Below are 144,179 nucleotides of genomic sequence, written 5' to 3'. Positions count from 1 at the left end.
CTCTAAAGTGAGTCAATGCATTAAGGATTTGAGGAGAGATATAATAGCTGTCATCCACCTCTGGTTGATATGCTATGCATGAGGGTTGATGGAGGTTTGCTAGAACGTATGCCTGCTTCATTGGTCTCCTCACCCGCGGTGGATTTGCCTCTAATGGTCTTGGTCCAACTGGATTTTCTTTCAAGTCTTTCATATCAAATTCTTCTTCTTCTTCTTTGTCTCGAGGTCGTTGTCGAATTGTCCGCTCAATTTTAGGATCGAGTGGAAGAACGGTTGAGGCTTGAGATCGACGACCTTGCATTAGCTAAATTACTTCTTCAGTTAGGCAGCTTCAGTGCTGCTGGTACGGATGCTCCCTGGAACTGAGCTCGATCGTAGGTTGGTACGTTCGATCGTACTTGGCTGACGATTGATCGCAATCATAGAATGCCAATCTGCAACCTAAAACAAAAAATAGAAAAGTTAGGGAAAACAAAAAATCTTTTTGATTTTTGATAACAACTAAATTAAAAATTGAAAATTAAAATAACACAACTAAAGGAAAATAATTTTAAACAGAAATTTGCGGCAATCCTCGGCAATGGCGCCAAAAACTTGATGTGCAAAATATCTACCTAAATTAATAGATAAATAATTGTACGTTTTACCTGCTAGTGCACAAGGTCAACATAGTAGTATATGGTGCACGTACAAGATCATTCCCACAAAGATTGCTGAATTTATGTTTAAAAATAAATTCCTTAAGTAAAACAAAGATTGATTGTCTAAGTGATGATAATAAAAGGTAGGGCTTTGATATCCACCACTAATTATATTTAGCTAATATAACAATATGCCAATGCTTTGATCATGTTATGCGTATCTATTGTTTGTCAACCTAAGGGCATGGCATATACTCCTAAGGCTATAGATTTCCCTAAGCAATGAGTTAGGCATGGCATATACTATAACTCTTTTCTTTTCTAAGGGATTTAGCATGGTGTATACTAAGTTGTTCCTTAGGAAAGCATGTGTTCTATGGAAATCGACAAACACATGAGGCCTAGGGCATGGCATATACTCCCGGTTCCCCATATTGATTAACCCAAAAATCACGGTGTGGATTCTTTTGTTACTTATGTTAAACTCATGACTCGGCCATCCAAATTGATTTAACTAACTAGTCCATACTATATACATATGTTGATCAGGCACACACTTATTAGGAATTCATGTAAGTAGGCATTAATCAAGTTAAATAGAATAGCAAGATCATCACAAGGGCGCCAATATTAAAATATTAACTAAACATAACTAGGGCTTCAATCTAGCTCTACTAATTAAATTAGCTACACATAAAATTGATGTTAAACCTCTTCATAAATAAAAGAAAAGAATAAACCCGAGACTTGAACTTCAAGAGTTCCTCTTCTTCTCCTTACAAAGCATACCTATTCTAAAGGCTTAAGGGTCTATTTATGGGCTTTAGAAGTCCTTGACAAAGTAGTAAACCTAGGGATTTCGTAGGGTTTCAAAACCTATTACAATTGGGAGTTGGAAAACCTTAATATGGAAAGAATGACAATCTGGCCGCCACTTGATATGTCTCCTACGCACGGGCGCGATCGATCGCAACCTGTGTGCGCTCGATTGCAAGTCTGCGATCGACCCTCTTCTGGCATGCGCTCGACACTCTTGGCCTAGATTGTGCTTTGTCTTCTTGGGCACTACGCTCGATCGTAGGTACCCTGTGATCGATCGCAGTTTCAGAGAGCTCCCAATTTTCCATCTTCTCTCTTTTGAGCCCAAATCATCTAGATTTACTTCATTTTCTTCCAAAAGCCTACAAAAGTTAAAAATAAATAAATAAAAACACACAAAAAGGAATTAAAATGACCTAATTAACCAAAATGAAATGATTAAAACATATAAGTTAAGGGCTAAAAATATGAATATTTTAGCACTTATCAAAAGGTCCTAAGAATAACATTGAATTTGGCTACTACTTTGAGTAACGTGGTTATCATGCAAAGTCTTAATCCATAATCCTTGTATCCTTGGAGATAGAAAGTTCGCAATCGGTAAATGGAACTAAGGCAACTTCTTTTTGAGTAAGACTGATACGTCAAATCTTGGTGATCTACCTTGATCAGGAGAAGCAGCATCTTCGGATTGATGTGTAGGTTCTAAGACCCTAAAGCACTGAATGGACCTATGGGTTTTCTTTTCATAAAGATACCGTCTATTAAGAAAAGACAATAACTCCTTAAAGACTGCTTTAGACTTTGATTCTAAATTACGATGGAATTGTGGACTCAGATGTTTTACGTAGATTGCTTAGATGTATCAATGAGTGAGACATATTATCAATCAAAATAGCATCAATTCTAAGGGAATTGTGGACTCAAATTTTGATCCATTTCTCTGCATTGACAACTCTTCTCAAGAGAACATAAGACAAGAGCATTCCAGGGAATAAGGCTGAGGCACAAGTGGAAGGAGATGCGGCCTTGGATGACAAGGGTGATGAGGTAGAGCCGGAGGATGATGTGCCTTTTGAGTAGGCCAGAATGTTTGAGATGATCCACATGGAGTCTTGGATCCTTAGAACAATCAAATGTTCATTGACCTTTTAAGGGATGGTCGGAACTATTAAGTGCCAAAATATTCATGTTTTAGCCCTTAACTTATATTTGTTAATTCCTTAGTTTTGTTGGTTCATGCTATTTTAGTTCTTTTATGTGTTTTCTATGTTTTTGTAGGCTTTTGGAAGAAAATGAAGCATTTCGGGAAGTCTGAGGCTCAAAGAGAAAAATTAGGCAAAGCTAGAGGTTCTAGCAGTGTGATCGATCATAGGGCACCTATGATCGAGCGCACTACCAGAGAAATGACCAAACGAGCACAAGGCGTGCGTTCGTGCGCACAAGAAATAGCCTCGATCGCATATGCAATCGAGCGCCCAACACGGGCTGCGATCGAGCGCACCCATGCGTGAAGAGCAAGTTAGTTGCATCCCTATTCTGGAAAGTGTCTTATTTTAGGGTTTTGAAGTCTTGTGCGAACTATAGCTCTAAACCTACAATTTTTAGGGTTTCTAGAGTATTCCTAAGTAGGGGTGCGCAAAAACCCGCCCAACCCGCAAACCCGCCCCGCCCCACCCGGGTTTCTTGCATTTTTTTGCGGGTTCGGGTAGAATTCTTTCAACCCACGTGGGTCGAGTCGGGTTTCGGGTTTTAAATGTTTTTTCCTGCGGGTACCCGACTCGCCCCGACCCGCCCACATAACCATAAAAGAAAAAAACCCTAACCCTACTCTAAGCCTCTCTCTTTTCTTCAGCCGCTGCCTCCCCTTTTCTCTCTCTTGCTCTCTCCAGTGGGTTCTCTGTTTCCGCCTCTCGTCAACTTCTCTCACTAGTCTACACCGCCGCTCCACCTCCTTAGACAACTGCTGCTGCGCCACTCCCACCTCCACAAACCACGATCTTGTCGATCCAGGTTTTTTTTTCTCTCTCTAGACCTCTTTCGTGAATCATTCTTTGGTTTTGATGTAGGGTTGTGTATGTTTGTTTGTTTCTAGGGGTTTTGTGTTTATAGGTTTGAATCGTTTGATGTAGGTAGTGCTTGTTTCTCGGGGTTTTGAGAGGATTTGATGAAAATGGAGGAGAAGAAAGAGGATCTGGAAAAGCACCCGCAATACCCGCCCCGATCCGCCCCGCCCCGCAATACCCGAACCCGCGCGGGTACTGTTGTCTGTGCTCAGGTGGCGGGTTGAAAATTTCAAACCCACAGGGCGCAGGGCGGGTTGGGGAAAAGGCCAATACCCGCCCCGCCCCGACCCGTGCCCACCCCTATTCCTAAGTCTTATAAATAGACCATTAAGCCTTTAGAATAGACACACAATTCCAAGGAGAAGAATTAGAGCTCTTCAAGTTCAAATTTTTAGGTTTATTCTTTTCCTCTTTATTTTATTTTATGAAGATGTTTAACATCAAACTCATGTGTAACTAAATTACTTAGTAGGGCATTGATATCCACCACTAATCATACTTAAATAATATAACAATATGCCAATGATTCAATCATATTTTATCAAAAATCAAAAAAAAATTTTGTTTTCTTTTATTTTTCTGTTTCAGCTCTGCAGCATCTTGCATTCTGTTATTGTGATCGAGCAGAGACTGAGTGCGATCGAGAGCACCAACCTGTGATTGAGCGCAATTCTGGGGAGTATCCGAACAGCAGCACTGAAGCTGCTGTGACTGCAAGGGGAAATCTTCTTATGCAAGGTCATTGATCTCAAGTCTACTATTTGACAAAGGTCTAGAGACAACTCTGACACGGAAGAAGAAGAAGAAGTTGAGGAAACAATGGAAGATCTGCTAGAAAACCCGCCACTAGTGCGAAGGCCCATGAAATAGTCTTTCATATGGAAAAACCTCAACCAGCCATCATGCATCGCCTATCAACCGGAGGTGGAAGGCAATTACTATATATCCCCACAAATACTCAATGCTTTGACTCACTTCAGAGGCACAACTACTATAAGGATCCAAACTTGCACCTCAAAGAGTTCTTAGATCTCTACAAGCTTCAGCACATTCAAGGCCTAACTCCGGAGAGACTCAGATTAGTCTTATTCCCTTTTTCCTTGAAAGACAATGCTAAGTTGTGGTATAATTCCTTGCCTGCGGAATCCATTCATACTTGGGAAGAGTTGTCCAATAAGTTGCTGTAGAAGTTTTTCCCACCTCAAAAGACAAGGCAGCTTAGAAGGGAGCTTCAATCGTTCCAACAAAGAGACGGAGATCTTTTCTTCGAAGCATGGGACCACTTCAATGCGCAGTTTCTTAAGTGTCCACATCACAACATACCTCAAGATGATCAGGTACATGCTTTTTATGAAAGGGTTAAATTATATTAACAAGAGTGTTATTGATTCAGCTTATGGAGGTGTGCTGATGGAAAAGAGCAGTGAGGAAGTCATAGAGCTCTTTGAGACATTGAGTGAACTCCCAACTATTCTCATATAGAGGGAGGCAAGGAGTAAAGAGTAAGGGCATGTATGAAGTAAATAGCGAAGTGCAAAATCAGATGGCTGCCATGCAGAAGACATTAAATATGATTGTAAACTCCATGACTACTAAGAACATCTCTCCCATTCAGCCAGCTGCCCAACTCCAGGTATGTGCTATATATTCTCATTTTGATCACACTACTGAGACTTGTCCTTTGTAATCATCTGCAAATCAAGAGCAAGCAAACTATGTGGGAAAGAACAATTATCCTCCCAAGAACAATCCTTATGTTAAGTGCTAAAATATTCATATTTTTAGCCCTTAACTTACATGTTTTAATCCTTTAGTTTTAGTTAATTTATACCATTTTAGTTATTTTTTGTGTTTTCCTTGTTTTTGTAGGTCATTGGAAGAAAAAGAAGCAATCTCCAAAGTTTTGGACTTAAAAAGAGCTATTTTGGAAATTGGAAGGTTTTAGTAGAGCAATCAATCGCAGGGGAGCTGCGATCAAGCGCACTACAGGCGAGGACCACAATGCACAAGACACCACGATCGAGCACAAGCACAAGGAGGATCGATCACACACGGGCTGCGATCGAGCGCACCTGTGCGTGATGGCCAAGTCAGCCGCCAGCCTTAATATGAAAAGTGCAACTTTTAGAGTTTTGTAGCTTAGTGCGAACTAGGGCTCAAACCCTACGATTTTTAGGGTTTCTAGAGTATTCCTAAAGGCCTATAAATAGACCTTTAAGCCTCTAGAATATACACTTTCCAAGGTGAAGAATTGGAGCTCTTCAAGTTCAAGTCTCGGGTTTATTCTTTTCCTTTCTTTTATTTTATTTTATTTTATGAAGATGTTTAACATCAAACTTATGTGTAACTAATTTATTTAGTAAGGCTAGATTGAAGCCCTGGTTATGTTTAGTTAATATTCAATATTGGCGCCTTTGTGATGAACTTGTTGTGATATCTAAATTGATTAATTCCCGTTTTCATGAATTCCTCATATGTGTGTGCCTAATCAACATATGCATGTGGTATGGACTAGTTAGTTAAATCAATTTGGATGGGCGAGTCCTGGGTTTAACATAAGTAACAAAAGAAATCCACACCAGGTTCTTGGGTTAATCAACATGGGGAACCGGGAGTATACACCCATGCCCTAGGCCTCATGTGTTTGTCGATTTCCACAGAATATATGCTTGCTTAAAGAGCAACTTAGTATACACCCATACTAAATCCTTTAAGAAAGAAAAGAGTTAGAATATACACTCATACCTAACTCGTTGCTTAGGAAAATCTATAGCTTAAGGAGTATACACCCATGCCCTTAGGTTGACAAACATTAGATATACATAACATGATCAAAATATTGGCATATTGATATATTATCTAAATATAATTAGTGATGGATATCAAAGCCCTACCTCTTTATTATTATCAAATCAAAAACCAATCTTGGTTTTGTTTTACTTTTGGAATTAATTTTAGACAAAAATTCAGCAATCCTCGTGGGAATGACCTCGTATTTGCACACTATGCTACTATGTTGACCTCGTGCACTTGTGGGTAAAACATACAATTATTTACCTATTAATTTAGGTAGGTATTTGTAACAACACCTTACTTCAACACCTACAATCCAGAGTGACGAAACCACCCCAATTTCTCATGGAGTAACAATCAGAATGCTCTAAACTCTGAAGGGTAGCAAAGGAACCCCCAACAAGCAAGCCAACCAATTCAAGAGTCAAAACAGAGTGACCTGGAGAGTATGGTACACACCCTGGTGACTTCGCAACAGCAATTTGACTGATCAAAAACAAATCAGTGCAAGGGCCAATCAAACATTTCAATGAACCGATCAAGCCATTCAAAGACTGGAAGTACAAATGGGAAAAATGGTTAAGGAGCTTAGTGAAAGAAAGTAGGGTGAATTTTCAGTCCAAACAATACCTAATCTAGGAGGTCACCAGCAACTGAAAGCTGTAACAACTCTAAAAAATGGCAAGGTAATAGGAACTGAAGAGATAGCACAAGCGTCTCTAGAGGAAGCCCAACATCCAAGGATGTAAAATGGAGAAGGTGAATGCACCACCCTTACCTCAAAGGTTAGTAAATCCAAAGAAAGAAAAACAGCTTCTTAACATTTTTGAGACTTTGAGAAAAGTAGAGATTAACATTCCTTTATTAGATGCAATTAAACAAATTTCCTCATATGCTAAATTTTCAAAGGATTGTTGCACTCATAAATGAAAGTTTCAGGAGCATGAGACAGTGGCTTTAATGGAGGAGGTAAGTGCGGTGTTATTAAGAAAACTACAACCAAAACAAAAGATCTAGGTAGTTTTACCATTTCTTGCAGGATAGGAGACCATCTTTTTGAAAAGGCACTACTAGATCTAGGAGCAGGGGTTAACTTGATGCCCTACACTATGTATGAGAAGCTGGGTTTGGGGGAGCTTCAACCAACATCTATCACTTTGCAATTGGCAGACAAAAGCATCTAAAGACCAAGAGGTATACTTGAGGATGTCTTGGTAAAGGTAGGTGAATTTATTTTACCTGCTGATTTCATTGTATTAGATATGGAAGAATCACCTATGACATTGCCTTTGCCTATCATCTTAGGAAGAACCTTTATGAGAACTGCTGATACTAAAATATATGTGAAGAAGGGTATTGTGAGTATGAAGGTGAATGGTGAGAAGATAGAGTTCAAAATATTCGATGGAATAAAATTACCTCAAGATGATTTATAATGCTTTAATGTCTGCACGATCCAAGGCATTGTTGAGAAAATTTTCCAGGCCCATCGCATTGACTCGTTGGAGGCCACCCTCACCCATAGTTTCATAAGGCTAGACATTGAGCCAAAATCTGAGGATGTTACTGAAGACATCATTAAAGTCGTACACTTTCTTGAGGCCTCTTCAAAGCATCTAGATAAGTGCACCCCTCCCTTTGAGACTTTTATGCCTACTAATACTACTCTTGTCCCTTCTATTGTCCAGGTACCAAGATTGGAATTGAAGCATTTTCTAGAGCATCTAACATATGCCTACTTAGGAGAAAACAAGACACTATCGGTCATAGTTGCTGCAAATCTGAGTTTTGGGGAAAGAAGAAAAGCTGTTGAGAGTTCTTAGAGAGCATAAAACTGCTTTGGGATGGACCATTGCTGACATCAAGGGAATAAGTCCAGCCAAGTGCATGCATCAAATCTTCCTTGAAGATGAAGCAAAGCCAACCAGGGATGCACAAAGAAGACTCAACCCACACATGAAGGAGGTAGTCAAGGAAGAGGTATTGAAACTGTTGGATGTTGGCATTATCTACCCCATCTCAAATAGTAAATGGGTAAGTCCAGTTCAAGTAGTTCCAAAGAAGAGTGGGATCAGAGTGGTAAAGAATGAAGATGATGAGCTGATACCTACAAGAATGCATTGACTACAGAAAGCTGAACAAGGCGACAAGAAAAGACCATTTCCCACTACCCTTCATTAATCAAATGCTAGAGAGGTTAGCTGGCCATAGATACTACTGCTTCTTGGATGGGAACAGTGGCTACAACAAGATTGCAATAGCACTAGAGGACCAAGAGAAGACCACCTTCACATGTCCTTCAAGTACATTCACCTACAGAAGGATGCCATTTGGATTATACAATGCACCAGATACCTTTCAAAGATGCATGATAAGCATTTTCTCAGATATGGTGGAGAAATTCATTGAGGTATTTATGGATGATTTTAGTTTTTTTTGTTCTAATTTTGATGAATGCCTCAATCATCTGAAGAGTGTCCTCAAGAGATGTGAAGAATGCAACTTAGTGCTCAATTGGGAAAAATGCCACTTCATAATTCAACAAGGCATTGTGTTGGGTCATTCTATTTCTAGCAAGGGCATTGAGGCGGATGATAAGCGTCGAATGTTGCACATTCAAGCCCCTTAATTTGCATATGTTAATTTCTTAGCATTGTTATTTGTTTGATTTTGTTTTTTTTTTATGTTTTCAGGTCTTTAATAAAGATACAAGAAAATCATTGATTTTGGGCTCAAAATGCAGTTTATTGTAGCGAATTCACTGTAGCAGTTATTGTAGCAATACTGTAGTGGTACTGTAGCAATTTACTGTAGCAGAGTTACCGTAGCACGTTAATGTAGCTACAGTACGCTCAAGCACAGCTACCGTGCGCTCGAGCGCACACGCGCGGCAAAGAGTAAAAAGAGTCCGAAATTGATAAGGAAAGTTTTTCTAGGACTCCCAATCCGACTAGGAGACTGAAATACAATTTTTCTGGGATTCCTAGGGCTTCTAGGACTCTCCTAAGCCCTATAAATCGGCCTCTAAGCATTGAGAAAAATAGACACACCGCTTTCTAGAGTTTAAATTTCAGTAAATTGTCTATGGAGATTAGAAGATCATGAGCGGCTAAACCCCTTCGTGGGGTGTTGATGTAACCCTATCCAAGTACAATGGTTTGATTGTATTTAATTTCTAAATTTTCAATTTATGTATGTTGATTGTATAACTATGAGAATTGCTACATTTTGATTATGTTCTTAATTATTAAATGCAATTGTTCTTAAATTCCAAAATCAATATTTGTGAAATTCTTCTCTTGTCTTATAAAGAATTTTACTTTTATTGAAATCAAATCATTCTTGTTTTCTGTGATTATGAGGATGATGGTTATACAATGGGTTTAATTGACATATGATCAATAGGATTTGATAGGCCATGCCTAGGGAAGACAGATTGTACTACACCCTAGTTTAGTGTAATTTAGGTAGACAGTCCATGCCAACCGAAGATGGGTTACACTTATTCATTGATTGTATGTATCCTGTTAAAGAATTTGATAATTTATACCTAGGAAAGATGGGTTGTACCGCATCTTAGTGGTTAGGTAGATGATCCATGCCAACCGAAGATAGATTATGCTTATTCTTTAATAAGGTAGTTTCTTGTTTATTTATAGCATGCATAGAATGAATTTCTGAGATTAATTATGATTAGCCATTGCTGTGCAGATAGAGGTGAAGTCAATACCCTACATTCTCTCTCTTATTTTAAATATATTTTATTTTCATGCACTTTAGTTTTAAAGAAAATCAAATCAAATATCTTTTTAATTAAGTTAATTTTAATCTTTCGAATTTTGATAATAAAATTCCTGCAGTCCTTGAGGTTCGACACCCTCAATATAGCCATATCCTACAGGATTCGTACTATTGCGAGTGGTTATTTTTATTATTGATATTTTTGGACACAAAAATACCACATCAGCGGATAAGGCCAAGATTGACATCATCTCCAAACTTTCTCTTCCTATGACAGTGAAGGGGGTGAAAAGTTTTCTTGGACATGCCGGGTTCTATAGAAGGTTCATCTAGGATTTCTCTAAGATCTCTAGAGCCTTCTGTGCATTGCTAGCCAAGGATGCCAAGTTTGAATGGACTGAAGAATGCATGACTGCTTTCAACACACTAAAAAAGCTACTCACATCTACACCAATAATAATGACACGTGATTGGAATCTACCATTTGAGCTTATGTGTGATGCCAATGACTTTGCCTTGGGAGCTATCTTAGGTCAAAGAATCAATAAGGTACCTCATACTTTTTATTATGCTTCTAGAACATTGAATGATGCTCAACTAAATTATTCTACTACTGAGAAAGAATTATTAGCTAGCATATTTGCTTTGGAGAAGTTTAGATCATACTTGATTGGTTCTAAGGTTATTGTATTCACTGATCATGCTGCTTTGAGATATTTGTTTGCTAAGAAAGATGTAAAGCCTAGATTGATCAGATGGGTACTATTACTGCAAGAGTTTGACCTTGAGATTAGAGACAAGAAGGGCAGTGAGAATGTGGTGGCAGATCACCTATCCAAGCTACTTCATGAAGAAGAATGAGATGAGTTTATATTGAATGAAAATTTTTCAGATGAGCAATTGTTTGCAGTTGAAGTACAACTTCCATCGTATGCAGATATTGTTAATTATATAACTGCCAAGGTTTTTCCTCTAGGTGTGTCTAGTCAAGAAAGGAAAAGGTTGATGTTTATATCTAGACATTACCATTGGGATGACCCCTATCTATTCAAATTTGGGCCTGATCAAATCATTAGAAGGTGTGTCTCAGAGGAGGAGCACTTGAGCATATTGCAGCATTGCCATCAGTTTGCTTGTGGAGTACACTTTGGGGCCAAGCAAATAGCTCTTAAGGAATTACAATCTGGTTTCTATTGGCCAAATGTGTTTAAGGATGCCTTTTTGTTTTGCAGCTCTTGTGATAGATACCAGAGGACAGGTAACATCTCCTCCAGAAATCAGATGCCATTGGAAAATATTTAAGTGGTAGAACTCTTTGATGTATGGGGTATTGACTTCATGGACCCATTCCCTAACTCATATGGTTATTTATATATTCTTGTGGGTGTGGATTATGTGTCTAAATGGGTTGAGGTTGTCCCCTCAAAGACTAATGATCACAAACTAGTTGTGAAGTTTTTGCAGGAAAACATATTTGCTAGGTTTGGGACGCCAAGGGCAATAATCAATGATGTAGGTAGCCATTTCAACAATTACGCCTTTGCTTATTTGCTTATTTGATCACACATAAGGTTGGCACAGTATACCATCCTCAAACTAGTGGTCAAGTGGAGATAAGCAACAGAGAGATCAAAAGCATCCTAGAAAAGACAGTGAATCCCAGCATGAAGGATTGGTCTTTATGCTTGAATGATACACTATGGACTTATAGGACTGCATACAAGATGCCTATCAGTATGTCCCCATATCGGCTGGTCTTTGAGAAAGCACGTCATCCACCAGTGGAATTGGAGCACATAGTGTATTAGGCCATCAAGAAGTTCAACTTTGACATGAAACAAGCTGGTGACAAGAGGAAGCTGCAACTAAATGAATTAGAGGAATTGAGGCGTGATGCATATGAAAATGCCAAGCTTTACAAGGAAAGAACCAGGGTATATCATGATAAGACACTGGTTAGGAAAGAGTTTCATGTGGGACAGAAGGTGTTGATTTACAATTCAAGATTAAGACTCTTCCCTAAGAAGCTTAAGTCTAGATGGCTTGGTCCTTGTATTGTCACCCAAGTGTTCCCCTATGGAGCTTTGGAGGTTCATAGTCCAGAAAAGAATCAGACATTTAAGGTGGATGGACACAGTAAAGCCATACCTTGAGACGAACTTTACACCAAGAGATGAAGATTTGGGACCATAAGATTTGATGTGCAAAATATTTACCTAAATTAATAGGTAAATAATTGTACGTTTTACCTGCAAGTGCACAAGGTTAACATAGTAGTATATGGTGCAAGTACAGGATCATTCCCACGAGGATTGTTGAAGTTTTGTTTAAAAATAAATTCCTTAAGTAAAACAAGGATTGATTGTTTAAGTGATGATAATAAAAGGTAGGTCTTTGATATCCACCACTAATTATATTTACCTAATATAATAATTTGCCAATGCTTTGATCATGTTATGCATATCTAATGTTTGTCAACCTAAGCGCATGGCGTATACTCCTAAGGCTATAGATTTTCCCAAGTAATGAGTTAGGCATGGCGTATACTCTAACTCTTTTCTTTTCTAAGGGATTTAGCGTAATGTATACTAAGTTGTTCTTTAGGAAAGCATATGTTCTATGGAAATTAACAAGCACATGAGGCCTAGGGCATGGCATATACTCTTGGTTGCCCATGTTGATTAACCCAAGAATCGCAGTATGGATTCTTTTGTTACTTATGTTAAACTCAAGACTCGGTCATCCAAATTGATTTAACTAACTAGTCTATACCACATGCATATGTTGATCAGGCACACACATATGAGGAATTCATGTAAGTAGGCATTAATCAATTTAAATAGCACAACAAGATCATTACAAGGGCACCAATATTGAAATGTTAACTAAACATAACTAGGACTTCAATCTAGCCCTACTACATTAGCTAAACATAAAATTGATGTTAAACATCTTCATAAAGAAAAAAAAAAAAAGAAAGGAAAAGAATAAATCTGAGACTTGAACTTGAAGAGCTCCTCTTCTTCTCCTTACAAAGTATATCTATTCTAGAGGCTTAAGGGTCTAAGTAGTAAACCTAGGAATTTCGTAGGTTTTCAAAACCTATTACAATTGGGAGTTGAAAAATCCTAATATGGAAAGAATGACAATCTGGCCGCCACTTGATATGTCTCCCGCGCACGGGTGCGATCCATCGCAATCCATGTGCGCTCGATCGCAGGTCTGCAATCGATCCTCTTCTGGCATGCGCTCGATCGCTCCTGGCCTGAATTATGCTTTGTCTTCTCCGGTATTGCGCTCGATCGCAGGTACCCTGTGATCAATCGTAATGTCAGAGAGCTCCCAATTTTTCATCTTCTCTCTTTTGAGCCCAAATCATCTAGATTTACTTCATTTTCTTCCAAAAGCCTACAAAAGTATGAAAAACTAAAAAAGGAATTAAAATGACCTAATGAACCAAAATCAAAGGATTAAAACATGCAAGTTCAGGGCTGAAAATATGAATATTTTAGCACTTATTACACCTCCAAACTTACATATTGCTAGTCCCTTAGCAATACAAAACTAAAAACAAGAATAGAAAAATAGAAAACAAAAGATAAATCCATTTTTCGTGCGATGTACGATTGTATTTAGTGTATGCAACAAGCCTTTTAAACCCCTAGGAATTCCCTAGTGGACGAGTGAAGTCTCATGAGGGTTTTCCAAAAATGTTACCCACAAATATCATGCACAGTTCATATTATTTCAAAAATTAAAGCATCACTTCAAGATTATGATTTTCATTCATAAGCAAACTTAAAAAGATGAACTCCATCTCTACAATGAATTGGAATCTCAAAGTCCAATTACTTACAAAGGACATGCTAAATCATCACAAGTTTGAAATTTGTGTACAGTGAATTAGTACAAAATTATGAGGCTTCCAAATCTTTCCAATATGTAATGTCTCCTTATCTCAGAATTCACTGAAATTCCTATAATGACACAATGGCATATTTCTTATTCTCTATTTTTTTTTTTTTTTTTTTTTTTTTTTTTTTAGTCAGATTGTACAATGTTGGTTCCCTTAAGCTTTCTAATTGACCCTTGTAGCGAGTGTTAAGTCAATGACTCCTAAACAAGGTGGTTTTAGGGCATTAGTTGTAAAGACACCCCTAAGGACCTACTAACTCGAGTCAAAAAGGCTACAAAACTAACTAACCATGACATTGATCAAATCAACATTTTTCACATTTTGACGTGAACACTCAATGCTTTGAGGCAAGATGTCAAGTTACTCAGTGAAAAGCCATCAATGATCATTTATTTCACATCTTTCTTTTTTTTTTTTCATCACTAGTATATATGCCATAGTGTCATCTAATAAGTCACCCAATTTCATCCAAGATGCAAAAACACACATATCAGACCTCATGTCATTCCTCACAGATTATGTGCTAATGTGCTTGTGTGATCAGATCAAACATGTGATTTTTTAACTATCCTCAACAAGTAATCAAACTAACAGATTCACTCATCAGATCATGTGTTCAAAATGTTAAGCTCACTGATGAATTCAAGCCACAGTTCTTTTAGATCAACTTAAAATTTTAGAGCAAACATGAACATGCATAAACCTTTCTTTTTTTTTTTAATTTTTTAATTTTTAATTTGATTATTTGATTATTTGATTTTTTTTTTATTGACATAAACAAACAAACAAACAAAACAATTAACTTGAAATTGGGAAAGAGTGTGTGTAAACATGTGTGCCCATACCCCCAAACTTAAATGATACATTGTCCTTAATGTGTCTAAATTAAGGAAATAATGTACCCGGGATAGGGACGACATAGTCTTGGAAAGCATGGCTCATAGCACACCCTAAAACTTGAAGTGAAGCACACTTATCCCTACAAAATAAGAAAACATACAAACAAGTAAAAAGGAACAAAACTAAAACTAAATAAAAAATGAACTGAAAACACATTAAACAAAAGAAAAGGATAAACTATGGGGTGCCTCTTATGAACGCTAAGTTTTTCGTCTTCAGCCAGACGATGGTCCCAGCTCATTGCTGTCCAGAAGTACAGAGGCGGAGCCAGGAATTCAGTATACCAGGGGCGTCAATAAAATAATAAAATATAATGATAAAATAATATTTTTTTTTTGTTCTCTTTATATATTATATTTTTATTATAATATGGTAAAAACAATCAAAAGAAATTATACCACATTATATGTATCACAAAAAGCATATTTATGTGACTTCATAAATATATGCTAAATTCATATATCAGTTACCATATAAGCACTAGTACAAAAGTAAAGGAAAATACAAAATACAAAGTGCCTAAAATTGCATTCTACGAGGTCTTAGAGAAACAAAATCTTCAAGTATCAAATCTGAATCGAAGCTTTTAGCAATTTCTCTTTCAATGTAGATAAGTAAACTATCTCCAAGAAACTCATCTTCTATTTTGTTACGAAGTCTTGTTTTAACAATTTTCATTGCTGAAAATGCTCGTTCGATAGTTGCTGTAGACACCGGAAGAGTTAAAACAAGACGAACCAATCTATCAATAAGATAATATGTATTTGATTTTCCTGCCTCTATCAATCCTCGACATAATTCCGCAATGGAAGACAATTTTTGTAGTTTCGGATGATTAAGCATATCAACTTCAAAATGCTTCAACTGAAATCTCAAAATAATTTTTTACTACTCAGAAAAATCAAGAGAATAGTACTTCTCTGCAAGACTACATATATCATCAATATTAAATGATTTATAAGCATCATTTGGATCCAAAGCTGAACTAAGTGTCAAGAGTTTCATTGCCCTTTCACCAAATCTACAATCAAGCTCTTGCAATTGATAGTCTATAGCAGCATTGAATACATCAAAATGATAATAATGTTCCACCGTAATGTGATCCCGTGGAAGAAACCTCGGCCTTTAACATAACGAGCACCCAAATCTGGAATGTCTATTTCAAATTTCTTAGAGAAAGAGACTACTTTCTCAAGAAAATTATCCCAATCTTCATTTCTCAATTTTTGGATGAGTACTTTTGTATTAGAAACTAATTGCATAGCATTCAAGATGTCTTGATATTTTTGTTGCAAATGTTGACAAAGACAATTAGTGGTACCCATGATTTCCCTCATCAAATGTAAAATGAATATGAATCTGAATGATGTAATCATTTCATAGCAGCTTCAGTATCACCACATTGAGAGTAAGTGGATCCTTCTTTTATAATCTTCTCAAGCACTGAACAAGCATGATTAAACAGCCTTAGTAGGCTATAAATAGAATAAAAACGAGAACCCAACGAGAATCACCAGCTCGTTTCAAAGTGCCAATTTGGTTAGCTCATTTTCCAGTTTCAAGTTCCTCAATAGCTATCAAATATGCGATATCTGCTTCTTGAGCATCTTGCAAATCACGATGACGTTTACATGAAGAACTAACCACATTGATAATGAAATTCAAATTTGAGAAGAAATCATGAACAACTGTTACCTCTCGAGATGCAGCAATTAATGCTAATTGTAATCGATGTGCAAAACAATGAACATAGTATGCACAAGAATATTCATTAAGAAATAATGCTTGCAATCCTTTCCATTCACCACGCATATAGCTAGCACCATCATACCCTTGTCCACGAATACTTTGAATATCAAGACAATTTTGAGAAAGAACATCAGATATTTTATCCTTTAAAGTCAATGCCGATGTATCTTTAACTTGGACAATATCAAAGAAGCGTTCTTGTATAAAACCATCTTTGTTAACAAATCTCAAAACAATAGCCATTTGTTCTCTCTTAGACTCATCTCGTGCCTCATCAACAATAATGCAAAATTTTGAATCACCAATTTCTTCACGAATTGCATCTCGCACTCTTTTTGCCAAGACATGTAAAATATCTTTTTGGACTTGAGGTGAAGTATATTTTGCATTTTGTGGAGCATTTTCTAAAACAACCTTAGCAACATCGTCGTTGAAATTGGACACAAGTTTTATCAACTCAAGAAAATTGCCACGATTTTTAGAATCGGGACCTTCATCGTGACCTCTATTAGGACATCCTTGATATGCTAAATACCGAATAGATTCGATTGAAGTCTTCAATCGCAATCAATTGTTCCATTTTTCTTCCGAAGTTTGCTTATCTATCACCTTATCAATATGTTGAGATTGATTCTTCAAATTGTCACAACACTTAACAGCATTATTATGAGGTGAACATGGCCCATTTCCCATTTGGACCAAAAAGAACAATGTGTGCCATCATTAACTTTCTTCCAATTGCGAAATCCTTCAATAGTAAATGCACTACCTTCAAACTGCCCCGTTGGCTTTTTAGCAAAAAGAAAGCAGGGTAAACAATAAGCAGCATCTTTGTTCTCAGAATATTCTAACCAATCAAATATCTTATACCAAGATGATTGAAATCTTTGGCGGTTTTTTTCAGTTCCTGAAAACGGATATCCAGAACTACTAGAAGGAATGAACCTATTCGGACCGACTTTAAGATAAGCACATCTAATTTCATCCTGTTGATTAACAGGATATTCCCATATTTGAGGACGTAACCCGGGATCATGTTGTAGAGTAGAAATGTCAAATGACTCAACTACTTGAGATTCAATTCTTGGCATCTTAGAAGGGCATTGCTCAGGAGCTAAAGTTTGAGGATTGGATGTCGATGAAGACATTTTAGTATTTGAATCAGCATCTTTTTTCTTAAAAAATGCATCAATTGTTTTTGGCTTGCTCATAATGTAATCTAAGAATTTTCAGAAACCTCGAAAATTATTTATCTATTAGTTTTAATTCTCATACTAAACAATTCATGTCTAATGAAACATACTTTAAGTCTCTTATGATATTATAATAAAATTATTAGCATATTCCGATAGCTATTAGCCTAAAATGAATTTATAAAAAGAACAAACCTGAGATTGGCAATAATCTTCTGAAACTCGTTGATGCTTGACAAAATCCCAAAATATATAAAACACACCTAACAAAAAAAATAACAATATTGTTTTTATTAGAATAAGATAAACAAAATTATGAAAATAAGAGATATATCACAATTAAAAAGCTCCATAAATTTCAGTCAATCATATTAGAGTTTGCAAATTGCCCAATTAAAGATACCTAACCACCTTCCCCATAGGAATGTCTGAGAGTGGAGAGATGTTGAAAGGTTCATACCCTTATCCCCTACATTTGATTCATTATAAGGGGGTTGTAATGTTTTCAACCTCATCATCACTGGCAGAAGCTTTGGTAGTCAGCATTTCTTTTCTTTTTTTTCTATTTTCTTTTTTATTGGGAGTGGAAAATTTGTCCTCTTTCTTATCAATGTAAATCTGTAGCCTAACTGATGCATATATTCTTGAGAAATTTTCGTCCGAATAATCATAATGGTTTTCAGCTTTGGTTTTAGTTTTATCCTCATAGTAGACTCCAAGCGAGAATGATTGTGCCCAAAATACATGGATGAATTGATTCCTTCTCTACATTTGAAAATGATTAGGATTCCTTTGGCTTACCTCCAGTTAGGTAAAAAAAAATCACTGAAAATCTTCCTGTTCAAAAATAAATAATGAAAATTCCCCCAGGAAAACAATAATTAAAGTTTTCCTCAAATATAGCAATTTTAACCATTTATTTTTCCACAATGCATCTCTATTGAGGCAAGCCAAACTCTATAACTTCGACAACCTCGACTCAAACCGAAACAAGCATCAAGGATAAAGAAAAAGAATTATTCATGTCCTTGCCTAAAAAAATTATAAATTGGATATAAAATGTAGTCGAAAAATGGGAATATCAACATCATGTATCAATTTTCAGAATGAGTAATCTGAATTATACATTTATCTCACAATGTAATTTAGCAATTTTAAGTTCAATATTGTTCTAATGGGGAAGGTTCCAAAGGTAGGCGATACTTTTAAAGGATAGAGGTTTTTATCTGCACATGTATTGTAACGATTATTCTGCCAATAGAGTTAAGGATACATGGGTTGGATTAAAGAATGGTTCTGCTTACTTTTGATCGCATGTAGAATGGTATGCTTGAAGCCAAAAAAAGAGAGTGGAAAAAGAATAAAAGATAGAAAAAAAAAAAAAAAAAAAAAAACAACAATTATTCTGTCATCCCCCATTTTTTTCCTAATAGGACAAAAAACAGATGTGAGACTTATACTAATGTTCTGGGTGTTTTTGTGGGCTCTGCTTGTTCTTTGTTGCCTAAATCGTTTTGGGTGATATCAGTTGAGGCTATAGATTATTGGTCTTGTTGTATGCAGGTCATGACAACATATCCCTGAATTTATATATTAAAAACAAATTAACTACTGTGAATAATATACAAAGTATCTCTTGAGTCTTGTCGTTTTTATGGGCCAAATGTAAATTAATAAAAGTAAGCAAAGCTATCATGTGGTCAGAACTTAGGAGAGTAGCAAAAAATAAAAAATAAACAAATAAACAAACAAATTTGATGCCTTAATTATTCAAGTATCTCGTGTCTCTAAGAACCAAATATATTTATAAACATAAAGCAAGTTAACCAATACTCATTACTCACAGTCGTCATAGAGTCAGTCAAAAGTGGAGTGTGGAGCCCAATTCAAGTTTTGTCTCAAGAGTGTGGTCCAAACATGAAACAGCCTTCTGCCTTCCCAAGTGGCAAATTCTGAAGCTCAAGTTCCCATCTCTCCCTACTCCCAAGTCCCCACTACGGCACCACTACGGCACTACCAATGACCAAGCCTTTATCCTTATCCCTTTGCTTCTCACCACTCTCACACACACAATCAAACTTTCTTTCTCTGTTTCCCTTCTTCTTCTGAGTTCTAAACCACCAAAAACTGAATCACCATGTTAGACAAATCACAAATGGGTTAAACCAACAAAACCCATAAACCAAAATCAAACAAAGTTCATGAAAATCAATCAAAGAAAACAAAAAACGAAAATCAGTTTGATGGGTTATCACCGTGGGCGGCTGTGGCGTGAAAATGTCGGTGGTGCACTGGTGCGGCTAAGCAATTCAAGGTCGATGGCCCGATGGGCAGTAGCGTGTTGCACAGTCCACACTTGAGCAGCACTGCAGCAAGACAAATTCAAGTTGGAGTCTGGAAGAGCCGAAGAGGGGTTTGGGATTTAGGGTAAGATTTTTTTTTTTTAATTTTTTAATTTTTTTTCTTTTTTTAAGTGTATAAGTGTTTAGTGTCGGTGCTGCTCAGCCTACTGTTGAGACTTGAGATTTTTTTTTTTTTTTTTTAGTGTCAGTGCTGCTGAGCCTGCTGTTGAGACTTGAGATATATATATATATATATATATATATATATATATATATATATATATATATATATATATATATATATTTTTTTTTTTTCTTTTGTTTAGTGTATAAGTGTATTGCCGTGTGTGTTGAGACTTGAGATTTTTTTTTTTTTTTTTTTTTAAGGTGGTAAAAATATTTTGGAGGGTTATTGAAATTTTTTACCAGGGGCTTTCTCCAACTTTTGGCTTAAAATTACTCTTTTTTTTTTTCTTTTTTTTTTTTACCGGGGGCGCCCGCCCCTAGGTCGCCCCCCTGTCCCTCCGCCACTGCAAAAGTAGATGCTTCAGAATGTGGTGGTGCATAGGGGGTAGATTGGACTGCCAGATCTTCATCTCTTGGTAGCAATTTCACTTTGAGATATGGCTTTACTCTGTGTCCATTAACCTGGAATATGCGATTGCTTTCTGGATTGCGAACCTCCAACGCTCCATGAGGGAAAATTTTAGTAATAACACAAGGCCCAGACCATCTTGACTTAAGCTTATCAGGGAAAAGTTTCAATCTTGAATTATAAATCAACACCTTTTGTCCTACATGAAACTCCTTCCTGACGAGTTGTTTGTCATGATATGCTTTGGTCATTTCCTTGTAGAGCTTGGCGTTCTCATAAGCATCCCGCCACAGTTCCTCCAGTTCATTGAGTTGTAGCTTCCTCTTGTTACCAGCTTGTTTCATATCAAAGTTAAACTGCTTGATGGCCCAATATGCTTTGTGTTCCAACTTCACTGGTAGATGACATGCTTTCCCAATGACTAACCGATAAGGAGACATACCGATAGGTGTCTTGTAAGCAGTCCTATAAGCCCATAGTGCATCATTCAAGCGAAGAGACCAATCCTTCCTATTGGGGTTTACTGTCCTTTCAAGGATACCTTTGATTTCTCTATTGCTGATCTCCAATTGGCCACTGGTTTGGGGATGGTACGGAGTTTCAACCTTATGAGTGATGCCATACTTCTTTATCAAAGAAGCGAAGGCATAATTATTGAAGTGGCTGCTTCCATCACTAATTATTGCTCGTGGTGTCCTAAATCTAGTGAAGATGTTGTCCTGCAAAAACTTCACACATGAGCTCAAATGGTAGACTCCAATCAGGTGCCTTCATAATCGCCGCTAATGACCCCTCAATATCGGCGACTTTTTGGTCGCTAAAGACCATATTGCTTGTAGTAATTGCATATATATATAATTTATAACATATATGGACTTATAAGTTTATAACATATATTGGAACTAAGTCACTTAATTGTTGTATTAGTATGAACTTGCATACTTATGACTTATGAATTTATGTCATATTATATATGTATAATTTGTTATTATATAATCAAATGATTTGATGATCAATTGATCATGTGATATAATCATATAAATTATAGTGATAATATATTAATACTCAAATTGTGATTTAATTATCTTAAAAAAAAAAATTGTGATTTAATGATCAATTGATTATGTTATATGTATAAATATTATTATAATTATAATTTTAAAAATATATTATATAAAAAGACGGTTTGTGGTTAGCGGTTACAATTAGTAAACCCAACAACCATTAACCGCTAACCACTAGGCAGTTATAGCAGTTAGTGGGCGGATAGATGTGTAAAAATCTACCTAAATTAATAGGTAAATAATTGTACGTTTTACCTGCAAGTGCACAATGTCAACATGGTAGTATAGGGTGCAAGTACATGATCATTCCCACGAGGATTGCTGAATTTATGTTTAAAAATAAATTCCTTAAGCAAAAACAAAATAAAGATTGATTGTTGATGTGATGATGACAAAGGGTAGAGCTTTGATATCTACTACTAATTATATTAAACTAGTACTTCAATATGCCAATGCTTTGATCAAGTTATGCATATTTAATGTTTGTCAACCTAAGGGCATGGGTGTATACTCCTTAAGCTATTGATTTTCCTAAGCAACGAGTTAGGCATGGGTGTATACTCTAACTCTTCTCTTTCCTAAAGGATTTAGCACGGTATATACTAAGTTGTTCTTTAGAAAAGCATATGTTCTATGGAAATCGATAAACACACAGGGCCTAGGGCATGGGCATGGGTGTATACTCCTAGTTCCCTATGTTGATTAACCCAAGAATCGCGGTGTGGATTCTTTTGTTACTTAAGTTAAACCAGGACTCGGTCATCCAAATTGATCTAACTAACAAGTCCATACCACATGCACATGTTGATCAGGCATACACATATGAGGAATTCATGCAAGCAGGTATTAATCAACTTAAATAACACAATATGATCATCACAAGGTGCCAATATTGAAATATTAATTTAACATAACTAGGGCTTCAATCTAGCCATACTAAATAAATTAGCTACACATGGAGTTGATGTTAAACATCTTCATAAAAGAAAAGAAAAGAAAAGAAAGAATAAACCCGAGACTTGACTTGAGAGCTCCTATTCTTCTCCCTTCTCCAAGCCTCCTATTCTAAAGGCTTAGGAGTCTATTTATAGGCTTTAGAAGTCCTTGGAAAAGTAGTAAACCCTAGGGTTTTCCCAGGGTTCAGTCCTATTACAATTTGGAGTTTGAAAAAACCCTAATATGAAAATAAGGACATTGTAGCCGTCACTTGGAATGCCTCCTACGCACGGGTGCGCTCGATCGCAGCCTGTGTGCGCTCGATTGCAGGTCTGCGATCGATCCTTCTCTTGCCTGCGCTCGATCACTCCTGGCCTTGCTCGTGTAGCATCTTCTCTGGTATTGCACTCGATCGCAGGTACTGTGTGATTGATCACAGTACTAGGGAGCTCCAATTTTCCTATATTCTCTTTTTGAGCTTAAATCACCTAGTTTTACTTCACTTTCTTCCAAAAGCCTGTAAAAACATCAAAAACACAAAAAAAAAAAAGAAAGTAAAATTGCTTAATTAACCAAAACCAAAGGATTAAAACATGTAAGATAATGGCTGAAAATATGAATATTTTAGCGCTTATCAATAGAAAACTATCCGCATTGACACCCCTACCCACTTGTGTTACTCTTGCATCTCTCAAAGAATGATGTGGCTCTTAAATCGCTATTGGGCTTGTGATTGATTATTATTAGATTTTGATCAAATGGTGATTTTAAGAGCCACATCATTGTTTGAGAGACACAAGAGTGACTTCTAAAATTACTCTAGTTTACCCCCCCTAAAAAAAAGTTGTAGTTATCAAATTTACACATGCAAATCCTATACATAATAATAACCAACTTATAGATCATATTATCTAAATCTAAAAAAAAGGGTTACTACTTACCATATAATATAATATATGAGTAAAGCACAACTTTATCCACTACTATCCCAATTGACGTGGCGGTGCCAATTCATCTTTGAATTTTTTTTTTTTTTTTTTTAAATAATGTTTGATTCAAAAGTAAATTAACACTGCCACGTTAGTATATTATAATAGTGGTTAAATAAAAATGGAATTTTTAACATTATTCATAATATATTTTTATATTATTGTAGAAACCGAATATATATATATATATATATATATATATATATATATATATATTGTGCATAGACAAAATAAACCCATCTGATTGTAATATTGTGAAGCAATGGCTTTTATTTTGATTTGTGCCTGAAATAATTTGTATTTTTTATATTAGTATATCTTTTGAGTAAACAATTTTATATAAGGAACTATGACTTCAATTTGTTGCTTCCGATCTTCCATTTATTAAAATTTCAATTTTATCAAAAACTTCTTAAGTGAAAATGGGTTTAGAGAGAGAAATGGGCTGAGCGGGAGTAAGTTTGAGAGGAGGAAAATTTCAGGAAAAAAAGAAACATGGGCGAGGAGAAGAAGAAGAAGAAGAAAGAAAAAATAAGGAGAAGAGAAAGAAAAAGATAAAAGGAAAAAGAACTAAAATCATATATAGAAAACTTTGAAAAATAATATTTAAATAAAATAAATGGTACAATAGAGAGTTTGTTGGAATGTGTATAGAAAAGGTAGTAAATAAAATAAAAATTTACACTTTTTCACTAATTATTTTAGTATTGGTGAAGATGCTTTTAAAGAACTAACTTGCAATTACACATTTGGCTAGGATTTTTTTTTTTTTTTTTTTTTTTTTTGGGCTAGTATAGCTAAAAAAGTTGGTTTCTCCATGAGGTTTGTATTGGTTAAGGGAGAGAGTTAACTCTTTCCATGGTTTGGTGCTATCTTAGGAAAATAGGGTGACTCCAAAATGAATAATTTTTTTTTTTTTTTTATGGGCTTATGAAACTATAGTTGACAAGCAATCCACAAGTGTTATACTTGCTTTATAACTATCCAAAATAGGATGAGTTGAATTAAATTCTAACTATTCAAAATAAACATAGGTGAGCTTTAATTTAGCCATGAGGAGGCTGAGCCAATTGAAGAATGCTCAAGTAGTTTGGAAGCTCAATCCAAAAAGAAAAAAAGAAAAGTAGTTTGAAAGCTATCATTACTTTTTGATAAATAATACAATTTATTTGACAGATTTCAACACATTGACTAAACACAAGTACATGCCTACATAGTCAAATATATACCAATAACTAATAAGGCATCTAATCTTATGCTTTCAATATGTTTTAGAGATGGTAAGGATTGAAATGATTCCAAATTCTAGTAGTAAGTGATTTTTATTTATTAAGAATGTTTTCTTTCTTTCATGTTGATATTTTTTTTTTCTTTCTTTTTTTTTTTTTTTTTTTTTTTTAGTGTAGATACAAGAGAAAGTTATATACCACATTTTTATCCTATTATATTGACGTGAGAAGTGGGTTTGTGGGGGGTGAAATGGCACTAAATGCTGAATGGGTGAGAGAAAAGAAAAAGAGAAGGGAGAGAGGCATGCAGAGAAAAGGAAAATAAAAAGAAAACAAAAAAAAAAGGAGAGAGAAACGAAAAGCAAAAAGGTAGCGATAAATTATTTGTTTAATCAGTAGATGAATGAACAATACTCACAATCTTTGGTGAGGCTGTTCACTAAAAATAATAAGTACTATTCACTCACCATTTTATTTTGATTAAAAATCAAAACGATGAGTTTGAAAAGTGAAAATTTAAGCTACTTTTATTAAATTGTCTCTCCAAAATAATCAAAAAAAAATAAATAATTTTAGTAAGCTAGGAGTGCTTTAAATAGGGCATAATTAGTCTATAGGTTTGGTTGATTGTAGGCTGGAAAGCCTTAAACTTTGAGGCCCAACCCAACTTAGAAGTTGGACATGGGCGTGCCTATCAAATGCTATTCCTTATGTCTTGCTTTGTGTCTGTTGGAATTTTTACTCAAACTAAACGCTGAAACAAAAAAAAAAAAAAAAAAAAAAAAAAAACATTAGAGGATAAATCTATGACTGGACAAGGGTAGATTTGTGCCTCACTCCATGGGTAAAATCGTAAATTCGAAAACATATATATATATACAATTTTTTTTTATTGTATTTGTGCTTTATGAGAAAAAGAAAAGAAAAGAAAAAAAAAAATTAATTCCCAAATTGAAACCCCCAATTACCCCAGACGAAATAATAATTCAGGTCCCTCTCTCGCTCTCTCTCTCTCTCACTGACTTTTAGTTCCCTTCGATTCCACCCCCTTTCGTGCTCGTGCTTCCTTCTTCTTCATCTTCTTCTTTCTTCTTCGCACAACCCTTCGCCCGTGTCGAATTCACCGCACGTGCGCTCCCCCTCTCTCTCTCTCTTTGTCGCAGACTTCGTTCAATTCCCTTCTCCTTCAATCTCATCGGACCACAATCGCCGATCGTCGCCCTTCAAGCTCCGGAACTTGCCGACCGATTTCTCTCCCGCGATCGCTGCCTCTTCTCCCCACAGGTTCGTTCTAGGGTTTCTCCTCTGCTCACCGATTGGATTCGAATCGATTCGATTCCATATCCTCACTTAGGGTTTATTCACTAAAATTACGAAAAATTAAACCAATTTTGGTATTTTCTCAATTACCTAATTGCCCCCCAACAACGCTTAGAATTACAATTCGCATCCAAGTCGTTAATTTCCACTCAATTCTTGCTATCTCGAGGTAACTGATCTTTTGGAATTGCGATTCTTGTTTGTTGGTCAGCGTGGAGGAATGAGTAGCAGGTGGAAAGGCGAGGACTTGAGCGAGTAATGCAGTGCTTGGTTGTTGGGAGATGAATGTGCAGGCGCATATGTCGGCGGGGGCGGGCCAGGTGCCCAACCAGGCTGGGCTCCCGCAGCCCCAGCAGAACGGGAGCACGCTCGCTCAGCAAATGCATACTCTGGCCACTGGTGCTGGTGGTGGCCCCCGCATGTTCACCGCGCAGGCGGATATGGATAGAGCACGCACCCATATGCAAGACAAGATGTGAGACTAGAGTCTACTGTTATTTTGACTCTTTATAATTTAAACTAGTATCCCAATCAAATTCACATGCAAAAATATTTGTTACTACGCGTATAACATTCCTCGCTTGGTTTTCGCGTAGGTAGTGATTTTGATCTATCTCACATGGTATGCTTTGTGTTTTGAATGTTGTCTGTGCCCTATATGTTCTGTTTCTGTATGGTTGAATGCATGGATAATGGTAATACAGTTGTCTCAGTTTGTGATTTAATAGCCTTTAGAGCGGACAGTCGCCTTATCTATGCAGTCACCATTGTTATACTCAATACTCTGCAGTTAATTATTACTCTTGTTTTGTTTTTTTTTGTTTTTCTCTGGTAGAAAGGTAAGCCTTTTCTTTTTTCTTTTTTCTTTTTTTTTTTTGGGGGGGGGGGGGGGGGGGGGGGAGGCGAGGGAGGGGGCTTGATTGTCTGCAAATGCTGGGGACAGCCATTGGACCATTATTGAGATAGTATTATTGCTATTATCTAACATGACATTTATGCATGTAATATAGTCGTTTGTTACTTTTGGGATGTGTATAATTGTTGTTTACTGAATGCCGAGATAAATATGTGATATTCTTTTTTCCAGCTATGCTATCTTATGGCAGCGGCAGAGGCAGCAGCCACCACTTAATGAACACGAGAGAAAGAAGTTTAGGGATATTGTGAAACGTTTGGAGGAGGGTTTATTAAGAGCTGCTCTTACAAAGGTATTTTAGTTTTTTGTCCTTACCTGTATTTAAGCAATTGGTTGTCTTCACCGTTTCTCAAAGTCATGCTAAAAACACAAAACCTTTCTCTAGTTTTTTTTTTTTTTTTTTTGTAATACTTATTTTGTGCTGACTGATAATCGTTTGCCTTCTTGAATTATTAGTTTTTACGTCTTATGTGCCAATGTATTATTCCCCTCGTCTAATGTTTGTAAATCCTGTCATAGGAGGATTACTTGAACCTTGACACTCTAGAGAGCCGCTTGCATAATTTGATTAGACGCTCGCCATTGAATAGTCAGAGCCAACAATATCCGCAGCTTGTTAATTCTTCCTCTCCTATTGGTACAATGATACCAACACCTGGTATGTCACACGGTGGGAATTCAACCATGCTTGTTGCATCTTCTGTAGATACTTCGATGATTTCTGCTGGTGGACCTAATGGCATAGCACCTACATCGATCAACACTGGCAGCCTATTGCCATCTAGTGCTGGTGGCATACATGGTGGTTCATTTAATAGATCTGATGGTATGTGAAGTCCTATGGTTCATATACTAATGCTATTCACTTTGCTTCTTTGCAACAGTATCACAATCTGTACTTTTGCAGGTCCTTTGTCTAATGGATATCAACAGTCTCCTGCAAATTTTTCCCTCAGTTCTGGTGGAAACATGTCATCAATGGGTGCTCAAACAATTACAAGCCAAATGATTCCTACTCCTGGATTTAATAGTAATAGTAACAATAATAACAATAACAATCAGTCTTACATGAACTTGGAATCTGCCAATAATGGTGGTGGGTTTTCCACTGTTGAGTCAACGGTGGTGTCACAACCACCGCAACAAAAGCAGCATCTTGGTGGTCAAAATAGCCGTATATTGCACAACCTTGGTAGTCAAATGGGCAGTGGGGGAATTAGGTCTGGGTTGCAGCAGAAAGCTTATGGGTTTCCAAATGGGGCTTTAAATGGTGGTTTAGGGTTTGGGAATAATTTACAACTTGTGAATGAATCTGGCACCTCTGAGGGGTTTCTTACTGGCGCTCCTTATGCTAATTCACCCAAACCTTTACAGCAGCATATCGATCAGCATCAGCGGCCATTAATGCAGGGTAATCTCTCTCTTTCTCTCTGGCTTCTTCTATAGGCGTATTACATTATGTGTGAAGATGTACATGTATTCATTTTTGCACAACTCAGCATTCTCACACAAACAAACTAATAACAGGTGATGGATATGGAATGAGTAATTCTGATTCTTTTGGGTCTGGAAACTTCTATAATGCTGCAACATCTGTTGGATCAATGATGAACACTCAGAACTTGGGTTCAGTTAGCTTGCCGTCTATATCCAAATCTAACCCTCCTTTGATAAATCAGTCGAATTTGCAAGCAACGCAACAGGCCGTCTATATAAAGCCTCAATCAGTTGATCAATCGGAAAAGATAAATTTCCAAGCTCCAATGACTTCGAGAGATAATTTACTACATTCTCATCAACCGCAGCAATTTCAGCAACAGTCACATCAGTTTCAACAAAGGCATCAATTTGTCCAACAGCAACGCCAACAGAAACAACACAGTCAGCAGCACCAGCATATGTTGAATAATGAGTCTTTTGGTCAGCCTCAGATTTCCCCTGATCTAGGTAGCCAAGTGAAGCGTGAGCCTGGAGCAGAGAACCACAATGAAGTTATGCCTTCGCAACTTTCTGAACACTTCCAATTGACCGACATGCAGAACCAATTCCAGCAGATTTCTGCTGGAGACCGATCCAGGGGTGCTTCCCATCTCACTCTTCCATCTGCCCAGCATGATATCTGCTCACCACGGTCTCAAAATTCTCAACAAATGCAACAATTGCTGCATCCAAACCAACTCATTACGGATTCTCAAAGTGATAATAACCCCCTTCCTGTTGGAGCACAATCAGAATCAGCCCTGCAGGGTCAATGGAATGCTCAATCTCAAGAAAGGAATCACATACCAAGGAGCATGTCACTTGAACACCATGTCCAAGAGGATTTCCGTCAGAGAATATCGAGGCAAGATGAAGCTCAGTGTAATAATTTGTCATCAGAAGGTATTATTGGTCAAACTGCTGTTTGTAGAAGCACTGCTGAGCCCCCTAATCCAAGTCGTGCTACCAATAGATCTGCTAATGCAAATGCTGAACGGGCGTATATAAATCAACAAAGGTGGCTTTTGTTCTTGCAACATGCTCGTGTATGTGATTATCCCAAAGGGAAATGTCGTACAATTCACTGCACAAAAGCTCAAGAATTGTTGTTGCACATCAGTAAATGCAATCTGGCTCCGTGCCCAAGTCATACTTGCCGTCAAACCAAGGACTTGCTTGAACATTATAAGAAATGCCGGAACCCAAGTTGCCCTGTTTGTGTTCCCGTAAGAAACATTAAACTACGTGCAAGATTGTCGAAGGTGCGTTCTCCGACAGATTCTGGTTCTTGTTTGCCTAGTTCAGTTAGTGCATCCAGTAAATCCTATCATACCGGAGACACTTCAGCTAGATTGATCTCGACTCCCTCAGTTGAAACTTCGGAAGATCTACAACCTTCTCTAAAACGCATGAAGATAGAGCATTCCTCCCAATCTCTTATTCCTTTGAGTGAAAGTCCTGCAGTTTCGGTTTCTGTGTTTAGTGAATCCCAAGGGGGGAAGGACGCTCATCTCCAAGGTAACCAACATAGTGAGATTTGTATGCCTATTAAGTCCGAGTTTCCAGAAGTGAAGATGGAAGTTGCTGAAAAGTCTGGACAAGAAAGTCTTGCTGAGAGGAAGAATGATGATGTGAATGATAACTGCAACCAAAGGCCTGCTGGTCAACCTATTGCATCTGATGAGCCTTCTGGTTTGTCTAAGCAAGAAAATATTAAACTTGAGAAAGAGATTGATCCAGCTAAGCAAGAAAATGTGACACAGCCTGCCGAACCTGTGGCGGGTACCAAGTCTGGGAAGCCAAAAATAAAGGGTGTATCATTGACTGAACTTTTCACTCCAGAGCAGGTTAGGGAGCATATCACAGGTCTCAGGCAGTGGGTTGGCCAGGTACGCCTATGGATTTGCTTTGCAGTTCTTTAATTGTAGGTAAATTACTGAAAGGTAGTTAATATACAGCACACTTAAATATTTGGAACATTTTTTTACCCTGAGATTTGCTAGAGCATCTCCTGATTTAAAGAGAAATATGGATTCCATCTTTTAGGTTGTGAGACTTTTTTCCCTTTCAGATCATAAGAAATTACATTTGTTATTTTCTTGCTTCAACTTTGCTTTAGGATTACAGAGGATATTTTTCCATATTTCGCAACTAGAAATTGTTCTAGTGACCAGCAGGAATTATCATTCCTTGGTTTTGCTTACAAATTCATCCTTTTTTGTTTTATATCATGAATTTCCATCATTCCCTATTTTTGGTAGAGAAGGGTGGTGTTGCCATCATTTACATAGGAATTTTTGGAACAGAATCAATATTGGTATTTGTGAATCGACATAAACTTGTATCTTGCAAAACCGCTAAACCCTGACCTGTTGACAGCGCCAATAGATAAGAAAATGTATTATCACTCTTTTTTATGCTTGTAATTTATATATAATTGGGATACGTGTCCTGTATGTCCACCCCTTGGTACGCCATCTTGTCCTACAGCCTTGTTTATTTTGTTGGATTCCTGATTTTAGATATTGATGCATTTGAGATGTAATGCAATCTTGTTCTTCTTTCCCCTTTATCTTGACAATTTTGCATATACATTTACATTTTTTAAATGTTTCCCCTTTCCTAGTCCTTTTTGGCTTCCCTGACAAGATCATCCTTACTGTTTACTTTTATTCAAAATGTCTCCAAGAACCTCTTTTGCTATGCTTTGAGTATAATTGATCATCTTAGCACACAAAGCATTATCTCCATCTTCTATTATCTGTTGACCTTTTTGTTTTTTTTTTTTTGAAAATCACTGTACAAGAAGTTAGGAGGAGAATACCCATGTTCACCCTTTTTAAAATCTTAATATGTTTTATGATGCAAATTTAAAGTCCAATCTGTTGGTCTTTAAAGCCATCTCCTAACACTAGTTTGGTAGGATAGATGGAAGTAGGAGGGGTGCAGAGGGGAGGGGAGAAGGGGGAATGAGTCAAACTCCCCTCATGTTGTTTGGTAGAAGGGAATAAAAAAAGGAGGAATGATGATGAATATATGATTTTACTATTATACACTGATTTAAATGGTTTAAAGTGAGGGCAACACTGACATTTCACACAATGTCCTTTAGAGGTATCAGTTCTCACTCCTATTTCCAACTTTTGATGCTTTTGAGTTTGGTGGCTGGAGGGGTTTTGCCTCCCCCTCCTCCCACCTCTCCCTCTCGGTTTCACCTTCTTCCAAATCCTCCTACCCCCCTCCATCCTTTTTCCAATTCCTCCAAAAAAAAGAAAAAAAGGTGGAACTCCACCTGTTTCTCAGCTGAACTATACGATATTAAATTTGAGAGATAGGACTTGGTCTCATTGAAATATTTGTGATGAGCTTAGGAGAGAGGAGAGTCATGTTACTGGCATTCTTAAAAAAGGAGAAGTTCAAGTGAGACTCGACCAATTTTGTTTTCTAAAATAATTAGAAATTTGAACAACCACCCTAAATATGATGTTTGGTTCCCATTATCATTGTGATCTCCCCGCAATTCATTTGCTTTTTTCTCCACTACCTAATATTGACGAAGTTAACTTGATAATTTACAAAGCAAGGCATGAAAATATCAATTTGTCATAAACTACTTGGAAATGTTGAGTCTAACATGAAGATATGCTAAATATTATGTGTATGTTAAATTACCAGTTATCCTAAAAGTTTAAGCTTATAGAAAATGATGAATTTAGTTATTCAATTTAATAATCTAAATCTCCTCTTTACGTGTGTGTTTAAACTCTTTAATAAGTGAGACAAACGAAATATTTATTAAAATGAGAGATAAACTGTAAAGCCTGTGCTCGAACTTAGGACTTCGACTTTGAGACCAGGTTAAATCACCACTTTGCCTAAGAGGTAAAGCTAATAGGAAATAATGATAGTAATAATTAAATATATACTTAATCTTCTAATGATACAAGTCAATTACTTATCAAATATAAATATACTTAATAGGATTGAACTCAGGACCTCAACTTTAAGACTGTTAAGTCACAATTTATTTGAAAAAGTCAAGCGTAAAAAGCTTAAGTTGATAGAAAATGATGAATTTAATGATTTAATTAATACTTTAACACTCTCCTCACGTTTGAAACCAGACGACTTGGAATATTTTAATTGGAAAATCAGGATAAACTGAAGACTCAAGATTTGTGTTAAGGACTTTTGCTTCATTGTTGGAAGACTCGAGGGCGGGGACATCCCAAAGAGATTATCTGGATAGTTATTCTTGCATTCTTACTATGAGAATTTGGAGAGAAGAATTTGTGTCTCTTTGAGGATTGCGAGTCCAAAGTGCTCTATTTAAAATCATCTTTTATGAGATCTCTCTTGGATTGGTTGTAATCTATGTTTCTATTTTTTTTTAATAAATAATTGAGATATCATAAAATCTATGTTTCTAATTTTCTAATTACACCTCTTTGAATCTTTTAGATCTTATTAACTATATGGATATTAGACGCTTTTAATGTGGTTGTATCTCTTGTGTACTTTTTGTTTACGAGGGCCTTGCTTTTTCTATTGATAAATTTTATTCTTTAAAAAAATGGTGTTGGAGTCGAGGTCCTGAGTTCAAGCCTTGATTCTATAATTTATCCCCCATTTTAGTTAAATATTTTACATGTTAAGCCTCACTTGTAAAAGAGCTTGAGCTCACATGTGAGATGGAATGTGAAAATAGTAATTAAATGATTAAATTCATTATTTTCTATAAGTTTAAGTTTTTTGGATGACTGTTGATTTAATAGTCTAATATGAAGATATGGTGCAATCATTTAGGTATGATGTCTTGGTACTTCTTAATGTGATCAAAGTGCATTTTAATTCCTAGACAAGCTAATTTAAAGTTAGTTGTGTAAATCTTCAAGTTAAAGTGAACTGTCGTACGAAAATTTAAAGCTAATTCCTCTTAGTCGCTCTCTTGTATACTCCCGGTGTACTAGGGTTACGCTCCTCTGGCTCTAATCTATATATCTTTACTTATAAAAAAAAAAAGTGAACTGTCGTACAAAAGTATTATGAATTGGTCTTTCAAGTCCTTGTTGATTTTCCCTAGTTGGATGCCTCTCATATGTAATCTCTGTGTATTTGAAATGGGCCTTTCTGGTCTTTTTAATAAGATTGATGTACTCATCATAGAAAGACGTCGTCTAGGAATACTATTTCTATGGGTCTTTTGTTGTTGGACTCCTCTCTCTCCCCCCCTTTCAACTAGATGTTAGATGATAATTCACTTCTTTCCTATTTTCAGAGTAAAGCAAAGGCAGAAAAGAATCAAGCAATGGAGCATGCAATGAGTGAGAACTCTTGTCAACTGTGTGCAGTTGAGAAGCTCACTTTTGAACCGCCACCTATATATTGCAGTCCATGTGGTGCTCGCATCAAGCGAAATGCAATGTATTATACCATGGGTGCAGGTGAGAATCGGCATTTTTTCTGCATTCCTTGCTATAATGAGGCTCGTGGAGATACCATAGTTGTTGATGGTACTGCCATTCTTAAGGCAAGGCTAGAGAAGAAAAAAAATGATGAAGAGACTGAAGAATGGGTATGTTTTCTTCCTTTCAATTTGTTTTCGTCATTTTATCGCCAACTGTTCTTTTGTATTAAACCTTCAAGATCATTTGCAGTGGGTGCAATGTGATAAGTGTGAAGCTTGGCAACATCAAATTTGTGCTTTATTTAATGGTCGAAGAAATGACGGTGGACAAGCTGAATACACTTGCCCAAATTGCTATATACAAGAGGTTGAAAGAGGAGAGCGTAAGCCCTTACCACAGAGTGCTGTTCTTGGGGCTAAAGATCTGCCAAGAACAATTCTTAGTGACCACATAGAGCAGCGGTTATTTAGGAGGCTGAAGCAAGAAAGGCAAGAGAGGGCAAGGCTTCAAGGGAAAAGTTATGATGAGGTGATTGCATATAACATGTTCTCGTTTAAATCTTTTTTTTTTTTTTGAAATGAGAGAATGCCTTTTTCAGTTAAATCTTCTCTGGTAAATATGGTTAAGTTGCAATATGTGCAGTTCATCCCAATAGGAGTAGGAGTTCTGTTGATGAAGAATAAGTGAAAACTGTTAATCTTTTATTTATACCATTAATTATGACTTGAGGTTCTGAAGTGAGGAACTTGTTAGTTGTTACCTTTTGTTTTATTATCTTGAGAGAATGAATGGATTTGATTCAGAAATTAATAAAGTTCTGATATAGCTGAAGCATGTGGGAGGTAAGTGCAGGCGATTTAGTTACAATGCAAACATCATTAGAATCTTTTATGGGAGTTAATCTAATGCTTGATTACTTGCCAAATGTCCATTGACTTGAGCTCTTGGTGCTTACTTGGAATCTTCTTTCCAGATATTTACAGATGTTCTTTTTTTGGTAGCCAGTTTATTTGTACATATTTTCTGTCGCTAAATGCTACATATCACGTGGCTTGGTCAGCCATTTTGGTGGAATTGTAAGTCATGAGGTATTATGTATTTACTCCCCAAGAGGCGACATCTATCATGCCTTATAAAAAGGGAAATCTAAAAATAGAGTGCAAACACTGGCTGTTAAAATATCATGTGTTAGTAGCTAATCTCCAAAAATTGATATTGCTAGGTTCCTGGAGCAGAATCACTTGTAATTAGAGTTGTGTCATCTGTTGACAAAAAGTTGGAAGTGAAGCAGCGGTTTCTTGAAATTTTTCAAGAAGAGAATTATCCGACAGAATTTCCATATAAATCCAAGGTATGAAGAATATTCAATGAGTTCAATATATTCTAGTTGACAGAGGCTTGCATTACTAGTAATTATGCGCTGTCTTTTTTGTTTCAGGTAGTTTTGTTGTTTCAGAAGATTGAGGGTGTAGAAGTTTGCCTATTCGGCATGTATGTTCAGGAGTTTGGATCTGAATGTCTATTTCCAAACCAGCGTCGTGTTTATCTCTCGTACCTGGACTCTGTGAAGTATTTCAGGCCGGAGATTAAAGCAGTTACTGGAGAGGCACTTCGTACATTTGTTTACCATGAAATTCTGGTAGGTTCCAGACTCTCAATTGATTGCACATATCTTGAATTCACTTATTTGTGGTTCTGTTGGGTTGGAATTTTTGGAGCTTTTGGCCTTGACATCTGATTCTCTTTTCAGATTGGATACCTTGAGTATTGCAAGAAACGAGGTTTTACGAGCTGCTATATATGGGCTTGCCCTCCATTAAAGGGTGAAGATTACATTTTATATTGTCACCCCGAAATTCAAAAAACGCCTAAATCTGATAAGCTTCGGGAATGGTAAGCTTTGTAACTTCTAGAAAAGAGCTTTGTCAATCATTTTCAGTAGCAAAGTATCCTAAAATCATTTTTGTTCTTGTTTAACTTTTGTTTGGAATGCTTTCTATTTCAGGTATCTAGCCATGTTAAGAAAAGCTTCCAAGGAAAATATTGTGGTTGATCTTACTAATTTATACGACCATTTCTTTGTAACTAATGGTGAAAGTAAGGCTAAGATAACTGCAGCTAGGTTGCCATATTTTGATGGTGACTACTGGCCTGGTGCTGCAGAGGATCTGATTTATCAGATGCGTCAAGAAGAGGATGGCAAAAAACAGAATAAAAAAGGAACAACTAAGAAGACCATAACGAAGAGGGCGCTAAAAGCATCTGGCCAGTCTGATCTTTCTGCTAATGCATCAAAGGATCTGCTACTCATGCACAAAGTAATTTTTCTATTCCATATCTTTCAGCTTTTTTTTTTTTTTTTTTTTTTTTTACTCTCTCTATTCTTGCTATTAGAATCTTGTAGTTTAGTTATATAAAATCCACAATTTTTTAAGTGATTCTTCTGCAAAAAGAAAAAAAGAAAAAAGTACTTGTTGAGCTGATATAATCTCCTGGATTTTTAAGTGATTCTTGTTTGCTTTGAGATGATATTATTTGTTCTTATGAGGCTTTTTCCTCCCTCCCCAGCTCGGAGAAACCATTTCCCCAATGAAGGAAGATTTTATCATGGTTCATTTACAGCATGCTTGCACACACTGTTGTATCCTAATGGTATCTGGAAACCGTTGGGTTTGCAACCAGTGCAAAAATTTTCAGCTTTGTGATAGGTAAGAATTCTGCAATCTTTACCTGTAGTTTTGTTGTAGATGGTTGTTAGTTTAATGTGCCGTGATATATGCAAGTATATTCATAAGTGTTCTCTCACATGTAAAGCTATGATTTTGTCAAGGAGAAAGTTTGTAATAAATTTACAGTTGCGTTCGGATTCCAAGATATTGATAATACTACTATCACAGGCTACTTAAATTTGCAATAATTTTTTTGGTACAAACTTTCTCATTATCCTAAACTTTTGTGCCAGTGCACAGAGATTTGATTGTAGGCATCAAAGTTATTTCAATAAAAATGCTAAGTGAGTATAAGCCTGTTTGGAATTCCATTGGGAAATAGAACTTTTGTTTATAGAAAAAATCTGAAGGAGCTTGTTTAGAAAATGCCTCATTTTCGAGCTCTCTCCAAAACGCAGTTTTGGGCTTTTTTAGAGTAGAAAAGTAAAAAAAAGTGCTTTTTAAGTTTTTTTCACCAAACAAACCTATTTTTACTTGGCACAGTTTTTTATGTACTAAAAGCACTTTTTAAGACCCTTGACACAATTCCAAATAGGTTTTACTTGTGCTAAGTCTCGTGCATCCCTAAAACCTGTAGCTGGACTTTCTGGCCTAACTAGCAAATCTTGGGAGTACTTGTTCTTTTCTCACAGGTTTCTTCATCACATGTCCATAATTTTGAATTATGGATTTTATTAGGCTGGTTTTTGTTAGTATTATTGAGTTTTTTTTTTTTTTTTTTTTTTTTTTTTTTTGTTCTTCCTCTCTTTTTGAATAATTTTTGTTTCGTTGGAGGCTTTTAGGAAGTGAGCTGATGTTTCTTGCATGAATTCGAACGTGAAAAGAGTATTTTCCTTTCTCTTTTTGGGTTTTCTCAATGTCATCTTGCTCAAACTTCTAAACTCATGTTCCACATTTCTAATGTCGTTTTGAAATTAGACCATATGGTGCTCATAACTTTGTTTGCAGAAGATAGTAATTCAATGTCTTGGTTTATTTTTAGCTGATTAATTAACTTTTTTCTTTTTTGGATAAGTAATGAGAAAGCTGATCACACTTCTTTTTTTTTTTTTTTGTGACTAGGATTTACACAAATTTTTTTAATCATTGTTGGCTCCTTGATTTGAATCCGCAGTTTCCTCTGATTCTTTTGAACCTGCAAGTTTATGGTTGGGACTTTTGTTTTTAATTCGTATCTATGCTTCTATTCTTTTCTCACTGTTTTTTTGGTGTGTGTATGCATTCCAGCTTGGTTAAGTTATCTAATGTATTATGGTGGTTCCTGATATGGTTTTTTATATTGACGTCATATGAGTTCTGTTTGCATATATCCTCAGGTGTTATGAGATTGAACAGAAACGTGAAGAAAGAGATAGACATCCCAGGAATCAGCGGGAAAAACATGCCCTCTATCCAGTAAGTTCTTTGACCATATTTTTGAAAGTGAGATTTTAGCAAATTTGTAACTGAGAAATGTGTTGCATTTTTCAATCCTGCAGGTTGAAACTACTGATGTACCTGCTGATACGAAGGATAAAGATGAGATTCTTGAGAGTGAATTCTTTGATACCAGACAGGCATTTCTGAGTCTTTGTCAAGGAAATCATTATCAGTATGACACCTTACGCCGGGCTAAACATTCCTCGATGATGGTCCTTTACCATCTTCATAATCCAACTGCTCCTGCGTTTGTGACAACATGCAATATATGTCATCTTGACATTGAAACTGGTCAGGGTTGGCGATGTGAAATCTGCCCTGATTATGATGTATGCAATGCTTGTTATCAAAAGGATGGGGGTATTGATCATCCTCATAATTTGACAAACCATCCATCCATGGCTGATCGTGATGCTCAGAATAAAGAAGCAAGGCAAATAAGAGTTGTACAGGTGCTGCATATCATTTATCTTGCTTGTAATTAAAGATTGTCTGTTTTATAACCTCCTTTGGTAAATATTGCAACCTGTCATGCATCATTGCGGTTCTCTTCTGCATCACATTAATCCTAGTAGCTCTATCAGATAAAATTTATCTTTGTTTCTTTTGCCTGAAAAAGCCCCAAACCCCGTTGCTTCCGTCTGTGGTTAGAATTATCATGAGTGTTTGGGTCTAATTATCGTAAGTTTTTGTGTTTCTTTTTAAATGACTTTGCAAGAAGTTGTATTTCTAAAAATTTCTCACCCAGTGCATATATTGAGGAAAGACATTCATAACTATCTAGGTTTTGCAGATGCTTGCATCTTTTGTAGACTGGGTCTGATGTGGTTGCTTATTTCACATTGCAGCTTAGGAAGATGCTTGATCTTCTGGTGCATGCATCACAATGTCGTTCTGCACTTTGCCAGTACCCTAATTGTCGCAAGGTGAAGGGGCTTTTTCGCCATGGAATACAATGCAAAATGCGTGCATCTGGTGGTTGTGTTCTCTGTAAGAAAATGTGGTATCTTCTTCAACTTCATGCTCGAGCTTGCAAAGAATCTGAATGCCACGTACCACGTTGCAGGTTTATTGATAAACTAGTTGTCGAAGTTTGTTTCTTTTTTCTCCTTTATGTTTGAGGTTATAATATATAAATATATTATTTTAATTTGTTCAGAGATCTAAAAGAACACTTAAGGAGGCTACAGCAGCAGTCTGATTCACGGCGAAGAGCTGCCGTGATGGAGATGATGAGACAGAGAGCTGCAGAGGTTGCCAGCAATGCTGGGTGACCAATTTGTGTATATAGTGGGTGATAATGGAGTTTTGAAGAAAAGCCCTTGAGAGATAGGGGAGGTAGTAGACCATAGTTTTGTGCCTCCACTTAAGACATTCATTGCTGGGAAGAAACTTAAAGGCAGTGATGGGCGAAAGTGGTTGAACAAAACACAGCAGATTGGTTGATAATTCACTTGTTTAGGGAAAAAAATATTCTTTCTTTTTTCTTTGGTTTCATTTAGATATGGTGATGATGATGATCCACGGCCTCTCAAATTCTCCCGGAGCAAGTGAAAGTGTTTATTCATGGGAGCTGCTGCCCTCTTCTTCCTCCTCCTCCTCTTCAACAACGACCGCTAACGGTGCTGCTGCTGCTCCTCCTCCTCGGGATGCGCCTCAATTTGGTGATTCTTTGATTTTACAATCCGCTTGTATTCTGTAAGAATGCCATCCTTTTCCTTTGGGTGGCAAGCTGTAGTATAATTGTTCTAATCTTTCTAGAAAGAATATTTTCTTACAAAGGAATGTAAGAGGGAGTTTAGTTTCAAAGCCCTCTTTTTTCTTTTTTTCTTTTTCTTTTTTTTTTATTAATCTTTCGTTATTATATTGGCCGTTTTTGTAGAATGTGTTATTTAAAGATGGAAAAAAATAAGTAGAGCATATCCAACACTGCAGCAAATAGCAATTCATTTTGATTGATACTCTCATTTTTTTTTTTGCTGTTTTATTTTTTCCTTTTTCATTTGTACTTTTATATATAGGCTGCTGCAGAGAGAAAATTCATTGTATTTTTCGTTGTGCTAAAAGCAGCGGACTTCTTTTTTTTTTTTTTTTGTAGAAAATGTTTTGAGCTGGAAAATGATTCCGAAAAATCATTTTTTGGGTGTTTGGTGCTTCCGAAAAATCAACAAACATTTCTTACATTTTCATTCAATCATATTTTATTAACTTATAAATCTTAATTTTATTTACAACATAAATATTAATATAAAATAACTATAAAAAAGAAAAAAAAAAAAAGATCATAGCTATTGTCACATTAGCATTGTATAATAGAATAGAAATATGAATTTTCTCTTTGAGCATTACTCTTTCATATACTCTTTCATTGTCACAAATGCTATTATCCCCCATTCTATCTTCCATCAGATTAAGAATGGGAAAGATTCTCCTTTGTACCCTTTCCCTCTTTTTATTAGAAAAAAAAAAAAAAAAAAAAGCTATTTATTGTTTGCCTAGACAATTATTTATAAGCGCAAATACTCAAAATAATAATAATAAAAAATGATAGGTCAAAACGAAAGAATTAATTAATCTCGTCTTTAGTGGCATATTTTAATCCACTCAAAAAAACATGAATATTTTTATGAAAGTGAACGAGTGGAAATTGGACACTCTACGTGGCGCACGCGCAATCTCTTTTTCTCTTTCTCTTCACTCTTTTCCCTGTGTTTGAAACCACAAATCTCCTTCTGTGGTCGACATTCCTTCTCCCTCTCTAGTCTCTACACTTGCATTTTTCTTTTTTACTCAAAACAAAAAAAAAAAAAAGAAAAAAAAGAAAATGTTCGTCATCCTGAATTGAATTATCCACTTGCCTTGTAAATTGTTTTGGTTTATATATTCTATATTTATTTAAAACAAGTCTCACTTCTCGGTTGAGAATTCGTCAGCAGCAACACCATGGCTGCAACTGCAGCGGCAACACGTGCCATTTTCAGCAACACGTGTCATTACCATCACCATGGTAGTAAACACCCGAGAATTCCGTCCACTTTTCTCGGAACCGTCTCCCACCCCAAGTCCACTTTCTACGGCTACACCACCGGATTCACCGCCGCCCAAAAGAGCCGCCATGGCCATCAGTTCTTGCTCCCCAGGGCTTCTGCAGAGGATGACAATAGCGGCGGCGATAACGAAGCTGAAACAGTGCAAGTACAACAGCAGCCGCCGGTTTCGCTGAGCTTGGATGATGTGAACCCGGTGGGACTTGGGCGGAGGTCGAGGCAGCTGTTTGATGAGGTGTGGAGGAAGTTCTCAGGGTTGGGGCAGATTTCCAGGACTACTCGAGCTGATGACAGGGACGCCCTCGACGCCCTCCTCATCAGGGAAGGTCCCATGTGCGAGTTTGCCGTTCCTGGGGCTCAGAATACCACCGTGCTCGTCGTCGGAGCAACTAGCCGGATCGGTCGTATTGTTGTCCGCAAGCTCATGCTCAGGGGTTACACTGTCAAGGTTTTCCTTATTTGCCTTGTCACATTCTTTTCTTTCATTTCTAGTTGAATTGGATAAATAAATTGCATTCCAATAAGATTCATACAGGAAAGGCTTTGATAATTTCCCTTTACTAATTTATTCATTTAGAGAAAGGAAGCCTTGATGATGTCTAATGCCAGACGCCTCCAACTCTGATTTTCTTCATATGCGCTCAACATATACAGAAAATAATCTTATGGAAAATTTGGAATTTTTCTTCCCGGGATATCTAAATTTTCATGAAAAGGATATCAAGGCATTGATTGTTATTCATGATCATCAGGCTCTAGTGAGGAAGGCGGATGAGGAAGTGGTGAACATGCTTCCAAGGTCAGTAGAGGTTGTGACTGGGGATGTGGGTGATCCTTTGACAGTCAAGGCTGCTGTGGAAGGTTGTAACAAAATAATCTATTGTGCTACTGCTCGTTCTACCATCACTGGGGATCTCTTCAGAGTTGATCACCGAGGGGTTTACAACCTCACCAAAGCATTTCAGGTCTGACTCCATCCTGAAACATCTTTACCATCTGTCTCTGGAAATTCTGTATGTGTGTGGCAAAGATGAGGGTAGTTCTTCCGTAGTTGACTTTTTTAGGGGTTTTCTCCAACTATTCATCATGATTCCTTACAGCATGAAAGTAGCCTACCTGTTTTTCCTGACTTGTATAAAATTAAAGCATGGAATTTTATGTTTACTATGGTGATATCTTCATGTTACGATACCACCCTTTTGAAGTTAACACTGTGCTTAAACTCCCAATATTGAAATTGCTTTGGAAAACTTGATGTCTAATACAAATTACAGGACTACAACAATCAACTCGCACAACTGCGAGCAGGAAAAAGCAGCAAAAGCAAGCTTCTGCTTGCAAAGTTTAAATCTGCAGATGCATTGAGTGGGTGGGAAGTTCGTCAGGGAACGTACTTCCAGGATGTAGTTGCTGCTAAGTATGATGGAGGAATGGATGCTAAATTTGAGTATACTGAGACTGGAGAGGCTGTCTTCTCAGGTAAAAATTGTGGATGTTAGGTGAACCATGACATATGTTCAGTTTGGGGCAATTAGAGCTGAGAAAGGCTCTTGGTTGCTCTTCTCAAATTTCTACCAGATCTGCAAGTGCTACAAAGGGTATGGTGGTCTTTAATGTTGTTTACTTCTGTAGGATATGTTTTCACCAGAGGAGGTTATGTTGAACTGTCAAAAAAGCTTGCACTTCCTTTGGGCCGCACTCTTGACAGGTTTGTGATACTCTCAATATCAATCGAAGCTTGCTCCGACCGGTGGCTATTTATAGATTAATTATTGACTAATCGATACCTCAACTGTAAAGGCTTTTCATGCTCCCACAATCACTATTTTCATGTTTAGGTATGAGGGCCTTGTTCTCTCTGTCGGTGGAAATGGAAGATCTTATATTTTAATTCTTGAAGCTGGTCCTTCAGCAGACACAACTCAAAGCAAATTGTATTTTGCAAGATTTAGTACGAAAGCAGGATTTTGTAGGGTAAGGATCTCTTTTGTTTTACTCACTAAACTTTGTTTCTTTTTGTGTCACCAAGCTGTCTTCCAATTTTTTCTTTTATTAGCATTTAGGATCAGGACATAGTTTCCATATCTTTCCCTATGTGTAATTGGCAGGTGAGAGTACCATTTTCATCGTTCCGCCCAGTGAAGCCAGATGATCCACCATTAGACCCATTCCTTGTACATACATTGACCATACGATTTGAGCCCAGAAGACAGGTTTGTTGATTCCTTGACTGATCTCATGGGCATGAAAATTTGGCTTATGTGTTTGCCTTCTGTTTATAGCCTTTTTCATTAGCATGGGATTTCTACTTTCACTATTGACATAGTTGTGAGAAAATAAATTTTGCATGCTTTTCTATGTCATATTTTACTACCTTTACGTGATCTTTGGTTGATTCAACTTAGAATAGTGCAGAATAGGTTTATTAGCATATAAAGAGAAAGGTTGGTGGAACAAGAACTTGACAAATAATCATCAGGAATGGCAATTTGTATTCTCTATGCCATGTAAATCTAGAGGTTCGCTTTCTTTAAAATAATAGGATAGTCTCTTTTTCATGGTGAGGTTCCAAGTCATTTTGGCCTCGAGTCCTTTTATCATTTTCAACTTGAACTAGGTCATTCCTTCTTAAAAACATTTATTTTCATTACATAGGAAGGAAGTTGCTTCTTCTTATCTTTCAACTCATGCATACATGTATTTTTTTCTCAATCGTCTAGTTTTTTACATTTATCTACCTTGTCATATTTTCTGAACAATCATAAAGCCAACTTGTACTAACATTCACTGAGACATGGTAAGATTACTAACTATTAATATTATGGGAAAACCAAGAATTGTAAATGGCCCAAAACATTCAATAATTTTGCAGACCTAATCCTTGACCAGAATGTAAGTGATATTAAAAGGTATTCTCTTTCGCAGGATCAATGTAAACCACTTCAAAATGCAGCAGCATCATGCTTTTTTTTCTTTCCTCCTTTAGATTGAATTGAATGAACATTGGCATTGCCATCAAATCCAGAACTGCTATTACACATCGCTTAATCTTAACATTCACCCTGCAAAACTGTTTTTTTTTTTTTTTTTTTTTTTAATAAATAATGTATATTCAAACAACGTGCATAAGGGCGCAACCCATGTACACATAAAGTATATAAGAGAACTCTTAATCCATAGAGAAAGAAGAACAGAAGTCTAGAAATTCAGAGTAGAAACATTCGAAGTATGCCATGCTACTCTCCATGAATACAATGTTTGTAACACCAACTTCTTCAAATCGAGCAAGCCATTCTCACGGTCATCAAAACTTCAAGCATTCCGCTCTCACCAAATACACCACATCACAATGGAACCATCCACCATATGTGCAATGTAAGACATTTGCCCAGCGGTCCCCTCCAACTTTCCAAATACTCGCTCACCCTACAAGGCATAGCCCAATCGACACCAAAAAGCTGAAGAAGTGCACTCCGTATGTGATGCAACCGCACAATGCAGGAATAAATGGTTGATTGACTCTCCACAATGCTTACACATACAACACCACTTAATCACCATAATATTCCTCTTACGTAAATTATCTAATGTTAATATTTTCCCTAGAGCCGCGCATCCACACAAAGAAAACCACTCTCGGTGGAGCCTTAACTTTCCAAATACTCCTCCGAGGGCAAATAGAGAAAAATTGCTAAGTTGTCTATAATACCATTGATCACGAACTGAGAATGCATTAACTATATCTATGTGATACTCTAAAAGAGCAAGTCATAATTAGAGCTCTCCTTACCTAGTTATACAGATTAGATTGGCCTAATATATGCCTGATGTACATAACCCTGCAACACCTACAATTCAAATCCACACAATCCTTGGCATCAATCTTCTTGAAACTATTTTCTTTTTGACCAAAGTATCAGTCATAATGCCACCAGGATCCAATATAGGTGCTCTAGAAATAATGCCTTAAGAGTTTTTGATATCTTCTTGATGTGTACTTTGTTTTCCAGGCATCACCATATATTTTTGTATTTTGTTTTAGTGATGCTTTCTATTCTCTGTTGATAGTCACAGAAGCAATTCATTGATTCTTCCGTTTATGTCATCCTAAATACCCCTTAATTGAACCATTCATACACTGCAGTCACAATATTTATCCAATCGAGAGCGAGAGGAACCAAAACTTAAGCTGTCCAAGTCTTTTTTTTTTTTTTTTTTTACCTTTTTCCCTCTTCTGGTGTAGCTTGAATCAATCAGGTATGGTCTAGTACTTCATGAACTTGTACTTTTTGTTCACACAACTGATTCAGTTTATTATTCTTGTTGCAGAGACCCATTGAAGGACCTACGGGAATGAAGCAAGACCCGAGAAGCTTTAAGCTTATATTTGAATATATAAAAGCCACGCCTGTAGGTGCTTTTATGTGTTTTGATATTAGTTTCTTTCATAATGCAACATTTAGTCTTCTGACTATACTTGTGATAAACATTGTATGCCGTCATTGATATCAATGCAAATCATGTGTTGCATTTTTCACCATTTCTAGCGAACATAGCCTCCCCCTTTAAGGGTTTATAAAGAATATTCTTCTTTTTCCTTGAGAATTTAGCATGTCACATAAACATTCTTTTACTGCTGAATAAATTGCTATCAAACCCCTTCACCACTAACAATTACTAGAAGTGGTGAAGTCTAGTTGCTGTTGGAAATCCATGGCATGACATTTCAAATAACTTTTGTTCTTGGTTTATACAAGTCCATATCTTCCTTGATTTGAGCAATCTTCTTGTGAATTTATCAACTGATTTGATGGCTTTTATGTGGATTAAGCTATTTTCTAGTAGTCTAGGTCAAGAAATATCATTTTTTTAATAAGTAACCTCATGTTATCATGAAATGAGAACTCTTTAATTTAACTACAGAGGAAACAGTATCATGATTGTTATTCTGATTAATTGTCCAGTAATGCAAAAGTGTATTACCACATACGTCAATGATGAAATCACTACTAAAATCCCGTTTCTTTGTTTTGAATGCTGTACTGTATTTAAATTATGTTTGCATAAAAATGGAAAGTGAATGTCAATGAGACAGAAGGAACAGTGTAAAAGAGGTGTCGCTAACTGGACAATGAATATTCTACAGAACTTTCTAGTGTTGGCTTCATATGGAGACTAGGATGTATGTATATTTTCAATCAGCTTATTGAATATCATAATTGATGTATTGCAGACTGGGCAAGAAACAGACTTTATCTTAGTTTCATGTACAGGATTAGGAATAGAACCTACCAGAAGGGAGCAGGTTCTTAAAGCTAAGAGGGTTAGTCCTTTCTTTTCATTTGTCTTTCAGCTGTCTTAAAGGATTCTTCTCATTTTTACCTTTTCTCACATGATTAAAGTGTTATATCATAAAATCTTCTCATTCTCCAGGCTGGGGAAGATTCATTGAGAAGATCAGGCCTTGGGTACACAATCATTCGTCCTGGTCCACTAAAGGTAAAGCTGTAGATTTCTTACCCAAAACTTTGGTGGGTTTGTCAACTATTGTTTAGAAGCCATTTAACAGATATAAGCTTCGTTTATCTCTACTTTCTTTTTTATTTTATTTTTCTTATTATTATTATTTTATTTTTATGTTGAGAAATGTGGTTATATATTGCATCTTTACAAAATTTATACAGGTGCAATGGAACATTGACTTCCTCAGAATTTTTAATCCTAGACCATTGACACTGTTAAGCTTTGGCAAAGTCGCAATGTATTGGGATTTGGATACTTACAAATAGCTACAGTGATGAGTACTTTTAGTATGGTAATGCTAAAATATATGATCTAGTGGCGCTGCTTCGTATAGCATGGAACATGTAGAACTTTTGAAATAGTTCCAGTTGCTTCTGTAGAAGTCAATAAATTGTTGTGGATGATGCATCTGCATACACCATGAAGGTTGTGTGAGAAGTATTTAAAAGTATATATGGCAAACTAGTCAATATATTTGTGCTTTTCTTTTTTGTGATACTCATTTGTGAATTTTACTCAAGTTATATAATGTTGAGACTCTGATAATTCTGTCTAGTTTTATTGTGAATTGCTTGTTGGTTTCAATAGGAACCTATAAACATTATTAGTATTTGGTTCTTGCAGGAGGAACCTGGTGGTCAGCGTGCGCTCATATTTGATCAAGGAAACAGAATTTCTCAGGTGAAAGTGACTTATTCTTACTAACAATTCCTGAATCTCGACTATTGGCAACCCTTTTCTTTTCCTTTCTTCACTTTCTTTTTGGGGAAAGGAACATGAAATGAATCCTTTTCATCTAGCGGGAATGATTTGCCCTCTTAAGTCATAAATAGCACATAACTGAAACTACTTCCTTTTTTTTTTTTTTTTTTTTTATGGCTCTCTCAATATTTAGGGCATCAGCTGTGCTGACGTGGCTGATATTTGTGTGAAGGCACTACATGATTCAACCGCAAGAAACAAGAGCTTTGATGTGGGTATCACTGTTTGGTTTTGAGTATATTTTAAGTTGGATAAATCTTAGGTGACATTTTCATATATGCAGGTATGTTATGAATATGTTGCTGAGCAAGGGAGGGAGCTCTATGAGCTGGTGAGTGAAAATCAAAACGTGTGTTGAAAAAAGGATTTAAATAATTTCATTTAGTTGCTTAAAACAAAAACTGCAATTTCTATCATGCGTGCAGGTAGCTCATTTGCCTGATAAAGCCAATAATTATTTGACACCAGCACTATCAGCGTTGGAGAAGAACACTTGATCATCCTTTTGGTCCCTTTGTTTGATATTAATTTGGTTCTTAAATATCTCTTTATATTTTTCTAACTATTGGATTAGATGATGATAACAGCAACAACTTTCAACAAACTACTCAAGGATAAGTGTACAGCAGAGGATGTCTGATGTTGAAGTCATTTGTATTTTGAATTACTTGTATCTATCTTGTAAATGTGATAAGCTTAATACAATTATTAATACAAATACTGCACTATGTATTCGGTAGGCAGAATCACATCCAAATAGTGTTTGATTATATGGTATCAGAGATTTTGTAGACTAATGTCTACCTCCTCCACTCATACGTCTCCTACTTCTACTTCTGTTACCACCATTTCCCTCCATATATAGCCTAATCATCCCATTACTATCAAGCTTTCCCTTGAGAACTACTTACTTTGGAAGCCTCAACTTGCCCCATACCTTCAAGGCCAAAATCTTTTTGCACCGAGTTAAAAGCTCATAGATCTATAACTATCGTATTGAATTATTAGGAAAATCACCAAAGTGGTCGAATTTGGGGGTGGTTTAGCCACTCTCTTTGGCCAGCCTAGGGTGACCAAACCACCCATATAGTCATGAGGTTGGTCGGCCAAATAGCGACAACCCAATTTTTTTAAGGGTGATTTTGTGCTTTCATAATGACAGTCTGAATAAAAAAGCTAGAATTTGTACGGAGAATTATTTGTTACACAAACATACCTCATAGAGTTTTTGTCACTTTTGAAACCCTAAAGAGGCATGTGTAGTACGATGCCATGTAATAAGACTGTCCTCTTACAATGGACTGCCTCATGTGAGTTTGTGCCGGAGCATGTAAGCTCTCACATGAGTTGCAATGGGGCTGAATCTAAATCCCAAATGATTGGGGCTCAGTTTTGAAACTTCATTGATTTATAATTAGTAATCTGTCTATTACAAACAAGGTAGAATTTATAAAATAAGTATAACATTTTCCAGCTTTGCCTTCTATTGCTGAGGAAAAAAAAAAAAAAACAGCCACAAGGGTGCAGGAGAGGAGAGAGAGAGAGCCAGAACTTACAAAACCTGACACGTAGATCAGCATCCCCCGGTTGGCCTAGGACCACAAGTATTCTGCCACTCCCAAGTGAAAAGATAAGGGGAAAAATATCAAGTAAACAACACTTTTTGGCTACCCCCTCCTCTTTGATTGTAAAGCAGCAGAATGCAAGCTTATTATACGCCAAGTCCAGCAATACTTCATAGAAGCTCAACATATATTGGAGTGATCAACAAGGTTTGTAGTACAAGTAGCAATATCATCTACAAGAAGAGCCCTGGCCTCCGACTTCTCGGGAGGTGTAGCCTGGCGCTGACTGGGTTGCTTGCCGCTGCTGCAGTGATAACTTCTGCAGGAGCAGGAGCAGTTGAAGCACCCCCGGAAGCAGAGACTCTCGAGAATATACCGCAGACACTCTCAGGAGAGTGTGCTTCGCCCAAGGATTGCAAGAGAGCGAGGATACAGAGACCCAAGTCCAGGAAAGCCGAGTCTTGCACTATCAAGTGTGTCACCACTTGCATCCGGGGTGGCGATGGCTCTCCAGGTGAAGGTCCTCTTAATGTCAGAAGGTAACTTCATTTATCCACTGTATTTTATTTTAGTTTTTATTTTCTTTGTCTAATATTGTATTTTGGAATCTTTAGATTTTTTTTTTAAAAAAAAATTCCAGAAACAAATAAATAATAAGAAACATATAATCAACTTATGCCCTGGACTAAGCATAAGTCACTTGATCCTGGTGTCTAATTAAACATGTAGTTTAAGGTTTAATTTTCATTGAACACAAACAATTTTTTGGGTTTACACCTCTGGATAAGAGCTTTTTTTTATCTGACTCGTGTGAAGGGACGCTTTGCACGGTATTTCGGAAATGTAGTATGGGCAAAGCCCTGGCCCCTGAATATCCTAATAATAGAAAAAAAGAAAAAAAGAAAAGAAGATCTGCCATGTCATTAATTTAATCTTTTTTGTATAGCATTTGATGAATGGTTAGTCCACACATAAAACTCTGTTTTACTCCAATATGTTTCCATTACCATTGCAATTGAGGCAATGAGAGCACTGTCAATGTATTTGTATTATAGTAATAAAAACTTAGGCATTGTTTGGCAACTCCTTCCCCTCTTCTCAATACTATTTCACTCTTTCATTTTCCTAAAAATTCAACATCAAAACATTTTTACTGTCACTTCATTCACTTTTTATACTATATCATTTACTTTTTACTACTATTTAAATAAATAAATAAAATCACTATAAAACATTTTTTTTTTTTCCTTCATTTTTTCATATCAAACATTCTTTTTTTTTTTTTTCATATCATATCAGTCTACATCAGATAATGCAATAAAGGAAAAAAGGGTTTGCCAAAAAACTTCGGCTTCTAGGTTGTTCGGAAGAGGTTTAATTTGCATATATCTTGGTGCTTTGTAAATGGAAAAGAAAATGTGATTAGCCTCACTCACTTGTATTTTCATAAGTTTCGGTTGATAGCTTCCTTGTGTAGAAATACTTCATACTTTTTCAGTTTTCTCACCCCTCTATTACCTCTTTACAGGCCTCTAGTTGTTTTCAAGCAAGGGTTTCGAAGCCGTCAATACTGGTAATTGTGTGTGTTTTTGTTTTCTTCTTTTGATTTCTTTCTTTCTATTCAAAATGATATTTCCATGCATGTAGTCTATTAGAATGTTTATATGCTGTTTGTGTTTTGTGCAGTTTGGTCGAATGTTCAGATATTTGTAATTTGATTGGAGATGGTGATGATGGACCTTAAGTTGTTGTATATGAAATTTTAGCAGAGCACCAGTAGAATCTTGATGCCATTTTTCCTTGTTAGATAAAAGTCTTGTTGATAGCTTCTTTTCTCCCATTAGCTAGCTCAATTGCTTTACAATGTTCCTTTTCTTTCGCTTGGATTATAATGAGATTTGGTTAAAATCTTCAATGAAAATTAAATATGCACCCAATATATATCGTTCAACTCATCAAGTATCTTCACAAAATTTTAGATATCAAGAAATTTACATTTGGTGGATTATAGGTGATTAGTTATTATTGTCTTCGAAGTAGAGGCACGATAAACTTACAACCCCGTCTAAAATTGTGTTGGAAAATAAAGCTTTTAAAGCTAAAAAAAAAAGGGTTTTTTTTTTTTTTTTTAGATAAAGCTTATTTTTTTAGTTTTTCTAGAAGTATGTTTTGATATTTTTTATAGTAAAAAGTTAAATAAGTATTTTTGGAATATTTTACCAAACAAGCTGTTGTTGAATAAGTACTTTTGAACTATTTTTTTTTTTTAAAAAAACAATTAAACTCCTTCGCGCAGTCTATCTCTATTATGCATTTCATTTCTAATAAACTTTCGTAACTTATTTTGTTTATATATATAATGAATACAACTCCCCAAAGAACGGTGTGAGGGGTGTACAATATTTTTTCAATTATTGAGTCACATTTATAAGCATGCCAACGTGCCTTTATTTCTATGGATACCATCACATTTCAGGTCAACATTTCCGATACAACTTTGTGGCCATAAAAGAAACCAAACTAAAGAAGAAGAAAAAAAAAGCATTTGGAAATTAAAACAAAAATCCATATATATATATATATATATATATACACATATGAAGACATGAAACTAAGATGAAGAAGGTATTGTATTGTATTGTATTGTTTATCAGAGCCTTGAGAATGGTTTATCAAGGAGAGAAGCAAACAAAGAGGAGGCTGGTGACATGTACGGCGCCTTGCCGCCGTGTGATTGTTGATTATGAGTTATTCCTTCCTCTTTCCTTTCACATCCTCTCTCATCATCTTCATTAGCTTCCTTCTCAGCCTCATCCGCCATCTGCTCATCAATATTGCCAATATAAAATGATGAGATATGTATATACATATGTATGTATGCATGTACTTGTGATCTTTTCCAACTTTTCTAACAACGTTTGTCTTTTTATTTCCTATGTTAGGGGCCCGGGAATGGTAATAGCCTAGCTAATACAATTAGAAATTCAAAAGAAAAGATAATAAACTATAACTATTTTTTTTTTTTTTTCCATCGGATATCCAATAAATAAAAATATTTTCAATAAAAAAATACAAATATAATGGATCTCTAATTATTTCATTAAATAATACTTTATAGAGGGTGAGAAAAGAAATAGAAAGTTGTATTGCAATTTTATTAACTTAAACATCAGAAGCTCCCTTGGCCGATGTCACTAGCTTCAATGGTTTTCTTCTTATTTTGCAGGTGACCTCCTGTTCAGCCCAGCCATCCAAAAATTTGCTTTTACAGAAAATATATATAATGCTGAGATATGTATGTAGAGTGAGAGAGAGAGAAAGAGAGAGAGAGACCTTAGTGGTGATGGGTGGGGAGCGGGAAGGCAGAATATGAAGTAAACGGGACTTAATACGCTGTAAGGCGTCTTTGGTGAGGCCCTGAGCAGCGAGCGTGAAATCTCTAACGACAGTCTCCAAGAAGTGGCGGGCGTTGTCGAAAGCATCAGGTGGAACAGCAGCGGAGGCCACCTTCTCCAACACCCTCTCCGTTATGCCTTCAAAATTCCTCCTCATTCCTCTTGCCTACTTCCTTTGGTGTTGTTAGTCTTAGTGGTTGTGTTTTCTCTACCTATCTCTTTTTTATTGCTTTTGTCTTTAATCCCAAGTCTATGGAAGGACGACCAATCAAGGCAGCTTCTTCTTGGTATATATTATATAATATTTTTTCTTGTGTGGTGAGTGGTCATGCATGAGATGAGGTTGCCATGCTTTCCATTTCTTGAGTGACACGTATGGATCCAACTTCTCTTGATCCTTCTTTGTTTGCACATGATTTATTCCATATAGTGTGCATGCATGTCTATATATGTTGAGCTTTACATTCGCAAAACCATGTTTTTTATTAGGGGAAACTTCATAAAGTTTTCCTGAAATTTCAGCGATTTTGACAAACCTCTCATGAATTTCTAAAACTTTCACTTAGGCCTCCTGAACTTTGATTTTCTCTCACTTTGGACCTTTTTAACGTTAAAGTCAAACAATTTTACTATTTATACCTATTTTACCCTCCCCCAAAATTACGTCGTTTTGTGTCCTAAAACTACAACATCTACCTAGCCCAAAACGACGTCGTTTTAGGCATTAATTTTTTTTTTTTTTGAAAAAAAAAAGAAAAAGAAAAGCAAAATAAATAAATTAATTAATTATTAAAAGAAAAACAGAAAAAAAGAAAAAAGAAAAAAGAAAAAGAAATCGGGGGTGGCTGAAGCCAAAATGGGGGGCCTAAGTGAAATTACAAGTATTATAAGCGATTTAACTTCATTCATTAGAGCATTTCCAGGAATGATGGTCAAGAATATTTACTAGAGTTCAATTACAATTAATTATTTAGTGCTACATAATTATTTATACTTGTACATTTAAATTCAATTACAATTAAATTCATAATTTTGTGAAATTACAATTTAACTTCATTAGAGATGAAGTTAAATTGAATAAGAATCCTCTAGATTTTTAAGATCATTTCATGGTGGCCGGAGTTCTTAAAATATAACACCATTACTACATATGAGATGTAATTAATTAAAGCAAAATTAAAAATATTGAAGTGATAATGTGGTAGAATCCTGTTTTTTTAAAAGGAAAACTCGTGGTGTTTAATTTGCTTTTTTACATGGAGATGGTTTTTTAATTAAAATGAATAAAAAATAAATATTATTGAGCATTGTAAGTGCTCTTAGAAGCTATTGAGCATATCCAGTAGGAGCCTGTTTGGGATGGCGGTGGAAAATATAACTTTTGAATATAGAGCTTTCGCCTGTGAGCTTTTGTCAAAAGTGTTATTACTGAAAAGCTATTTACATGTTTGGTAACCGCATGTTTTAAGTGATTTTTTTATATTACTGATGTTTGGTAACAAAAAAAAAAAAAAAATGCTTTTAGTTGCAAAAATGACAATAAAGGATATGTAATGATTTTTTTTTTTAGGCTGAAAAAAAAAAGCATTATGTGACACCAAATATGTCATTTTACGTGATGGTTTATGTAACAAAATGTCAACATTTTCTTTCTTTTGTACGTACTTATATGTAATAAAAAGTGATGTCAATCATTTTCTTTCTTTCATTTTTAAAATTATTTAAATTATTTAACACGCTTTTTAACACCACAATACTTCAAAGTATTTAATACATAAAAAAGAACAACATTCAAGGAGATCTTTACAATATTTTAAGTAGTTTATATAAAAAAATAATAATAATAAAAAAAAATTTAACGGGTCATAAGTAGATTAGCAATATGATCACGCTCAATGTTCATAGACTTTTCATCTGATGTCTCTAATTGTTGTATGCTTGACTCATCTTGTGCTTCGTCATTGCCTATACCATCAGTAGGTAGTAAATCCTCATTATCATCATATGGTTGGAACTCAACATCCTTTATTGCATGCTTCCTAATGAAGTTATGAAGAGCCATAGACGCCACCACGATTTTCACTTGTTTATCATAAGGAAAATTTGACATGCAATGCAATAACTTACACTTATTTTTCCAAACTCCAAATGTTCTTTCAATAGTGCATCTAAGTGATGAATGTGCATGATTAAAAATTTCATGCATACTCCTCGATTGGCTTCCGCGATGAAAGTCTGGTAGATGATACTGCTCTCCTTTGTATGGCCCCATGTATCTCTTCATGTGAGGATATCTTACGTCTACCAAGTAATACTTTCTTGCAAAAATATGCGAATAATGGTCATAAAAAATATTGAAATGTATAATTTTTTTCACGTATATTTAATAATTGTTATTTTTATTAAATACAAACCTTTAGGTGGGTGTGGAAATTGTAATTCTTCCTTTCGAATGGCTTGCAAAAAAATACGTGTATCATGTGCAGTACCTTCCCATCCAACCCAAACAAAGGTAAAACACATACAAAAATCACAAACAGTTATAACATTCTGAGTAGGAGTCCCTTTTCGACCAATATATGGTATTTGTTTTGATAGAGAAATTTTATCTGGCACATGGGTTCCATTAATGGCTCCAATACAATCTTTGAAGTATGGCCTATACAGCTCATCATCACGAATTTTGCTTGGAACATCCCTAAATTCTCTATCAATAGGATTAATAATGTTAATCGCCATTCTTGAAACAGCCATTAAAACATGAGTAAAATGTCTACTAACTGTTTCTCCTGAATGTTGAAACCTTTCTTGCACTGTTCTATTCCCAAACCCATGGCCTAAAGTATTCAGAAACATAACTACCAACTCTTCTACAGTTAATTTCCTAGTACCTCTTAAATGATATTTTTCCTTCAACTCTTTATACAAGTAAAGAAATACGTGTATTTTCATTCTGAAATTTTGTTTGCACCTATCAGGATTACCTTGTAGAATCTCCATAACCCACTTATAACCTGTTTGAAAAGAGGTCATACAAGGTTCATTTGCAATATGTGGCATATAACAGTTCTCAACAAATTCTACTGCTGCAGCTGCTAGAATAAAAACATCATTTTCATTTTCCTCTTCACCATAATCACTATCACTTGTATCATTTTGAGTGCTATAATCACTATTGTCTATGTCTGTAAGGAAAAAAATAAAAAATAAATAAACACAAAATAAATATATAAGCACCATAAAAATAAGAAAAAGAGATATCTACGTAATTATGAAATATTATAATATATTCACCTTAGTACACAAATCAACACATAAAAAAATAAAATAAAATAACATTCAAATAAATCCGTAGAGCTTCTTAAAATAGTTCATAACAAAACAACATTAAAAAATAATAACATTAATTCATGTTACGACGGTTAATTTCTCTATTTTCCATTCGCTTGATAAAGTCAATCTGCAACCATGGCTCTTTAATAGTCACAAACATCTCTTTATGTGATCTCTTAAGAAATACCTCTGTTGCAAACTTAAGGATGTCAATGTCATTTTCTCTTTCAGCAATCCCCCAAACAACATTCATAACCTCTTCAATATTACATCTAGGTTTATCATAGCTCTTAGATGTTACTGTATTCTTACTTTCTATTATATCACAAATACAACTCAAATGTTGACTAACAATTTGACCTCCTTTCTTTCTTTTCTTACATTGAACCGCAAGGCCAAACTTCTTATTTCCTTTATTCCGCGTATCTAAATCAGCAGGAATATCACTAATGCCATGTGTATTTAGATTTGGTTCATCATCCAAAACATCTTCACCTTCTAGAACATTGCCATCTTCATCAAAGTTGACATCTACACCATTTAGGGCACCAATATCATTAGGAACCAACCCTACGGATGGTGCCCAAGATCCCTCCCCGGTGGCAGTTATATCTTTAAACAATATTTCCACCTTTATAACATAAGCCAAACCTGCTGTACGAAACTTGGTTGCTTTTGGAACTTCCTGTAGTTAGGTATATGTAAAAATCAATAATAGTCATTTTATAAACCATTTAAACAAAAAAAAAAAAAAAAAAAAACTAAGTAAAAATATAATACCTGCAATTTTTTTTTCCCACCAATCATCAGGCACATCAATTGTCTTTTTCACTGGATCCCATCCAAGGTCAGTTTCCTTGCCTATTAATCTCTTCCAAATGTTCCACTCTTTTTTCAAACTCTCCCACTTGTTCTTTAGTTGTTTATAGCAATATTATTTTCCAGTTTTTTCATTAAATTTATTTATCACATTTTTCCATCCTGTCTTATTGAAATGTGTTCATGAGCGGTTACCAACATGAATCTCAGTAATACATATGTCAAGATAATCTTCTAGCATTTTTTCAATCCAAACTACTTTCTTTGTCTGAGTATCTACGGTAGCAACAACAACGTTGCTTTGACCTTTTTTACTCATGTTTGTTACACAATAAATAAGTTGATAAAATTATAAATGAAAAAGTATGTTAAACATTATTAAAAATTAATAATTTGTTTAAAGTGCTGGCTTTGATAAAATGCAAAAAATAATATTGATATGAAAAACACGCATGTCCACAAACAAAATAGCACTAATAAGCAATATTATCTCAAAACAAATAACTAGTATTATTAGCTAATGCTACTCTTCAGAGAACTCAAATAAAAATGTATAGATCAAAGTCAACAATGGTATAAAAATCCACAGTAAAACAAAAAAAGAAGAGTAAAATAAGAAAGAAAAACAAATTCATTCTAGAAACAACTAAAAAAAAAAAAAAAGTTGAAGACAAATCCTATCTACCCCACGTGGGAGCTCTTCACAATGCAGCCACACATTGCCCAAGACCAGCTATACCACGCGTACTGCTCACTTGTCCACACATTGCCCAAGACCAGCTATACCACGTGTGCTGCTCACTTGTTCTCTCTGCCCAAAGAACAATTATAACCTTAACACTACCCAAAGCCATCTTCTTTATTTTCTTTTCCCTCTATTTTTTCGAATACTCTTCTCTGAAAGTCTTTCTATCCTCTCTATTTGTTCTTCTCTTTATTTTTTCTAATACTCTTCTCTGTAGGTCTTTCTATCATCTCTATTTTTTCTTCTCTACAGGTCTTTCTATCATCTCTATTTTTTCTTCTCTCTAGTTTTTTCTAATACCCTTTTCTGCATGTCTTTCTATTCTCTCTATTTTTTCTAATACTTTTCTCTGCAGGTCTCTTACATCTTGCAAACTTCTTTAATATATGTCAAGATTGGAACAAAAGAGATGAAAATAATCAAAAATGAAACGAACTCACCGGAATGAGATGAACTTCTGCTTGAGTCTCTCTCCCTGTAGCGGCTTTCAATTGTGGCAGAATGATAAGTTTGGTTCATGGTGATGTTTATATATGGGTATGGTTGTCATTTGTAGAAATTTGTACGGGTATTTTTGTCAGTTCATATATTTTATTGAATGCAATCTGCGGCGCGCCTTTCTTTCCAAAAGTCCTTTTCACCAGAAGCCTCGTTTTCAAGCTTCAGCCCAAACGTAGTTTTGAGCGTTTAGAACCTCAAAAGCGCTTTGCTAATATTTTACCAAACGACTATTTTTTTTTCCTAAAACGGTCTTCTTAGGCCTCAAAAGCTCATTTTTGCAGAGCCGAACATGCTCTAGATGCTCTAAATGGCCCTTTATAGTTAGTATGGCCTATTTTTTTTTTCCTCTACCATACACTTCAAAATAAAAGTTTACTAAAATTTGCTATAGTAAACTTTGATATATGAAAGTTTATTGCAGCACATTGTAAGATTTTTTTTTTTATTCTTTTTCTCTTTTTCTCTCCTTCCCATTCCCTCTCCCTCTCCCTCAAAATAAAGATTAAAAACAATATTTAAAGAAAGCAAAGAGTTTAATAGATGTTTCTCATGGAAATTGTAGTAAAAAACTAGTAGTTAAAATACAAAATGTTGTATTTTGAGTAGCTAAAATGACCATTATTGCTGGAGATGCTTATCATGTTTGGGTGGAGATGCTTAGCATGTTTGGGATTGTGTTGGGAAGTAGAACTTTTAAAGTAAAAAATTACTAGAAAAAGCCTCAATTTTAAGCTTTTTCCAAAAGTTTGTTTTGTCCATTTTTAGAATAAAAAAGTCAAAGAAGTACTTTAAATTTTTTACTGAACATGCTAGCTTTTTTGTTTAACACAACTTTCTAGGTATTAAAAGTACTTCTATTATGAGTTTATGTAGTGCCCCCGGGTAATTACTAAGTTGTGGTTAGCTAAGTCAGAAGATTTGCAAGGTTTATCGGTTCATTAGAAGTCGTTGGGAGGAGTTTTTGGGATTTTTCAGTTCTAATCGAACATTCGGCAGAAAGACCACCAAACGTTTGCACCTAAACCAAGAAATTGTTGGGTAAAACAGTACACCGAACATTCGACAAGGGACTAAATTGAACGTTCGTTTGACCAAATTTGACCCACTGGGTAATGACCAAACGTACGCCTACAACTCTAAAACACTGTACACACAGTATACTGAACGTTCGGCCATGGATCACCGAACATTCGATGCATTGTAGGATTTTCACAGCAGCGCCCTTAACTTTTCTAAACCTATAAATACCCCCTCCCATGTCCTTCTAAGCTTCATTCTGCCCTCTGGACCCTAGAGAAACTTTGCTTGAGTGTTTGGTGAGTTGTGAGAAAAGAATGAAGGCTTTCTTGAAGGTTCTTGCTCAGAATAGGTAACCTTCTTGATTTAGCTCGCATTTTACTTAGCTGATTACTCTATTTAAACATTCTGTCCATAGCTTGGTTGTAGTTTTGGGCTTATGTTGACATTTTAGTTTTAATTTGGATTAAGCATGAGCTAGCGTTTCGATAATTAATTACGTGTTTTATTCTGCATGAAGGTGTTATTTTGGGCTAGGAGTATGTTAGGAATCCTTTTTGTAGCCTTAGAACTCGTTTAGAAATAATTGAAGCTTCTTTGGTTCGATATGAGTTTTCTGCCCAACAAGAGAATGTTTGCACCTTCTGACCTAACGTTCGTCCTTGAGCCCAAACATTTGCCCAATTTGACAGAACATTCGCTAGCTAAACATATCCTCTATTTTTGGAGTCTTAGGACTAGGGCTTGTTGTAGCTCATACGTAGAACTAATAGTAGGCCTTTTCACAGATTTGGAGAGTGTGGAATCCTTGGAGGAATATTTGGAGGGTGAGTACAAACTCACATGGATACTTGTCGTTATTTTTCCTACATTGCACGACAATTTTGTATACCAAACTTTATGGAACCATATTAAGCAAGTATACAGCTGTTTCTATGGCATATCCCCAAAAAGAAATGGGTAAAGTAGCAAAACTCATCATTGATCTCATCATTTCTAAAAGAGTCGTGTTCCTTTTTTTTTTAAACACTATTCTATTGAGGTGTTCCTGGTGCTGTCAGTTGGGATACCATCCCAGCTCTTGATAAGTGATCTATGAATTCCCCAAGGAAGAATTCACCACCTCGATCAGATTGAAGTTCTTTGATATGTTTACTCAATTGCTTTTGGCTTCAACCTGAAACTCTTTGAACTTTTCAAAAGCTTCAGACTTCCGATGCATTAGGTAAATATAACCATACAATGTGGGTTGTATGGCGAACTCTCTTGGCCACGTGGGTCATGGTACGGCCCACAAAAGATGGTTATTGCCTCTCCCTAGGCAAAGCGGTGAACTGGTTTTCCCAACAAGCTGTGAGCTCATACTGGGAAAATAACTGCTCGATTTTCTCCCCAACAGTTACCAGCCAAATTTGTAGGTTTGACCCTTCGAACTTGAGAGAGAGAGAGAGAACGCGGTAATTTCAAATTTAATGGTCTGTCAGTTTTGTCCCCTATAGGCAACACTCTGTCTCGATAAGCTTAATCGGCAGTGGGCATCTCTAGGTGATTCTGACAAACGCGTACACTCTCGTCTTCTCCATTTTCCACCATTGCGTTCCACATGCCTCTTCACCTTCAAGGCTCAATACGTCCTTTGACGTGCCTATTTATGCTCTAACTTCGAGTGTAGATCTCCCATCTCTGCAAATTTGGAGAACTGTCTAGCTTTGCACTCTTCACGCGCGCACTTGCATGATTTTCTGCATTTCTTTTTCGCCAGAGTTGTGTATCTTGTCATTACAGTTCCAGTGGTCCCCGAGTTCCAACAGTTCCTTGGGCACTCCAATCCTCTGGACCAATTTTTAAATCTACTCCTTCCTTTCCTCCAGCCTGTGATCCCATATTTGAGGTTGAGCGTCGCCTATTGCTTGCTTCAACCCTATACGGCCCGTCTCCCTGCACAGTTAGCACATGAAATCTTGTTTCTTATGGGTAAAAGCAAATCAAGTTTACCTACCCCCTCCCTGGGCAAGGGAAAAGGTAAGGGTGCAGCCAAACCCCCAAGCAATGATGTCCCCGACGTATACCTCGATTGGCGGTCAAACTTGTCTGCTAAAGACGTTAAACGTATGAGCGATACCTACGCCATTCCTTATTCGGATCCCAAATACTAGTGAAGGAGCTGTACCTTCCATGTACAACCACGAGGTCGCCGTTTATGAGGTGATGTTCAGAGCCGGGCTGTGCTTTCCGCTTCCCCTGTTGATCCATGAGCTCCTCACAGAGCTGAATTTGGCTCCCAATCGGATAAAACCTAACGGGTGGAGGCTACTCGTCTCTTTCTACATTTTGTGGCTGATGGTCTTTGGGACTGGTCAGCACCCATCTCTGGGGGAGTTCTTGAGCTTTTATAGGCTGGCGAGGTTCGGCCATGGCTAGGGTTTCCAAGGGTGACCCATGAAACTCGTCATTTTACCAGACAAATGGCACCCCGGCGACCATTACGAGCGAGGTTTCTTCTTTGTTTCGGGCACCCACTGAGAATTAACTATGAAGGAGAGGTACTCCGCCCTCTGTCCCAGATAGGTGGGGTGCACCATGTTCAAGCCGCTTCGATGTTCCCAAGGTCCTCAATTCCTTAGAGAAGGCAAGGGTGGAGTGTGCTCGTGAATGGGCGGTGGATAACCCTGAGGGGGTTTGCTTGGAGAACCTCATTACTAAGGAAAATATGGAGATCTATCTAGGCTATCCCCAGGGCAAATGAAGTTCAGCTCTTAGCGCTCCTTTCGTTGTGAGGAAGGGCACTACGAGCCGGGGGGCAGCTCTTGCTCACTCGCCCCTCTTGGTCAAAAAGAGAGGAGCAGACGCGGCTCTCGGTGACACCAGTTTAGAGAAAAGGTATGGCTTCGAATCTACTTCTCACCTATTTGGCGGGATGTTGGCTTAAGGGGAAGGACTTGACTTGGATACCCCTCAACCCCGTGCTCCATTGAAAGTGACTCCAACGACGGGTGCTACCTCGCCAAAAAGGGATACCGCCGTAGTGGACCTTGAGGATTCACCTGAATTGGGTCAATCTCCGGTCAATCCTGGAGACATGGCAGGGGATATTGAAGCTGGATCGGGATCCAGAGAGGGGGCGACTACCCCCCAGCCCTTAGAGGAGGACTATCACGAGTTCATTGCTCCTGGAACAGGTGGCGATTCCGAGTTGGTGGTCGACGCCGTACCCTTGTCCTATGCTGGGCCTGCTAGTAGGTTGCTATCCCTAACATTGGGGGAGAAGAATTTACAACCCAACGAGTCAGATCTCCCACAGGGGATACCGCTGGTAGGTCGCCCCCTATCGACGTGGGCCTTTAACTTGGGGCAGCAAAGGAGGCACTAGGCGACTCCCTATCCCCGCCTGAGGCTGACATCTAGACTGCCATGAACTCTCTCTCTCTCTCTCCTTTAGTGGAGGAGATTGATGCTGATGAGGCCTTTAATGAAACAGACACCCGCAAATCGGGGCACCCACATGCACATAGTATCGGGGACAGCCGAACACTTTTATGCGAAGAAGAGAGGGTGGCAGATGAACCCCCAGAATTGGCGGCTCCCAGGAGCAAACCTACAACATCGACGAGCTGGTGGGCTTCAAAAGGGTTTCTCGCGGATCCATGCACCGCTCTGATGGCAACCTTCCCTGCCAAGCCTGCTGTTGCTTCAACTGTTTGCAAGGATCTTCTGGAGGCATGGTGGCAATAGTACTTCCTTGTAAGTATTCTCATTGTTTTCACTCTCATATTATCACTTCGAGTAATCTGAGACTGAGAGCAAGTTATCGCAGATCCATGTGCTGCTCTCACGGGCCCCTGCTGTAGCAAACTGCGAAACTGGGTTGTATCTTTACGGTTCATGACGACCGTCTGTCCCTCGCCACTTCAGAGGTTGAAAGCTTGAGGGTGGAACTTGTTATGATGAGAGGAAGGAAGCCTTAGCCAAGATAGAATCTTCCTATGTCGCAGAGGTTGCCGAAAAAGAGGAGGCTCTGGTAAAATCTGGCGTTATGTGTGGGAGTGCTCTAGATGCGGCCAAGAGCTCGCGGGCGACCTGTGAGGGCCTTCAAATTGATATAAAGGAGCAAGATGTTCTCATCGCTGGGCTCTGAACAAAGCTGCAACAGAAAGCTACATTATCGCCGAAGTTGCGTTCTCAACTGCGAAAGGTATTGGGGCTTTGAGGCTTTTTGGGCCCTTATGTAAGATGACAAACAACCAGCCGGCTATCAGAATTTGAAGATGAAGATTATTTGGTCGACCCCACGGCAATAGAGGAGCTCGTAGAGATTGGCAAAGAGGAGTTTCCTGACTCCCCGAACTTGGATAGTGGGGATCTTGTCACTGGGCCTCCAGTGCAAGTCTGAAGATAGCGAGGAGGACACCTAGACACATGATTTTTTTTTTTTTTTTTTTTGTATGCACGTGTGCGCTTTCTTATCTTGTAAAAAGAAAAGAAATACCTGGCATCAATGATAGCGCGAAGTCCTTATTTCTTCTTTGTATCAGTGTGAGGTTTTCCATGCATGGCGAATGGTTGTAAGGCGAACCCTTTTTCTACGTTCATCTTGTATAGTGCCAATGTTTTCCACTTAAAGGCACGACACCTAGCCGATCCAGTCCTAGCTTGGAGCTTGGCTGCTAGATTTGTGCTTTGGCAAGGCGTGGGCTCCTTGCACGTAGCCTGCACCTTTGGGTTTCTTGTCGCGATGCTGGTGTGTTCAATGGCACTCCTGCACCACGGCGATGCAGGGCCTGGTTTTGGATTGAAGCGGGTCTTCTTGCCACGGCAAGGGTATGCTTTTAGCAGTCTAATGCCGCAGTGAGGTTGGACCTGGCCTTGGACCACAAGGGGTCTCTTTACCTTGGCAAGGATGTATTTTTACAGTAGTCTTATGCCATGGTGAGGTGGGGCCTAGCCTTGGGCCATAAGGGGTATTTTCGCCCTGGCAAGGATATGCTTTTATAGCAGTCTTATGCCATGATGAGGTAGGACTTGGCCTTAGGCTATGCTTATTCCGAGTATGCAGAATTATGCGCGCACTACATTCTGGCGAGGTGCCATTTACTTTGTCTTTTTCGTGGGCGTTGTCGAACCCTTAGGGCCAGCATCTAGCCGCCTGCATTTTATTAGTGAAAACAAGGGATGATGTAAACATCTAGAATAAAATCCACGGATAGCCCACATCGGCATGCCATTCATCACATAATTCAAAATAGCAGTCTTAAACGAGTTACAGACATAAAAAGTGAAAATGGCATGAAGCTATTTCAGTGAGAGATCACTAGTAGAACTTCTTCAAGTGATGGGCGCTCCATGGTCGTGGTAGTCGCTTCCCTTCCACGTCCTCTAGGTTGTAGGCCCTGGGCCTATAGTTATCGACTACTCTGTACGGGCCCTCCCTCTTTGGGGCCAGTTTGCCCTCGGCGGGATCCTTGGTGGCTATTGTTACTTTGCGCAATACCCAGTCTCCTACCTCGAATTTTCGAGGGCATACCCACTTGTTGAAGTACTAGGAGACCCTTCACTGGTAGGCTGCCATAGTCATATTTGCCTTCTCCCTTCTCTCTTCCAATAAATCGAGGGACAGCTTTAGGCCTTCGTCATTCAGCACGGGGTCGTAGTATTGCACCCAAACGCTTGTTGACCCTATCTCAACGGGTACAACAACTTCATTGCCGAAAATTAACCCAAAGGGTGCGTCTCCCGTTGGGGTCTGCTTAGTTATTCTGTATGCCCACAATGCTTCAGGTAGCTCGTCTGCCCATGCTACTTTCTTGACTTCCAATTTCTTTTTAGTGATTCAAAAGAGGGTTTTGTTCATGGCTTCTACTTGGCCATTGGCCTGAGAGCGCCCTGGGGATGAGTAGAAGTTCCTGATCTTCAGCTTTGCACACTAGTCTCTGAACGATTGGTAGTCAAACTGCTTCCCGTTATCAGTGATGAAGGCGTGCGGAATGCCGTACCTTGTAACCACAGACCTCCATAGGAATTGCGTAATGTTATGGGTGGTTATGCATGCAAGGGCTTCTGCCTCAACCCATTTGGTAAAGTAGTCCACTGCCACTACTACAAACTTCACTATTCCCTTCCCAGTTGGGAGTAGGCCAATAATGACGACCCCCCATTGCGCGAACGGCCACGTGGCTACCACAGATTCTTTCATGGATTTCCTTCAGTATGTAGGCCCCTTCTTCCTCAGATAAATACTTCAGTAAAGGCAAAGTCCACCGCCTTTTATACAACTCCCCGCAGACGAGTGTGTACCTTGCTGCCTTCATTCGGAGCTTCCTTGCCATCTTACGATCTTCCGAAAGGGTACCATCTTCCAAGAATCGCACTATGTCTTTTGCCCAGCTTGACTTTGTTTTTGCTTGTGCAACCTCTTTCGCGGGAATGATTGATGACTCAGGAATCAGGCGAATGATTGGGTTAAACTTAACCACATCATCTAGGTCTTCTCAAAGTGTGTTTTCTTTCAAACTTTGCATTTTTTCCTTTAAAGATACAATTTCTCTTCAACAACCTACAAAATACTAAAAACACAAAACTAAAACAAAACATTAGATAATGACACGGCTAAAGGATTAACTAATGTAAATTAAGGGGCCCAAATATGCAATATTTGGCACTCATCAATGGACTTGCTATCTCGATGAGTTTAAGTCTGCATCCGAGGCCGACGCCAGGCGGGCTAATTGATCTGTGGATTCGTTTTGGGACCGTGGTACCTTTTTGATGATAAACTGCTCAAGCTTCACGATGAGCTCCTTGGTCTTCACTAAGTACCTCTGCATTCACTCCTCTTTGGCTTCGTACTCGCCTTGTATGTGTCCTTCAATTACGCTGGAGTCGATTCTCATCTCCACTCTGTGCACGCCTAACTCGAGTGTTATGGCGAGTCTTGCCAATACAGCTTCATATTTTACCTCGTTGTTTTGTGGTTTTTAAACCCATTTTGATCGCATATCTGAGCTCTGGGCCCACTGGGGGTTGGAGTACGACTCCTGCCCCTCTATTTCTTTTGTTCGCTGAACCATCAACATAGACAAGCCATGGTCCTTCTGACCAGCCCGTCTCCTCTTCTGGGACTCCTATGAACTCCGCCACAAAGTCTGCCACTACATGTCCTTTCAACACGGGTCTGGGAAGGTACTCCTGGTTGAACTCGCCACATCAAGAATCCAAAGCTTCATCGCCTAAATGTCTCAAAGAGCCATCTTATGTCAAGATACTCAAGGACTTGTGCACACAAGCACACAAATCTAGGAACCACTTTCCTAAGAAGATCCTTCGAAGAAAGCAATTCTACATAAGATGGCGAAATATCCTTCCAGAGGGGTATGGAGTTTTGAAGAAGAAGGGGTGGAAGGGATTGGTTAGACATCCGCATGATAGGGGGAAGCGCTGTAAAGTTTTCTCGTCCAGTTTATTTCCTGCACTTCACTCCACAAATTCTTCCTTTCCTTTTTCTTTTTTATTAGATGTTGTTTTTATTTTTGTTTTTGTTTCTAATAGCAATTAAACTTTTGAAGTTTTGTTTCTGTGAAAAAAATATTGCTGTTAGTTTTTGTTGACAGGTGTTTTTGTGTTTAAGTTTGGGGGACGCCCTGGCCTTGTTCACACTCAGATTTCCTTACTTTCGGTAATGTATTTCTATTCTACACATTGAAGGCAATGTGTAATTTAAGTTTGGGGGTATGGAAAAACACTTTGTATGTTTATTTTTGTTCTTATTTGTTTACTTTTATTTGTCATTTTGTGTTAAAAAAATTTGAAAAAATAAAATAAAAAATTGGGCTATGTTATTGTCAAGTTTGAGTTAAACTGTAATTGTGATTTGCATTTCATTAGCTTGCTTAAAGGGTTGAACACATTATTATGAAATTAGGAGTCTGAGTCCTTTGACTTGTTTTTGGGTAAATGAGATTTCACTTGTTTTGAGAAAAAAAAAAAATTATGAGCACATTAGCATGTTTTCTGTGAGGCATGATATTTGAACTTAATCATGTTCCTTTTGAGATTTGGTGGATGATCTATTGATGAATAACCTTGGCTTGCAAGATACAAAAAAAAAAACAAAAAAACAAAAACAAAACAAAACAAAACAAAACAAAAACAAAAACAAAAACAAAAAAAGAAAAAAGAAAAGAAAAGAAAGATCATGTTGAGTTTTCCGTTGAGTAACTAGACCTCTTGCTTCATTAAGCATTGAGTGTTTGTGTCAAAAGGTGTGAAATTCAATATTGATTTATGATATGGCTAGCCTAGCTTTGTAGCCTTTTTGACTTAAGTTAATAAGCCATTGGGAATGTTCTACATCTAGTGCCCTAAAGCCATTTGACTTGGGAGTCATTGGCCTAACACTTGTTACATAGGTCAATTATAAAGCTTAAGAGAGTTAGACATTGCAGAGCCTGTTTAAAATAAAATAAAATAAAATAAAATACATATCTTGCCTTGGTTGTTTCATCTATTAGGGATTCTTACAAATTTTGCAGAACTTGTTTTGAGTTTAAGCTGAAAGCTTCATGATTATATGCTAATTACACTTTACACTTTTTAGAACATATGAGGTCTCAATTGTCCATTTATGAGTGAGTTGATTTTGGATTTCCTTTTGATTGAAATGATGGTATTTGTCATTTTAAGCTTGCTCAGGAATAAGAACCATGGTTTATCTGAAAATTCTTTCTTGTTAACAACATAGTGTTATAATGTTTGTGGGTATATGTTAAGCCCTCACATGACTTCACTCGTCCTTTAGGGATGCCTAGGGGTTTAAAAGGCTTGTTGCATATGCGAAAAAATGCAATCGTCTCTCCCACGAAAGAGGATTTATGTTTCTTGCTTTCATTGTATTTTTCGTTTTGTTTTGCTAAGGGACTAGCAAAATGTAAGTTTGGGGGTGTTTGATAAGTGCCAAATATTTCATATTTGGACCCCTTTATTTACATTAGTTAATCCTTTAGTTGTGTCGTTATTTAATGTTTTGTATTAGTTTTGTGTTTTTAGTGTTTTGTAGGTTGTTAAAGAGAAACTGCATCCTTAAAGGGAAAAATGCAAGTTTGGAAAAAAAGTACACTTTGAGAAGATCTAGATGATGTGGTTAACTTTAACCCAATCAAGGAAAGGATTAAAGAGAAATTTTTCTAATTGGAGTCAAAATCGGATTGGATTCAAATTCAGACTCTGCACATGTCTTAGTATTTTGACCATAACTTTTCATTCTAGTATTGGATTGAGGTGATTCAAGCGGAATTGGAAAGCTAACTCAAAATACTATAGTTCATTGTGAAATAGGATTTTCCTAATTCGGACGGTTACTATGCCAAAATCACCTCAGAATAAAAGGACACAAATCTGGACGAATCCTATTCCAATTTCAGACTTCTATTTTGACTGGGAGATAGACCTCCAAATTATCTAGGTTTACTAGGCTTCTAGGACTTCCCTAAGCTTATAAATAGACCTCTTTACATTCAAGAAAAATATACAATTCCAGAGAGCAAAATTCTACAGTTTTTCTCTTTAGTTTAGTTTTTCTTTAGGTTTACGTTTAGGTTTAGATTTAGATTTTATTTCTATGTGGAGCTAATTCCCAACTAAGGTTGAGGATGAAGCCTCACCAATGAAGAATGATAAGTGCCAAATATTGCATATTTGGACCCCTTTATTTACATTAGTTAATCCTTTAGCTGTGTCGTTATTTAATATTTTGTGTTAGTTTTGTGTTTTTAGTGTTTTGTAGGTCATTGAAGAAAAACTGCAGCTTTAAAGGGAAAAATGCGAAGTTTGGAAGAAAGCATACTTTGAGAAGACCTAGATTGTGTGGTTAAGTCTAACCAAATCTAAGGAAAGGTTAAATCAGATTAAAGTTCAGATTGGATAAGATTTCGGATCGGATTCAAATTCAGATTCTGCACACGTCTTAGTATTTTGACCATAACTCTCCGCTCAAATATCGGATTGAAGTGATTCAAACGGCATTGGAAAGCTAGCTCAAAATACTACAATTTATTGTGAAATAGGATTTTCGTAATTCGTACAGTTACTATGTCAAAATCGCCCCGAAATTAAAGGACACAAATCTGAACGAATCCTATTCCGATTTCAGACTTCTATTTTGACTGGGAGACAGACTTCCGAATTATCTAGGTTTACTTGGGCTTCTAGGACTTCCCTAAGCCTATAAATAGACTTCTTTGCATTCAAGAAAAGACACACAATCCCAGAGAGCAAAATTCTTTTGTTTAGTTTTTCTTTAGGTTTAGGTTTAGGTTTAGATTTTATTTTTATGTGGAGCTAAATTCCCAACTAAGGTTGGGGATGAAGCCTCACCGATGAAGAACAATATCACTTTTATGTAAGTTTTTATTATTCTGATTTTATTGGGTTTTATATTTCAATTGTTTTACTTCTAATCAATTGTATGGAGTGATTCTTGGATATCTCTTGTGATTCAAGGATACATGTGATGATTTGAGATAATTTCATATGATTGATTGCTTGGCTTTTAACTCATAAAAATTGGATATCCCTTGTGATTTGTTCTACGGATACATCTGGTGTTTCAATTTAATTTGGATTCCTTTTGTGATTTGGTCAATGAATGGATACATGGGATGGTTTTGATTAATTCTTTGAAGTATAGTAAAACATATTTATGATTTAATTTGTGAGAACTTCAGATTAATATTGATGAACATAAAGTATGTTGTTATGATTTGGTGAGTGTGAATTCCCAAACCTTAGTACCTTTATCCTTAGATTTACTTATTTTATTTAGTTTATGTTTATCCTTTAATTTTCAAAACTCAAAAATCAAAACCCTTTTGAAACTAGATTAGGATTTAATTAGTTTAGATATAAATTGCTCTTTCAAAAATACAATTCTCTGTGGGATCGACCTCGCACTTGCAATCCATCAAACTACAATCGATTCGTGCACTTGCGAGTTAAATAAATTTGCACAACAAAGAACATCAATACTTTCATGTAAGTCTTTATTTATCTGATTTTATTGGGTTTAATATTTCAATTGTTTTACTTCTTTTCAATGTGTAGAGTAATTCTTGGACATCTTTTGTGATTCAAGGATACACTTGATGATTTAAGATAATTTCACATAATTGATTGCTTGATTTTATTTGCCTAAATAATTGGATATCCCTTGTGATTTGTTTTACGGATACATTTGATGTTTCAATTAAGATTGGATATCTTTTGTGATTTACGGATACTTCTGATGATTTAATTGATATTGGATTCCTTTTGTGATTTGTGCAATGAATGAATACATGGGATGATTTTGATTAATTATTTGAAGCATAGTAAAACATATCTAAGATTTTAATTGTGAAAACTTTAGATTAATACTGATAAACATGGAAGTATATTGTTATAATTCGGTGAATGTGAATTCCCAAACCTTAGTATTTTATCTCTTAGTTTATTTTAATTAGTTTATATTTCATCTTTTAATTTTCAAAACTCAAAATTCAAAACCCTTTTGGAACTAGGTTATGATTTAATTAGTTTAGATATAAATTGCTCTTTCAAAAACACAATTCCCTATGGGTTCGAGCTCACACTTGCAAAACATTATATTGCAAACGATTTGTGCACATGTGAGTATTAAAATTTGCACAACACATCACTTCGATTAAGCTAGAGTTCAGTGGGGTAAGGTTGATCTCCTGAAGAGTGATAGGCTTTCCCTTCTCGCCTTTCTTGCTAAACGGTCCCTTCTTTGGTGATGCACTAACCTTGGGGGTTTCTTTTTTGGGGGCTTTTGTTGTAGGCCCCCCTAGTGGCTGTTAGGGCCTGTATGGTCTATTCTCCATTTATGAATTCGGCAGCTTTCTAGAGATCTGCAGGGGGCCTACGCGCCACCTCCAAAGCTAGGGGGCTCTGAGGATGAATTCCATTCAAGAGGGCCATCAACACCGAGTTCCCAGGAGCCGTCGCGACCCCAAGTCTTTCCTTCTGCAAACACTCCACATAGTCTTTTTAGGATTCTGAGTCTTTCTGCTGCACCGTCATGAGGTAGGTCATAGGCATCTTCCGCTTGTGTGTGGACATGAATTGAGTCAAGAAGTGCCTGGCGAGGTCCGTGAAATTGTCTATGGAGTCCAAAGGGAGATTGGCAAACCACTCGCGGGCAAACCCTATCCTCGTTAAGGGGAACGCTCCGCAGGAGATCTCATCCGGTATCCCGCGGAGAGCGATGTGAGTGCGGAATGACTCAAGATGTTCCAAGTGGTCAGCAGTCCCATCGTAAAGGGTGACAGTTGGGACCTTGAATTTATCCAGCAACACCCGCTATGTGAAGGGCAGGTTCGTACTTTCCTACACATCTTCAATCACAGTCTGTTTTCCCTTCATCTAGCGGGCCATCACTCTGCATTCATCTCTCAGCTCGCTATACATAGTTCTCCAGTCTTCCTGACGTTCCAAAGGTTCTGGCTGCTTGTCGCGGGCCTTGGCTCCCCTATCTCCATTTCACCTTCATCGCCTCTGGATCTGCTCTGCGGACCCAGTATCCATCTCTTGCTGGCCATACCCTCCATGATCGTAGACGTACATCGTCTCTTTGCCGTATCTGGGGATATACTACGTCTCAAGATAACCTTGCTCGTATGGGTCCGCATACCCTGGGTATCCCCTTGCAAACTGATCATGGATGTCTTTAGGTTGGTACTAGTTATCTTCATAATGGGGACTTCCTCGCCAACCATAAGAGTGGTAGTAGCCATAACTCTGATAGTCGTAATCATCTTGGTATTCGAAGTTGCTCTGACAGCCGTACCTGCCTTGGTCTTTATAATCGAAACCACCATAATACTCCCCCCCGGGGGTTGATTCATGGTTGTCGTACTCACTTCACCTATAATACCCTTCAGGTATAGCTCCACCATGCTAGTGGTGGCCCTCACCCTCTACATCATACTCCACTCCGACCTGCTGCTCTTGATGTGGTTCTCGGGTTTGGGCTCGGCGCAATAGCTCCTCATTTTGCTGTATGAGGATGCAGACTCGCTCTCGTTCCAACTCCAACTGGGAAGTGAGGTAGGTTATTTGAGGGTTGTTTGACTCAGACGTTCCAGCGTCATTGCGGCGCCTAGGTCGAGGAGGACGTCTGGACTGAGTGAAGGTCGTGTTTGGGGGGGTTACCAAAATGAAGGAGTTGGTGTTCACAAGTTGTGTTGGTGGTGGCGTGGAAAGTCTACCAACAGGCTTCTGTTCTCCGGTGGTTGGCATATTTGTTTAGTGGAAGAAGACTGCAGTGCCTTGCACGTCATTCCCGCAGACAGCGCTATTGTGCAAATTTATTTAACTCGCAAGTGTACGAATCAATTGTAGTTAATGGATTGCAAGTGCGAGGTCAAATCCATAGGGAATTGTATTCTTGAAAGCAATTTTAAATCTAAATTAATCAAACACTAATCTAGTTCCAAATTTTTGAGAGAATTTTTTGTTTGAATGAAAAAGTAAAAACATAGGCAATTTAAAGTGATTGAAATCTTATGACGAAGCGCTAAGGTTTCGGAATCCGCACTCACAAATGCATAACAACATAATTTCATGATCTATAATATTCCCCAAAGTTCTCACATATAAATCTTAAGTTTGTTTTACTATTGCTTCAAAGAATTAATCAAAAGATCCCATGTATCCATTCATAACCCAAATCACAAAAGAAATCCAATATTCGATCAAATCATTAACTGTATTCGTAAATCACAAGAGAATATCCAATCTTTATCAAAACATCAATTGTATCCAGAGAATAAATCACAGGGGAAATCCAATTTTTAACAAAGAAAACCAAGCAATCAATTGTATTGAATAGTCTTAAATCATCAAGTATATCCTTGAATCACAAAAGATATCGAAGAATTATTCAATCCAATTGATTAGAAATAAAATAATAGAGCAATTAAACCATTAAATTGGGAAATATTACATACATGAAACAAAGTTGCTAATCATAAGTGAGGCTTCATCTTCAACCTTAGTTGAAGGTTTAACCTCTCATGTTATTGAAAGATAAAACAAGATTGATTGAATTCATAATATAAAATTGAGTACTTACAAATAAGAATCACAAAGTTGAGATTCAAAAGCTAGGAAAACCTTAAACTCTCTTCTTTCTCCTCAACAATCTTGAAATTTGTAGCCTCCCTAAACTAATCTGATAATTCTCTATTTATACGACTAAAACTAGGATTTACAATTTGAAATAAACTTAAATTCGCTGCCAAATTGGACAGTGAGCTCGATCGCACACCTTCTGCGCTCGAGCGTGCTTGGGCTTGCCACGCATGAGTATGCGTACGCTTAGCTTTCAAGAGGGCGCGTCTGGGCTCGATCTTGGGGCACTGGCCCGAGCGCGTATGCGCTTGAGCGTAGTGATCTGCGCTCGATCGTGCTGACATATTTGCAAATTCCTTCCAAATGCAACTTTCACATAAAAACCCTAGCTTTCCTTCAGCAACCTATAAAATATTAAAAACACATAACTAACCCAGAACATTAGATAATAACACAGCTAAAGGATTAACACAAGTAAATTAAGGGGTCCAAATATGCAATATTTGGCACACATCAAACACCCTTAAACTTAACTTTTGCTAGTCCCTTAGCAAAACAAAACGAAAAATAAAATGAAAACAAAACAAAACAAAGCATAAATCCTCTTTCGTGCAGAGACGATTGCATTTAGCATATGCAACAAGCCTTTTAAACCCCTAGGCATCCCTAGTGGACGAGTGAAGTCTCGTGAGGGCTTAACAAGAATGATACCCACAAACATTGAAGCACTTTGTTGTGAACAAGAAAGAAGTTTCACATAAACCATGGTTCTTATTCATGAGCAAACTTAAAAAGACAAACACCATCATCACAGCCAAAAGAAAATCCATAGTCAAATCACTCACAAATGGACAATTTAGACCTCATATGTTTTGAAAGTGTAAAGTGTAATTAGCATATAATCATGAAGCTTTCAGCTTGAACTCAAGACAAGTTCCAAAAAATTTGTAAGACTCCCTAACAAATCAAATAACCAAGGCAAGATATGCATTTATTTTTCATAGGCTTTGCAATGTCTAACTCCCTTAAGCTTCTTAATTGACCCATGTAACAAGTGTTAGGCCAATGACTCCCAAGGCAGGTGGCTTTAGGGCACTAGATGTAAAACATCCCTAAGGGCTTATAACTTAAGTCAAAAAGGCTACAAAGTCAGATTAGCTATATCGTAAATTAACACTAAACTTCACACATTTTGACGCGAACACTCAATGCTTAATGAGGCAAGAGGTCCAGTTACTCAGCGGAAAACTCAACATGATCTTTCTTTTCTTTTTCCTTCTTTTTTTTAAAAAATTTTTCATTTATATCTTGCAAGCCAATGGTTATTCATCAATAGGTCATCCAACAAATCTCAAAGAGAACAAGCTTAAGCTCAAACATCATACCTCACTGAAAACATGCTAATGTGTTCAAAAAAAACTTATCTCAAAAGAAGTGAAATATTTTTTACCCAAAAATAAGTCAAATGACTCAAACTTGACAACAACATAGCATATATATATATATATATATATATATATATATATATATATAGATTATTTTTATTTTTTTAAAACTAAACAAATAAGCACAAAAATAAATAGACAAAATGTTTTTCCATACCCCCAAACTTGAATTACACATTGTCCTTAATGTTGGTAGACATACAATACCAAGAGGTATAAGGCACCAGAGTGAGCAAAGAGACGACCCCCAAACTTACTCGTGACAACACCCGTCCTGAAAAACACAAAAATAAAACAAAAATGAACATAAACGAAACAACAAAAAACTATGACTAAAAATACCAAAGAAAAAGGAATGCCTCCCATAAGCGCTAAGTTTACAGTCTTCAGCTAGACTTTTCACCGCTGATGATTAAGTAGACGACGTGGGATCTTCCAAAGGCAATTCCTCACTCTCCAAAATTTCCAGTTCCAAGAACGGCTTCAACCGCTGACCATTGACCTTGAGAGTACTTCCATTCTTAGGATCCTCGATCTTGATGGCTCCATGAGTAGAAATTGCACGCACTATGAATGGTCCAATCCATCGAGATTTGACCTGTCCTGGAAACAGATGTAGACGTGGGTTGTAAAGGAGGATTTTCTAACCAACTTCAAACGATCTTCTCAAAACGTTTTGGTCATGGATCTTCTTCATCTGAGCTTTGTATAGCTTGGCACAGTGGTAAGCATCATTCCTCAATTCTTCTAATTCATCTAGTTGTAGCTTCCTTTGATCACCAGCCTTGGTGAGACTGAAATTCAGCTACTTTATAGCCCAATAAGCCCGGTGCTCCAATTCCACAGGGAGGTGACAAGCCTTGCCATACACGAGTTGGTAGGGAGACATTCCAATTGGAGTCTTGAATGCAGTCCAGTATGCCCACAGAGCGTCATTGAGTCGAAGAGACCAGTCCTTCCTCGTCGGGTTCACCGTCTTTTCTCATATCCTCTTGATTTCTCTGTTGGATATCTCAACTTGCCCACTTGTCTGAGGATGGTAGGGAGTTGCAACTTTATGAGTAATACCATACTTCTTCATGAGTTGCTCAAAATATCAGTTGCAGAAATGCTTCCCCCCATCACTGATGATGGCACGTGGTGTCCCAAAACGTGCGAACACATTTTCCTTCAAAAATTGCAACACGACTCTGTGATCATTAGTCTTGTAGGCAATGGCCTCCACCCACTTGGAAATATAATCCACTGCCACAAGGATGAAAAGATACCCATAAAAATTAGGGAAGGGCCCTATGAAATCGATGCCTCAAACATCAAATAGCTCCACAATAAGGATCAGGTTCAGCGGCATCATATTCCTTCTTCCAATGCTCCCCAACTTCTGGCATCTATCACAGGTTGAACAGTAAGCATGGGCATCACCAAAAATGGAGGGCCAATAGAATCCACTTTGAAGAATCTTCGCCGCAGTCTTTTTAGAACTGAAGTGGCCTCTACATGCATGATCATGGCAAAAAGATAGGACATTTTGCTTGTCATTTTCAGGAATGCATCTCCTTATAATCTGATCTGGGCAGTATTTGAACAGGTAAGGATCATCCCAAAAGAAGTACTTCGCCTTAGCCAAGAATTTTGATCTGTCTTGCCTAGTCCAATGTGATGGCATCTGGGCAATGACAAGGTAGTTCACTATGTCTGCGAACCATGGTGCAAGAGTTTGAGAGATGTGCATAAGTTGTTCATAAGGGAATGTCTCAGCAATCGGCACAGCATTTTCATTGAAGTCCACAACCAGCCTGGATAAATGGTCAGCTACCACATTCTCGGAACCCTTCTTGTCCTGAATTTCAGTATCAAACTCTTGCAACAACAAAATCCACCGGATGAGACGAGATTTAGCATCTTTCTTTGACAAAAGATATTTCAGCGCAACATGAATCGAGTAGACTAAGACTTTTGACCCTAGCAAGTAAAGTCTAAACTTATCCAAAGCAAACACTACAGCCAACAACTCTTTTTCCGTGGTGGAGTAGTTGAGTTGTGCATCATTCAAAGTCTTCCTGGCATAGTATATGACATGCAGAATCTTCTCTACTCGCTGACCCAAAATGGCTCCCACAGTATAATCGAAGGCCACACACATTATCTCGAACGGAACCCCCCAATTAAGTGGCTGAATGATTGGTGTAGAAGTTAAGGTCCTTTTCAGAATCTCAAAGGCTGTCTGGCACTTGTCATTGAAATCAAAAGGAATATCTTTGCCAGTAGATTACATAGAGGTCTTGTTATCTTGCTAAAGTCCTTGATGAATTTTCTGTAGAACCCAACATGTCCCAGAAACGACTGAATCTCCTTAACTGTCTGTAGGGGCGAAAGGTTAGAGATCAGATCAACCTTAGCTCTGTCAACCTTGATACCTTTGTGGGAAATTACATGCCCCAAAACAATTCCATGTTTCACCATGAAGTGGCATTTTTCCAAATTTAGAACCAAATTCTTCTCCTTACACCCTACCAGCACCTATGTGAGATGATGTAGACACTCCCCAAATGATGAACCAAAGACCGAGAAGTCATCCATGAAGATCTCCAAGTGACGTTCAACCATATCTGAAAAGATGTTGATCATTACACAATCCAAATGGCATACGGCGATAGGCAAACTTACCGAATGGACAAGTGAAAGTAGTCTTCTCTTGATCTTCGGGGTCCAGTGGAATTTGGTTATAGCCTGTGTAGCCATCAAGGATGCAGTAGTACTCATGGCCAACCAATCTCTCCAACATTTGATCGATGAACGATAGAGGAAAATGGTCTTTTCTTGTCACGACATTTAACTTCCTGTAGTCAATGTACACTCTCCATCCTGACTGCACACGAGTGGGGACCAACTCATTTTTCTTGCTCTTGATGACTGTTAATCCCTGCCTTCTTCAGCACCACATGAATGGGACTCACCCATTTGCTGTTAGAGATTGGGTATATGATTCCCGCATCCAAAAGTTTAATTACCTCCGCTCGAACTACCTCTTGCATGGCTGGATTTAACCGTCTCTGTAGCATTTTCTTCAAGATGAACCTTATGCATCACTACTGCAGGGCTGATTCCTTTAATATCTTCTATTGACCACCTGATTGCTTCTTTATGCTCTCTCAAAACTTCTAGTAGCTTCTGTTCTTGTTCACTATCTAGGTCGGCAGCAATGATCACTAGTAGAGATTCTGTAGGATCCGGATACTTGTACTTCAGGGTGTCTGGTAGAGGCTTCAACTCTCGCTTGACAGGCTCAGCTGCTAATGAAGATGGATCAAGGGATGATGTCAAAGTAATTTCTACAGTCTCCGTCTCCATCTCAGTAGTTGAGTCTAACAAGGCTTTAGCTTGTTCCAATAGTGTGTTTAGTTCCATGTCACTTCCCAGTGCAATCAGGCATTCTCCCAAGGGGTCTTCAATATCTGGGTCATTGACAGTTTTCTCTACTATCTCCTCAATTAAGCATGTGCTTTTCACCTCCTCATACTCAAATGGCTGCCTGCTGATATCAAAGATGTTCAACTCCACTGTCATGTTTCCAAATGATATCTTCATGACTCCAGTTCTACAGTTGATTAGGGCATTAGCTGTAGCTAAAAAAGGATGCCCCAATATGATTGGAACTTGAATTTCTGCATTTTTCGTCTCTGTATCTAAGACAATGAAGTCCATAGGGTAGTAGAACTTATCAACTTTGATCAGCACGTCTTCAACAATTCCCATTGAAACCTTCACAGATCTATCGGCCAACTGAAGTGTAATTGAAGTGGATTTCAACTCTCCCAATCCAGCTGAACATATACTGAATATGGTAGTAGATTTACATTGGCCCCCAAATCCAACAGAGCTTTTTCAACTCTATTGTCACCAATCTTGCAAGCAATGGTAGGACATCCAGGGTCCTTATACTTTACAGGCATCTTGTATTGCAAGATAGAGCTGACATGCTCAGTCAGGAAAGCTTTCTTGGGGACATTTGTCTTCCTCTTGATTATGACCAAATCCTTTAGAAATCTAGCATAAAAAGGCACTTGCTGGATGGCATCTAGGAACAGAATGTTTATTTGCACTTGCTTGAACACTTCCAAAATATCATTGAACTTCGAGCTTTTCTTTGGCGCTATCAGTCTTTCTGGATACGAAGCTTTAGGTATATACTTTCTGGAAGGGTCCTCAGCACTCGGAATGGTAATATCTTGTCCTGTGTCTTCTGCAGGCTTGTCCTGGTTTTCCTTCTCTTTTACAGCCCCAATGGCCTCTTCAAGCATGACCACTTGATTATCCACTTGTTTGCCTGACCTCAAAGTGGTGATGGCTTGTACATGCTCCTGACCATGCGTAGAGGCGAAGGAACTTCCAATCACAAATTGCCCTTTTGGGTTAGGCATAGGTTAACTAGGGAACTTCCCTCTTTCTCTTTCCCCCACTTGATTTGCTATCTGGCAACTTGTCCTTCTACCTTGATCACGGCCTACTTAAGTTCTTGTTATGTCTCTATTGCTGGCCATCTTGGAATTCTTCATCTCGTGTACGGCTTGATTGGTGAAACCTTTTAGCTTTTGTATAGTTTGGGAGTTGGAGTTCTTGAGCTCTTCTATTAATGTTTTCATCATGTCTTCCAATGATGATTGTGGTTCAAGCTGTGGCACTTGAGTGGTGGACTGATAAATAGGTGGTTGAGCTTGGTGAGATGGTTGGTACTGATTCTGAGTTTGAGTGGTCCTACCTCCCTAGTTCAATGGTTGATTCTGCTTCCAAGAGAAATTGGGGTGATTCCGCCACTCTGGATTATAAGTTTCAGAAAACGGTCCAATTGTAGGTTTTCTGTACTCTTTGAAGGCATTTACTTGCTCAATTGGGTACTCTGTTAATAGAGTTGGGCAATTTTGAGTGAAGTTTATCTGACTATCACATAACTGGCATGAATCAACTTGGTAAGTATCTGCTGCATTCACTGGTTTGTTCAAGACCATAGTGTCAAACTGACTCCTGAGAACCTTGAATTCCTCCCTTAATTCAGCATCGTTCCTCATCTCATAGATGCCTCCTACCTTGGGAGCGGGTTGTTGTTTGTCCCAACTATTTCGAAAATCCCATTGTTGTGCTCGTTTAGCCTTTTTGTCCAAAGTTTTATAGGCTTCATCCCCAATAAGACTTAAGAATTCTCTACCATTCATAGTCTCAAGCGAGTTTCGCTCACTTGGTGTTAGTCCCTTGTAGAAAATTTGAACAAGCACCTCATTCTCAAACGCGTGGGGTGGGCATTTTATAGTAAGCTCTTTAAACTTCTCCCAGCTAACGGTGAATCTTTCCCCTTCTTTCTGTATGAAATTGGTGATTTGTATACGAAGGTCATTGATTTTGGACATTGGGAAGAACTTGAGGTAAAACTTGCTTTGCAGCATATCCCAAGAAGTGATAGATCCAAATCTATTGTTGAGCAGCCAGGGTTTCGCACTATCATGTAGGGACAGAGGGAATAACCGAAGATGCACCGCTTTTGCTAGGGCATTTTCCGTAGTAACAATTTCGCAAATTTCCAAAATAAATCCTCACATGAACATATGGATCCTCATTCTCTAATCCTCTAAATGCAGGAAGGTGACACTAAATTAAATTATACCTTAAGGGATCTAGGTTGATTTCGTTCTCCCATCTTAACAGACTTTTCCGAATCAGACTAGAAACTTTGAGAATTAGTGGGCGAGTTTGGTGGCTGTCTTAGATTCTCTCTCGCCGTTCTTTCAATTTCGGGATTAAAAGTGTCTAACTCCAGATTTAAAGATCTACAACCGAACATGCAAATAGGAACTAAGAACCTAACAAACTAAAAATTGAAATGAATTGAACTAAATTAAATTATATTCAACTAGCTAAACACAATTGCAAGCAGAAATTAATTTCAATAGAAACTAAAAACTCATGAAAAAGGGCCAAAATATTTTGGCTAAAATCTACTAAACTATTGCGGTTGCTGCCTTTGCTATGAGTGTGCTTGATCGTGCTGATGTGTGCTCATTCGCACTCGAGTTAGTGTACGAATGAAGATGAGGCAGTTGACGAGCGCAGGTGCGCTTGACTTGCTGTCTTGGCCACAAGTGCACTCGATCGTAGCAGGGTTGCGATCGATCGCACTAACAGGGGCATGCGGAAGGTGGTTGCGGCAGAACTGTAACACAAACAAAGAGTAAAACAAAACAAATTGCAGAAAAATAAAATCCTAATTATAACTAGTAGAAGAATAAAACTAATTGAAACATAAATTGTTTTCAAAAATTGAACAATTCCCTAGCAATGGCGCCAAAAACTTGTTGTGCAAATTTAATTAACTCGCAAGTGTACGAATCAGTTATAGTCAATGGATTGTAAGTGTGAGGTCGAACCCATAGGGAATTGTATTCTTGAAAGCAATTTTAAATCTAAATTAATCAAACCCTAATCTAGTTTCAAATTTTTGAGAGAGTTTTTTGTTTGAATGAAAAAGTAAAAACATAAGCAATTTAAAGTGATTGACATCATATGACAAAGCCCTAAGGTTTCAGAATCTGCACTCACAAATTCATAACAACATAATTTCAAGATCTATATTATTCCCCAAAGTTCTCACATATAAATCTTAAGTTTGTTTTACTATTGATTTAAAGAATTAATCAAAAGATTCCATGTATCCATTCATAACCCAAATCACAAAAGAAATCCAATATTCGATCAAATCATTAACTATATCCGTAAATCACAAGAAAATATCCAATCTTTATCAAAACATCAATTGTATCCAAAGAATAAATCACAGGGAAAATCCAATTTTTAACAAAGAAAACCAAGCAATCAATTGTATTGAATAATCTCAAATCATCAAGTGTATCCTTGAATCACAAAAGATATCCAAGAATTATTCAATCCAATTGATTAGAAATAAAACAATAGAGCAATTAAACCATTAAATTGGGAAAATATTACATACATGAAACAAAGTTGCTAATCATAAATGAGACTTCATCTTCAACCTTAGTTGAAGGATTAGCCTCTCATGTTATTGAAAGACAAAACAAGATTGATTGAATTCATAATATAAAATTTATTACTTACAAATAAGAATCACAAAGTTGGGATTCAAAAGCTAGGAAAACCTTAAACTCTCTTCTTTCTCCTCTGCAATCTTGAAATTCGTAGCCTCCCTAAACTAATTTGATAATTCTCTATTTATAGGCCTAAAACTAGGGTTTACAATTTGAAATAAACTTAACTTCGCTACCAAATGGGACAATGTGCTCGATTGCACACTTTCTGTGCTCGAGCGTACTCGGGCTTGCCACGCATGCGTATGTGCGCGCTTAGCTTTCAAGAGGGCGCGCCTGCACTCGATCTTGAGGAGCTGGCTCAAATGTATGTGCGCTCGAGCGTAGTGATCTGTACTCGATCGTGCTGACATATTTGCAAATTCCTTCTAAATGCAACTTTCACATAAAAACCCCAGCTTTCCTTCAGCAACCTATAAAATACTAAAAACACAAAACTAACCTAGAACATCAGATTATAACACAGCTAAAGGATTAACACAAGTAAATTAAGGGATCCAAATATGCAATATTTGGCACACATCAGGCGCCAAACTGTATGGACAGTTTTCAGTCACTAAAGGGGAGTACAGAATGGGTTGCAAGTGTTTTATATATAGGGTATGAGAAATATGGGAAAAGAGTTTAGGACCAGAGAATTGAGAAGGAGATGAAGGAAAATCATGCTGCCTTTTATTAACAATATGGATTTCTTATATACATGCACGTTATGTTATAACTCTAAAAGTACATGTTTATTTAATCTGATGCCCCACAAGCGATTGTTGTTGTCTACCGTCCAAGGAGCTCAGGTTAGTGGTTGGCAGGTTGGGCCCATTCTATGACATGTGTGCCTTCGAGATTTGGTCAGTTAAGGCCATGCTTTGTGGTGGACCTGGCCCTACGAGATGTGTGACCCATGCCTTCCGTATAGATGGGGCATGCCTGGTACCAATCATGTACGTGGTAGTTACCCTGTTTCGCGGAAGCTCTGTCTTCGCCAAACACATATGATGTGGCGTCTACTGTGGGGCTGTATGGCGAGCTCTCTGAGCCACGTGGGTCATGGTACGACCAACGAAAGATGGTTATTGCCTCGCCCTATGCGAAGCGGTGAACTGGTTTTCCCAGCAAGTGGTGAGGTCGTACGGGGAAAATAACTAGATCGATTTTCTCCCCAACAATTTTCATCATGTTTGATTGATGTGTTGCATATTAATTAGCAGACTACCAAAACATGTTATCTTGAATAGGCACATTTTGCTGCAGCGATGCTTTACTGATGGACACTACCTTCTATGAAACAGTAACTATGCTTATGGTATTCTCTCGATTAAGTAAATATTGTGGTTTAACTATTTAGCTTTGCAGCTGTTATTTTTCTCTCTAGGGTTTCTAAAGTAGAAGGAACTTTTTTCACATCTTCTTAGATTGTGCAGGTGACAACAATTATTATTTGGTGAGGAGAAAGCTCTACGGAAGTATGGCAGACGAGTTAACGAATCTTTGGGGTATTTTGTCTCTTACGGAGGAGGAAACTTTGGAAGTGGAAGTGTAGGAGGAATCATTTGATGATATAGTTCATAAAGGTGAAACATGTCTGGTGGGGAAACTGATTGCAAATTAGGTGTTAAGCAAGGAAGCAATTAAGTTTAAGCTGATTCGATTTTGGTATCCAACGGGTTCGCTGTCTTTTAAGGTGATAGAAGACAACCTTTTCCTGATTCAGTTCGAGCATCTCTGTGATAAATATAGGGTGTTGGAAGGTTGTCCTTGGATTTTTGAATGGAACCTTTTTCTGGTGGGAGATTTTGAAGGAAAGCCTCTCCAACTCAAATGGATTTTTCTTCTGCTGCTTTTTGGATTAGGATGTATAATCTTCCTTTAACATGCATGGGGAATGAAACAGGTCGCAGATTGGGATCTTCTGTGGGTCAGGTGGAGGAAGTTGATACGAATGAGGAGGGTATTGGATGGGGGGAATATCTACGAGTTCGAGTCGATATTCCGGTCCATCAACCTATAGCACGAGGATGGATGCTTAGATTGAAAGACAAGTTGTTATGGATCGATTTTCAGTACGAGAAGCTTCCGTGGCTTTGTTTCCGATGTGGAATGATAAATCATGGAGGGCGGAGATGTAGTAAGATCGAAACCATGCGAGTTCCGGGGGTTGATTTTTCACCTCAATATGGTCCTTGGCTTCGAGCGGGTTCAATCAGAAGGGGGTCAGAGAGGGAATCGCATTGTCAGGGAGGAGAAAATGATGCGATGGAGGGGAAAGGAAATAGCATAACTGGTGATCGTTGGACTAAGGTTTGGTGGCAGCGGTCGTTTGGGGAGCAATTTGGAGGGAAGGGATTTCAGAGTGAAAAGGGGGATATTCCCAGAAATTCTGTTCAAACAAATTTAGCTTCATGTGTATCAGGGAAAGGGGATAGTGCAGGCAGTTATGGAGGAGGTGGAAAGGTGGACGCTTCTCTAAATGATTTGCCGGAGGTTACAAGAAATGCTGATGTTAATGTTCAACACCTACTTAGGGACTCTTGTCCCCAGAAATGGGAGGAGATCGTGGGGCTTAACAAAGAGGAGGGTACTGGGTATATTGAGAGTCAGATAGGGAATAAGAAGGGGAAGGAAGTCTTTTCTACGGGAAGTATTTTGCAGGAGCATGATGGGGTTAATCGAATTTTTGATAAAAAATATTCCCACGTGGGGTCATCAAATAAGTTACCTGGTCAGGCAGGTGTCATGCAGAAGAAGAGTTATGTGGACAGTGGGGATAGGACTAAGCGTCAAACAAGTCCAAGGAGTGCTGATGTTGCAACTTTATTTGCCTAACACCTAAAGGTCTATATTGAGGATAAGCCTGGTTGTAAGCGGGCTTGAGGTGATCAGGTGAATGAGGATTTGGTGAATCCAGTATGTCATACAAAAGTGCACAAGAAAGGTCTGGAAAATGAAATAAGTCAAAGAGTTGGTTTATATAAGAAGGCAGAGGCTATTTTACAGTCTTGCCAATCACCATGAGTCGTCTAAATTGGAACTGTCGGGGGCTTGGGAACCTCTGAACAGTTCGGGATCTTTGCTGATTAGTGAAGGAAAAGTGGCTCAATTTGGTTTTCTTGATGGAAACTAAATTACCAACACACCGGATGGAATTGATATGGGTTAGAACGAGGTTTGGTAATGTTTTTGTAGTGGACAGCGTTGGCAGAAGTGGAGGTCTAGCATTGATGTGGAGTGATGATATTCAAGTGGACATCCAAAACTATAGTCGGCGCCATATTAACGCAGTGGTAAAATCTAAAGTTTCTGGACTATCTTGGAAGTTTACCTAATTTTATGGACATCCGGAGGTCGGGAAACGCATAGAAGCTTGGAATTTACTTCAACATCTCCCTTCTTTTTCTCCAAATGAATGGCTGTGTTGTGGAGATTTTAATGAAATTTTGGAGGCAGACTGGAAGTTTGGAGCCATTCCAAAGCCTAGGTGTCAGATGGTGAATTTCAGAAACACCATGGAATTTTGCAACCTAAATGATTTGGGTTTTGTGGGTCCAAAGCATACATGGTGTAACATGAAGGAAGCGAGTAATTTTATTAAAGAAAGGTTAGATCGAGTATGTGCAACTTCAAGGTGGCAGGAGTTGTATCCGATTAACGAAATGCAGGTTCTAGCTACACTTAACTCGGACCATGCTCCACTATTCTTCACATTTCGTTGAGTGGGTGGACGTAATGGATAGTTCCAAAAGCAGTTTCGTTATGAAGTTGGGTGAGGAAAAAATGAAAGATCAAAAGCGTTAGTCCACAAGGTATGGCATGTCAAAGAACAAAGGAATATTGGATGGCAATCAATCAAATAGAAATTGGGTAGAAGTCAGAAGGTGTTGATGAGGTGGCGAAGGGTAAATGAAGCTCCATCTGAAGGTCTTATTATCCAAAAAACAAAATTGTTGAGCTCATTACAGGAAGAGGAGGGTCTTCTGGATTTGATGGCAATAAGAAGAATTCAAGGAGAGGTTAATGAATTATTGGAATAGGAGGATTTAAAGTGGCGGCAAAGAGGCAAAGAACATTGGTTGAAGATGGGTGATAAAAATACAAAGTACTTCGACTCTTGTGTAAAGTCTTGGAGAAAAAATAGTAATATATATAGCATATATGATGAAGAGGGGCAGCATCATTCCATACCTGCAAATGTTGAAGATGCGTTCATTCAATATTTCTAGAAGCTTTTCACATCCTCAAATCCAACATGTTCAGATCAATGCCTAGATGCCCTGCCTTGTAGAGTGACAAATCAGATGAATGAGCAGTTATTATGGGGTTTCACAAAGGAAGATGTGTGTATGGCACTAAATCAAATGGCACCTCTAAAGTCACTAGGACCGGACGGGTTTCCTGCATGTTTCTACCAAGATCAATGGGAGGCAGTGGGTCCGAAGGTATGTGATGCGATCCTGAATTTTGTTAAAGATGGTTGTTTTGATGTTGATGTTAATTTAACACATATTGTGCTAATTTCAAAAAAAAAAAAAGACAGCCTACTAGAGTATCTAAGTTTCGTCCCATTAGCCTTTGCAATGTTTTATACAAAATTTTGTCTAAGGTGTTGGCTAGCCGGTTAAAGGAGGTTCTTCCTTTAATTATTTCTAGTACTTAGAGTGCTTTTATTTCGGGATGTCTAATATTGGACAATATCTTAGCGGCTTATAAAACTCTTCATACCATGCATGCTCGTATGTGGTGGGGTAAGGAGGGTGTTATGGCCATGAAGATTGACATGTGTAAGGCATACGATAGGGTCGAATGGGTTTTCTTCGAGGACGTTATGTGTAGATTGGGTTTTGCTCAGCAGTAGATTGTTTTGATTATGAAGTGTATAACAACTGTCCATTATTCGGTTGTTGTCAATGGTCAGCCGGTGGGGGATATCTGGCCCTCTAGGGGAATTAGACAAGGGGATCCGTTCTCCCCATATTTGTTCCTCCTTTGTGTTGAAGTGTTAAGTTCAAAATTGCAACAGGCGGAAAGACACGGATGGATTCGGGGAGTTCCTACCTCAGTGGGTGGACCGAGCTTGAATCATTTATTTTTCGCTGATGACAGCTTGCTTTTTTGCAAGGTTAATCAGGGTGAATGGCAATGCTTGTCTGATATTCTTGCTGTTTATAAAGCACTTCGGGGCAAAGGCTTAATAAAGATAAAACTTATGTGTTCTTCAGCCGTAATACTAGTCGGGAAGTAAGGGAGTGGTTTCTTCAACTCACAGAAATTCCTGAATCTCAACGGTTCGACACATATTTGGGGTTACCAGCTTTAGTGGGAAGATCCCGTGTTAGTGAATTTCATAATATCATTGATAGGGTACAGAGGAAGGTGACAAATTGGAAAACTAAATTCTTGTCTCTTGCAGGAAAGGAAATTTTGATAAAAGCGGTGGTTCAAGCTATTCCCACCTACAGCATGAGCATATTCCTGTTACCCAAAACCCTTTGCAAAGAGATGAATTCCATATGCAGAAATTCTAGTGGGGCCATAAGGAAAATGACAAAAAAAATTTATTGGATGAGTTGGGAGAAGATGGGGTTTGCAAAAGCCCAAGGGGGTATGGGGTTTAAAGATCTCACTTGTTTTAATAAAGCACTGCTAGCTAAGCAATGCCGGAGGTTATTGCAGGGTCAGGCAGGTCGCATCCTACGGGATAAATATTATCCTAAGGAATCCTTATTGACTGCAAAGCTGGGAAGCCGACCATCTTATGCATGGAGATGTTTATTTACTGTTTGGAAGCTATTTATAGAGGGTTTGATATGGTGTGTTGGAGATGGGAGTGTAGTCCGGATATGGGAGGATAAATGGCTTCCCCGCCCTATGTCCTATGCAGTCCAGTCAGTGTGCTCTAGTTTACCAAAAGATGCGAAAGTGGAGGTACTCATTGACTGAGATATGGGGGGCTGGTTGATTCAGTCAATTGTAAGTTGATTCAGGAAATTTTTACAGAAGATGAAGCTCATATGATTTGCAGTCTACCATTGAGTAGATATCGGCGGGCTGATAAGTTGATTTGGAGACCTACTACCTTAGGTGTGTTTACGGTCCGAAGTGCTTATCATTTAGAGAAGGATAGACAAGCAGCAAGCAGGGGAGAGGGGTCTAACTGGTCTGGGTACACTGATTTGTGGAAGACACTGTGGAACATTCAGGTGCCAAATGCTGCTAAGGTTTTCATGTGGAGGGCCTGCTCTAATATACTCCCTACTAGAGACAATCTTCTAAAGAGGGGAATTGTTGTGCAAATTTATTTAACTCGCAAGTGCACAAATCAATTGTAGTTAATGGATTGCAAGTGCGAGGTCGAACCCACAGGGAATTGTATTCTTGAAAGCAATTTTAAATCTAAATTAATTAAACCCTAATCTAGTTCCAATTTTTTGAGAGATTTTTTTGTTTGAATGAAAAAGCAAAAGCATGAGCAATTTAAAGTGATTAAAATCTTATGACGAAGCACTAAGGTTTTGGAATCCGCACTCACAAATTCATAACAACATAATTTCATGATCTATAATATTCCCCAAAGTTCTCACATATAAATCTTAAGTTTGTTTTACTATTGCTTCAAAGAATTAATCAAAAGATCTCATGTATCCATTCATAACCCAGAGCACAAAAGAAATCCAATATTCCATCAAATCATTAATTGTATCTGTAAATCACAAGAAAATATCCAATCTTTATCAAAACATCAATTGTATCCAGAGAATAAATCACAGGGGAAATCCAATTTTTAACAAAGAAAACCAAGCAATCAATTGTATTGAATAATCTTAAATTATCAAGTGTATCCTTGAATCACAAAAGATATCCAAGAATTATTCAATCCAATTGATTAGAAGTAAAACAATAGAGTAATTAAACCATTAAATTGGGAAATATTACATACATGAAGCAAAGTTGCTAATCATAAGTGAGGCTTCATCTTCAACCTTAGTTGAAGGTTTAGCCTCTTATATTATTGAAAGACAAAACAAGATTGATTGAATTCATAATGTAAAATTGAATACTTACAAATAATAATCACAAAGTTGAGATCCAAAAGCTAAGATAACCTTAAACTCTCTTCTTTCTCCTCTGCAATATTGAAATTCGCAGCCTCTCTAACTAATATGATAATTCCCTATTTATAGACCGAAAACTTAGGGTAATACAAGTTGAAATCGGCTAAAATTCGTCCAAGTTTGTACCCTTTAATTGCAGGACGATTTTGGAATAGTAAACGTCCGAATTAGGAAAATCCTATTTCACAATAAATTGTATTATTTTGAGTTAGCTTTCCAATGCCACTTGAATCATCTCAATCAAATATGTGAGAAAAAAGTTATAGTCAAAATACTGAGATGTGTTTAGAATCTAAATTTGAATCCAATCCGAAATTTTATCCAATTTGAACTTTAATCCAATCTTATCTTTAATCCGATTTAACCATTTCTTGGATTTGGTTAAGCTTAACCACATCATCTAGGTCTTCTCAAAGTATGTTTTCTTCTGAAAAGTATTTTTTCTTCAATGACCTACAAAATACTAAAAACACAAAACTAACACAGAACATTAGATAATAACACAGCCAAAGGATTAACACAAATAAATTAAGGGGTTCAAATATGCAATATTTGGCACACATCTGGAATAGTTTGAGATGATTCGTGTATTTTCTGTACTAGGGAGAAAGAAACCGTTTTGCATATTTTATGGGAGTGTCCTTTGATGATGGACTTGTGGGGGGTTTGTGCCAGAAGCATACAAAAGTGCGGTGGTTTCTATATGTCTTTTATGGAGGTTGTGGAAGATATGATTAGAAAATGCAGTAAGGAGGAATTGTATTGTTTTGCCATAACAACAAAGAAGATTTGGGCATAGAGGAATTTTGTTGTACATGGGGGTGACTTCCAACATCCAAACTGGATTGTAAAAGAGGCAAAGGAGATGCTCTTGTAGTTTTCGGTGGATTTAGGAGGAAATTCAAATGGTGTGGCAAATCAAGCAGTACCTAATTCATTACCGAGATGGAAACCTCCTCCGTTTGGGCGATATAAGCTCAACTGGGACGTGGCTTTAGATTCAAGGTCAAAACAAATGGGTATTGGTATTGGTATTGTTGTGGGAGACCATAGTGGGTGTGTGATTGCAACTCAAGGTTAGAGAACCACAGGTTTGCCAGCACCGGTGCACACTGAGGCCATGGGAGCTTTGTTGGCTGCGGAGTGAAGTCGTGATTTGGGTTTGCCGGATGTCATTATGGAAGGGGACTCACTCCTAGTGATCTAAGCATTGCAAAATATGAGCCCAAATTGCAGTTCTTATGGGCAAATCATTGAGGATGTAAGAGGCATCTTGTATACGAGGAGGAGCTGGATGGTTAGTCATGTCAAACGAGAAGCTAATTCGGCGGCCCATTTTTTAGCAAAACATGCTCTTTTGATTTCTCAAGATAGGGTATGGATGGAGGAATGCCCCTAGTGTATTGTTTATATTGTTTCTTTAGAGCATGATGCTCTTGTTATTTAGAGTTTTTTCAAACTCTGGTTTATCGTTTATGAAATGAGATAAGTCCTTTTATAAAAAAAAAATAATAATAATAAAAAAAATAACTATGCTTATGGTATGGATATATTACATTTAAATTTGTAGTAGCAATTATGTAGCAGTATTTTGTTGGTTTAAATTTTAGAGACAATATCAATGACATGTACAAGTAATTTGTTGGTTACTCTATGTCGATGCATACCAACGAAAATAGGCATGCGTTACTTCAATAGGATGAATTCCCAACTCCAAAAAATAACGACTTAGAGAACTCAGATGTACATTTCCAAAATTGTTTCAAAAAATTAAAAAACCATTTTTTTAGATCGTTGTTGCCATTGATTTTTAAAAAACATCAGATTCCATGCATGCATGGGTATTTATCAAAATTGTGTAGGATTCAGTGATTAAGTTATTGACAATGATTATCGCTCTAGCTAATTTAAAAATTGAAAATCAGGAATGCAAGTTTTCTTTACCTTTGAAACTAAACAATTGCAAACCCATACACTGGTGTGGGACCATGAGGGCTATGTGACTATAATCAGGAGCCTGTCCAAAACGTGAAACCTAGACCCGGCTGCAACAAAAGCAGTGTTCCACCTTACTAAACATTATCTTAGATGGGTGAGTTTCTTAGAGTCCGTTTAAAATTGTGTTTGAAAAATAAAGTTTAAAAGTTTTATTTTTAAGCTTCGCTAAATGTGTTTTTTTTTTTTTTTTTGTGGCTATTTTTAAGTTTTTTTTTTTTATAACTTTTATAAGCACTTTCTGTTGTAAAATTAAAGAAAATGACAAGACAAGATAAAGAGATTGCAATATGTGAAACTAGTTCTTCAAGAACTATGTATGATTCTTCTTTATTATTGTGTGTTTTACATACAACTCAATACTCCCTTTTATAGGCATGGAATCATAATGGGAGGTTAAGGAATATGAAAAGGGGAATATGAAACAAGAAGGTACATCAATGTATTACATGAATGTTATAGGAATTCTAAAAGATGACATGAATGAGTAGAATTCCAAGAGATGGAACTAAATGGTCATCCACCAAATGCATGAATGCATTCATAACACTCTCCCTTGGATGATTATACACTAAGAATATGTCTTGTTAAAACCTTGTCAAGGAAAACCCAGTGGAAAAAAACCTGTGGCGAAGGAAAAAGAGTACAATATTCTTGTGTGCCTTCGTATGTTTTAGGATTGCCTCATTAAAACCTTGCAAAGGAAAACCCAGTGGGAAAAACCTTAGCGAAGGAAAAAGAGTATAATCAACATAATCATTTTACTCCCCCTTATTAGCATGAAGAGCTTCAATTGTTTATGATAAAAGATCCTTCAGTCGGCGCATTCCAATGTTATTCACCAACTTCTTAAATGTTGCAGTTGGTAATGCTTTGGTAAATAAATCTGTCAAATTATCACTTGATCGTATCTGTTTAACATCAATATCACTACTCTTCTGGAGCTCATGTGTATAAAAGAACTTTGGTGAAATGTGTTTGGTTCTATCACCCTTAATATATCCTCATCTGATCTGTGTGATACAAGCAGCATTATCTTCATATAATATTGTTGGGCTATCTTTGATTGTGGATAAACCACACTTTTCTCGAATGTGTTGAATTACTAATCTTAGCCATATGCATTCCCGACTTGCTTCATGAATTGCAATAATCTCCGAGTGATTTGAAGAAGTAGCAACAAGTGTTTGCTTGACAGATATCCATGAAATAGCAGTACTTCCACATGTAAATAGATATCCTGTTTGAAATCTACCTTTATGCGGATCAGAAAGAAAACCCGCATCTGCATATCCAACTAATTGTGAATTTGAACCTTTTGAATAAAATAATCCATGTCAGCTGTTCCACGAAGATAACGTAGAACATGTTTGACCTCATTCCAATGCCTTCGAGTTGGTGCAGAGCTGTATCTTGCTAATAAATTAACTGTAAATGCTATATCAAGTCGTGTGCAATTTGCAAGATACATCAGAGCACCAATTGCACTAAGATATGGTACTTCAGGATCAAGAATTTCTTCGTCATCTTCTCGAGGGCGAAAATGGTCTTTTTTCACATCAAGTGACCGGACAACCATTGGAGTGCTCAAAGGATGAGCTTTCTCCATGTAAAAGTGCTTCAGGACTTTTTCTGTGTATGTTGACTCATGAACAAGAATTCCATTTAGAAAATGTTCAATCTGTAAGCCAAGACAAAATTTTGTCTTTCTAAGATCTTTCATCTCAAATTCATTTTTTAAATACGTGGCAGTTTTTATGAGCTCCTCTGGAGTCCCAACGAGATTTAAATCATCTACATAAACTGCAATGATAGCAAATCCATATTTTGATTTCTTAATGAAAATGCATGAACAAATTGGATTATTCTCAAATCCTTCTTTCAATAGATATTCACTGAGACGATTGTACCACATGCGTCCGAATTGCTTTAACTCGTATTAAGATCTTTGTAGCTTGATAGAATAAACACTTCGGTATTTCGAATTATATGCTTCAGGCATTTTGTATCCTTAAGGGATTTTCATGTATATATCATTATCAAGTGATCCATATAAATATGCTGTAACCACATCCATTAAACGCATATCCAAACTTTCTGTAACTACCAAGCTAATAAAAAATCTAAATGTAATTGCATCCACTACAGGGGAATATGTTTCTTCATAATCAATACCAGGTTTCTGCAGGAAACCTTGTGCAACAAGTCTTGCTTTGTATCTCACAATTTCATTTTTCTCATTTCGTTTTCGTACAAATACCTACTTGTATCCAACAGGCGATACACCTTCAGGTGTTTGGACTACAGGTCCAAATACTTCACGTTTTGCTAGTGAGTTCAATTCTGCTTGAATTGCTTCCTTCCACATTGGCCAATCATTTCTACGTCGACATTCTTCGACGGTTTGTGGTTCAATATCATCATTACTTCTGGTAATGTTAAATGCAACTTTAAATGAAAGTATGTTGTCGACAACAATTTTGTTACTATCCAATATTTCTCCTGTACTTACATAATTTATTGAGATCTCATTATTTTCAGGTACCTGTTCCTCTTCAGGAGGTAACTCTTCAGGAGATTTCTCTTCAAGAGGTTCCTCTTCGGGGGATTCCTTTCTAGGAGAATTTTGTACAGAAAGTTTGGATGGATCAATTATCTTATCCTTTGCACCAATAGGTCTTCCACGCTTCAGGCGTGCCTTAGACTCATTTGCTGCTGTATTAATTGATTGTCCGACAGGGACTTCTATCTTCACTGGAGTATTAGCAGCTGAAATGTGAGACTTAATTATTTTCTTGTTGTCAGTAAATGCATCCGGCAATTGATTTGCAATACTCTGCAAATGAATGATCTTTTGAACTTCTAGTTCATATTGATTTGTACGAGGATCAAAATGAGATAATGTCGAATTATTCCAAGTGATTTCTTGTCGTGCTTCTGACAACGACTTTTCTCTTCCTAGTGATGGGAATATGTTTTCATCAAAATGACAATCTTCAAAACGTGCTTTAAAAACATCACCAATTAAAGGCTCAAGATATCTAATGATAAAAGGAGAATCAAAACCAACATAAATTCCAAGTCTACGTTGAGGTCCCATCTTAGTGCGTTGAAGTGGCGCAATTGGAACATATACAGTACAACCAAAAATATGAAAATGAAAAATATTTGGTGGTTGACCAAATGCAAGTTGCAAAGGGGAATATTTTTGGTAAGCTGTTGGTCTGACCCGAACTAATGATGCAGCATGTAATATTACATGTCCCCAAGCAGAAACAGGTAATTTTGTTTTCATAAGCAAAGGTCGAGCAATTAATTGAAGTCGTTGAATAAACGATTCAACTAAACCATTTTGAGTATGAGTATGAGCAATAGGATGTTCAACATTGATTCCAATTGATATGCAATAGTCATAAAATGCTTGAGATGTCAATTCACCCGCATTATCCATCCGAATAAATTGAATTGGATAACCAGGAAATTGTGTTCGTAATCTAATTATTTGAGCAAGAAGTCTAGCAAATGCAACATTACGAGTAGAAAGCAAGCAAACATGTGACCACCTAGATGATGCATCTATTAAAACCATAAAATATCTAAATGGCCCACATGGAGGGTGAATCGGCCCACATATATCCCCTTGAATTCTTTGTAAAAATGATAGAGATTCAACAATTACCTTAGAACAAGATGGTTTGATAACAAGTTTACCTTGAGAACATGCAGCACAAGGATAATCACTTGGTAAAAGAATCTTCTGGTTCTTTAAGGGATGCTCATGAGAGTTCTCAATTATTCGACGCATCATAATTGTTCCCGGATGTCCAAGACGATCATGCCAAAGCATAAACATCTTTGGATTAGAGCACTTCTGGTGCATTACAACATGTGATTCAATTGTTCTTATGGTTGTATAATACAACCCGGAAGAGAAAGCAGGCAGTTTTTCCAATATGAACTTCTGGCCCGAAATTATTGAAGTAATATAAAGATATTCGTCACTGCCTTCATTAGTGGTTTCAACATGATAACCATTTGACGAATATCCTTCAAACTAATTAAATTTCTTCTAGATTTAGAAGAATACAAAGCATCGTCAATACAAAATTTTGTTTCTTTTGACAATATAATATTCGCTCTTCCAGAGCCTTCGATAAGGTTTGATGAACCTGATATTGTATTGACACTAGCTTTGTTTAATATCAAGTATTGAAAATATTTCTTATCTCTAAGAATTGTGTGCGTTGTACAACTGTCTGCTAGACGCAAATCTTCACCAATCATCTTGGAATTAATCATTCTATCAATATGACCCATACCTCCATATATAAACAAAATATACATTAAATTTTATTAATCAAAAAGAAAATAACAAAATACAATTAAATTTGACAATGTAAACATATTGTGATTAAGACACAGTGAAAACATTTTAATTGTTGTAGACATATTCATCACCAATCAAAAGGTCAGTTTTTGTGTTAGAGCCCTTTCCATTTAGAGTATTAAGAAAAATTGAAGAATCTTCAGGATTACTGTAATTAGCAAAATTCATTTCAATCTTATTTTCTTTTATGGTGGCTTGATATAGGTCTACCAGATGTTTAGGCGTACGATAGGTACGTGACCAATATCTCTTTCATACCACACATGTAACATTTATCTTCATAGTTCTTTGTAAGTTTCTTTTGTAAACCTTTGTTTTCATTTTGTTTCGCCTCAGTGTGGTTCCACTTCTGGTGGTATGGAGCATTTCTTTTGTAAGAATTATGAGTACGTTCAACTTGACCTCTATAATTTTTTTTTTCTACCACATCTACGTCCACGATCATGGTTTCCTTTATTACCATGAAATGAGGTTCCATTTGCTTCAGGAAATGGTGTAGAACCCGTTGGACGAGATTGATGATTTTTCATTAATAGCTCGTTGTTTTGCTCAGCCACTAGAAGACAAGATATTAGTTCAGAATATCTTGTGAAATTACGCTCTCGATATTGCTACTGCAGGAGCACGTTCGAAGCATGAAATTTGGTATATGTTTTTTCTAACATATCCATATCAGTGACTTTTTTTTCATACGATTTTAATTGTTAGCTGATTTTAAAGAGTTCAGAGTTAGTCACTGACACTCTTGAAATCTTGCAACTTCAGGTGCATCAAATCATAACGAGTTTTTGGGAGGATAACTGTCTTCTAGTAGTCGTATTTCTCCCTTAAATTATTCCACAAGGTCAAGGAATCCTTTACCGTAAGGTACTCAGTTTTTATATGCTTCAGGCATATAAAATTATAAGATATCATATTCATAACATTAGTATGATAAAATTCTAATTCATAATAAATCTCACATCAATCATAATATGCAAATGTTATAATATAATTCATAAAACAATAAAAATTTCTAAGCATATGTTAGAATGTTAATTAACAAAATAGATAATAAGATTACTAACTGTTAAAGAAACTTACAATGAATTGAGAATACCTCACGGATAGCTTTTGATGTTGAAGATCAAAAGAACACAACAATTGGCTAGAGTTTCGTGCTGATAACGTGTTGTAAAATTAAAGAAAATGACAAGACAAGATAAAGAGATTGCAATATGTGAAACTAGTTCTTCAGGAACTATGTATGATTCTTCTTTATTATTGTGTGTTTTACATACAACTCAATACTCCATTTTATAAGCATGGAATCATAATGGGAGGTTAATGAATATGAAAAGGGGAATATAAAACAAGATGGTACATCAATGTATTACATGGATGTTATATGAATTCTAAAAGATGACATGAATGAATAGAATTCCAAGAGATAGAACTAAATGGTCATCCACCAAATGCATGAATGCATTCATAACACTTTCAATTTTTTTCGCTTAACCGAGCTGAACCGTTCCTGCATGGTAAAATGGTGTCGTGTTGACATTTTAAAAAAAAAAATTTAATTGAAACTCAAAACGGCGTTGTTTTAAGATTGAATATTCACTGTTTCATTTGAACCGTAATTCCCTACTCCTCACGCCTGCTGCCCTCTCCACTCTCCAGTCTCCTGCCGCCCTGCCTCCTGCCTCTCTCTCTCACGCCGCTCGGCCGTCTCTCTCTGGCTGCCTCTCTCTCTCTCTTGCTCTCTCGTCGCAAGCGGCAAGCCGTTGTGTCTCTCTCTCGTCTCCCGTCGTGTCGTGGCTTAACTTCACCGTCGTCTCCCTCGCTTTTTCGTTGCAAGCGGCAAGCAGTCGTATCTCTCTCTCGTCTCCCGTCTTTTCAGGTATAGATTTTTCGAGTTACTTCATTTTCTTTGATTTTTATTTTTTGAACTAATTGAGGGTTTAGATTTTGATTCTTTGATTTTTAGCACTTGATTCTTTGATTTTGCATTTATTTTCGAGTTTGTTTATATTATTAGGATTTAGGAATACTTAGAAATGAAAATGATAGATTTTTAGTTTTTTACGCAACCTTGATCTGATTTACGCTACCTTGATTTTCCTCGCAAATAAATTTTCTTCTTTTGGATAAGCATTTGCTAATTGCTGTAATTTTTCTTGAAATTTGTATTGCTGTTGGGCCCTTGTTTTTCTTCTCTGTTTGTGTCAGGTTTTGGTTGTTTAGGACCTTTAGGTATGATGTATAGGCTGGGTGCATGGGGTGCATTCATTGGCTTTTTTTTCAGAAGGTTGAATGTTGTTTAATTAAGTTTTTTGCATCTGAATTTATTGCTTGCTTACTTGATATTACTTATTTGTAGTATTTTACTCTTTTATTTTGATCATTATGTTTATGTTTTGATTTGTTTGATTATTGAAGGAATTGAAGGTAATCCATGTTGGAGGTGGCTTAGTTGAGACTTTATTTATTATTCTTTGATGGATTCTAAGTTTGCCAAGGTTTGGGATTGTCTAAATCTACCCATTTTTGTAACCAATTTGTGAACTGCATACCAATTTAAAACCATGAGAACAAAAAGAACTTTATACACTCCAGGAATGAACCCAAAAAACCAATCTAAAACCTTCATTAAAGCTCCAGGCCTGTACAGTAAATTTGTTATTTAGCCCAAGAAACATGTTCAATAAGTTATTTTAGCCCAAAAAACAAATTTGGGCCCTCAAGATTGATCTTAGACCCAAAAAACATGTTCAATAAGTTATTTTTGTCTTTTTAGCGCCCCCCACCCCCCCCCCCCCCCTCCCCCAAAAAAAAAAAAAGGGCTCCCAAAACAACCAATTTTTGTCCCATTTATAAATAGCATTGGCCCAATTAAAAAGGCCTACGGTTAACCGATTATCCGACGAAAATTAACCAACTACCGAAATTAACCAAAAATTTTGAAATACTTTGTTATCAAAATGCAATCGGTGAATTAACCGATTTAACTGACAATTTTGGTTAACCGACCGAAAATGACTTTTCCGAGCCGAACAATACCCACCCCTACTGGTGTAGATTTAGACAATTAATGAAAGGCATTCGCAAGGGTTTAGCCTCACTGTTTCGTTGGCATGTCATTCATACTAGTCGAGTTGCAAATAATGTGGTGCCTGGTTTAGCAAATCCTGCCGTCAAACACATCATAGATCATGCATGGTTGGAAAATATTTCCTAGTTGTATATGTGATAGATGTTTTATTAGAGCAATTTACTCTATTTTCGTAAATGAAAAATTAAACTAATATTTTTTTTAATTAAAAAAAAAAAAAAACTAAATTTATGTCATTGGAAACAAAAATTGGTGAAGACACTTATGTTAATTTGCAAATTTCCTATGCACGCAAATCTTTCATCGGCTTTGTGGGTGATTAAGCTTGATATTGAATTGGATGGGTGTGTTTGTTTGCTTGCTTGTGTGAAAGGAAGGAAAGAAAGAAAGAAAGATGAACAGAGACAAAATATTTAAGCTGGCAAAGGGGTTCAGGGGCAGGGCCAAGAACTGCATAAGAATAGCGACAGAGAGAGTGGAGAAGGCATTGCAGTACTCCTACAGAGACCGCCGCAACAAGAAGCGCGACATGCGCTCCCTCTGGATCCAACGCATCAATGCTGGCACCCGCCAACACGGCGTATGTTTTTCTTTTTTCTGGTTATATATAGATGATGCTTTTCGTATACTCACTGCTTCTGGCTTATCAAAATGTTGCTCACTATTAAAAGGCTTATAAGGTTTGTGGGTACTTGCTGTTTCATATTCCTTTGTGGGCTAATCATGGTGTGTCTTTAGTGTACCTACTCTGTGTTCTTTTTTCTTTATTTTGTTAGTTTTTAATTTGTTGTTTCTATTTATTGATCCAATGAATTAGAGAATTCCCATTTTTAAGTGGTAATGAATGTGTTGGTTATTGTAGTCTAAGCATTGACCTTAAGTAATCTAGAAAAATTGATCATCGTATTATGTGACCTGGAAATTGGAATGGGAACTTTGTATACGATTTATCGTGATGATGGAGATCAGCTTATAGACAGCTTATATAGATTGGTTCATTCTAAGTTTTTTATAATTATATGATAAGGTAGTCTTCAAATAAATTCTTTACGATTGTAGCCTGTTTTTTCCCACAACTACAAACTTTATAACCCATGTAAGATAGTGACCTGGATATCTATATTGTGTTCAGAAAACAGTACACAAAGGAATGAAAGCGAGGAGATTTTTGCGGAAGTTTGTTTGTTGAATTTGGATGAAAGTGTACCGCATTTTGAACGATCTAGGATTGTGGTTTGCTAGGGTGGTAGAATTGTACAACTTTTATTGAGCTCCTACAGATGTTTAATTGGTTTTGTTAGGACAGTTTTCTGGATGGTGACCATCAAGATGTAATAACCTGTGAAAACAGAAGAATGAAAGCAAAAGAGCTCGTTAGTGTGTGCTATCAGCGGATAGCTCCGATATTTAAGTTAGCAAGGGAAGAAAGAACAATGAAAGGGCGTATAAGCATGAGTTTTGTAGGGGAGCAAAAATTCCCCTATACCTGGTTGACCCTTTCCTTTTATAGTGCATGGACTTAGCAATTAGAGTTGTGTTTTTAACCTAGTAAGCATAGCCGTGATTGATCGCCCCAAATCGAGGATTCAAGGTTAATTGTAGAGATTTCAGAATTCCTCAAGATTTGGGGTCTCGTATGGTAATCCGAGATCCAATATTATTTGATTTGCTGCTGATGGAGCTTTATTCCCTGCTTCGCATTGCACGGTAAGATAGTGGCGGTGGGCCTGTTTATGCTTTATTGAGCGTGTTCTGTCTGAAATGGGCCTCATGGGCTGATTTCTTGTGTTGGCCCAATTCCCAACAGGTTTAATCACTGGAATGAAAAATTCTAGAGTTTAATGCAGAATGTTTTTACCTTTTTTCATATCTCCAATTTGTTTTGAGTTCTGCTATAGGCAGGAAATACAGCTTTTTAGATCTAAGATAGTAAACAATTTAAGATGAAGAGAAAGTTGTCTTTCTATATTTAATTTTAGTTATCTAGTCCTCTGAAACTTCTATTTTCACCTATAAATTAGAACCTTCAAAATAAAGTTGACTTGTTCGTGGATGTAATCATGCCACAGAACTGGTGATATACCATCTTGCCCTTTTTTATTTTTTTGAATGAGCAACTTTTTATACCCACAAACAATCCTTTTCTACAAATTCACTTTGGCAAAGATCCAAAGTAACTATCAACTCTATACAAGCATCACACCTGACTTGTATCATCTCTCCCCTCCCCCCATCTATCTATATCCCAATCAATCCAAAAGCAGACTACCAGTATATGAAACCACTACAAACAAGTATACTATAGAATTGGAAATTCTGCAGAAAACTACACCAAAATCTGCAGAATTGGTATATATCACCAAATACGGGCAATGGGACCAAACCTACACTAAAATCCCTTTCTCAATACCCCATTTACAACAGATATCTGCATTTCCTTCTGGTCCCCGTAATTTACCTTTCACTTGAATCCTAGCTTGAACTTCCCATTTAATTTTCTACAGGAGCTGATCTTCTGTTTTTTTGGCCGACGACCATGCTGAAGCTCATTCCTGTTTCTCCTTAAATTGTTTACTGTTGATCCCATGACCAGTCTATAAAGATAAGCCCGCAAAGTCTACAAAAAGCATATTTCACTTCCCCTTTATAGCCCAATTGTAACAACTTATCAACTGTGGTCAAAGCATCCCTCCCAACCAGCCAAGTGATGAAGGCTTGTTTTGGAATAGCTAATGGAAAACAAATCAGCTTCCTCCATGCTACTGGACTCTTTTTTTCTCAGATTGTATTTCAAGTTTCTGAGCTCATGTATTTACCCGATTTAGAAATCACCCACTTCAGCTTATCTTCTTCTCCAATCTTGACAAAAAATAAGTTGCTTTGGATTTCTACTAGTTGATCAGACTGTGCTGGCCGGTTCCAGTTATCATCCTTAGTAACAGTAGATAACCAAGCCTCTGGTTTGCTACATGCATCATAAACCACGCGATGGCCATATTTTTCTTAAAGCACACCAGCTAGGTGCCAATGATCAAACCATAAATGAATATTTTGTCCACCACCGACGTCAAACTGCATAAAACTTCTGGCTTCATCCCTTAGTTCGAGTAATTTCCTCCGGCTCCAAGTACAAACTTGAGGTATTTTGATTTGCCAAAAGCTCCTTCCTGTCAATAAAATTTCTTTCACCCAAGCAACCCATAATGAGCATGCTTTAACAAAAAGACTCCAAAAGTGCCTCATCATAGCAACATGATTCCACTCCTCCAGCTTCCTTATCCCTAAGCCTCCTCCTTGTTTAGGAACACACAGCATTCTCCAAGAGACTTTAGCTTTTGCAGCACTGCCATCCATATCATTCCTTAAGAACCTACTGAATTTTTGTTCAATAGCTCAGCTCTGCTTGCCTTTTCTAGAATAATAACTAAAAAGAAACTTTGAAAAATCATATGAGGGTGATACAGGATAAAGATTGTTACCAAATTCTATAAGGAAAATCAAATAATATAAGTGGTGGGCTCAAGGCATGTTTGCAACAGTACCTAGATTGTGATCTTGCCAAATAGTCAGAGTTGGAAAAAAAAGTTAAGGTGGCAATGCCTATGGTGAAAAATCTGTGAAGATGGTACATGCTAATTGCCATGGTGGTCATAACATTTTTGCCAAAAATCAAAAGGTGCTGCAGCGATGGTTTCATTGAGGCAATTTTGTATTGTTTATATATCATTGAGAAAGCCATTCCTGAATGTTTTTCCTCCCCAAGGAATAAAATATCAATCAACTGCCATATTTGAGTTATCAACTACAAAGATATTGATGGGGATATCAATGTGATTTCAAATATGCATATTTATTTGAAGAAGCAGAGGAAATTAGTGATATAATGGCTAATCACTATGGTGGTCATAACATCTTTGCCAAACATCAATTATGTTGAAGTGATGTTTTCGTGGAGGCAAGTTTATATTGTTTATGTATCATTGAAATATTGACTGTTAATTGTTTCCTATCCTAGGAATAAAATATCAACATTGATTTCCATATTAGGTTCTCAAGTACAAAGATATTAATGAAATATATATATTAATTTCAAAATATAATGTAATGCATAGATGACTGATGTGTTTAAGGTGCACATCAAGTGTGGATTAAAAGAAAATATAATCTAACAATTCTTTTCCCATGGTAGTTATTATGTTATTTTTTAATGGATAGGTAGTGACCAATAGTTTGCAAGTACCAAAAGCGTTAGTAAATTAGCTGCTATTTTACTTAAAGAAATACACGCACACACACTAAGTAGTTGCCAATAGTTTTGCTACTCAGTATGGCCTTTTTCTTTTTCCTTTTATATTTTATTTTTTAATGTTGTTGGTGGGGTTAAGATGAAAGCTCTTCTCGATGTGCATATCTCCTGTTCTGTTTATTATTATTATTTATTTATTTATTTTAAATTTTAAGACTCTTGCGGACACTCACCAGGGATGGTGTAGTTTTAAAGGGATTGGAAAGGGTTCAACGAGAAATTTTTTTGTCTGTCCAATTTCGGATGAATCACGATAACCATTTGTTCCAGTATAAATAGTCATTATATGTTCTTCCACCGTGATAGGGGCTACTTGAGATTGTTTGAGCAATTGGCGTAATCGTTAACCCCTTGCCAATTGATTCTGAGTAGTTTTATCGAGATCTAAAGCAAGTTATGCATAGGCTTCCAATTTTGCGAATTGCGCCAATTCCAATTTTAATTAGCTGGCTACTTTTTTCATGTTTTTAATTTGACCCCATCAATCTCAAGCAGCCCCTCTCATGGTGGAAGAACAGATGATGACTATTTATACGAGAACAAATAGTTATCTTGATTCATTCGAAATTGGACAGGTAAGGAAATTTTCTTGTTGAGCCCTTTCCAACCCCTTAAAACTACACCATCCCAGGTGAATATGAGATTAATCTCATGTATTTAAATGTAGATAATTAACACCTTCGATCATGTCAGTTTCTGTTTGCTAGTTTTTATGTCCCTACTTTCTACCTCAAACCGCATCCTTTCGAGCCTCTGTGTCCTGAAACATCATGAAACTTGTGACCTCATTACAGTGGACCAAAACAAGAACTATATAAGTATATAACATGGTTAGGGAAAAGGTTTAACGGTAAGTGTCAGTTTTTTTTAAACTTCACAAAGCTTTTTCTCTTTATTTATAACAATGGATATAAATCCACCATTAGTTGTAAGTTTTTCACTTGATGAACTATTCTATTTTTCCAGTCATAAGCTGAATTATTGTTTTGTGATATTGGTCATGCATACCTATACCTTTCAACATGGTATGGGCCAGTATGGTTTTATTGGTATCAGCTTTAATCCAGTATACCCCTTTGCAAGGCCTAACCATTGATCCAAAAGCCTTAGGATTGTTAGATACTGATTTGGTTAAACCCTTAATCCTTAGGATCATAATATGCCATCATGCTTCCAAATTCAACGTCCACGACATCTCTACTCTATCTGCACTCACCCAGTGACTTCACACTATGGCAATACATAATATGAAGATATTTTAATCTATAGGTTGCCCCCTCTGTATCTCGAACCCATAATGTGGTGCTTGCTCTTATATAAATTGTGAAGGGTCTAACCATTGATCCAAAAGCCCTAGGATTGTTCGATGCTGATTTGTTAAACCTTTAATCCTTAGGATCGTAACAACCCCTCTTAGTAATAAGCGTTTTAAATGTTTAATTTTAATAGTTTGGGTGCATAACTAACAGAGATTATACTAAATAATGTGAGATCGAAATTTTTTCTTCATAGAAATTACCACTTACCTCCTTTATAAATGGTTCTTCCTTTTGCATAGATAATCAGATATCTACATACCAAAACAATTCAGTTGACATGTATTGTGATGTTTCACTTCCTGTAATGACCCTTGAGAAATATCATGTAACTTTGTGGGCAAGTTCAATTTTCACATGAGATCATGAAGTTGATTCTCCTTTCACTGGGAATGCAGATTCAGCCCCCAACCCCCCCACATTCTGTAGCGGATTACTTAATTTTTTCCTTCATGTGAATCTATGCATAGACACTTACCCAAAAGAAAAGAAGAAATGTTTGCATAGTCGTGTTTTACCGGCTTCCTTTATTGTCGTATATGTTTGAAGGAGAGAGTGACGATGTTTCTGTTGTTTCTGTTCATTATTTGTTTATCAGGTTAATTATGGAAACTTCATGCATGGGCTGATGAAAGAGAACATCCAACTGAACAGGAAAGTTTTGTCAGAACTATCTATGCACGAACCATATAGTTTCAAGGCCCTGGTAGACATCTCTCGCACTGCATTCCCTGGAAATAAGAATGTGGTGATCCCTCCCAAAAAGGAAGGCATTTCAATTCTTGTGTAATTGGTGATTTAGATCACTCATTCTCTCATTGCCTTTTTCAAAGAAAACTCAACAGTTAAGAATTAGTGACTTTTTTGGAACAATAGTGATTTTATTTACCTTTTTTTTTTTTTCTTTAAATAATAAAAAAAAAAAAAATCGTCTGTTTTTTGCCCTTCCCTCTTTCTCTCTCCTCTGTTCATATGAGGTTTGCATTACTGTTTTAGAAGAGCTTATTAAAAAAATTTGAAAAACAACACCTTGACCGTCTAATATAAAGTTTTGCTCCTTGTTTCTTCAGATTGTTTTTCGGGGAAGCCTCTTGAATTTCTATTATTTTTTAATAATTCTTTTAAAGTTCAAAAACTTAATTTAGTGAACTTTTAATTTTTTGCTATGTTATCTCTCCGTTGTGTTGGTCAGGATTTAACGCAATTTGTAAAAATACTTGGGTCTGAATATTTGTAATTTTTTTTTTTTTATAAAAAAAATGGAGGTATTTGTGAAATTTTGAGAAGATTTAACGGAAAACCCTTAATACGATGAAGTGATATTGTAAAAAATTAGAAGTTGGATTTACTAAATTGAGAGTTTTTGAACTTTGAGGAGGAAATTATAATTGTAATGAAAGTTCAAAGGTTTAGTGAAGCTTTTTCTTGTTTTTAGTTGCCTTATCAAATTTGGTTGGAATGCTTTTCCTCAAAATAAAAATGGTCGTTAATTATAGGCAAAATTCAAAGTTCAATTTAAGACATACGAGGAGTATGTTGGATCAAACATATACATAAGTATTCATTATATGTAGTAAGATGATGAAAAAGTTTGAGCATCATTAAAAATACGTGAACATTTGTCAAAACCTAGTTGATGGTTTCTATGTGAAAATCAACAACATTCTTTCAACGATTTTTGATTTGTTGTTGATTTTGAAAATGCATTCTTAAATTACAATTTTTTGATTTGTTGTTGTTATTTAAAAATTGAGAATTTTCTAAGATTTTAAAATCCATTCTTAAACCATACACTTTTTGTAATTTAGTTTTAAAACGCATTTTGATCTATAAAATTGCATTGCAAAAAGCCATCATGTCTTCTTAGAGTTCACCGAGACATCGGCGATTATGAATTTTAATAGTACTAATTAGGGGTAAAAAGGCGAATAGTTATTAACCACGATAACAGTTGACTGTATTAATTGCTAATATATATAAAAATCTAAAAATATATAACTGTAACGCTAACAGGAAACTATCCCCAATTTATTTATATATATATATTGGGGCCACCATATAAATCCAAAAGTCCAACTCTGACCGAAGAAAGAAAGATAAAAAGAAGAAAAATGAAAAATGAAAAATGAAAAGAAAGACCAACAACAGAAACCTCGTCCTTCTCAAAATCCCAACGAACTCTGAATCTGATCAGACGCAACTCTTTTCCAACTTTGGAAACTTATCCGACAAATAACAACAGGAGGAAGAAAAAAGAAGAAGATCCCAGTTTGCTACGAGGTTCTTTTTTTGTCGTCTCCAATGCTATATTTGTCGCATTCTGGGATTTCATTATTGGGTCTATTAATCTGACATGCTTGGGTTGTTTTCTTTCTTCATTTTTATGTTTTAGAAAATTTAATAGATATTGAGAGTTTTACAAGAAATAGCTCCCTAATTCAGGCATGAAAGACAGGGTTTGACCAAATACAAACTTGATCATCTGACTACTCAATGCTACCTTTGCAGCTAAATGCCTGCTTCTCTCTTCTTAGAATTTATTGAGGGACTTTGTCTCGGAAATGTCTTCCAAATCATAAATCCAAGCCCCATTCTTCTCCCTCAAGTATATCACGCACGCACACAATCCTCATGACTAGTTACTAATTGTTTTCTGGTATACCCACTAAAGTACTTGTTCCATTTTAACTTATTATTGTAATTTGCATTCCTACAATGCTGGAAGTGGCCAATACGGAGGCTTTTCATTTACTTCAGGACTTGAACTGGTGCAAAATACTACTCAAAATTTTGAAGACCTTCACTTCTTTTTTTTCTGTAGTAATAAAATAAATTATTGGTGTTTGCTTTGTTCGGCATGTTCTTTCCATGCAGAACTTTTGGAATGTAGAAAAGGGGCAGCCGGGAAAGGAAAGATTACTATTGTGAGGGGATTGAGCTTTCTCAAGATAATGTTTTTTAGATCTTTATAGTCTCAGCTCTAAGCACCCAAGATTTGGAAGTGGCTTTTGTGTAGCTCCTCTATACTAGGCCTTGCCCTTTTGTTTTAGTAAAGCTTTCACATTATTGAAAAGAAAGGAGAAAAATAAACTGAGCAGGAAACAGTTGACCAAAAATAAGCTCCATAAACCACCTGAGGGGAAAAAAATGAGCGAAACAGGGGAGAAAAAACTCTTGTGGCAGGACAGAAACTTGATTGGCATCTCTTTTTATTTTTCTTCAAGGTCACCAATGCTAAACAAATTAATGTACTTTCCTTTTCATTCAATTCTTAGCATCCTTCATTTTTCTCGTCTTGTCCTTTTTGCTATGCTGGTTGATGAGCATAAAGAGTGGATATGAAGTGAAAGAAGTTATTTTCTCAAGTCTAAGGCACAAAGGCAATTCCTTTGAAATGAAGAATAAAACTTTAACACCAACAATTGGTCAATGCAGGCTAGGCAGCAATTCTATCAATCAACCATCTCTATGGCGGATGATCATTAACAATTAAAATTCATGTTATGTCGTTATGCTACATGAAGTGGTTATGGCATTATGATACAGAGAGAGAGGCTTTGTGGAGACTGGTGTTGAAAACCAAATATGATAGCACGAGTGGAGATTGGTGTTCCAAGGAGGTAATGGGGCTTTTCAAAGTGGGAGTGTGGAAATATAAAAGGTTGGGTGGGGAGTTTTTCGAGTTTTGTTAGATATGAGGTGGAAAATGGGTCCAAGATAAGGTATCGGCATGATTTGTAGTGTGGGGGCTAGCCCCTGAAGGTAGCTTTTCCGGAATTGTTTAGTATTGCACAATGTAAGGAGGCATGGATGGTGGATCAAATGCAGTTCTTTAATGGAAATCTTCAGTAGAATATATCTTTTTCCAGACCAGTCCATGATTTGGAGGTGGACTTGGTCACTTCTTTCTTTGATATTTTGTCCTCTATCAAATTGAGACAAAGTGGTGATGATAAAATATGTTGGATTCCGTTTAAAAAAGAGAAAGTTTGAAGTAAGGTTCTTTTATCGTGCGTTATCCATTCCAGTTGGTCCCCTATTTCCTTGAAAAAGTATTTGGAGAGTGAAGGTTCTTTTGAGAGTGGCGTTCTTTTGGCAGACAGCGGCAGTTAGGAAGATCTTGACATTAGATAATCTAAGGAAAATGAACGTCGTAGTGGTGGAGTGGTGTCATATGTGCAAAATGGGAGTGGGGAGTCTATAGATTATCTTCTTCTTCATTGTGAATTGGCAAGAAAATTATGGGTTTCAATTTTCCTTCTTTTTGGTGTTGAATGGGTCATGCATAGAAAGGTAATTGAGTTAATGGCAAGTTTGAGAGGTTAAATTGGAAGTCATAACATTTTATAAGTTTGGAGAATGACATAGGCAGAACATTTTAGAAGTTCAGAGAATGACTACTTTATGCTATGAGGTGCATTTGAAGAGAGTGAAATGTAAGGAGCTTGGAGTTCGTGAGATTTTGGTGGTAGAGCTAAAGAAAATTATGTTTAAATCACTTTATTTTTATTTTTTGATAAGTATGTTTACATCACTTTATATGTGGATAGTGGTCTACAATAGTCTGCATTTTCCTAGTTTTTTATGAATTTTTGTTCTTCTTTTTCTGGGTCTTTCTTGTATATCTTTTGTGTACTTAGGTTGCACCCCTCTACAGTTTTTAATAACATTGAATCACTTAGCAAAAAAGGAAAAGAAAAAAAATTCCTCAATTGAGGAGTATAACATTGGGAGAACTGATTTTCAATAAATACAAAATTTTGAAGTTAGCAGGCTGAATTGTAAATTTTATTTCAATTTGACATCTGAATCTGTTCAGTTATATGAGTCATTTTGAAGCCATTGCTATACGGAACCCCATTAGATTCAGTATAATTATATGTGTGGTATACCCATGAATTTACTAAAACTAGGGTATCTATCCTCACAATTTATTTTTTTATTTTTTTTTCGTTTGTAGTCTGAATCATCCTCAAACCCTCCAAATGGTATCTTCTTTACTTATGTTAAGTTATTTATTAAGATATAAATGATGTAATTATGGATAAGAAAGGGAAGGGACAAAGGTGTATTCGTTTATTTACTTCTCCATATCTATCTGTCTTGGCATATCTTCATTATAAATACTAATGGAAAGCAACCCAAAACATAAACTTCTCTCGTGGGAAGTTGCTTCGGGAACCTATAGTTGGAGGGAATAACACCTGTTCATAGATTTTGTCCAAGTTTCAAGCAATCCCAGTATCTCATGTTCATCGAATAGGATCGACTTCTCCTTCCTGTCAGTATATTGATCTTCTTCCTTTTTAATTTATCAAGTAGCTATCATCCACACTGTCTTGATATCATTGTTTTAGAATTGTAGTTGTGGCTGCAACTGTATTAGATGTCTGGTTAATCTGATGGCCAAAGTTAGGTAACAAATAATATGCTCTAATACATTTTGGCAGCACTCCATGTGGCATATAATCCTCCATTATACACTATTAAGCAATCTTCCATGTGCATCTAGTGTATTTAAGTTAAATCATATGTTTTTTCTCCATGCTTGTAGATGGGAAATGAAGGCCCGAGTTACACTGTTGATGATGCTCTTGTAGCCCTAGGGTTTGGAAATTTCCAGATTCTGGTGCTTGCTTATGCTGGCATGGGCTGGGTTTCAGAAGCAATGGAAATGATGCTACTCTCTTTTGTAGGACCAGCAGTTCAGTCTACATGGGGTCTTTCTTCTAATGAAGAGAGCCTAATAACTAGTGTGGTGTTTGCGGGCATGCTAGTTGGAGCATATTCATGGGGCATAGTTTCTGATACGCATGGAAGGAGGTTCTTCTTTCTTATTATTTGTATTCAATCGCTGCATTATTTGAACTCACTTCATTTCATGGAACCTGTTTAATATATCATTTACTTCACAGGCACTGGTAGTCCTTCTACCAGTGAAGATCTTGCTTGGATACTCACCAATCATTATAATATGCTCTAACACCCATGATGCAACATGATTCATAGTTTTTTTTTTTTTTGTTTTTTTGTGTGGGGTGGGGGGGTGTCTGAGTTTAGTTAGAATGCACGTGAAGATCTTGCTTGGATACTCACCATCTCTCTCCTTTTTTCCTTTTTCCATTAGATTGTGGATTGTTCAATAATATTCGCTATGTTAGCAAGTAAGGTCTTTTGATCATCATACTGGAGACATGGGATCCAAAACTATTTTCACTGGGTGTGGGGGTTTGAGGGATAGGGACCAGAGACTAAAATCCTGCTGTATAAAGATCCTATAACTATCTAAAACTTGTTTCTTAACTTACAATATATATCTAAAACTCCAATACTATGCTACTATAACCTTCAAATGTATTGAATCAAAACTCCAATACCATGCTACTATAAGCTTCCCTGACCTTGATTTATTGGTTATAGTTACCTGAAGTTGTGTAGAATTTGCACTTTTAGATGGACGTTATTCAGATATATTCGTCTTAATTATACTAGTGACGTACATATTTTTAGTTCAAACCACTTCCCTGATTTTGTGTTTTTAAATATATCTGTTTCTATATAAAAGGAAATGGCAACACATACTTCCAACAAAGTTTCACACTTCTCAGTTAGCTGGAAGCTTGTATGCTATTGCTAGGAATAGCAGTTATTTTTAATTTGAGGTAACCAATCATTGCTAAGATTACTGATGAGCTACTCATATTTGAAATTAATAGTAATAAAGAAATATTTATATCTACAGATATTATTAGTACTCACCACTGCTTTACCTTAAATATCAATAGAAAAGCATGCTTTACCATGTTTTCTTTGGAAGTATGCAAGTTACGAGTAGAAAAAATATGTGCTTAACACCATCTCCCCAGAACTCTTGGTGCATGCTTTTCTAGTTCTTTTCTCTCTGCTATTTTAAGTGCCTGCTTGTCCGTCCTGCTTTCAGCTTTTGCTTTCCAGATTCCCTAAATTCCCCATTTGTTTCAGTAACTTCAGTTTTACCACTCTTGATAAAAGAAAATCACATTTGATTCATTGTTTTCTTGTTACTATAACTTATTTTTATATCGAATGCACTTTTTTACTCTCTTAACAATTCTGCTTGTTATTTTGTTTTGCTTGCTCCCCTTCTTTTCCTTAAGGAAAGGATTCATCATTACAGCAACAGTTACTTCAGCAGCGGGCTTTCTGAGTGCTTTTGCTCCTAATTATATATCACTGATTATTCTTCGTTGTTTGGTGGGTATTGGTCTTGGAGGTGGCCCTGTACTCTCATCCTGGTTTCTAGAGTTCATTCCTGCTCCTAGTAGAGGCACCTGGATGGTTGTTTTTTCAGCATTTTGGACGCTTGGAACAATTCTTGAGGCTTCGCTTGCATGGGTATGCTTTTGACTACCTTCTTTTTTCTTTCTTTTTTTTTTTTTTTTTTTTTTTTAATGATTGAGTAAATCTTTCAAACCAATCAATGAAGTACAAACATACTCTAGCAGACTTGCTATAAAAACTCAGGAAACAAAAAGGAATCCTAAACTCCAACCAACACATACAAAAACCAGAGGACAAAATCAGTCCCTATACCAAACTAAGATTCCAGACAAAAAAAAAAAAAAAGACTAACCAGAACCAGCATCCAACACTACAGGAGCTTCACATCAAAACCAATCACACCCTCCCCAACCTGAGCCAGGTCCTTCCCCAAACGACCTTAACAGCATTTCTAACCACACTGAAACAGCAGCTGACTATCACCATCACCATCAGCCAACCAACACTGCTAAGCCACTGTTAACAGGCATACCAGAAGCAGCAAACCCAGCTCTCCTACACTTCAAATGTACTCTTCAGCAATCCCCATTACTTCAAATATGCTAAGCCACTGATTTCTGTACAAGTCTTTCCTCTGTAAAAATCTGATTTCCATGCTCAATGCTGTGTCTCTCCCTCCATATGTTATACACAGAAGAGCTTAACACCAACTTGCATAGAATAGCTTTCAAACCTCTTCCCTTCCATTCCTGCTCACCTCTTTCCACAATATCATCCCAACTATAAGGGATATTACTCACCAAGCAGTTTTCCAGATTCCCCCTCCACACTCTACGGCAAAAGCTACAATCAAAAAACAAATGGTTTCTTCCTTTGATACCTCCCCTGCTAAAAACACAGAGATCATCACCAACAAAACCCCATTTGAGTAATCTATCACTTGTGGACAGATTATCACGAATAGCCATAGAATAAAAGCTTGCTTAGGAATTGCCTCAGGAAACAAGCTTCCACCAAGTAACAAGGCTCAGCACAATTAAGAACCTCTTTCTTTGAAATGCTCCAAATAGGTTGGTCTCATCTTCAATATACACCAATGAAAGCTTACTTTGAATCCTCACAAGGTTATCAGATCTTGCTGCCTGCCAATACCACTCCTTATCCCGAATAACAGTAGAGAGCTTAGCATAAAGGTGACTCCCTGCTTCATAAATGATCCAGGATCCATAAGTTTCAAGAAGAACCCCATCAGGGTGCCAATGATTCAACCATAGGAAGATATTTTATGTTGTTTTGGAGGGGGCTTTGAAGAGATTTTTAGTACCTCGTGTAGAGGGAACTTGTCGCCTAGTTTTGCCTTTCAACTCTCTTCCACTTATATTATCTTTTATTTATTTATTTATTTTTTATTTTGGACATAAATTATTAGCAATGGAATTTATTCTTGCTATCTTACTCTGTTATGGTTAGTCTTCTATGCTCTGCACCAATCTTATGTGATGATCCTAGCTATTTTCAAAATAAGTTTGGCCACTTGGGTATGTGGGCTATAACACACTGGTATTTGATCATCATTGTCACCATAACTTGGGAAATCCTGGGGTAGTGAGCACTGAGCAGTGTTGTGGTCATAATGTGGCAACCTATTCTCCATTTATCATATGGAGTGCTTTCAATGAATTCAGCTATATTGCACTGGAAGAATTGATGAGAAGAAAGCCTTCTTGTTGAGTAACTTATTCATGTTCATATAATTTGATTTTTCCCTAGTGTGGGATTGTTAGTGAAGGGAAATGTATCGGCAGGTACCTTCATCCCTATGCTGTGTTATTTGCAGTTTGTCATGCCAAGATTGGGCTGGAGGTGGCTACTTGCATTGTCTTCTCTCCCGTCAGCACTCCTCCTCCTTTTCTACAGGGTAACACCTGAATCACCTAGGTACTTATGCCTAAAGGGTAGAACGAGTGATGCAATTAGTGTTTTGGAGAAAATTGCCAGAATGAATGGAACGAAACTCCCTTCTGGCATTCTTGTATCTGATCACCAAATTGAGCTACGAGAAAAGAGTATTCCATCTGAAGATACACATTTGCTCTCACCGGGAAGAACTGAAAATGTAACCCCTAAACAAATAGATTCTAATATAGCGGGCATCTCATCACTGTTGGTGCTTCTTTCACCCAAATTAATTAGGTCTACCTTGCTCTTGTGGGTAGTATTCTTTGGGAATGCTTTTTCGTATTATGGCCTTGTGTTGCTGACATCTGAGTTGAACAATGGACGTCGTAGATGCATGCAGACAAATTTGCAGTCAGAGAAGTCCCAGGATGTGAACTACAGAGATGTTTTCATAGCAAGTTTTGCAGGTAACCTGGTCTTCTTATATCAATATTATCTTTCTTGGTTATGATTTCATACTGAATGATTGCAAAGTGACATTTAACTTTGATTTGCATGAAGAGTTACCTGGGCTCCTCATATCAGCTGTTACAGTAGATAAACTGGGGCGTAAGCTTTCAATGTCAGCTATGTTCTTCCTGTGTTGCATTTTTCTACTTCCATTGGTATTCCATCAGCCTGAGGGTTTAACAACAAGCCTTCTGTTTGGAGCTCGCATATGCATCACGACAACATTCACAATTGTATATATATATGCTCCAGAGGTAAACCATAGAATTAGTTTATCATCATAAGAGACAATAAATATCATAATGTCCTAATCAGTACCTCTGTGAGAGAGAGATGCAAGCCCATGCTTCATTAAGTTTTATCTTGTATGTTATTGCTTGTATCATATAATTCTCTGGCATTTAAGCTGTGGTGAAATATCTCTGAATATTTGAAGCCTTTTTGCTCAATATGTGTGCGAGTCCATTGCAATGGTTACAATTCTCTATTTAGGACAGTTTATGAAACTCTAAAACTGGTTCTTCAGGATTAAAACTGATACATTCTACCTTCAATAGAAGTCATACCTACAAGGCAGGGAATTGTATGACATAGACCCTGAGACATGTAGGCAAGGTGTGGCTCACTTTGGAAACTTTGCTAATTGCTGCTTTAGAAATTACACAGAAACTACTTTAAGATTTATGTTGGCATGGATTTGATTGATGTGAACACTAATAAAATGTGTAAATTACTCGAATATTCCTTATTTCCACTGATAATATAATCACTTCTTTTCTCTTTTTATGTTGGGCTATTTTACACACCTAGACTGGTGATTTTATGGGAGCAGTTGCTCTACTGTTGGAAGACCCAACTTGAAAGTCAAAGCCGAAATCTGTTTACAGTCAGTCAGTCAAGACATTTTTAATTGTCAAAATGTTGATTGATATCTGGAGAAACCTTCTATTAGTGGAGGTAGCTTTACAGCATTTCTTGCATGTTCTCATAAAATTTATAAAATTACCTTTTTTATTTATTTATTTACTTCTGTTTGTGGAATTCTGGTGATTGCAACTATATATAAAACTTTTTGTTTGATTTCAATATCAGATGCTCTAAGCACTACACATGTCCATACTTTCATTTCTCTAAAGTAATTGTTTTAGCCTATGCAAGAGACATCATACAGATGAAGATTTGTCAAATTCTTTCTATCTTTTCTATTCTTAGTGTAGTTTGCATGCTTATCCATGAAAAAATTTCAATCAAGGGCAAGAATTTAATCTTGTATATGATGTTACTTGAACTGTAGATATACCCAACCTCGGTCCGAACAACAGGTGTCGGAGTTGCTAGCTCGATGGGAAGAATTGGTGGAATTATGTGTCCTCTTGTGGCAGTGGGTTTAGTACAGGGATGTCATGAAACAGCATCCATTGTTCTTTTTGAGATTGTAATTTTCCTTTCAGGGATCTGTGTAGTGCTCTTTCCGTTTGAAACCAAGGGGCGTGAATTGAGTGATAGTGTATCCAGTTAAAAACATACTAATGAATCAGTATGAATTGACCACAGTAAATGGGGCTCTCCCCCTGTGTTATACAATTTTTATTCAAATAAGATGATATACAAAAACGAATTAGCTCTAACCTTCTCTTGATTACCAAGTGCTTAATTAGGTTCTAATTAGCTACTCAAGTAGCCACATTTATGCATATGGTACGGATAGGGTTATTCTGAGATGCATTTGGATCCTCTCCAGTCCGTTTGGACTGGAGGGGATCTAGTCCTTGTTATTGGAGGGGCATAATTGTTCTCAGTTTTTTTTGGACAATTATGCCCTTGCATTTACAAGGATTGGATCCCCTCCAATCCAAATGGACTGGAGAGGATTCGAGTCCTGTTGAGATAGGCTAGAAGTTGTGTTAAAAATAGATTTTTATTTGAAAAGGATTAGTGGAAGTGTTAAGATTAGTTTCATCAATTAGGATTAGGATTTTTTTTCGGGAAATTCCACGTACTCCTCAAATTATCACCTAATTGACAATGTTTTTTTCAACCTTTTAGTTGTGACAATGTCCCCCAAAATTACCAAAAATTGTTAATGTTTCTCCCAATGATGAAATTACCATTAATAAAATAAAAACAAAAAATACTAAAAATACTAAAAAAACCTAAAACTAAAAAAAAAAAAACAAAACAAAAAAAATTAAATCCTTTTTATAAAAAAAAAAAAATTAATTTTTATTTTCTGTTATAAAAATTGAAATTTTTTGTTTTTATAACTTTTTTAAATAAAAATTTTCGTTTTCTAAAACAATTTTTTTAAAAAAAAAAATTAAATAAAAATTTCCATTTTAAAAAATAAAATATTTTTTTAAAAAAAAAATTAAAAATTTTTGTTTAAAACAAATTTAAAAATGTTCTTTTTAAATTAAAATTTTTGTTTTTTTTTTTTTTGAATTTATAGGGGTATTTTTGTCTTATTAAAAAATATATAATGGCATTTTTATCTTTTTACTAATTGTTGTGACAATTAGGCAAATAATTGCTATGTTTTACTCGCAAGTACATAAGATAAAAATGATAGTACAGTAGGCAAATACAAGATCATTCCTACGAAGATTGATGAAATTATGCTTAGAATGATTTCCCCATTTAATTTACTGAATTAAACAAGATGTCACTGGATGAATTGAAATAATAAGAATGAAAACAAAATAAAAAGAAGAAAATGGCAGGGTTTTGATATCCACCGCGAACCATATTCGAATAAGATAAACAATATGCCGATGTTCTAATTATATCAAGATACCCAATGTTTGCCAACCTAAGGGCATGATATTTATTCCTTAAGCTATTGGTTTTCCTAAGTAACGAATTATGCATGGTATCTACTCTAATTCTTTTCTCTCAAAAGATTTAGCATTACATTAAGTTGTTCTTCAAGAAAGCATAAATCTATGGAAATCGACAACCACATGAAGCCTAGGGCATGGTAGCTACTCGCGGTTCTCCATGTTGCTTAATTCAAGAACCTGTGATGGGGTTCTTTTGTCACTTTATTAAGCCCAGGACTCGGTCATTCAAATTGACTTAAATAACAAATCCACACCACAAGCATATGATGATCAAGCACATTCATGTGAGGAATTCAATAACATAGAAATAATCAAGTTAAATATCCAAAATATAATTGTAGCAAAGGCGCCAATATTGCAATCCTAAAGAGACATGATTAGGGCTTCAATCGAACCCTAACTAAAGTACTAGCTACATAATAAAATAATTGGGGAAGAGAAGAAAAACCCAAAACTCTTCTTGATCTAGCTTCCAATTCTTCTCCCGAGCTTGTATTTTCTTCTCTCCCCCCCCCCCCCCCCCCCCCCCACCCCTCCCCCCCTTCATTTGGACGAATAGAGTGTTAAGTATGACTTGAATTAAAAGTCATGGTGGGACCTAGTGGTTTGTCAGCTCAACCGGTTTGCTCCTTTACTTGTGGGTTTTGGAGTCCTCCTATGTGTACTTGGACTCATTGTTTGACTTATAGTAGGAGTCCTAGACCAACAAGTAAAAGGAGAGTTAAGCTTTTATATAAGGAACAAAGCACAAGGTGAATTTGTGTATGCCAAACATGAATATATGTGAGAACCAAAGGGAGGAGAAAAAGGGAGAATTTGAGAGAAGGAGGTACAAGGGCTGCCACGGTGTTTTCTTCTTAGTGGTTTTTTGGTGGAGCCAAAAACAAGTGATTAGAAGAAAAAGGTGTTGCAGAGTGAGAGAAGAAAATAGAGATGAGCCGCCATCTGTTCCAGCAAAAGGAGAGTTTGTACATCTGTCTTTTGTATTATATTTTGGGAATAATCTCTCTTATGTAATGGTGAGATTTGGGTGTATTAGGACTTTGAGATCTGAGTGATTTTCTTTCTACTATTTTTGTACTCCATCTTTTGATAGTGGATTTTCTCCAAGTCGTCTCCGCCAATGGGTGTAAGCTTGTTAAGCCGAACCACTTAAATCTTTGTGTCATGTGTGAGTGCTTATCTTTGTTATTCCGCATTCTTCTTATTTTTCGCATCTCATGGGTCTTGGGAAATAGGATTAATTTCCTAACAACTGGTATCAGAGCTTTTGATTCGAGTGGGAGCGATGGCAGGTGAAGAAGGAAAGATGGGAATCGAGAAGTTCGATGGCAAAGATTTTGGTATTGGAAGGTACAGATTGGAGATATTCTTTATGGAAAGGATCTTCATCAACCTCTTTTGGAAGAACAACCCGACGACATGTATAATAGCGAGTGGGCTCTGCTTGATCGTAAAACCCTAGTAGTTATCAGGTTATCACTGTCAAAATCAGTTGCACACAACGTTGTAAAGGAGAAGACCACAACAGGTCTAATGGTGGCTTTGTCAAACATGTATGAGAAGCCGTCGGCTAACAACAAGGTGCATCTGATGAAGAAATTGTTCAACCTAAAGATGGCGGAAAGGACTTCAGTGGCACATCATCTCAATGAAGAGGTTCGCAGAAGAGATGTGGGTGAAGTCTCTTGTTTTTGTGCTACTTTAAACCTCGAGACTCAAGGCAGAGGACAAGACAGAAACATTGGTCAAGGCAGATCAAATTCCAGAAAAGGGAGAAGCAAATTCAGATTCGGCCAACAACCTGAGTGTTGGAATTGTGGCAAGACTAGCCACTGCAAGAAGAATTGCAAGGAATCAAGGAAGGAGATTGAGAACGATTATGCAAATGTTAGGGGTGTCAAAAATAACCGGGAAACCGGAACCGGGACCGGAAAACCGGGAAACCGGAAAACCGGAAACCGGGAAACCGGGGACCGGTTCCGGTTCCGGTTGCCAAAAAAAAAAAAACCGGGACCCCGGTTCCGATTCCGGTTTTTGGCACCCGGTAAAAACCGGGAAAACCGGAACCGGGTCTTATTTTATTAAATAATATATATATATATATATATATATATTGTCTTTGTAATATGTTTGTGAACTATTTTTATTGTGAGTGTATTTCTTTTGATTGGTAGATTATTTAAATACTTGTTATATTTTTTATTTTTTTGGGTTTTGAATTGTTGTAGTAAGGGGTATTTATTTGTTGTGCATGTTGGTTTGTTTACATACTTGTTTTTACTTTTTATTGTTTTAATGTTTTCTTTATGTATCTAATTTAAAATGATCTTTAAGGTATTTTAAAAAATTTGATTTTTTTTATTTCTAAGGCTTATATAGGCAAAAACATTGATTTTTTAGAATTTTTAGGCTTTTTTAGGTTTATTTTTTAATTATTTGGAACAATCACAATAAAGTCTCTTTAATTTAGACAAAAAGATTAATAACTTTTTTTTAAATGAGCTAACTTATGAAAAAAATAATGGGTTTATTTTAGGCCCAATACCTAAAATAAACTCCAAACACTAATTTTTTTCAAAAACCGGTTACCGGACCGGGTAAAACCGGAACCGGCCGGGAACCGGGACCCGGGTTAACCGGGGTCCCGGTTCCGGTTCCGGTTTCCCAAAACCGAAAACCGGGGTACCCCGGTTCCGGTTCCGGTTTTGGCCAAAAACCGGGAAACCGGACCGGGTTGACACCCCTAGCAAATGTAGTGACAGAAAAAGTATATGATGCCCTACTTCTCTCTGTTGACTATCCCCTTGATCCTTGGGTCTTAGACTCAAGAGTATCTTTTCATACGACAGCGATCCGTGAAATTCTCGAGAACTATGTTGGTGGAGATTTCGGGAAGGTGTATTTGGCTGACGGAACAGCGCTGGATATTGTGGGCCTAGGCGATGTTCGCATTAGAGTTCACAGTGACTCAGTATAGAAGCTGCAGAAGGTCATGCATGTTTCGGAGCTGAAGAAGAATCTGATTTCAATGGGACAACTTGATGAGGAAGGGCATTCAATTCATTTCCACAGTGGAAAGTGGAAGGTCAGCAAGGGAGCCATGATTTTGGCTCATGGTCATAAAATGGGTACTCTCTATATGACAACGAACAACAAGGATACAGTTGCTGCTGCAGATACGGGTGCTGACTCAAAACTATGGCACCTAAGGCTTGGGCACATGAGTGAGAAAGAGATGAAGGTAGTTATGTCGAAGGGGAAACTATTTGAGTTGAAGTCAGTTGAGTCTGATTTGTGTGAAGGCTGCATCCTAGGGAAGTAGAAGAAGGTGAGTTTCATGAAAGTTGACAAAACACCTAAGTTTGGAATGCTGGAGCTGGTACACATGGATTTGTGGGGTCCCGCACTCGTGGCATCTCTTGGAGGCTCGTGGTATTACATCACATTTATTGATGACTCAAGCAGGAAGGTATGAGTTTATTTCTTGAAAAGTAAATTTGATGTATTTGAGACTTTTAAGAAATGGAAGGCCATGGTTGAGACTGAAACGGGCTTGAAGCTCAAGCATTTGAGATCAAACAATGGAGGAGAATACGAAGACAGGGGGTTTAAACAGTTTTGCGCAGTGAATGGGATTAGAATGGAGAAAACTATCCCGAGAACACCGCAACAAAATGGCATGGCTGAGTGCATGAACAAGACTCTCAATGAGCGTGCCAGGAGTTTGAGATTCCATGCTGGGTTAACAAAGACTTTCTGGGCTGATGCAGTGAGCACTGCTGCATACCTGATAAATAGGGGGCCTTCTGTTCCCCTGAGCCATAGACTATTGAAGAAGTCTGAAGTGGAAAAGAGATAAATATTTCACATTTGAAAGTTTTTGGTTGTGCTTCGTATGTCCATGATGAGTCTGATACTCAGAGTAAACTAGACGGTAAGTCTAGTAAGTGTTTCTTCATTAGGTATGGAGATGATGCATTCGATTATCGATTTTGGGATGATCAAAAGCGAAAGATCATTAGAAGTCAGAATGTGACTTTTAATGAGTGTGCTATGTACAAGGATGGGTCAAGTGCAGAACATGAAGTTACAAAGCAGAAGCCGAAAAAGTCTAAGTTTGTTAACTTAGATGGTCTTTTTAAAAGGACAGTGCAAACAGAGAAACAATTCATGGAGGTGGAGCTTGATGAATAGTGTTCACTCACAGATTAATGTGATGACAGAGAATCTTCAAGAGACTAATAGCACCAGGAAGAGTCTTATTCTTTAGCAAGAGGCAAAGAGAAACGTGATCGAAAAGCAACAAAGCGGTATGGCTTTGAGGATATGGTTTCTTTTGCTTTGACAGCTAGTAGTGGAGATCCATCGTTTGTTTAGGATGGTACGCTAAAAGAGGTAGAGTTACTACGAAAAGGTAAAGCTTGAGAATCGACAGAATTACCCAAGGGAAAGAATGCTAAAGGGTGCAGATGGGTCTACAAGAAGAAAGAGTCATTAGAGAAAGTTGTATGGTCTTCGGGACTGATAGGGAGGCATGGTGTATGTCTAAATCAAGTCCTATGTTCAAGTTCAAGAGGCACTTGGACTTGAGGGACACTTGTGGAGTGTGATTGCCCTTGGGGGCTGAGGCTGAGACATCCATCCAGAGGAGACACGTTTTGGTAGACTTGATGGGATTCAAGTCAAGGTGGAGATTGTTAAGTATGACTTGAATTAAAAGTCATGGTGGGACCTAGTGGTTTGTCTCCTTCTTCAAGTAGGAGAGGTTCTTAGTTCAACCGGTTTGATCCTTTACTTGTGCGTTTTGGAGTCCTTCTCTAATGTGTACTTGGACTCCTTGTTTGACTTATAGTAGGAGTCCTAGACCAACATGTAAAAAGAGAGTTAAGCTTCTATATAAGGAAAAAAGCACAAGGTGAATTTGTGTGTGCCAAACATGAATATATTTGAGCACCAAAGGGAGGAGAAAAAGAGAGAATTTGAGATAAGGAGGTACAAGGGCTGCCACGGTGTTTTCTTCTTGGTGGTTTTTTGGAGGAGCCAAAAAAAGTGATTAGAAGAAAAAGGTGCTGCAGAGTGAGAGAAGAAAATAGAGATGAGCCGCCATCTGTTCCAGCAAAAGAAGAGTTTGTGCATCTGTCTTTTGTATTCTATTTTGAGAATAATCTCTCTTGTGTGATAGTGAGATTTGGGTGTATTGGGGCATTGGAATCTGAGTGATTTTCTCTCTACTATTTTTGTACTCTATCTCTTGATAGGGGTCGTCTCCGCTAGTGGATGTTGACTTGTTAAGCTGAAGCACTTAAATCTTTGTGTCGTGTGTGATTGCTTACTTTTGTTATTCCACATTCTTCTTATTTTTTGCATCTCATGGGTTTTGGGAAATATGATTAATTTCCTAACATAGAGGGTCTATTTATAGGGTTTGGAACAACCCTAGACGTTCTAGTGCAGCTTAACAACTCAACAATAGAGTTGGAATTTCATTCTAGTCTTTGAAACCGTGCAAAACTGTGTCCTTAGCTGCCCAGCGCATGACTGCACTCGATCGCAGGAGGGTGCGCTAGATCACAGGTCTGCGATCGATCCTACTGAGTTTGCTGCTCGAGCGCATGGCTGTGCTCGATTTTGTTGCTTGTGCACTCAAGCGTAGGTGCTCTCGAGCCTAGTGTTGCCTGCGATCAATCTTAGCTTCCAGCTTTTCCTGAAAATGTCTTTTAAGTCTAAAACTTGCCGGAAATGCTTGTTTTCTTCAAAAACCCTAAAAATGTCAGAAAACACAAAAACAACACAAAACATCAAATAATAACAAAACTAAGAGATCAACATATGTGAATTAAGGGGCTAAAATGTGTAACATTCAGCACTTATCACACCCCCAAACTTACATATTGCTAGTCTCTTAGCAATACAAAACTAAAAATAAAAATAGCATAAAACAAATACTACTCTACCTCATTTGTCGTGGGAAACACGCTTGCATTTACCGTATGCAACAAGCTTTTTAAACCCCTAGGCATCCTTAGTCGATCGAGTGAAATTTCGTGAGGGTTTAATAGCAATGTTACCCACAAACATTACGAAAAGTTCATGTCATCCATAAGATTAAAGTATCACTTAAAACAACAAACTCCATCTTCACAATGAATTAGAATTTTAAAGTCTAATCACTTACAAAAGACAGGCTAATGCATCATAAGTTCAATTTTGTATGAAATGAACTAACACATAAGTGTGAGGCTTCCAAATTATTTCCAATGTGCAATGACTCAATACCTCAAAGTTCACTGGGATTTCATAGGAATAAATAACCAATGCATAACTTTCTTTTCTTTCTTTTTGGTTAGGCTGTGCAATGCTTAGTTCCCTTAAGCTTTCTAATTGACCCATGTAACGAGTGTTAAACCAATGACTCCCAAACCAGATGGTTTTAGGGCATTAGGTGTAAAGACACCCCTAAGGACTTACTAACTCGAGTCAAAAAGGCTATGAAACCAAACTAGCAATGACTTTAACCAAATGAAAATTTTCACATTTCAATGTGAACACTCATTGCTTAATGAGGCAAGAGGCATAGTTACTTAGTGAAAATCTCACTATAATCAATTTTTATTTTTATTTTAATTTATGCCAAAGTATCCATCCAATAAATCACCTAGCTTCACCCAAGCCATTGAAAGCATACACAATCAGGTTCACATGTCATACCTCACAAACTGTGTTAATGTGCTTGTGGCAATTAAAATCCAAACAAGTGAATTTTCAAATGTCAAAAGTAAGTAACAAGACTTAGAATTCTTGCCATCAGATCAAGTGTTCAAAATTTTAAGCTCAGCAATGAAATTCAAATCACAGTTTTTAGATCAACCAAAATCTCAAGAATAACATGAACATGCATTTTATTTTATTTTTTCAGAAAAAATGGACCCCCAAACTTGAATTCCACATTGTCATCAATGTGCAGAAAAAATGGAAAGATTATCCCCGAAAGATGAGAAAACTGGTTGGAATTGGTATGGCTTGTAGCATACCCCTAAACTTGAATGGAAAAACACTTGTCCCTGAAAACAAACTACTAAAACAAAACAAAGGAAAACTAAAAATATAAAAATAAAACAAAAACTAACCAAATCAAAAGAAAATAAAACAAAAACAAAACATAAAATCTCAAAGGATATTGCTTTTCAATGCATAAAGTGGCTTTAGTACCGCTAATCCGGACAGGTGCGCTCGAGCTCTTTCTGCTTGTGGCTCGACCGCTTTTGGTAGTAGCTTCAGTGCTACTATTTTTGGGAGAACTTCTCTAAGAAATTTGTGGCCAACTCCTCCCAGTTGTGAATAGAACCTGCAGCTAGAGAATTTAACAACAGCTTAGCATTATCTTTGAAGGACAAGGAAAAAGAATTAACCTAATTCCTTCTGCGGTTAGACTATAAATATTCTATGTTTTACATAGGTCGACAAAATCCTGAAGGTGCAGATATGGGTCCTCTAGAGGTGTGCCTCTATACTGTTGAACCATATTGAGCAGATGTGGAGATAAATTGTAATTGCTCTACACAATGAGCTGGAAATCAATGCATGATGGTTGGTTGAGGTTTTCGGGAATGAAGGCACTTTTCATAGGTCTTCACACCGGCGGTGGATTCTCAACATGTTCTTCCTCCATCCTTTCCTCAACTTCGAATTCTTCTTCTATTTCGGCGTTTTCTCTTTGTCTTTGTTGAAAGCTCCGTTCAATTTCTGGATCATATGGAATAATGGCTAAATTCTGAGATTGATGACCCTGCATGAAAAATAACAAGAACATATTCAAAAATTACAACAGCTTCAGTATTGCTATCTAGAGGTGCGCTTAATAGCACTACGGCAAAGAAGAAAAAAGAAAAGAAAAAAATAGAACAGAACTACAGCAGCTTTAGTGCTGCTGTCTGGACAAGTGCGCTCAATCTTTGTGGATATGCAATCGATCGCAGAGCTGCGCTCGATCGCACTACTGCAGACAATAATAGAATGAAGACCATAAAACAAAAACATATTAGAAAAAAATTAAAATTTACACAAACTTAAATTTAAACAGAAACAAAAAGAAAAAAAAATAATGAAATTTAAAACAAATTAACTAAACTAAAGGAAAAATTTATAAACAAAATTTAACACAATGCCCGGCAACAGCGCCAAAAACTTTTTGTGACAATTACCAACCTAAATTAATATACGAATATTTGCTACATTTTACTCACAAGTGCAGAAGATCAAAACGATCGTATAGTAGGCAAATACGAGATCATTCCCATGAGGATTAATGAAATTATGCTTAGAATGATTTTCCTATTTAATTTACTGAATTAAACAAGATGTCACAGGTTGAATTGAAATAATAAGAATGAAAACAAAATAAAAGATAAAAATAAAAAAGAATAAAAGGGTAGGGTTTTGATGTCCACCGCTAACCATACTCGAATAAGATAAACAATATGCCAATGTTCCAATCATATGAAGATACCCAATGTTTGCCAACCTACGGGCATGGTATCTACTCCATAAGCTATTGATTTTCGTAAGCAATGAATTAGGCATGGTATCTACTCTAATTCTTTTTTCTCTCAAAGGATTTAGCATTACATTAAGTTGTTCTTTAAGAAAGCATAAATCTACTCCCGGTTCTCCATGTTGATTAATCCAAGAACCTGTGATAGGGTTCTTTTGTCACTTTATTAAGCCCAGGACTCGGTCATCCAAATTGACTTAAATAACACATCTAGACCACAAGCATATGATGATCAAGAACATTCATGTGAGGAATCCAATAACATAGAATTAATCAAGTTAAATATCCAAAATATAATTGTAGCAAAGACACCAATATTGCAATCCTAAAGAGACATGATTAGGGCTTCAATCGAGCCCTAACTAAAGTACTAGCTACACAATAAAATAAATGGGGAAGAGAAAAAAAACCCAAAACACTTTTTGATCTAGCTTCCAATTCTTCTCCCGAGCTTGTGCTTGCTTCTCCCCCCTTTATTTGGATGAATAGAGGGTCTATTTATAGGGTTTGGAACAACCCTAGATGTTCTAGTGCAGCCTAACAACTCAACAATCGAGTTGGAATTGGATTCTGGCCTTTGAAACCGTGCAAAACCGTGGCAAACCATGTCCTCAGCTGCCCAGTGCACGACTGCACTTGATCACAAGAGGGTGTGCTCGATCACAGGTCTGCGATCGATCCTACTGAGTTTGCTGCTCAAGCGCATGGCTGCGCTCAATCCTGCTGCTTGTGAACTAGAGCGCAGGTGCCCTTGGGCCTAGTGTTGCCTACAATCGATCTCTGCTTCCAACTTTTTCCAAAAATGTCTTTTAAGTCTGAAACTTGACGTAAATTCTTGCTTTTCTTCAAAAAACCTAAAAATGCTAGAAAACACAAAATGTCAAATAATAACAAAACTAAGAGATCAACATATGCGAGTTAAGGGGCTAGAATGTGTAACATTCAACACTTATCACTAACCTTGGAGCGAACATTGACAATATTTTGATAGTTTGGAGGGGACATTGTCAATTGGGTTATAGTTTGAGGGGGTATATGGATTTTACCCTTAATTTTATTATTATTAGGTTTATCATTAGTTTGTGTACTATTTACCTTATCTATTTGTAAGTTTACTTAAAGACCGTTTATGATATAAACTTTTGGTTGAACACACTCTTGAAAACCATCTTGTAAGAGAATGTTGTTCAAGAGCATTTATACACATGGTTAAGCTTGTACTTAAGTTATGTGGGATACTTTGGATAGTAGCATTACTCCACTTTCCATAGCCAACATCCATTGCAGCCTACTCTATTTCATAGGTCACCCTTTCCGTGACTTCAACCTATGACGCAATTCTTGGCTCTGTTACCAAGTAATACACATATTGGGTATAACTCACTCTTGAAAATCAGCTTATAAGGGGAGGGTGTTCAAGAAATTATATATACATGATTAAGATCGTACTTAAGTCATGTGAAACACTTAGGATCATAAAATTTAATGTTAATAAAAATCATCCAAATAATTTATCATTGAAAGAAGTTAGATTATCATTTGAACCTTGCAGTAGTTATTTTGTTAGATTATCATATTACCCTTGCAGTAGTTATTTTGTTAGGTTGGTTTGTTTTAATTTATCATTGAAAGAAGTTTGATTACCATCTGATTGCATTGCTTAGGATTGTGTTTTCTTTCTAGTTGATGTTTACTATTTCTGGACTTCATGATTTTCTGGAGGACGTGGAGTTGTGGACCAACCTTATTGTTTTGTTTTGTTCTCTTTTATGTAGATTATTAAGTGTGATTTAGATAATTGATACCCAAAAATTAAAACAATTAATGGCAGAAAAAAAAGAGGCAATAGGCAATTTTTTATTTATTAAAAAAATACATTATTTGTCATTGTCGACAACTGTGAATAGTTGTTGCTAATTTACATATTGTTGATGACAGTATTCTGAGGATCCAGATGTTCCTCCTTTGAAGAGGAAGAAGTCTGAGACTTGTTAAGTGTCAAAATATTCATATTTTAGCCCTTAACTTATATTTGTTAACTCCTTCGTTTTAATTAATTTATGCCACTTTCGTTCTTTTATGTGTTTTCTTTGTTTTTATAGGCTTTTGGAAGAAAATGAAGCAATTTCGGAAGTTTTGGGCTTAAAGAGCTATTTTGATAAAAGTTGAAGGCTCTGGTAGTGCAATCGATGGCAATCTCGAGCACACTGCAGGCAAGGACCAAGACAAGCGCAAGGCGTGTGCTGATGCGCACAAGAAGCAGCCTCGATCGCACTTGCGATTGAGCGCCTAGCACAGATGATCGATCGCAGTCCTGCAATTGATCGCACATGGGTTGCGATTGAGTGCACTCGTGCTTGAGGAGAAAGCCAGCCGCAAGCCTTGTTATGGAAATTGTTTCTTTTATGGTTTTGAAGCCTTGTACGAACTAGGGAACAAACCCTACGTTTTTTAGGGTTTTTAGAGTATTCCTAAGGCCTATAAATAGACCCTTAAACCTTTAGAATAGACACACAAGTTCCAAGGAGAAGAATTAGAGCTCTTCAAGTTCAAGTTTCGGGTTTATTCTTTTCCTTTCTATTTTGTTTTATGAAGATGTTTAACATCAAACTCATGTGTAATTAAATTACTTAGTAGGGCTAGATTGAAGCCCTAATTATGTTTATTTAATATTTCAGTATTGGCGCTTTTGTGATGATCATATTGTGATATTTAACTTGATTAATTCCTGTTTTCATGAATTCCTCATATGTGTTTGCCTGATCAACATATGCATGTGGTATGGACTAGTTAATTAAATCAATTTAGATGACCGAGTCCTAGGTTTAATAAAAGTAACAAAAGAAATCAACACCGGGTTCTTGGGTTAATCAACATGGAAAACCGGGAGTACACACCCATGCCCTAGGTTCCATGTGTTTATCGATTTTCATAGAATCATGCTTTCTGAAAGAACAACTTAGTATACACACATGCTAAATCCTTTAAAAAAGAAAAGAGTTAGAGTATACACCTATGCCTAACTCATTGTTTAGGGAAATCTATAGCTTAAGGAGTATACACCCATGCCCTTTGGTTGACAAACATTAGATATGCATAACATGATCAAAGCATTGGCATATTGTTATGTTATATAAGCATGATTAGTGGTGGATATCAAAGCCCTACCTTTTTATTATTATTAACTCCAAATCAATCTTTTTTTTGTTTCACTTACGAAATTTATTTTAAGCAAAATTTAACAATCCTCGTGGGAATGATCTCGTACTTGCACCATATACTACAATATTGATCTTGTGCACTTACGAGTAAGACGTACAATTATTTACCTATTAATTTAGGTAGATACTTGCACAACAAGGCTCACTAGGGGCTACAAAGTTTGGCCCCTTTCTCAACACTTTCACCTAGGTCATGGGTGAATCAAAGAAGAACTTTCCCTCCAAGCTGAAGGTTCGTACCATGAAGAATTTTGAGACTACTCTCGGAATCAGATCTACGAGGTCGTTAGAAGTTTAGGCCGATTGCTGCTATACCTATTTCTGAGGTTCCCAAGGAGCCCCTGACTCCTTCGGTTTCTAGCTCAGACGAGGAGTCTCTAGGCCACGTGGAGTGCCTCCTTAAGGAAGTCGTTGCTCATATACCCAGATTCTCGAAAGCCTTGGCGGAGGAGCCTGTTGTCATCGAGATAGATGAGAGCGATGGCATGGCCATGCTAATTCCAGAAAAAACCAAGTCTAGGAGTCCCTCAGTGGCTCGTAAGGTTAACAATGCCGAGCTTAATCCTAAGCCCATGGACACCAAGCCTGTCAAAGAGTCTACCGAGGGTACCGAAAAGTTGCCTAGTCAACCTGAGGTGGGGTCTTGTTCTGAGGAGTTGCCTCATGAAACCGAGGTTACTCCTAAGGCTAAGACCCAAGCTAAAGAGGTGCCTCGCTAGACCGAGGATCATGCCAATATCCCTTCCACAAGTAACACTCTCGACGCTTCGCAACGTGCTGGTTCGTCGAGGAATCCTAACACGATCAACTGGACAATTGGGATGCCCCTCTCTCATTTGGGTGAGGGATTGCTAGGGAATCCCTTCAGCACCTTGGTGGGTTTGATTCCCCTGGAATGCCTGAGGGGTGCTGGCAGAAGGCCCCTTAAGGAAGTGATGGAGCAGATGATTTTCTACCAAATTATCGTAAGTGCTTCTTTCTCCTTTCCTCGGTTTCTGTTTTCTCATAACTTGGCTCACTATGCTCCTATGTTGCAAAGTGTCATGACGTCAATATGCCTCTATTGCGACTTCAAGAATTACCTTCAAAGCACAGCTTCAGAGATTGAGGATCTGCAAAAGAGGTTAGAGGAGTCCGAGGCTGAGAATGTTCGGCTAAAGGGGCTTTTGGCTCAACAAGACAATGACCTCCTTCTCGCGGGTCAGCAGCAGTCTTTGTTGGAAGCCGAATCCACCCTAGCTATCAAGGCCAACACCGAAGCTAACTCTCGAATTCTAGGCTTGGAGGCTGAACTGAAGACCTAATAAGTGCTAAAATATATGTATTTTAGCCTCTTAATTGATATTTGTTAATTCCTTAGTTTTGTTAGTTTGTGCAATTTTATTTCCTTTTTGTATTTTCTTTGTTTTATAGGTTTTTGGAAGAAAATAAAGCACTTCTAGAAACTTTGAGCATAAAAGACAAAATTGGGAAAAGCTACAGGTTCTGACATTGCGATCGATTGCACTAGGCCAGCGATCGAGCACCCAACGCCAAGGTGTGAGTGCAAGGCGTGTGCTCATGTGCAGAAGAAGAAACTCGAGCACAATGCGCTCGATCACATCACATAGACGATCGATCGCAGGTGTGCAATCGAGCGCACTCATGCGCTGGAAGAAATATAGATACGGATAGGACTTCCTTTTCCTTCCAAATTAGGGTTTTCCAAGTCCTAGTTGTAATAGGACTAAACCCTAAGATTTTTCTAGGTTTACTAGGGTTTCTATGATTTTTCTAAGCTTATAAATAGACCTCTAAGGCTCACAATTCCATACACAACTTTGGAGAGGAGAATTTGGAGGCTGCTTCTGAGAGTGGTTTTTGGTTCTTTCTTTTCCCTATATTTTAATTATGTGTAACTAATTACTTTAGTAGGGCTAAATTGAAGCCCTAATTATATTTATTTAATATTTCAATATTTACACATTTGTGATAATCATATTATGAAGCTTAACTTGATTAATTCCTATTTTATAGAATTTCTCATATGAATGTGTGTAATCAGCATATGCATGTGGTATGGATTAGTTATTTAAGTCAATTTGGATGATCGAGTTCTGGGCTTAATAGAGGAACAAAAGAATCTCCTCACGGGCTCTTGTGTTAATCAACATGGAAAATTGGGAGTTGACACCCATGCCCTCGATTCCATGTGTTTGTCGATTTCCAAAGATTTATGCTTCCTTAAAAAACAACTTAGTAGACACCCATACTAAATCCTTTAAGAAAGAAAAGAATTAGAGTAGACACCCATGCCTAATTCATTATTTAGGGAGATCAATAGCTTAAGGAGTAGACACCCATATCCTTAGGTTGGCAAACTTTAGGTATTCATAATATGATTGGAACATTGGTATATTGTTATATTATTTGAGCATGATTAGTGGTGGATATCTAAGCCCTACCATTTCATTTATCTTTATTTCTTTTTCAAAATATCAATTTAGTGACAATCTTGATATTTTAATCAATTCTAAGCAAAATCAACAATCCTCGTGGTAACGATCGCGTACTTGTTGCACTATACTATCATTCGATCTTGTGCACTTGCGAATAAAATGTACTAATTATTATCTATTAATTTAGGTAGTATTTGACACAACAAGTTTTTGGCGCCATTGCCGAGGATTGTTTCATTTTGTTTTGAATTATTTTCCTTAGTTAATTTAATTTTTGCTTTAATCTCTAGTTTTACAGTTTCTATTCTGTTCTCCAGAGGTGCGCTCGAGCGCCCATTCCAGTGCGATCTAGCGCTCTTCACGGTGTGATCGATTGCACATCTAGACAGCATCACTGAAACTATGTTAATTACGGATCTGATTTATTTTTTTTATTTAACTTTCTTTTTGTTTTAATCATATTGAGAGACAATACACCTCCGGTACGAAGACCTATGAAAAGTTCATTCAATCCCGAGATCCTCAATCGGCCATCATGCATTAATTTCCAACCCATTGTGCAGAGCAATTACAATTTATCTCTGTAGCTGCTCAATATGGGTCGACACTATAAAGGCACACCTACAGAGAACCCATATTGGCATATTCGAGAATTCTTTGATCTCTGCAGGACTCAGAATGTTCAGGGTTTAACTCCAAAAGAAATCAGGTTAATCCTCTTTCCTTTTTCTTTAAAAGATAATGCTGAGATATGGTACAATTCTTTGTCCGCAGGTTCTATTCATACTTGGGATGAGATGGCCACAATGTTCTTAAAGAAGTTTTTCCCATCCTAAAAGACAAGGCAATTGAGAAGGGAAATTCTGACTTTCCAACAAAAAGATAGAGACCTTTTTTTTGAGGCATAGGAGCACTTCAATGAACTTCTTCTCAGATGCCCTCATCATAATTTATCTCAAGACAATCAGGTACTGGCATTCTATAAGGGTTTAAATGATCCTGACAAGAGTCTTGTAGATTTAGCTTGTGGTGGCATGTTGATGGAGAAAAGCAGGGAGGAAGCCATAGAACTCTTTGAGACCTTAAGTGAGAACTCCCAACAATTCCCATCTAAAGGGAGACAAGGACTCAAAGGAAAAGGCATACATGAAGAAAGCACCAGTGCTAGAATTCAGGCTCAAATGGCTGCCATGGAGAAAAAGCTGGACATGCTCATGAAAGCTATGATTAATCATAGCAGTGCTCCTGTTCAACAAGTTACACAAGTTGAGGTATGTGCCATATGTTCCCATCTTGACCGCACCACTAAGCTTGTCCCATGTTTTCAATTGCAGATCAGGAGTCATCTCTCATCAATTTGTCCCAACATTATCATGAAGAGGAGTCATCTTCCGTCAATTGGCCTCAACAATACCAAGAAGAAGAGTGTCAAAGTCAGTTTGTTGCCAATCCTATTGGACAATACATGGGGGAAGAATGCACTTACTATCATGAGCAAACAACCACCACACTTGGGAATGAAGAAACTGCTGAGGAGATTTTTTGTGAGCCAAGTTTTGGGGATCCGTTGGGATAGCGTTTTGATCAAATTGGATGTGACTTGGATCTTGACAAGTTCCTCAAGCAAGCTGAAATGTTTAGTGAACCAATTCTGGAGGATCCATTGGAAGAGCGCTTTGCTCAATTTGAAGTTGATCTAGACCTTGACATGATACGTGAGCAAGCTGAGGCCTTATTGGATTCCACTCCTGAGAACAACAAGGTGGAAGAAGAAGAGGAGCAAACTGAGGTTCTAGAGTAACCACACATGGAAAAGGAAGAGAGCACTGAGGCTTCTTCAACATCAACTCCTATTCCTGAAGTACCAAGAGTCTAAGAGAGAAGTCTGTTGGGGTTCTATGATGAGCAATTTGAGGACATCAAGATAGAAAAGCTCCCTGTGTATTATTCTTATTTTATTCAAGTTCATGATTCCCTTTCGGATGAGAAACTATTTGAGAAGACTTAGAATGGTCTACCCTGATCTATAGACAGTTGGAATCACCCTGCAATAGGAAGAATTTATTCTCTTTGGTGCAAAAGAAGAAAAGACTGGTGCTTCAAGTTTAAACTTAAAGGTTAGATAGCACTTGAACCACATTTGGTGGAATGCAAGTGCATCTTCCCAAAACAGTAGAACTAAAGCTATTGTCAAAAGCATTTGAGTAGTCCAGGAGCTCAAGCGCGTCTGTTCAAATCAGTGGTACTGAGGCCACTAAGTGCGGTAAAAGTCTCTATCCTTTTTAACTTCTGTTTTCTTTTAAATTTCGTCAAGTTTTATTTTTAATTCTTCTTTATTTTCCACAGTAATTTTAGTGTTTTATTTATATTTTTGTTGTGTGTTTTTCTTCACTTAGATTTTGTTTTTTTTTTTTTTGAAAAAAATAAAATAAAATTTGTTCCTGTGAACGAGCGCATCTTGTGTGCGCTCGAGCGTATCCTCACCACACACGTATAATTAGTTCTGTTAGTGCGATCGAGCGCACCCAGTTGTGCACTCAAGCGCAGTCCTGCCAAGTGCACACATGCGCCCAAGCTTAACCTATGTAGGCTTGAGTGCAACACTTACACGCACACATTCTGCACGAGTGCGATCGATCGCACTCCACAGTGCGATCTAGCGCATTCAATCTGGGGCACATATGACCTTTTTTAGGTCACTTTCCCCTTTTCCCCTTCACTTTTTCCCTGTGCTGTGAACTCCGTCTAGCACACTCTCTTCACTCACTGCACACTACCGCACTACCAGCTCTACCCAGCACCGTTCATCGGTCATTTTTGCACTGCCCTTCACCGATGCACTTACCCTGCACACACATACCTTCACCATTTTCCCTCCATCTCTGTTTTTCCCAGTCTTTCCTAAACCTATTTTTTTCGATTTCCCCCATTCTCTCCACATTTTTCTCTGTTTTGGCAAGCATAAACCGTAGCTACGGATTGTGCTTGAGGTGTTGGTTTTCTTTTGTTTTACAGGGGGTTGGAGTTATCTTTGAAGTGGGTCTACACCACTTGGTTTTGGGAGTGCACGCCACCTATTTGACACAAGTGCTGAACCAATCTGAACAATGCCTAGAGCTCGAGCTTCGTCTTCTCAGTCCTCTAAAACTCCAACCGCAAACTCCCGACCCACTTTTGCGTATAGGGAGCTCCTTTTTTAGATGACCTTTGCAATAGAAGACCACTTTAAGCACTTTGAAGCTACTCAATAGGCAGTTGAAGAGTTTAAGTGTCGTGGGTTGATGAGATTTTTTAGGCCCGTCACTTCCACCGCCTACAAAAGCCTCATCACACAGTTCTATGAGCACCTCTCTTATGACTGCACCAAGTCGGGTGTCATGTCCTCATCAGTACAAGGCAAGGATATTGAGGTGACATCCACCAACATAACCATTGCTTTAAAGTGCAATGATGAGTACCCTCCAGAAGATGCACAGTTTGAGGAGCAACCTCCTAGACTCTATGTTGCAGAAATCATTGAGGACATGTGTGAGGGGCAGTTTGCGAACAAGCACAACAATGCTGGTAGCAGGGCCAAGATGCCTCCACGACTCTAGCTTGTGGACTCTATTCTGCATTGCAATACATTTCCCTTGGGACACAATACTCAGAGGTGAGACATGTTCCTCCAAGCACTCTACGCCTTTCATAAACTCAGAAGTAAATATGGAAGATTTGGGCTCAAAAAGAGAAATTGGAAAAAGTTGGAGTCCCTGACAGTGCGATCGATCGCAGGGAACCTGCGATCGAGAGCAGTACCGGAGAAGACAAGCAGCAAAGCGGCCATGTGCGATCGAGCGCACACAGGTTGCGATCGATTGCACCCGTGAGCAGGTGACACATCAAGAGGCAGTCAGACTGTTATTCTTTCCATATTAGGGGTTTCCAAGTCCCACTTGTAATTGGAGTAAAACCCTACGAATTTCCTGGGTTTACTAGTGTGTCAAGGACTTCTAAAGCCTATAAATAGACCTCCTAGCCTCTAGGAATAGGTGTGGAGAAAGAGGCACAAGCTCTGGAAAGGAACTGAAGGCTAGATCAAGAGGAGTTTGGGTTTTTCTTCTCTTCCACTTTTTATTTTTGTTATGTAATTTATATTTTAATTGGGGCTAGACTGAAGCCCTAATCATGTCTTTTTAGGATTTCAATATTGGCGTCTTTGCTACAATTATATTTTGGTGTATTTAACTTGATTAATTCCTGTTATCTTGAATTCCTCATATGTGTTTGCCTGATCAATATATGCATGTGATATGGATTAGTTAATTAAATCAATTTTGATGACCGAGTCCTGGGTTTAATAAAAGTAACAAAAGAATCTCACGCCGAGTTCTTGGGTTAATCAACATGGGGAACCGGGAGTATACACCATACCCTAGGCCTCATGTGTTTGTCGATTTCCATAGATTTATGCTTTCTTAAAGAACAACTTAGTATACACACATACTAAATATTTTCATAAAGAAAAGAATTAGAGTATACACGCATGCCTAATTTGTTGCTTAGGAAAATTTATAGCTTCAGAAGTATACACCCATGCCCCTAGGTTGGCAAACATTAAATATATCAGTATAATTAGCGCATTGGCATATTGTTATCTTAATTAGTCTGATTAGTGGTAGATATCAAAACCCTAATCCTTTTTAGTTTTTGTTTATCGTTTGTTTTATTTCTTTATATTAAATTCAATCGTGACAATTGAATTTTATATGTTTAATTAAATAGGAATTTACTTCTAAACATAATTTACCAATCCTCGTAGGAATGATATCGTATTTGCCTGCTATATTATCGTTTGATCTTGTTCACTTGTGAGTAAAACGTACTAGATATTATCTATTAATTTAGGTAGTATTTGGCACAACAAGTTTTTGGTGTTGTTCCCGGGGATTGTGTTAAATTATGCCTAGAAATTTTTTATGTTTTGTTTTTTTGTTTCTGTTTCTATCGGCAAATCTGATTTAATTTGCGGCAGTACGATCGAGCGCAGTCTCACTGCGATCGAGCACAGTACTGCCTGTGAGCCTTATATGCTTATGTTTTGCGATAGTATGCTCGAGCGCCCACTCTAGGGAGATCGAGCGCAGCTGTGCGATCGAGCGCAAGTGCACTGCAATCGAGTGCACAGCCAGACAGCAGTACTGAAGCTGCTGATTTCAATTTTGCTTTTATTTTTATTTTTTATTTTTTTGTTATTGTTTTCTATTTTCTTTTATTTTTCCTTTTGTTTTATGTTTATGTTTTTAAAGTCTGTTAGTTTTTTTTTTTTCTTATTATTTTTGTGGTTTTACTTTTCTCTATTTTTTTTTTTTTTGTCCACAACTTTGAGCCACCATGCAGCAGTGCGATTGAGCACATCTCCATCCAGCAGTACTGAAGTTGCTGTAGAGTCTGGCTTAAGACGTTAAACTTAGCGCTCATGGGAGGCACCCCATAGCTTAACCTGTTATTTTTCTATTTTATTTTTCAATTTATTTTTGTCTTTAGTTTTATTTTTGTTTCCTTTTTATTTGTTTAGTTTTTTATTTTGCAGAGACAAGTGTGCTTCAGTTCAAGTTTGGGGGTGTGCTATGAGCCATGCTATTCCAGACAATTTCGTCCATATCCCTGGTAAATTCTTTCCATGTTATAAACACATTGGGGACAATGTGTAATTTAAGTTTGGGGGTCTGAGAAACAATTTACACACACTTTGTCCCTGTTTTATTTTATTTTTATTTTTGTTGTTTGTGAAAAAAAAAAAAAAAACCTTTATGCATAATCATATTTGTCTTAAAATTTTGGTTGATCTTAAAAATTGTGATTTGATTTCAATGGTGAGCTTAAAATTTTGAACACATGATCTGATAATTTAGTTTTTTAGTTGGTTACTTGTTTACGACAGTTGAGAATTCACATGTTTGATCTGATCTTACACAAGCACATTAGCACAAAATTTGTGGGGTATGACATGAAGTTTGATGTGTGTGTTTCTATGTCTTGGGTGAAACTGGATGATTTATTAGATGAATACTTTGGCATATATATGTGAAAAAAAAAAAAGAAAAAAAAAAAAATTATGATCATTGATAAGCTTTTCACTAAGTAACTGGGCATCTTGCCTCAAAGCATTGAGTGTTTACGTCAAAAGGTGAAAATTTTTGATTTGGTTAATGTCATGGTTAGTTTGGTTTTGTAGCCTTTTTGACTTAAGTTAGCAAGTCCTTAGGGTGTCTCTACACCTAATGCCCTAAAACCATATGGTTTCAAAGTCATTGACTTAACACTCGTTGCATGAGTCAATTAGAAAGCTTAAGGGAACCAAGCATTGCACAACCTGACGAAGAAGAAAAAAAAAATAGTATATATATATATATATGCCATTGTTGTTCATTCTAATAGGGATTTCAATGAACTTTGAGATATTGAGACATTGCACATTGGAAATAATTGGAAGCTTCATATTCATGTGCTAGTTCACTTCACACTGTTTCGAACTTGTGATGCCTTAGCATATCTTTTGTAAGTGATCAAATTTTAAAATTCCAATTCATTGTGAAGATGGAGTTTATCTTTTTAAGCTTGCTAATGAATGAGAATCATGGTTTTGAGTAATACCTTAATTTTTGAATAACATGCACTCTTTCATGATATTTGTGGGTAACATTCCTAGAAAACCCTCACGAGACTTCACTCGTCCTCTAGGAAATTCCTAGGGGTTTAAAAGGCTTATTGCATATGCTAAATACAATCGTACATCCCACGAAAGATGAATTTATCTCTTTGTTTTTTGTTTTTCATTTTGTTTTTAGTTTTGTATTGCTAAGAGACTAGCAATATGTAAGTTTGGAGGTGTGTTAAGTGCCAAAATATTCATATTTTAGCCCTTAAACTTATATGTGTAATTCCTTAAGTTTTGTTAAATTATGCTATTTTAGTTCCTTTAAGTGTTTTCCATGCTTTTGTAGGTTTTTGAAAGAAAATGAAGTAAATATGAAAGATTTGGGCTCAAAGAGAGAAATTGGGAAAAGTTGGAGTCCCTGACAGTGCGATCGATCACAGGTTCCCTACGATCAAGGGCACTACCAGAGAAGACAAGCAGCAAAGCGGCCATGTGCGATTGAGCGCACATGGGTTGCGATTGACCGCACCCGTGCGCAGGTGACACATCAAGAGGTGGCCAGACTGTCATTCTTTCCATATTAGGGTTTTCCAAGTCCCACTTGTAATAGGAGTAAAACCTTACGAATTTTCTAGGTTTACTAGTGTGCCAAGGACTTCTAAAGCCTATAAATAGATCTCTTAGCTTCTAGGAATAAGTGTGGAGAAAAAGGCACAAGCTTTGGAAAGGAGCTGAAGGCTAGATTAAAAGGAGTTTGAGTTTTTCTTCTCTTCCACCTTTTATTTTTGTTATGTAGTTTATATTTTAATTGGGGCTAGATTGAAGCCCTAATCATGTCCTTTTAGGATTTCAATATTGGCGCATTTGCTACAGTTATATTTTGGTGTATTTAACTTGATTAATTCCTGTTATCTTGAATTCCTCATATGTGTTTGCCTGATCAACATATGCATGTGGTATGGATTAGTTAATTAAATCAATTTGAATGACTGAGTCCTGGGTTTAATAAGAGTAACAAAAGAATCTCATGCCGAGTTCTTGGGTTAATCAACTTGGGGAACCAGGACTATACACCCATGCCCTAGACCTCATGTGTTTGTCAATTTCCACAAATTTATGCTTTATTAAAGAACAATTTAGTATACACTCATGCTAAATCCTTTCAGAAAGAAAAGAATTATAGTATACACCCATGCCTAATTCGTTGTTTAGGGAAGTCTATAGCTTAAGGAGTATACACCCATGCCCTTAGGTTGGCAAACATTAAATATACCGGTATAATTGGCGCATTGGCATATTGTTATCTTAATTAGTCTGACTTGTGGTAGATATCAAAACCCTAATCCTTTTTAGTTTTTGTTTATCTTTTATTTTATTTCTTTATGTTAAATTCAATCATGACAATTGAATTTTATATGTTTAATTAAATAGGAATTTACTTCTAAGCCTAATTTACCAATCCTTGTGGGAATAATCTCGTATTTGCCTACTATACTATTGTTTGATCTTGTGCACTTGTGAGTAAAATGTATTCGATATTATCTATTAATTTAGGTAGTATTTGGCACAACACAAAGCTAGACAGCTGCACCGAAGACGCTGTGTTTTATGTTCTGTTTTGCAGTTCTGCCTCGAGTGCGATCGAGCGCACATCTGGACAGTAGCTACGTTCCATCACTTCAGGCAATTTGTGAGTTTTTCTTTTTATTTTTATTTTTATTTTCTTTTGTTATTTTAATTTATTTTTGTTTATGTTCTCATGTGGGGAAACATTCCAACACACATGGACCATGTTCATATTGCCTTAACGCTTCTCACCATGTTAGAGATTGTCCTTCAACAAGACAATTTTCTAATTGTTCTAATGGGCATATGAACACATCATTCTCGAGACCGGGGAACAACAACTATTCTGATTCCTATAACCATCATGGAGCCAACAGTCTAATCTCTCGTGCAAGCTCAAGCTCATGGAAATCATGCTCCACAATTTCATGAACTACACCATCAATTATATCCGGAGTTCTATGGTCACTCATATTCCTGTCTCAACCCCAGTTTGCTACAATCCATTGTCAAGATAGAAGCTCACGAAGAGGAACCATCTCCCATCAATTGGCCTCAACCATACCAAGAAAAGCCACATCCTCCGAAGAATTCTGCCTTAGAAGAAGCAAGTTCTGCCTTAGAAGAAGTGCATGCTGCCTTAGAGGAAGCAATGTTAGCTTTTCTTAGCCACAGTAAGGCCAATAATCAATTGCCGCAATTCATAGAAGCTCAGAAGAGGAGCCATCTCCCATAAATTGGCCTTAACAATTCCAAGAAGAACCACTTTCTCTGAAGCGTTCTAACTTAGAAGAAGCAGTCTCTAATCTTAAAGATAAGATGTTGAATTGTATAAACGAGGCTAATCAGATGGCAAAATCTTTACAAGAGATGGAGAACTCTCGCTTGCAATCATTTGAAAGGATGGAGGCCCACCTCAAACAAATAGCCGATATTCTCAAAGAAGAAGAAGAAGAGTATCAAAGTTAGTCGGTGGCCAACCCTAATGGGCACTACATGGAGGATGAGTGCACTTGCCATTATGAGCAAGCTATCACCATAGTGAGGGGTGAAGAAGTGGTCAAAAGTCAAGTGGAAGAGTGGAAGGAGGAGCAAATTGAGGTTCCACAAGAACCACATCTGGTAAAAGAAGTGATCATTGAAACTTTTTTAACATCAGCTCTTACTCCCAAAGTACCAAAAGGCCAGGAGAGTAGTCTGTTAGGGCTATCAAATGAGCAAATTGAGGACATCAAGATAGACAAACTCCCTGAGTATTCTCCTCATATTATTCCAGTTCATGATTCCCTTTCGGATGAGAAATTGTTTGAGAAGACTCAGAGTGGTCCACCCCGATCTATAAAAAAGTGGAATTACCTTTCAGTAGGTAAAATTCCTTCTTTTTGGTCCAAGAGAAGAAAAGACCGATGCTTCAATTTTAAACTTAAGGGTCGAAAAGCACTGAGTTCTTCAAGGATGAGGATTTCGTTGGCTTGGCGGATCCCATATATTTTGACTAAATGAGTCAGCTTCAAAGGTTCAAGCATAGGCCCTATGCACTTGAGTCCTTGATCAGGCCAGGGTCCACGATCACCATGCAGGTTCATCCTTTCCATTGTTGTTCCATGTTCATTCTTTGATTATATTTTTACAACATTGTGTTGCACTTGACTGGTATTTGGTTGGAGTATCATTTATTTGTTTCAAGGACAAGTGTGATTGCTTTCAAGTTTGGGGGTATGCTACAAGCCATACCATTCCAGCAAGCTTTTCCATCTCCCGGGTAAGATCTTTCCATGTTATACACACATTGAGGACAATGTGTAATTTAAGTTTGGGGGTATGGGAGACACATTTACAAACACTTTGTCCCTATTTCTGTTATTAAAATAAATAAATAAATAAATAAAAATTTTATGGATGTTCATGTTTGTCTTAAAATTTTGGTTGATCTAAAAAAAATTGTGATTTGATTTCATTGGTGAGCTTAAAATTTTGAACACATGATCTGATGATAGAATTTTTAAGCGTGGTTACTTGCTTTAGGCATTTGAGAATTCACCTGTTTGATCTGATCCGACACAAGCACATTAGCACATAATTTGTGGGGTATAACATGAAAGTCTAATGTATATGTATCTATGTCTTGGATGAAACTGGATGACTTGTTGGTTGGATACTTTGGCATAATCTTAAAAAAAAAAATAATAAATAAATAAAAATATTAAAAAAATAAAAATAAAAAAAATAAAGAAAAAAATAATCATTGATAAGATTTTCACTAAGTAACTGGACTCTCTTGCCTCATTACGCAATGAGTGTTCGCGTCAAAAGGTGAAGAATTTTGATTTGATTAAAGTCATGGCTAGTTCGGTTTCGGAGCCTTTTTTACTCGAGTTAGTAAGTCCTTAGGGGTGTCTTTACACCTAATGCCCTAAAACCATTTGGTTTGGGAGTTATTGGCTTAACACTCGTTACGTGGGTCAACTAGAAAGCTTAAGGAACCAAACATTGCATAGCCTGACCAAAAAAAAGTTATGCCATAGTTATTCATTATGAAGAGGATTTCAGTGAACTTTGAAATATTGAGACATTGTACATTGGAAATAGTTGGAAACTTCATATTTATGTGCTAGGTCACTATACACTATTTCGAACTTGTGATGCCTTAGCCTGTCTTTTGTAAGTAATTAGACGTTAAAATTCCAAATCATTGAGAATACGGAGTTTATCTTTTTAAGTTTGCTAATGAATGAAAACTATGGTTTTGAGTGATACTTCAATTTTCAGATAACATGAACTTTGCATAATGTTTGTGGGCATTCCTGAAAAACCCTCATGAGACTTCACTCTCTAGAGAATGCCTAGGGGTTTAAAAGGCTTGTTGTATACGCTAAATGCAATCGTACATCCCACAAAAGATGGATTTATCTTTTGGTTTTCTATTTTTCTATTTTTTTTTTTAATTTCATATTGCTAAGGGACTAGCAATATGTAAGTTTGGGGGTGTGATAAGTGCTAAAATATTCATATTTTAGCCCCTTAATTTACACTTGTTAATTTCTTAGTTTTGTTATCTTGTGCTATTTTATTTCATTTTTGTGTTTTCCTGTGTTTTTGTAGGTCATAGAATAAAAGGAATTTCTAGAAGTTTTTAGGCCTAAAGGGCAATTTGGAAAAAAAGCTAGAAGTTTTGGATCAAGCACAAGTAGCCAAGCATATCGCGCTTGAGTGCATTGCACCTAAGCTCGAGCGCATTAGCGCTCGAGCGCCCAAGCCAAGGAGCAAGCGCAGGCTTGCACTCGCGCACACAAGGAGAAGCATCGATCACAACTGCAATCGAGCGCAGAAGGCATATGATCGATCGCAAGTGTGCGATCGAGCGCACTCGTGCACTAGAGAAAATTCAAATGCAGCCAAGACTCCTTTTCCTTTCCAAACTAGGTTTTCCATGCCCTAGTTGAACTAGGACTTAACCCTACGATTTTTCTAGGATTCCAAGGGCTTCTAGGGTTTTCCTAAGCCTATAAATAGACCTCTAAGCCTCATAATTCCACACACAACTTCAAAGAGGAGAATTTGGAGGTTGCTTCCAGAGGCTTTTCAGTTTCTTCTTTCCCTTTTATTTTTAGTCTTTATTTTAATTATGTGTAACTAAATACTTTTGTACGGATAGATTGAAGGCCTAATTATGTTTCTTTAATATTTCAATATTGGCGCCTTTGTGATAATCATATTGTGATACTTAACTTTATTATTTCCTACTTTATTGAATTCCTCATATGAATGTGTGTGGCCAACTTATGCATGTGGTATGCATTAGTTATTTAAGTCAATTTGGATGACCAAATCCTAGGCTTAACAGAGTAACAAAAGATATCTTTGCGGTTTCTTGGGGTAACCAACATGGGGAACCGGGAGTATACACCCATGCCCTAGGGCTCATGTGTTTGTCGATTTTCATTGAATTATGCTTTCTTAAAGAACAACTTAGTATACACCCATGTTAAGTGCCAAAATATTCATATTTTAGCCCTTAAACTTATATGTGTTAATTCCTTAAATATGTTAATTTGTGCTATTTTAGTTCCTTTATGTGTTTTCCATGCTTTTGTAGGCTTTTGGAAGAAAATGAAGTAAATCTGGAAGATTTGGGCTCAAAGAGAGAAATTGGGAAAAGTCGAAGCCCTTGACAGTGCGATCGAGTGCAGGTTCCCTGCGATCGATCGCAGGTGAGCGCACTACCAGAGAAGACAAAGCATGAAGTGGTCATGTAAGATCAAGCGCACATTAGAAGAGTCTCGATCGCAGACGTGCGATCGAGTGCACACAGGTTGCAATCGATCGCACCCATGCGCAAGTGACACATTAAGAGTGCGGCCAGATTGTAATTCTTTTCATAGTAGGGTTTTCCAACTACTACTTGTAATAGGAGTAAAACCCTAAGAATTTCCTAGGTTTACTAGTTTATCAAGGACTTCTAAAGCCTATAAATAGACCTCTTAGCCTCTAGGAATAATGTGGAGAAAAGAGGCACAAGCTCTGGAAAGGAACTGAAGGCTAGATCAAAAGGAGTTTGGGTTTTCTTCTCTTCCACCTTTTATTTTCATTATGTGGTTTATATTTTTAATTAGGGCAATATTGAAGCCTTAATCATGTCTTTTTAAGATTGCAATATTGGCGCCTTTGCTACAATTATATTTTGGTATATTTAACTTGATTAATTCCTCTCATCTTGTATTCCTCATATGTGTGTGCCTGAACAATATATGCATGGGGTATAAACTAGTTAGTTAAATCAATTTGGATGACCGAGTTCTGGATTTAATAAAAGTAACAAAAAATATCCACGCTGGATTCTTGGGTTAATCAACATGGGGAACCGGGAGTAGACACCCATGCCCTAGGCCTCGTCTGTTTGTCGATTTTCACAGATTTATGCTTTCTTAAAGAACAACTTAGTAGACACCCATGCTAAATCCTTTAAGAAATAAAAGAATTAGAGTAGACACCCATGTCTAATTTGTTGCTTAGGGAAATCAATAGCTTAAGGAGTAAACACCCATGCCCTTAGGTTGGCAAACATTAAATACACCGGTATAATTGGCGCATTGGCATATTGTTATCTTAATTAGTCTGATTAGTGATAGATATCAAAATCCTAATCCTTTTTAGTTTTAGTTTATCTTTTATTTTATTTCTTTATATTAAATTCAATCATGACAATTGAATTTTATTTGTTTAATCAAATAGAAAATTGCTTCTAAACATCATTTACCAATCCTCGTTGGGAATGATCTTGTATTTGCCTGCTATACTATCGTTTGATCTTATGCACTTGCGAGTAAAACGTACTAAGTATTTGCCTATTAATTTAGGTGAGTATTTGGCACAACAAGTTTCTAGTGCCGTTGCTGGGGATTGTGTTAAATTATGTCAAGA

At 37.1% G+C, this 144,179-nt stretch overlaps 8 protein-coding genes, 2 non-coding genes and 2 pseudogenes across 12 annotated transcripts; 6 read left to right on the top strand and 6 right to left on the bottom strand.

The window, feature by feature from the left end:
• Positions 1–16,421: 16,421 nt before the first annotated feature.
• LOC148584926 (uncharacterized) lies at positions 16,422–17,773 on the bottom strand. Its single transcript, XM_088517587.1, has 2 exons — positions 17,395–17,773; positions 16,422–17,152 (listed from the first exon to the last, which is right to left on the bottom strand). Exons 1-2 carry the CDS (start codon positions 17,771–17,773, stop codon positions 16,422–16,424), a joined length of 1,110 nt encoding a protein of 369 aa, XP_088373713.1.
• Positions 17,774–25,962: 8,189 nt separating this feature from the next.
• On the top strand, positions 25,963–40,197 carry LOC132186082 (histone acetyltransferase HAC1). Its single transcript, XM_059599873.2, has 17 exons — positions 25,963–26,257; positions 26,505–26,768; positions 27,381–27,501; positions 27,729–28,035; positions 28,117–28,620; positions 28,737–30,577; positions 33,967–34,263; positions 34,346–34,624; positions 35,319–35,447; positions 35,535–35,735; positions 35,847–35,989; positions 36,102–36,414; positions 36,665–36,804; positions 38,142–38,220; positions 38,304–38,696; positions 39,093–39,310; positions 39,404–40,197. Exons 2-17 carry the CDS (start codon positions 26,575–26,577, stop codon positions 39,516–39,518), a joined length of 5,274 nt encoding a protein of 1,757 aa, XP_059455856.2. The 5' UTR covers positions 25,963–26,257; positions 26,505–26,574; the 3' UTR covers positions 39,519–40,197.
• An 882-nt stretch (positions 40,198–41,079) lies between these two features.
• HCF173 (high chlorophyll fluorescence phenotype 173) lies at positions 41,080–48,388 on the top strand. Its single transcript, XM_059600006.2, has 13 exons — positions 41,080–41,739; positions 42,044–42,256; positions 42,566–42,770; positions 42,924–42,999; positions 43,130–43,265; positions 43,400–43,504; positions 45,621–45,701; positions 46,525–46,614; positions 46,725–46,790; positions 47,439–47,495; positions 47,710–47,787; positions 47,860–47,907; positions 48,002–48,388. The coding sequence occupies exons 1-13, from the start codon at positions 41,188–41,190 to the stop codon at positions 48,071–48,073; spliced, it is 1,779 nt and encodes a 592-aa protein (XP_059455989.2). The 5' UTR covers positions 41,080–41,187; the 3' UTR covers positions 48,074–48,388.
• Positions 48,389–49,094: 706 nt separating this feature from the next.
• On the top strand, positions 49,095–52,481 carry LOC132186167 (uncharacterized). Of its 2 annotated transcripts, none has more exons than XM_059600008.2 (3): positions 49,095–49,680; positions 50,670–50,714; positions 52,368–52,481. In XM_059600008.2, the coding sequence occupies exons 1-3, from the start codon at positions 49,277–49,279 to the stop codon at positions 52,369–52,371; spliced, it is 453 nt and encodes a 150-aa protein (XP_059455991.1). In that variant the 5' UTR covers positions 49,095–49,276; the 3' UTR covers positions 52,372–52,481. The 2 variants fall into 2 exon arrangements, with proteins under 2 accessions (XP_059455991.1, XP_059455990.1); XM_059600007.2 differs by lacking the exon at positions 52,368–52,481 and adding an exon at positions 50,828–50,976 and having other exon boundaries at positions 49,098–49,680.
• LOC132186168 (uncharacterized) lies at positions 51,588–52,895 on the bottom strand. The gene is made up of 2 exons (XM_059600009.2): positions 52,475–52,895; positions 51,588–51,962 (listed from the first exon to the last, which is right to left on the bottom strand). Exons 1-2 carry the CDS (start codon positions 52,691–52,693, stop codon positions 51,792–51,794), a joined length of 390 nt encoding a protein of 129 aa, XP_059455992.1. The 5' UTR covers positions 52,694–52,895; the 3' UTR covers positions 51,588–51,791.
• A 1,496-nt stretch (positions 52,896–54,391) lies between these two features.
• LOC148584925 (uncharacterized) lies at positions 54,392–57,007 on the bottom strand (annotated as a pseudogene).
• Positions 57,008–64,499: 7,492 nt separating this feature from the next.
• On the bottom strand, positions 64,500–65,274 carry LOC148584924 (uncharacterized). The gene is made up of 2 exons (XM_088517586.1): positions 65,053–65,274; positions 64,500–64,766 (listed from the first exon to the last, which is right to left on the bottom strand). The coding sequence occupies exons 1-2, from the start codon at positions 65,272–65,274 to the stop codon at positions 64,500–64,502; spliced, it is 489 nt and encodes a 162-aa protein (XP_088373712.1).
• A 9,655-nt stretch (positions 65,275–74,929) lies between these two features.
• Positions 74,930–81,870, bottom strand: LOC148584922 (uncharacterized; annotated as a pseudogene).
• Positions 79,798–79,903, top strand: LOC148584923 (small nucleolar RNA R71). The gene has a single exon (XR_015912768.1). It is a non-coding gene; the product is annotated as a small nucleolar RNA R71 (small nucleolar RNA).
• Positions 81,871–96,737: 14,867 nt separating the features above from the next.
• On the top strand, positions 96,738–104,733 carry LOC132186344 (Ribosomal protein L20). 2 transcript variants are annotated; one of them, XM_059600272.2, is made up of 3 exons: positions 96,738–96,996; positions 98,586–98,788; positions 104,429–104,733. In XM_059600272.2, the coding sequence occupies exons 2-3, from the start codon at positions 98,603–98,605 to the stop codon at positions 104,618–104,620; spliced, it is 378 nt and encodes a 125-aa protein (XP_059456255.1). In that variant the 5' UTR covers positions 96,738–96,996; positions 98,586–98,602; the 3' UTR covers positions 104,621–104,733. The 2 variants fall into 2 exon arrangements, with proteins under 2 accessions (XP_059456255.1, XP_059456254.1); XM_059600271.2 differs by having other exon boundaries at positions 98,582–98,788.
• Positions 104,734–105,944: 1,211 nt separating this feature from the next.
• NIAP (Major facilitator superfamily protein) lies at positions 105,945–115,121 on the top strand. Its single transcript, XM_059600270.2, has 6 exons — positions 105,945–106,110; positions 109,385–109,653; positions 110,967–111,204; positions 112,928–113,456; positions 113,551–113,753; positions 114,794–115,121. Exons 2-6 carry the CDS (start codon positions 109,385–109,387, stop codon positions 115,016–115,018), a joined length of 1,464 nt encoding a protein of 487 aa, XP_059456253.1. The 5' UTR covers positions 105,945–106,110; the 3' UTR covers positions 115,019–115,121.
• A 16,276-nt stretch (positions 115,122–131,397) lies between these two features.
• Positions 131,398–131,504, bottom strand: LOC132188874 (small nucleolar RNA R71). The gene has a single exon (XR_009440934.2). It is a non-coding gene; the product is annotated as a small nucleolar RNA R71 (small nucleolar RNA).
• Positions 131,505–144,179: the final 12,675 nt, after the last annotated feature.

Source organism: Corylus avellana, chromosome 6, assembly GCF_965113065.1.
Source record: "Corylus avellana chromosome 6, dhCorAvel1.hap1.2, whole genome shotgun sequence".
NCBI classification, from domain to species: domain Eukaryota; kingdom Viridiplantae; phylum Streptophyta; class Magnoliopsida; order Fagales; family Betulaceae; genus Corylus; species Corylus avellana.
Note: the sequence above shows the minus strand (reverse complement) of the source record. Positions and strands in the feature narration are given on the sequence as shown.

Bases quoted from the DNA above. Each gene is read 5' to 3' on its own strand.
- LOC132186167 (XM_059600007.2), top strand. From the start codon at position 49,277: ATGCAAGCTTATTATACGCCAAGTCCAGCAATACTTCATAGAAGCTCA. The intron at 49,681-50,669 runs GTAACTTCATTT...ACCTCTTTACAG, and splicing joins GGTCCTCTTAATGTCAGAAG to GCCTCTAGTTGTTTTCAAGC. The intron at 50,715-50,827 runs GTAATTGTGTGT...TGTTTTGTGCAG, and splicing joins TTTCGAAGCCGTCAATACTG to TTTGGTCGAATGTTCAGATA.
- HCF173 (XM_059600006.2), top strand. From the start codon at position 41,188: ATGGCTGCAACTGCAGCGGCAACACGTGCCATTTTCAGCAACACGTGT. The intron at 43,000-43,129 runs GTTTGTGATACT...TTTCATGTTTAG, and splicing joins TTGGGCCGCACTCTTGACAG to GTATGAGGGCCTTGTTCTCT. The intron at 47,788-47,859 runs GTGGGTATCACT...TCATATATGCAG, and splicing joins CAAGAAACAAGAGCTTTGAT to GTATGTTATGAATATGTTGC.
- LOC132186344 (XM_059600272.2), top strand. From the start codon at position 98,603: ATGAACAGAGACAAAATATTTAAGCTGGCAAAGGGGTTCAGGGGCAGG. The intron at 98,789-104,428 runs GTATGTTTTTCT...TTTGTTTATCAG, and splicing joins CTGGCACCCGCCAACACGGC to GTTAATTATGGAAACTTCAT.
- LOC132186082 (XM_059599873.2), top strand. From the start codon at position 26,575: ATGAATGTGCAGGCGCATATGTCGGCGGGGGCGGGCCAGGTGCCCAAC. The intron at 36,415-36,664 runs GTAATTTTTCTA...CTCCCTCCCCAG, and splicing joins ATCTGCTACTCATGCACAAA to CTCGGAGAAACCATTTCCCC. The intron at 36,805-38,141 runs GTAAGAATTCTG...ATATATCCTCAG, and splicing joins AATTTTCAGCTTTGTGATAG to GTGTTATGAGATTGAACAGA.
- LOC132186168 (XM_059600009.2), bottom strand. From the start codon at position 52,693: ATGAGGAGGAATTTTGAAGGCATAACGGAGAGGGTGTTGGAGAAGGTG. The intron at 51,963-52,474 runs GTCTCTCTCTCT...ATTGATGAGCAG, and splicing joins CCCCACCCATCACCACTAAG to ATGGCGGATGAGGCTGAGAA.
- LOC148584926 (XM_088517587.1), bottom strand. From the start codon at position 17,773: ATGTCTTCATCGACATCCAATCCTCAAACTTTAGCTCCTGAGCAATGC. The intron at 17,153-17,394 runs GTAGTGCATTTA...TTCGGTATTTAG, and splicing joins GCCAACGGGGCAGTTTGAAG to CATATCAAGGATGTCCTAAT.
- LOC148584924 (XM_088517586.1), bottom strand. From the start codon at position 65,274: ATGGCAAGGAAGCTCCGAATGAAGGCAGCAAGGTACACACTCGTCTGC. The intron at 64,767-65,052 runs GTTTGTAGTAGT...ATCACTAAAAAG, and splicing joins ACTGGGAAGGGAATAGTGAA to AAATTGGAAGTCAAGAAAGT.
- NIAP (XM_059600270.2), top strand. From the start codon at position 109,385: ATGGGAAATGAAGGCCCGAGTTACACTGTTGATGATGCTCTTGTAGCC. The intron at 111,205-112,927 runs GTATGCTTTTGA...TGTTATTTGCAG, and splicing joins TTGAGGCTTCGCTTGCATGG to TTTGTCATGCCAAGATTGGG. The intron at 113,457-113,550 runs GTAACCTGGTCT...ATTTGCATGAAG, and splicing joins TTTCATAGCAAGTTTTGCAG to AGTTACCTGGGCTCCTCATA.